The following is a 133,437-nucleotide window of genomic DNA, read 5'->3' as shown; positions in this document are numbered from 1 at the left end:
ATGGAAAAATGAGTGTTTTGGCATAGTTCTGCACCCAATAACAATCAATGGTAAGGAACTTAATTTTCAAAAAATGGACAAGGCAGAGCTTAAATAGAGGTCTTGGGCAGGGGCAGAAGCTGTGTGGGTCCAGGTCTCAGGTAAGGATTCTCACAGCAATTGCACCCTCTCTGTGCACTTAGGGCCCTGACATGAACCATATGTCTTCATTCACCATGAGGATTCCTCTGGAATTACAATCATCACGATGAAAAAAAGTAACTCCAAACTTTTGCTTTGAGTGGCTCAACTGTTAACATTAAACAATCAGATCATGTCTGAAATCGTCTCAGAAAGACAATTATCCTAAAAAGATCATTATATATAGGTATACCTTTAGAAATACTAATAACACCAGATGGCATGAAGACTTGGGAAAATACCCATTAGTAATGATCTGCTTTGCATCAGAGAATGCAATTCTTAATCTTCAAGAGACTCTGTACTAAGCAATTGTTGTGAAGAATAAGATACAGTAATTCTTGAAAATAGTTTGTCCCAAATTTATAAGAAATATGTTTTTTGACATGGCTGTCTGTCTGACAGATAGGAACTTCAGTAGAGATATGCTCTGACTTCTGAAAGATTCTGTGAATTCATATACCTATCAGTAGCTTTGTCCTTTGGTTGGAGAGGTTTTTATTTTAATTCTGGCTCAATTCTTCAGCTAAGCATAAATGTAGAGCCATCATTGTGGAAGATGTAATGCACTAAATTAGGTCTCCTGGATCCTATATGGGAAGAAAGAAAGAAAGAAATGCGATTAAAAGGAAATTCAGACAGATTGTTATGAAGCTGGCAAAATAAAGAATCTTACGGTATTCCTGAACTAATGTTAGAAGCTTGGGAGAACATCAGAAACTACTACAGATTTTCATGAATAAACATAATTCTAATTGGATTGACAGAAAATGTAGAACGAGCTTCACAAGTGAAATGCTCGTCAGTGACACCCTGTACTCTCAATCCAGGGATAGCAAAACTACTGTGGAAGTGGCAGGTCTAGTCCATTTTACACTTGAGCCACAGAGTAAAGGGTCATCCCTGAATACATATCCAGGGAATGTGATGTGACTTCATATGAGATATATTGATTTAGAGTCTCAGTTCTTCTTGAGCTTTAGTTTGTTTCTCACTTGTTTTGCAACTCAAAATCACTTAACCCAATATCACCTTAGGACCCTGTGCATTAAACTGACAGCATGGGTTTCAAAAAGATCATGATCAGAATTTCTTCTATATAACTGTTTATGGGTTTACGTTAAAGCCACTATGAAAAAAAATGCAAGAGAGAGTCAAAAGATAATGCGACTTTTTAAAACTTGAATTTGGCTTTTTTATTTTGGTGCATTTCCCTAAGCTAAGAAATGGTTCTCCTTGTGCAAGCTCACCTCCTGGTAACTTGGAAACTGGTAGCACCAGTGACCACAAAAAGCACTAAGGTTTTGCAGTTGATATATATCCTCATACACAGTGAAAAAGAAAATTACACCTATAGAGAGAAGAGAGTTGTTACTAATGTTCATTAGAAGAAAAACAGAATGGATAGAATGGAAACATTTCTATCCTATTTAACAGAATTGTTTGGCTGATTTACTTACACTGGCCAGCCAGCCAGCACAGATGTAACTGAGCTAGTCGTACCATAAAGACAGCAGGGAGAATTAAAGCAGATTTAGGATATGCTGAGTGCTGGGCTATTTGGGATGTTTTTTGCAAATTGTGGTGGACATTGGAGACACTGTTAGGGATGAGGCCAATAAAGGTCTTGGAGAAGATCAGAGTTCTACAATGGGTTGTATTACATGGACCTGTGGCAACATGGGATTACTGCAAGTGTTCATGGCTACATCATAAATCACAGAAAAACAAACTTTAATATTAATTTTCAGTTTTTAAGACAACTTATTCTGCTCCTTAAGATTTATAACTAGCCTTTAAAAGTGAAGTTTTAACTTAAAATTACCATAAACATTAAGTTTTGTAATTCTGCGTCTTATAGGAAGAGATAACAGGAGCTTCCACCATTTTATTTTGAAATCTCATACCTTAACTGAAGTAGTAAGAAACTGTATCTTTAAGAAGATAACTTTTCTCCATTATGTGTTTGGATCGTAGTATATAAGTAAATACATATTGAGCTATAAAACAGTTTGATTATAAAGAAATTTTTATGATTGAACTATGGAATGCATCCACAGATATTTAAAGTTTTTAATTAGACTCTGGTTTTTCTATCAGTGGTCTTCCATGCTAGTTTCTATAGCAAAATGTTTTAGAAATATCAATTTTCCCCAAAAGTTACATTAAAAAAATTCCATAAAAGATCCATAAAAGATCACAAACTCCAGAAAAGCTTCCAAATTCTTACTATGTATTTGCACAATTACATGAAAAAGCTACTGATGTTTGCCTTTAAAGCAATAGTTTCATGCATGGATGATGATTACTTTCCCAAATGTCCTCCATAATTACTTTAAAAGAGGTAAATAGTTGTCATTATATTTCTTAGTATTTTAGAACTTGGAAAATCTATTGCAAAATGAAATGTCCATCAATTCAAATAAGTATAGCAATAAATCAATCTCTTTTTCTCCTAATTTCTACATTAAATGCAGTTGCATATAGAAGAAAGCTTTAGTACTTCATCAAGCATTTTGAATATATTTGCATACAGAATAACCAGAAAAGACCAAATTACAACTTAGAACACATTTTTGTAGTAGTTATAGCCTATGCCAAATGGAGAGCATCTTTTCTATGCAAACAAAAAAAAAAGTCTAGAAGTAGTATGTGACTGTAGTACTGCTGTTGCTATGGATGTTCTGAATGTCCTCCTTAACATCTTTATCTACTTAAGATACATTATTAATATACAAGGACAATATAAGGACGTACAAATTCATTGATCAAAATTTTTTAAAATCCTAAATTATTCTTATAAGTGTGAAGTTGTGGGCTTTTTTTCTTTTTTGATCTGCTTTTATGCTATTACATCATTTCTTAAAGCTTTCTCTTTGACCACAAACAAAGAAACTTTATATGAGTAGGGGACTTTCAAGAAAATCAAGATAATATAAGTCCCAGATGTCTGACAAAGGTACCATAGCCGGATGTGATACTAATGAGAAACTTTTATTCTGCTATACAGTATTTGAATTGGAAGCATCAGAAAAATAGGGAGAAAACCGAACAACAAAACAGTTGTAAAGTATCAAAGGGGGCAGAGTTTCTTGCACTTTCAATTCCTTAAACTATTAGATCTGGTGCTCTGGAGACCTTTGCAGGTGGCTGGCAGCACCACGTCTCTGCTAGTCCGTGGAGACTGGCCTATGATTTCAGAGATGAAAATAAGCTGAGAAGCTTCTGCAAATCTATCTTTAGATATTTCAGTTAATTATCTGGCTGCCATGCACTACAGAGCATCCCAGAGGGTTGAGGACAGGGCTCCTGAAGGACACAGGTGCTTCTACCAGCAGGCAACAAACATCTACACAGGCTGGATGGAGGTAACAGGTACCATTCAAAACTCTTCAAGTAATTTCATGGAGCTGGGAATTCCAGGGACTTAACAGCTGTAACATCAAAGGCTGCACATGAATGAAGGACTTGGAAACACTCTCAAAGCTGGTAAAGAAAGAAGACATAAAATCAGACAGCTATGCATCTTGAATACATCTTAACGTGCATCACCCAGTTTAGGTATCAGCTAAGTCCCTCATCTGAGATAATTATACAGGGTGTCCTCAAGGTAGCTTCTCTAGTGTCTAATCACGTGTGCACTTGCACAACAACTTTTCCTTTAAGAAGAGCACTGATAAGATTTCCTTATTTCTCTTGGCCATTTTCCAAGCCTGTAGGAACTTATTTATTTTTAGAACTATGGTCCTAAGTTAATTTGGTTGGAATTAACCAAAGGGCTCAAAGGCATTAATGGAAAACAGAGAGATAAAGATGCATGTGTGCATACATTCAACACACACACACACATACATTTGAGCCCACACAGGCATTTTTATTATCTTATAAAAAAACAATTTGAAAATACAATTTAAAACACACCCTTCAGCAGTAATCTACATGTTGTACAACAACAAATACATTAAGAACAGCTGACATTTTATTTGGTTAAGAAAATTTCCCTATTGCTCATAAAAACCAAAATTGAACTACAGAATTAAGCTTATATAGGAAAAAAGATTATTTTTATAGTCCCAGCAAGATACTTTATGTAAATCCCAGCATAATGAAAGATTTCCTATTTGTCAAGTAACAGCATGGTGGTCTGTAATAAATACTAATATAACGTAGCATGTCAGAGATCAAAGCCTCAGTCCTAAAAGATACAGAATAACTCATGAAATCATAATTACTGTTTTGATTTAATCCAGGCAGTTTGCTTAAAGCATTTTTTAAAGACATGCAAGCATTTCAAAGAAAACAAATTTCTAAAGGCAAAACAGGAAATAATCTGGTTCTCTGTCCTTCCTCATTTTATTTTGTGGCACACCTATTTTGGATATTATATAAAAAGCCCATATCCAACCTATTAATTCCCTCATCACAGTTTTCCTTCAGTAGTGCTGTCACCTGCACCCAATTGAAGTGGAAATAGATTTCCTTAGCACAGGTCTCCTGCTTTGTGCTTAGCATCATATAAGCTATAACATGATTAAGATGTGCAGTCATTTAAGATGCAAAAATCAAACACACAGTTTTGCAGAATCAGGTCATGATTATACAGTCTGTTTAATGTGATTAAATCCTGCTGATTACATGCAAAAATGGGTGCATGTGCTCTTTAACTTGCCTGACTGTGCCTGCTCAAGAGCCTCCCTGCTTGTGGCAGCGCTAAGGAAGATGCTGGGAGTGAGCAGCTGGGCATTTGAGGAGACAGAGTCAATTTATGTCAGGTTAATGTGAGCGTGAGCCGCCACTGCAGCTTCTTATTTGCAAGTTATCAGCATAGATGTAGTTTTGCTTAAAATTCACTTTTTTAAAGTACCCCAACTGTATGAGAATTTTCTTTGTAAATGTTGGCATTTTTAGATAAACAACTTTAAAATATCTATTATTAAGACAGGACATTATTAGTTATTTATTAGTTCAACCATAGGATTTTAATGTGAAAACTGTCAAATCAGTCCTAATGCCTACACACCTCAAAACTGACCTTATGACAGTTTGTGGTCTGCTTAACAAACTGTATTTTACCTTGTTGTTGAAGAGAAGGGTCTGCCACCAATATTGGTGAAGTCAGTAAAGGTCTTAAACCTACTGCTTCCTTAATAATCTAGAAACATACATAGTACATAAAAACTGGAAGCAAAAATAAATTTGGGGTTGTGTCATTCACAACACTTAAGTTGTCCTACAGTATAGTCCTACACATTAAAACTGAGACTAGTGGAAAAAGGTGTAAGGGACCATGTATCTGTGCCTAAAACCCTGGGAGTTCCAATCAGTAATCACACTAGTAGGCATATGCACCTGAGCCAATAAAATGCTGTCTTAAAAACAGCTCAACTCTTAAAATTAAATGCCATTCCTAATTGGAAAACAAATCACAAAATGCCACTCAAACTATTTCATTCTGTATGTTTAAAAAGATTTTTTTTGCATCCCTCTTGCAATCTTTTAATCAGCAGCTGTGTACTTTACATACATGATGAGGGTGTTAACGTCAAAGAAAAAAAAAAAAGGAAAATGTTCCATAGAAATAAATGTAGTTTTGCTTTCTCTAGCTTGAATGCAGGACTCCAATTCATCCTCGATTCATTTCAATTCATTGTAATTCATTCCACAATTGAACTTTCTCTCGATATAACACAAAAGTTTAAGAAACTGCTTACAAAGGCTTTGCGAAGTTCTGTGCAACCAGCCTAGGCCCAGCTATGTGGACCTGGATGAATAAATGCAATTCTATTCAGATCTCTCACCTAAGGTAAGGAAAGTATTTTTCCTTATCCTCACAGAAATAAATGTCCTTGTGGAACAGAGCTCTGTTTCTTTATAGTTATTTTTGAATAAAGACTGCTAAAGAGGTCTTCTGTGTCCTGGAAATCTCCAAATTTTGGAGAAGAAGACTGATCACATATTTTTAAATATTTATCTGCATGTGGAACACTGGAATAGAGCTATCTTGTCAGTAGCAGGTGGCAGAAGATGCCTAAACATTCTTTGGACACAGTCCTATAGACACTTTAACATATTTGTATTAAAGTATAAGTTCTGTGCACTGAGTGATTATAAAAGTTATTCTAGTAGTAATGTTAACACATGCAAAAGTTTTTGAGGATTTAAAGCATTACAAGTAACCAAGATAGAAGGATTTGAATTCAGTGGTACCCCTACCACAAACTAGAAATGCATTTTTTTTCTACTTACCCAGTTTTCTAAGACTTTAGGATCCACGTAAGCATTTCTGCTCCAAGAGGAAGGACAAAAACTTGCTTGCCTACAGCAGAATCTTTCATCATCACATGGCTAAAGCACATGTCTTCACAGATGGCAGCTTTAGGTCAAGCAACAAAACCAGCCCCAGAACCTGCTACAGTGATGAACTCTATTTGATTTTTCCATTTATAGCTGTTTCACATTAACTGAAAAGCTATACAGTTTAAAGCTACAGAGCAATCATATCCTTTCCCCATTAGTGAGACCATTCTATCCAGAAATGCTTTTGGTAGCTACCATCAGTCTCATCCCAGAGTACATTTCCTCTCAGAGATAGAAGCTCTTTGGTTTGAGGGAGGGGCAGAAGACAGATGAATCCTGGCAGCTTGCTCACTCCCCTGGGATGGTACTTTCCCCAGGGGTCAAGCAAAAGATATATTCATGCTGAGCTGTGAGAAAGAAGGGCACTTCTGAAAGGAATATGGATTGTTGCCACACCAGGGGCTTAGGAACTGAAAAGAAGCATATTTCCCCTGTGAAAATGGAGGAATAAAATTAAGAAAGTATTACAACCAGATATTGCAGGGTGAAGAACAAAGGAAAAAATAAAAATGGCACTGAGTGAGCAGAGAAGTTACAGATGGATAGACTTTGCAAGGAACACTAGACTTTGCAAGGAAGATGTTTATTTTCCATGGCTGGATGTAAATGGGATGGTAATTCTATTTTTATTTTTTTTAACAAGTATTTTATTCAAACTTAGTTTTGTTTCTTTCTCCTGACACATTTTCTAACTGTGTGTTCATTGCACTGCTCCAGAAAGAAGCAAGAAAAGATCTAGTGCAGTTGATTTCTGTTTTGTAGCTGGAAAATGTTTGTTCCAGCCCATTCTTTGTCACTTCTGTCAGATAATTTGCAACTTAAATTAGAGTGCTGTTTGGTTTTTAACTCTGGCAACACCTGAAGGCATTACATAAGTTTTTAATTGCATCATGTATTGAGGAACAACTTGATGCACCTAATTGTTTCTAATTGACACGTTTTTAATAGGTGGATAAAAATTCAAAATAACAATGTTCAGATCAGTCATGTATTAGGCTTGGACAGAACACCTCTTTTCCCTTCTCACCTCCAAAGCACTGGTGAGTTTGGAGTAAATCAGGCTTTTTCTGGCAGTTATCTGTGTAAATCCAAAATCTTCATCACTATGATGACTAAGCAGATCTAAATTTCAACCCAAAACTACCTTGCAGACTCCTGGGCATAGTTGCTACAGAGATTTTAGCTTAGTTTTTTACTTTGTAATCTCAACTTTCACTCCAGAGTAGTCTGGGTCAATTGATGTTTACATTCAGTGTTTTCAAATAAAATCCCTGTGATTGTACTTTTGCTTTGAGACTATGTTTTGACTGCAGCATCTGTACTGCTTGTAATATGGGACATAAGTAAGCCTGAGGTACTGTATTCTCAGCCTGAAGAAAAAGTGATATCCTTTGTTAAACCCACTGACATCAAGGAGAAAGGGAAAGACTAAACATGCATTTTAAGCCTACAAATCCTTTTCAAGTTGGCATTTCCAGAGGAACTATTTTAAGAAAGAACAGGAATTATCAGGAAATTATGGGATTTATCATGGAAAATTTCACCGTCCTACTTTAGGTTATGCCTTTGCTGCAAGGATTAATACTCAGACATGTGAGTCACTCTGCAAAATCCTATCTAAGATGACGCCCTTGCTGATCCTTTGTGACCTTAGATGTATTGCTGATGTCCTCATGTCAGCAGTAGTGGCACACATGGTTCCAATTCTTTCACAATAAACCGTGGAGAAATGGGTCTGTCTTTCTGGGAACTGGATGTAAATTATGAGAAAGGACTAGTGGCATTTAGTCCTCCTGGTAAAGTGAAGAACACACACAATCAGAGATTCTTTTTTCAAACTGTAACATTAGGGAAAAAACCCCTCAGAAACAGAAAACTAAACTTAAGGAGAAAAACTTAAGGAGAGAAACAGAATGTCAAAATTAAAGCCAACAAACAATGGAAACAGAGAATCAAATCTTTATTCAGGGACATATCTTGTATATAAAATCCACCCAAATGAAATTCTTTGTAATGGCCTCTGACTATGCGTCCAAAAATGAGGAAGAGGAGTGCCTGAGGAACAGGTTTTTCTGGTGAAGGAGGAACTTGGTAGTCCTTCTAATACATGAAAACCAATTTGGCATTGACATAGGACCAGTTTTTAATTCTCCTTCAGGGTTGCAGACACAGATTTCTGTTGTAAAGTCCACTGGGGAGACTACTGTGAGCGTCCCAGATAACCAGAGGAAATGTTGTTACTCAAATAAGCAAAGACTGTTGTACTCCTCTGTGCTGCCTCTTCCTAATGCATTACAAGCATTATATTTGTTTCAGGTGTTTGAACATACTGTAGCTCCTTCTGGTTAAATTAAATCTCTACATTTTGTAGTTTCATCAGAACAAATGGCTGTAAGTGGGCAGCAAAACAAATGAGCAGAAGAATGCAGCCAATTTCCAAAGTGGCTTCAAAAGTCTAAAGCTTCAGCTCTGAGAGTACATACAGTACTAATAAAGTCCTTCACACATAGACAAGATGCAAACACCAGTGGTACACAGTGGGAAGAAAGTATAATAAGCTCTCCAGTATTCTCACAGTTTTTTGCCAAATCCTAAAAGTTTACTTAACTTAAAATATTTAGCTCCTTTCTTACAATTTTTGGAGCCAAGTCATTTATTGCCAGAGGAAATACACTTTTAAAAGATTTTGCAGTGTTCATGATTGCAAAGCAAAGCCTAATGAAAATATAACTTGAAAATTTCTTACAGGTTCAGGAGACAAAGAAAATGTAAACAACTTTCAGTTCCAATATCATGATTCTTAGGGCCTGGCTAATGGCTTTGAACACCTGAGGTTGCTGATACTGCAAACAGAATATTTATTTTATTCATAGCTATTAGATTCTTCTCTTTTTCCACCCTGCATCCATCCCCTTTAAGCAGATTAACTGTCCTAGAAATTTTATTGATTATGGATTAGACTTTTATGACTCAGTGGAAAACATTGCTTAAAAAAAAAAAAGTTTTCGAATAATTTCTAATACCCCTCTGCTCATATTTTTTTTTAAATGCATTTCCTTACCAAGAACATTTTGTACCATGTGTTAACTGCAGTACAGTAACTCAGGCTTCTTCGATTTCTCTGGATGATATCTTCATCTGGATTTATATAAAGAGGACACAATAGACACCACTTTTGTAGAATACAAATATGGTAAATGATGCCAATTTTTTTAATGCATAATGAATAACTTTGCTTCCTATTTGTCTTTTTTTTAATAGCTGTTAATCTTATTAAGTGGATATTTCCTCCCAAAATGTTTTAAATATAACTTATTTTGTGTTCTCTGTGCTGTTGAACATCCTAATTTTGTTCTTAAGTCACTGGCAAAATTCTGCATTGTTGTAACAATTACAGCACCAGTATCACTGTAATTGTTACTGTAGCAATTTGTAACTTGAAAATCCAGACCCAAACTCCTGCTTGCAACCTGCACCTAAGGCCTGGAAGGATAATTATGATTTAATAATACAAACAAATTCTTATCAGAAAAGTAAACTGAGTCCACTGTGACACCATCACTGAACAAAACTAAAATCTATGTACAAAAATTGTTTGCAGTACATTCTAAAATTGTGCATATGTATACTTGAGAGAATACCAAAAGTATCCTTTTGAAGAATCCTTTTGACACCTTTTAGAGAGTCACATATCTACCTGCCAGATACACTTATGGGTTCAGATCTCTGAAGAGAAACCATCCAAACCCTTTTGCAATGGGTAGTTGTTGATACCAGGTCTAGCTTGGGTAACAGCAAATAGTCTGAAGAGCAATAGAAATATCTTTAAATCACAGATATGCTTTCATGGCTCTTGACCCACTTGAAAGGAGTGGGATCATTTACCATAACATAGAATAAAAATTCCATGTAACAGTTTAATCTACAAATTATTGTGTCATTCAGATAAAGAATCACACTGGTTGTTTCCAAAGGAATTCTAAGAATTAAGGTGACTTTTCTAAACAGTTTGTTGCATTCTACCTTGCTTGCTTTTGTATTAGCATTGTACAAATAGCATAGGAAGCCTTCTGTTTGTGTGGAAAAAAATCCCCAGCCAGAAGCTATGCAGCTGATGACTAACATCTATGTTATAATTCTGATGTGACTCTAGTTGTGATAGACTTCTGATAGACTTCTGAAAGAGACACCATAATTTTGAAAGTTCTCTTTGTATTAAAAATATAGCTTATCTTTATTCTAATGCTTACTTAGACAACTGGGATTAAGATGTTAAGGCAAACAGTGTCTGTCTAGTCTGTCTAGCTGCAGAAAGCTGTTTGAATACAAAATGTTCACTATAGCAAAGATGTAAGCTGGCAAAAGTTTTAAAAGAAATTTCAGCCTCCCGCAAACAATTCCGAGATCATGAACATTGGGGAGATATTGAATCCTTATTGCAAAGAATGAAGCAGGAATTAAAGCTGATGCTTCTTCAGTAATTATTTATCTAATGCTCAACATCATATTGCTTTGAGTGGCCCTTTCATATACACCCTTGTATCTTCTGTCTGTGTTGCATCTTAGGTGAATGATGAAAAAGCTTAAAGTGAAGAAGACATTTAATTGGAAATTAGGCAGTTGTGATCCTGACCAGAAACAAAACTTCTGATCAGGCCACTCAGACCAAAGAGCTTAGAATTGGCAACATCCTGAAATAACAGAATATTCAAATTTCACACTTAAAAGATACTTTGAGTTCCCCTTTCAATCATGTTGCTATGTAGACTTTCAGGGTCATGTGACCTTATTTGATATGGAATGGAATGCAATCACAGAGAAATGCACTTAAACAGTTAAGACTTAACACTTGAAATATTTAACGACTACAAATTCTTCAGATGTTCTCCACCTCACCTTCTCCTCAACAAAAAGAGTGAATCCCAAACTGAACAACCCTATGCAAACTCTAACCATACTGCCAGCCTGAGCTACGAGCAACTTAAACAAGAGAACAGAAGCCAAACTTTGCTTTGCATCAGTTGTTATGGACAATCAGAACTAATAACAGCATTCAGAAATAATTCTGTAAAAGATCTTTCTAGATTTTAAAGAATTACACAGAAATTCAGGCTTGCTGATGTTAGAAACAGTCTTGTAGCCACTTCCATAAAACTGCTTTGCAAAGCAAAATCAGTCTGTTTTTCTTTCAGTCTGTCCCTCCCCCAACCCTGCCTGTAGTTTCCCCTTTCCTTAGTCTTCACTTGTTTTCTTGTACAGGTCATGACAACATATCCTTTTACTCTCCAAATGCAGGCTACTGCTCTTTCAAGGGTTATCATGGTGGCAATTAGGTCACCAATTTCATTTTTCATAAGCTGGTGAGCTAACAGTTATTTAGGTTGTGGAACTGCCCTCCTTTCAGGGCTGGAAAGTAATTTGCACTCCTTTGTGCTCTGCTGCAAGTTGGCACAGTTGCTCTTTTATTGCTAAATCCTGCTTATGCCCCTGCTTCTGTGCGTGTCGTGTCCTCCCCCTCATGACTATATTTTTGTCTCTTTACTTAGTGCACTTTCTATGCTTTACTTTTCAAAATCTTTATAAACTTCTGGATGTAGAGCCTGAAGGTGCTATCTCTGTATTTCAGATTTTAATGCTGCATTCATCCATCACTTCAGTAGGCAGCCCCATGGCTCCCAGTGTCCCCCGTGGGATTTCAAAATGTGGATCTAGAGCATCAGAACACTCCTTTAGCTTGTAGTGAAAACTGTATGAGTGCAAAGAACACTGAGATGTTTGGCAACAGGTCAGAGCTGTTTTATAACTATGAAGGTATTCACAGACATCAGCTTCCAGGTACTCCTTCTAGATGAGCTAAGCATTTGTCTAGGCCTAAGAGAAAAAAATTCTGTGAGTATTTTAAGGACTGAGTGCAAACACTTTCTGCCAGGTTTGCCTTTGACTGCAGATATAAATACTTGCCCTAACACAGTACTTCACACTGTGCTCGTGGGCTTGTGGAAGTGACATGAAAAATAAGCTGTGTGCTGCTCTGCCTGGATGAGCGTGGTGCTAACGTGGCTGCCCTGCTGCTGGTAAAATGCTGGCTTCTTGCAGTGCCTGTCCTGAGCTGTGTGTAACAAACACAAAAGGATGACACAGATAAAACTCTCTCATGGATGACTCATCAAATCTAATGGAATTATTGTCACTGGAAGATGGGCTCAGGGAAACAAGTGTTCTAGTGCTTCTGGCCTACCATTGATAATTCTTTCAGTCTCTGTTGAAGCCTCATTTCCAGACCTGCTCACACTAATTTAGAAACAACCTCTTTCCTAAGGAAAAAAAAAATCTTACATTTTTTCAGTTTATCATAAGAATGGGAACTGGCAAACAACTGCTGGTTTGTTTTCTCTTCCTCACAGCTTTTTCAAGAATTCCCTGATATCATCCTCTTCCCAAGCTGCTACTCCTTCTCACCTCTCCTTTATGAGGCTGCTTCTTCATCTGCCTTGAGTCTATGTGGTTCGGTCCTTCCTCACAGCCTCACTCCTTGCTGTTGCAATTACACACTCCCTTTCCCTTAAGTTGAGATGTATTGACCAAAATTTAGAAAATCAGATAACAGTTTTCAGCAGAAGTACTGGTAGGTGTATTCCAGCAGTGCAAGAACAGAAGGTGCTTCCCAGACTATTATGCTGTTGACTGACAAATTCCAAGCAGAAGTAGGGGCAAATTCAAGTACAAAGTATTAATTGTGACTTCATCTTGCTGGGAGATTTGTGTAAGATTTGCTCTTCTTTTACAACAGCACACTCAGGATCTATACATCTTTGCAGTAAGTTTTCAAAAGGGATTATTTATTTTGAAAACCTTAACTGCTATACCTAAATGCACAAGGTAAAGAGATACAGTGCCTAGAAAGTTTGTTTTTCTAGGCTATTACCTTGATTCAATCACTATTATTTATATATATACATCAATATAATGAGATTTTTTACATCCTGCTTAACCCTTACATTTTATGAAATAGGTAATTTATCTTATCAGTTTATGATACTGTGCCTTGCCCAGAGGACATATTTATTGACTCAATGACATGTCAAGCAGTAGGTGCTTTAAGTATTTTCATTCTATTTCCTGCTACCTAAGTATGTGTTGAAGTTTTTTCATAATTACACACTACTGACAATTTACTGATCACTCTGCTATTTTATGGGTACCTTCAGGATCTCCTGTAGCACAGATGTGAGCACAGGGCATTATTTGCTTGACTTGAAGCACAGTGAAAGCCACAAATATGGATCCTAGTTGTGAACATATACATCAGCCAAATAAGCACCTACACAATTTTAGGGGACCAAAGAAATACACTGGAATTGGTATTTCACAGCTCCCATTTCTCAATGGTTTTGAACAATTTTTAATTTATCAAGGTGGTGAAATACCATGTGCAAGACCTCTCTGCATGGTGCTGTTATTGCCAAGCCTATGGTTTAAAGTAGAGTTGTGTGTGCCGTAAGATTTGGATTTTCCCTGAGGGATCAGCTTGGGGAAAGAGTACTACTAACATGAAACATTCAAAATTACAGACTCTGAAGTAAAAAGCTTATTAGACACTTAGAAATCTTAGTATTTTTTATTATTTATAAAAGGCAAATAAGCAATTATGAGTATCAAGGGTTTGCTCTTTTTGCTTCACATGACTAACAGATGGGTGTCTAACTGGAGAAAAACAGTTGTCTGAGTAAAACTGAAACTCACTAATACTCACAAATAAAACTAAGAAGTGGTCAACCTTGAAATGTTAAGTATTTAACAATACCTGGGAAAATTACAGAACTTCTGCAAAACCCATCAGCCTTAAGAACTGCTTAATGCCCTTCACATTTCTGCAAGCAAATACATTCTGCTTTTATTGAGGGAGAAAAAACACTGTAATTGAAGAAGGTTGGTTTTCTTCACATTAAAATAGTAGTGTTATTTTTCCTCCATCTTTCCTACAAACCATTATTACTTCTTTGGTGTGAATGTTGTCACCGGCAATGCAGGAAAAAAAAATCCCATCTTGCTTCTCCTCTCCTAATGCACCTAAGGTTAACTGTGTAACTCAAAGTCTAGCGAAAACGAAGCACACGAAGAAAAGCCCACAGAACAGTGCTTAAAGGAAGAGTAAGTTTCAGACGGAAATATTTCTGTGTATTCAAATACTAAGCTGTGGGGGCGCATCACCCCAGGGTTCTCTGAGCTGGGGCAGATGTGGCTGTTTCTGAGATGTGTTTCTGTTCCATACTTTATGCCATTACTTAACAATAGCGTAGGTAACAGGCAATATAAATATCTTTCACAGAATCATTGAGCTTGGAAAAGACCTGAGATCGTCGAGTCCAAACGACCGATCACCACCACGTCCAGTAGACCATGACACTGAGTGCCACATCCAGCCTTTCCTTAAACACCTCCAGGGACAGTGACTCCACCATCTCCCTGAGCAGCTCAGGCTAATGTCTAAGCACACTTTCGTGAAGAAATTCTTCCTAATATCCAACCTAAACCTCCCCTGGTGCAGCTCAAGACTGCGTCCCCCCGCCCTGTCGCTGGTTGCCTGGGAGAAGAGACCCCCGCCGGGTTACAGCCTCCTTTCAGGCACTTGTAGAGAGCGATAAGGTCACCCCTGACTCTCCCTTTCTCCAGACTAAACAACCCCAACTCCCTCAGCTGCTTCCCAAAGGACTTGTGCTCCAGATAAGACATGCGCTCTTCCTTAGCATCTAGAACGGGGAAAGACGCGCAGCGCCGCACACGTCACTGGGGGATGAGAGATGCGCTGCTTGGTCAGAAATTTAACAAAATATTTCGATTAGCGTCCGCAGCACAGCTGCCTGACACCGAAGAGCTCTAAGACAAGTCACACCAAGGGAGAGAGGGAAAAAAACCCGAACCGCAGTTTCGAGCTCCGTGCCTTGCGGCTGGACCCCGCCAAGGGCCGATGCCGGTGGCACCGGGCAGGCGCAGCGCGGGCCGGGCCGGGCCGGGCGCGGAGCGGAGCGTCGGCCCCGGCAGGGGCGGTCCCGCGGCCCCGCTGGGCGGGCGGGGGCGGGGCGGCGGCGCACGTAGCCGTCCCAAGATGGCGGCCGCTCCGGACCGGGTTGCGAGGGCGGCAGCGGGGCCGGCGCCGGCGGGCGGGCGCTGAGCGGGGCGGCGGCGGGGGCTGGCGGCGCTCGCCTCGCCTCGCCTCGCCTCGCCTCCCCGCGGGTTGCGGGGTAGCTTTCCGCGCGGCCACCAGGCTTCACCATGCTGCGGGGCTAGAGCCGCCGAGGCGCCGCCGCAGCGCAGCGGGGTAATAATGTTAACAGAGGTAAGAGCGCTGCCGAGGAGGTGCGGGAGCGCGGGGAGCGGCTCGCTGTCCGCCCGGGCGCTCAGCGCCGTGGCTCAGCCCTCCGCCGGGGCCTCCGAGTTGTCTCGGCGGCTGGCAGTTTTCCCCTTGGCCACGGAGGGCAGAGCCGCTGGCCGGCTCGCCCAGGGCAGCGCCGGGCCCCTCTTATCAGCCTCCGTCCTCTCCCGGCAGGGCGGGACGGGAGTGGGGCGCTCCGGCTCCGCGGCGGAGCCCGGTCCGCCGTGCCCGCTCCGTGCGGCGGCTGGGCCCGGTCCCTGTTCCGACGCGGTCCGGAGACGGCCGGGCTGTGCTGGTCGGTGAGGGCCCGTGGGGCCGCGCCCCGCGGCGGGCCCGTGTCTGGAGGAGCGGAGCGGAGCGCACCTGGTGAGGGGGAACCCTCCTCGGCCCTGGGCTGCGCCGGGAAGGTGCCCCCACCTGGGTCCCGCTCTGGCTGCAGCCCCTCTGGCCTCCTTCTCCGCGATGGCTTCGTAAAGGCTCCGTGTTTGTTTTCTTGGAGGGCTTAAGCGGAGCGGTTCGGCTGTGCTTGCAGGAGTTTGTGTCAGTAGGTAATCCTTAGAAGTTGGCTGCCCCGGTTCACCTCTGCCTGGTGGAGGGTTTCTGTCCCGGAGCAGCTCGGCTGTGAGGCAGGCAGGTATTTGAGGATCAGCGTGAGCTATAAATGTCTGCTGTGTCCAAAGGCGTTCTAAAAGGTGGAATCTGGCAGTGCTTTCCAGTTGCTGGAAATTAAGACTTTACCCCGTATTCTGTCTTGTCTATAAAGAGCAATTGATTTTCTATTTTTAATGTCAGCAAGCTTTCCAACACCTGAATCTTTTAGCTTTACTTTCCTGAATGGTATTAAACAGTGTCTTCCATGTTTTAATTTGCATCAGTTCAAAGTTTTAGGGTATTCAGAAAGCAGTTCTGTAGAGCCATGAGTTCTCAGATTTCCCCAGGAGGGTAAAATTTGCAGAATGAGTTAAACCTGTAAAAATATATGACCTATTTTTGAATTGAGGGTATTTGGTGGGTGGTCAGGATTAATAAGCTGCATTAAAGAGAGTTGGTGAGTGTGATGGCTATGACTATTAGCCATAGTAATTTAGATTATTTTAAGGGCAGCATAGAATGTTCTGGGTCGGTGCCTCCTACTGGACTGTTTGTTCCTTTTGGTGGTGGCTGTGTGTGCCCATCCAAGACATGTTATCTTGGAACTGAGTTTTCTTTTTTTTTTAACAGTGTTGAAATTCTGTGAGTAGCAGTGTGGATGACAATCCATTGGCTTTTTGAGATAAAGCTTAGTGATTTCATGTGCGATGACCAGTTATGACACTTATCCTTGGTGTTAGGAGGAGAGGGTTCTGATGTTCTCTTCTTCTAGTTCCTGTACATATGTTGCTTGTAGATGCTTCAAGGTGAAGTGTTCCAGTCTTGAGATGAATTTAAATTTTAAGGGAGTCTAGCAAAAGTTCAGGCCCTGCCTGCCTGAAAAGCAGTTGTGGGGAGTTCTTCAGGCTGTCAGGAATGCCCACCTAAGGTGGACTGGAGGAGTCCTTTCCCTGTGGGCTTTTCTGGGTGTTCCAATGATGACTTAGTAGCTACAGCAGCCTGGGGAAGCTGTGCACAGTTGCACCAATGAACCCTTACTACCCTTTGGAGGAATATGCATATTGTTTCAAGTCTACTGATATGTGATTTCTTTTTATATGAAAATTGAGATTGACTGCATGGTGAACTGACATTAGAAGCAAAAACTGTGCTGGTTTTTGGTGCTGGATGTTTATGGCCTTGTCCAGTCTGTTACTGTCTAGAGTGGCTGGAATCACTGTAATTTTGTTTTTAGCCATTAAAAATTTAGATCCACTTCCCCTACTATAACTGCTAGTTTTATAACTTACCGATATAGAAAATATTTTTTCTTAAATAAGTTTAAGAATGAAGGAAGGGCAGATCAGGTTTTACATGTATTGTTATCATGCAGTAACATAGTGTTGAGTTTTTCAAGGTCAGTTTCCTACATCCTTTGACTGTATTGGTATATGCAGACCCCAGCAGACTGGTTTCAGTTTTGTGTGGATGCAGTTAGAATTAGGACTTTGTAATCAGTAATTTCAGGGGAAGATCACACTTCCTGTCAGGAAAAAATACTCTGTGTGGTTTTTATTTGGCCCTTTCTGCCCATCTTATTTTAGTTGTGTTCAAAACTCATGCTATTGAATCCCAAGCACATACATTTATTTACCTAACTGGCAAATGGCACTTCCAAATTTTCCACCATAAAACTTATTTCTGCAGTAATGTTGAATACATTCTGTCAGCATGTGTTTAGAGTCCTGCTGTGATGATCATTTCCCTAGTCTGTTGTGTTGGCCATTCTGTGCCTTTTCACTTGTTCCCCTTTTCTCGTTCATCAGATGTCTCCTCTGCTTTCCAGGCCCGTGTGGCCTGTTCCCGTGTGACTTACTGCCTCAGCACTTTCTCATCTGCAGAGGCCATGACACACACAAGTTGCAATGGTCTTTCGCTTGTCTTTTTGGACAAGAATCTTTGGGAAGCAGTTGGTGTTTTACAGCTCTGGCTCTTGGTGGTCAGTAGTGTCTTAAATTCTGATGGACCAAACATTCAGTAGGATTTTGACTTAACTTACAAGAAGTTTTAGATGTCTTTCAAATTGATGGTCTGTGCTGTCTGCATTTGCAGCCTGTGTTGTCTCTGAAGAGGGCACTTGATCTCAGCTGAGAAGTAGGTTCCTTTTTTTTCCTCCCCAGCTACTCATTAAACTACTTTGAGATGCTTAGGGAGGACTTCAGAATTTGTCAGCAGCTAAATTTTTGACAACTTAATTCTCAGTTTAGCAAGAGTAACTTGTTGCAGTACTAGTGACAGTTGAGAAGGTTTTTGAAATTTGACTTTTTTTTTTTCTTATCCACAACTAAAAATGAGCCATACTAAATGAGCTCTGACATGTTGGTATTTCTTGTTATTGCAACTGATTAAGATAATTCACCAGCTACATGTAGTATTTTCTTTCCATTAAGCAATCTACATTTTGTTTATAAGAGAGGTTTAACAACCTTTTATTTTTTTGGTTAAATTTTGTTAACTACTAGCCATTGAGAACTGTTTCTGAGCAAAACCAAGCAAATTAGCCTGATTTTTAAGAATAAAGGTTGACTCAGCAGCTTAACTTGCTCTAGAATAATAGTGAATTAGCCCTTCTGCAACAGTAGCACATTGTAAAGTATATTAGTACAGCTATGAAAGAGGCAGAACACAGTTAACTGCTTGATGTACTGTAGCATTAACTTTTTCTGTTCCTTGATACATGTCAGTGGCAGATTGCTCTGGTGCTTTATGTGTGTGAACTATGTTCCGCTGGTAGAGCCATTTAAAAATGTGTAGACATTTACCAGGGTGCTGAAATAAATAAGTTTTCTGTCCTTTTGTGAAACTTGTGTGCTGGGCTTTCTTTAGTGCCAGTGTTTTGCTGGATGAGATCTAGTTGGAGCATTAGCTGCAAGCCCTTGGGAGGTAAAATGCCTCTTTCTCCTTCAGTGTTTTCTGTCAATGAGGTTTCCCCTACAGCTGGTCTGTGTTGTGTCTCTAATTGTTCCTATTAGAGCTCTTTTAATAACTATAATTTGTGAAGTGTCAGTTGAAAGTATGTGAGAAATGATAAAATTAAGAAAACGAACCTTTTGCAAAGAACAGTTATCATATATTCCTAAGTACTAGCTTTTAAATATTTTGCTGGCTACTAGTAAAACAGTGTCTAAACACTCAGGACTATTCTTACAGTGTACACTTGGGCCTAAACTGCTGAGACTGAATGCAGAGTTCTGCAAAAACTCCAAAATGTCAGTCTGGACTGTTCCCCAAAAGAGCGTGGAAGAAGAAAAGCATGAAGTTCCTTACTTCAACAAAAATAGTAATAGCTTGTTGGGTTAGATAGCTGAAGGAGCTCCAAGCGATGGTTTCCTCTGTCTGGTTGCACTCTAGGGAGTTATCTCTCTTTTAAATATGTTTGTCGTCCTCTCCCCACCCTTACAAAGATGACAAAGCATGTTTGCTTTGAGCTAGTATTGGGAGAATTGCTATTATTAGCAAAGAGAAGTCATTGATATTGTATCTAAGTTATTTGCAACAGTGAAAGGATTAATATTTAGCAGTCTCACTAGCAATTTTCCCCATTGCTTGGTTGAGAATACCAAGGCTGGAATGATAGCAAAATCAATTGCAGTTGGCACTTGCAGTTATGTGAGCGAGAAACTTCAAGAAGTACAAGGCATTGTAAGCTTAGGCCTGATAGTCTGATTTCTAAATTAATACAACAAGGCTTTATTTTGTGATGTAAACATATTGACTAGTTTGAGTGAGAGCACTTTAGCCATGTTTACATAATTTCCGTGGGATCACACCTCAAAATGATGATAGCATGATGGTGATTTACAAGTTTGAGGTGAAATGTGTGTTTGTACAGTGAGTAAGCACAGATAATTGATATGTTCAGCCAAGGGGACTCCTTTTATAACTACCATTTGTTTTGGACCAGAAGTCAATTCCTACTCTGTCACAGTTGTAGAGGATCTGTTAAAGATTATTATTGCTCTAAAACAGGAGTGGCTGTAAAATCCTGAGAGAGTAGAGATGGATTTCTGAAGAAATTGCAATGTTGATTGACTTTGTGTTCTGTGTGGAATGAGATGTGATCTCAGTGTTGCAGTTAAAATAGTGTGAGCCAAATTTATTGGTATATTCTAACATTGACATTTTAAAAATATTTTAAAAGTCCCACCAATTTTTAACTAGTTTTTTTTAAGTGGGATGCTATGAAAAATTCATGATTTCCTAGCATGGAATATGGAATTTGACCACAGTGGTTAGTACAGTAGTTTATTTTTAAGCTTTTTTACCAGTGACACTGAAATCTTTTCAGTCCTGCTGTTTTGCCTATTTTCTCAGACAGTGAGCACAAGACTAATTTGATTTCAACCTCACCAGTTTGTCAGTCCACTAGTTGCCAGCAGGAGATGAAAATAAAATCATCTCTGCTGGCTTGAATCCCATTAAATCCCTTCATGCATCAGATGGCTTGTATGATGTCCTTTCTTCCACTTCACTTGGAAGGATTTTTTGATAATTGGAAATACGAAATTTCAAGATCTTTTTCTTTATGTCAGGTGGAAGTGGCACTGTGTTTGTTCATGTGAGGGCTCAAATGGCCTAATTAAAAGTTCACAGGTACCATTGATGTTCAAAATGCTTTATTCAGTATCCCATTGTGGCTGGAGTTCTGAGTAGGAGGATGAGCTTTGCATGCATTTTCTGTCCAAGAGCGTTCATAAGTTTGGGAACATTCTTTGAAGAGTATTAACTGCTTAAATGCAGTTTGCTTTTGTTACAATGTTATTTTTTAATCGTTTATTTCTGTTCCTTTCAGTTCTTCCCTTAATCTCATGCTTCTTAGAGGAAGGGGGTGATCCTGGTTCTATTTTAATCACATCTGTTCATGTCGGAATGTTTTGGTTTCAGAACTGTCACTATTGTAAGATTCTTGTTCATCAGTATATTTTTGTAATTCTAGGGAATGACTACTCAGCACTTCTGCTGGTGCCTCTAAGGCAGTGCAGGTTAGGCTATCTCTTGTGATATAAGGGAATGAACTTGAGCAGGAAGTTTGAATTGCTACATATCCTGTAGGGCACCCTGCATTTCCACTCTTCCAGTTAGTGCTGTTATAAAAGGCCAAGTAGAAAATAATCTAGAATAGCAAAATTCTTCCAGCAGCTGTCCAGCTGATTATGAAACAGTGCCTCAGACTTGGGATGATTTCTCGCATACCTCTTAAGTGATACTAACAGCAATGGAGAACAAATGTGTGTGGTTTTCCCAGTCACCCCTTATTCAGTATTTGGCATTCCAGGCTGCATGGATGAGTTGAAAATCTGGTGATGTACATGCCTTGGGGAAACAAGTGTGCAACCTGTGTTACTGTAGAAAGAGTGATTGCTTTGAAGTCTTGCTGATTGTCAGAATGGTCTTGGAACTGCCTGAGAGAACTTGGAGAGATGAGGGGGCCTTGCTTGTTGCCCTGCTGCTGTTCTAACAGTGGCTGATGCAGGCTGAGATATCTCTAAGTCTTGAGTCTTTTCTCATTTGTGAGGCCCACTTAAACCTTTACATTCCAAGTCCATTATAATAAATCAAAACTTTGTTTAGGTTGGGTTTCCCCAAAGTTTGTGGTGTTTCATACTGTTCTATCAGCTTACTTTTCTGAAACCTTGTAATGATTTTGTGATACCTTGAAAATAGTGGCATCAGTAAAAATTACATATATTCCTTATTCACTGTAGGACCTCTTTGTCCTTCAAATCACATCTGTATTTATATTTTTATTTTTTTTCTAAAAATCTACGCAAGTGGTTGTAGTTTACCTCTCCCCCAGTATATCTTGGTATATTTGTTACTGATAGATACCTTAATTTTTAATGAAACCTATTGGGGATTAAGGTATCCAACCTCTTTTAACATATTTGGAAGAAAAATACTTCTTTTTAATAGTTTATATACTCAAATGAGTATTTTTGATCATAATGTGAACAAATGGAAATTTCATTAACTTTGTAAAGCAAAATCATATACTATGGAAGTTTAAATCTTGTAATTTAATGCCTGAATTACAAATCTAATTTGATGGTACCTATAATGAAATGGTAATTACTTTTTATGCTTGTTTATTTCTTCTATAAAATTTAAAAAATCTCGTGGAGAACAAATTGGTTTCTGTGAATATAATTTTTATTGTTTTGATAAGAAGTTATTTACTTATAACATTAGGCTAGGAGAATAAAGTTTTATTTAAAATTTTCACATTTACCAAAGGTTTTCTCTTCACAGTCAGCATTTTTTTCTGAATTTAATGGAGTGCAGTAGGTGGGTTTAAAATAATTTGTCCTTACTTTGTGTATACAAGCACTTAATACTGGTACCTTGCTTTATGGTCTTAAAACTATGTACTTAATTTCTTCTTTAGTGGTTCATGCTTGACTTGCATGTGTGCTTAAAACTTTGAAAAAAATTTATGTTTATTTCTTTAACTTGTTTTTAAGGTCTGGACTTTAAATGGTATTGGTCTGTTTTTCAGTTGGCAGTTGCTCTACTGCAGCTTCTTAAAAATTCTTAAGATTATGAGTTAGCAATAGTGACACCAACAGCAAACAATATGTCTATGAATGTTTCTAAGCTTTTACATTACTTTATTGGATATTTTCCTTTATTGAATTGTCCAATTAATGATGGTTGACTGTTGCCAATCACTGTTTCTTTTAATTGTGCTTTATTTTTACTGGCACCTTTTTTGTTTAAAATATTTTTTCTCTCTTAACAATCTAACTATAACATGATGCTTGCAGTCTTCTTATTTTTCTCTCTAGATTTCTAGAGAATTGCCCAAAACTCTAATTTCCCTTATTTTCTGGTTTTTTTTTTTTTTTTTTTTTTTTTTTTTTTTTTTTTTTTTTTTTTTTTTTTTTTGTTTTTGATGCATTATACCAAATGTTGGGTTTTTTTGTTTTCCAGTGATAAAAGTAGCTGCATTGTTTCTGTGTAGAGTTGTGTACCTGGGTTGGTCTATGAATGCTTCCACCTTGCTGTCCACGTAGTTCTTCTTTTGTTTGTTCTTTTGTTTTTCTCATGTATTTCCCTCTTCTTTATTAATTTCTTTATATATTTTTGTTTTCCTGGTGCTGTCACTGGGATGGCCATATATTTTTCTTTAGAGGTCATCCATGCATAAAGATACTTAAGATGTTAGGAGTGCCATTTCATGTTTGACTTCACTGGATCTAGTTTGGCTGCTACTAAAGTGGTTTTCTCCCCTCCATCAGACACAAGCTGGTCTGACAGCTTTTTGTTTCAGGGTTTCAGGTCTAGCAGCTAAGTAGCAACTGCATGAAGAATTCTTTTGCCTTGGTGAACCAGTCTTGTGGAGGGATATGAGGGTGGGAACACAGAATAAGTTGCCAAATCAACAGCTGCATGGTTTGGCGCTCAGGAAGTGCATAGTATCAGTCTGTATTTCCTTCTGTGTAGATCTAAAATGAGTGAATACCCAAAATGATTCCTATTCTTTTGAAAACAGGGAATGTCACTATTCCTTCTGTGACTTCTGAACATATCTCTGCCTCCAGAAAAAATTACAAATAGGGTTTGGTAGTTCCAGTTAGGTTTCTTTTTTTGTTCTTGGCCATGTGACAATGATTGAAGTTTTTAGATATCTTCCCTAAACTTGCCTTGGGAGCTGGATATTCAAATGACTCAATTAGTTTAATCTATAATTAGTTTCAGTCTATAATCTTGAAGTGGCAAGAGTTGATATGCGATTTCTGTGGTTTCCTTCCTCTCCGAATTCATTGAAATTTGTTGGAAATATTCCATGCCCTTATGTATGAGAATGAAATATTCCAGCAAAAAAACTGTCCCTTGATATAAATGTTATTTGTAGGTATTCACACTTCCTTTCCCTCTTCTGTGTCTTCGTGGGAGAGGTAGTATGTTTTCCTGGGAGATATCCAGGAAATAGTTGACGTGCTGATTCTGGGCCCGGATTTTGTACAAAGAAGATGACTACTTGAGGCTAGAAGATTCATCTAGGATACTCAACAGGATCTTTGCTTCCACAGAGAGGCCAAATGGACAGAGGTCATGGAGCAGTCTTGGAAGAAGTCGTAGGAGGCTTCACTCATACTTACACTTACCTGCAGTGCTGCCAGCAGCATTCTGTAGCAAACCACTGAATAAAACCTGTGGAGTTTCTCAGGGTTGTGCAGGCAGCAAACAGCAGTTTTCTCAGTAATGGTGTTAAGGGAAAGGCAAAAATGCAGAGAGGACTGTGAAAGAGATTCATGGAGTGAGCAAGCCTTCCTGAAAGGGATGGGTGGGCAAACATCTCTGGAGAGCAAGCAGGTAAAGCACACAAACAATAAAGACTGGAGGAGGTAATGGAAAAGGAGGATATTAAATACATGAAGGGGAAAAACTTTATTTGTTTCTGTTACATTCCCATTACCTTAGTCCCATTGGAAAAAGACAGTAATATTTAAACAATTTCTCCTTCACTGATTCAAAGCAAAATCTGAATGCTTATTTGCTGTGTTGGCACTGTCCGTTCTGTGAAGAATTAGGCATCAGCTGCTTATTAAAGAGGTTGCAGATTTTTTGTATACTGTGAACTATTGGAAAACTTGCTGACACTGAACTGATCTCTTTCTCTTGCTTTATTTTGTCTAACTGTGTGATATTCTGTCCAGAAAAACAGTTGAGAGGAACAGTAAGTTTTTAGGCTTACTCTAGCTTTGTAAAGGTTTGTGTCACTTTGTATAACAGCTGTTTCCATGGTTATTTTGTCTTCATCCAGTAAGCATGCTTCATATGAAATTTGGCCCTGTAGGAGTTCAGCTGTACTCTCAGAGACCACTGGGAATTCCTAGTGAAATAGTGGTTGTGTCAGTTTCTGTATTTTATTTATATAACTGGAGAAAACCTGTGGCACTCAGAGAATTTAAATCACTGCATAAAATTTAAACTTTTGAAGAAAACAGTAGAGTAGCATCATGATCTTCAAAGGAAGGTGCTAGTATTCTCAGTGGTTTTAAGTTTATTAAAAATGGGATATATTTACACCTTGGGATCCTACTTGTTATTTGTGTACTGACAACAAATTCTTTGTGGTGCGTACTCTGATCTTTGGAGTTCTATTCTTAATATCCATTTCATTTTCCAATTTGTAGATTATGATGCTGATTAAAAAGCACTATACAGTTTTAAGAACTGTTGTGAAACTATCAGTACATTTTCTACAAGAAATCAGTTACAGTGAAAGGGTGATCATTGCAAGCAGGAGTACAAACTGAAACTAATTCATGATGCTGGCACTGACTGAGGTCTTGGAATTAAAGGAACAAAACAAATCTGCCAAAATAGTAAAATCTGTGAGTACAGTTGTTGGTAGCTGTTTCTTCAGAATCCAGTGTTTAGGCAGTAGATGCCTTTTATATTTTGGTGGTAAGAGTCTAGAGACTACATGTTTATGTTTGAAGACAAAGGTGAGCACCAGGGAGAGGAGGGAGGGGGTAATACTTTAAAAATGGTGTTACTTCTCAGTCACATAAAAGGGGGTCAGAATGTTAATTGGGAGCACCAACAAGCTTTCTAAATCTACCCTTCTCTTGGAGGCAAGTGTAGCCAGTGTGTGGCTTCATAATATAGATATATTTTATTTTAAAACAAAATCCTTTGTGGTGGAATTGGATTTTGTACATTGGTTTCCAGATGGATTTGTATTGTAACAGGAAGACCAAAACTGGACCCAGGACTCCAGGGATGGAGAGGAATGGTTCCAAATGGAGAGGAAGGTTCACTTTGCTGTCTCTGCTGGTGGCACTTCTGCTGCCAGAGGGTAGAATGCTATTGGCCACCTTTGCTAAATGGCATGCTGCTGACTCGTGTTCACCTTACAGCCCACCTGGGATGTCTTTGTGCAGAGCTGCTTCGCAGAGAGTGGGCCCCAGACTGTATTGTGGCCCAGGGTTAGTCCACCCCGGATACCAACCTGTGCGTGTTCTTGTTGGACTTGATGAGGTTCCTGTTAGACCCTTTCTCCAGCCTGTTGACACAACTCAGAACCTGCCAGTGTAATGAGTGCTCACCCCACTAAAGGATGCTGTGCACCCTTTTACTGAGAGTTCACTGTGTCACATCACCCACATTGCTTAGCCATCATCAGTTCCATTGATCCACGAAGGTTCCCACCTGGTCACTGGCTGCACACTGAACTCTGTGCTGCTGATCGCATGTTTGCATCTGGCATTTTTCACTCACCTTGCAATATACTCGTCTGGCCTGTACCTCAGCAATTTAGTGATAAGGGAGCTGTGGGATATTGTGCTAAAGACAAAGTGCGCATCATCTAAGGCCCCGCCCTTGTTCTCAGCATCACTTGCCTCATCATAGAAACCACTTGGGTTGGTCAGGCATGATTTGCACTTGGTAAATCTTTTGGTTGCTCGGAACCTTCTTAGGGACTGAGGTGATGCTGACTGGCACATATTTTTCCTTTCTTCTTGGCCTGGACCTTCTTTCTTGCTGATGGTCTTTGGCTGCCAATACAGTCTGAGAAATCATTTATGCTGGCTTTCTGTTTTGTTTTTTTGAATTCCATGATAGCAATTATAGTACTATCTTCAGTAAAGGTGACATTTTGCATTACAGGTGAGAAACTCAGCATGGCTTTCCTTTATGAACACTGCATTATTGCTTACAGCTTTTTTCCTCCTTTTTAGTAAATTAAAAAAACAAACAAAAAAAACCAACCAAACTTTTTTTAGAGGCAGTAAAAAGGATAGGGATGTTCTAACCACATTATTTCATTTGCCAAAATAATTCTACAAGGATAGGTGGTGTGACTGACTGTATTTAGAGACAGCAGCCTTTATGACTAAGGACAATGTGGAAATCAATTTCTAGTCTTGTTTAGTATGTTTGTTACTGGAGTATTCCTGGCAATTATGATAGATAATGTGAATTGACTTCTTCCACTTGTATTCTTTCAGATTTGTAACCTGACCTAATAAGGCAAGTAGAGTCAATCTTTATATTTAGTACAGTCCTTGATAAAAATATTCTAAAGCTATGTTTTTAGCTTAGTATTTTTAAAGTAACTTTTTCATCTAGATGAGGAGTGTTGCGTATTTGGGATGTATTAAATTGTGGTATGTACTATCAAAGAATACTGCATCCAAAGCAGTTGCATCTTAACTTTAGTGGAATAATGCTGAAAATTTTGCTGCAAATAGCAACATAATATTACCAGTGGGTTAAAGAACTTAAACACAACTCTTTGATGACTAATTTTATAGCCTGATGAAGCCAGAGTACTAAAAGGTTGATCAGAAATTAATGACTAAATCTTTCTGCAGTAAACTTACCACAGTACTGGATTTTGTGTGTGTATATAATATTTGTGTATATGTGAAATATATATAAACACATATAAAATGTTTAACTCTCAGTAAAAAAAAATCACACATCCTGCAGGTATATATTGAAATGTATGGTTTATCAGTCTGTTTAGAAGAAACTACTGGTTTTAAGGAATTTACTTGAAAATAATTATTTGCTTGTTGCTGCTTTCAAGCATGTAATCAAGTGAACAAAATAGGAACAAAAAGCTTAGTATTTTTGTCAGTATAAAATTTGAAGGTGGTGTCTGCTGTTTACGTGTGATGAGTTGTTTAGGAAAAAGCAAAACAATAAAGTTCAATGACTGCTGCTGCAATTTGCAGTTCCAAAATGTTCCAAATTATATAAAATTTGTCATATTTTGTACCTTTATGTCCTTGACACTTCTGTATTTGCAAAAACTGTGAGCTTTTACTTCATTTCACTTTGTTATAGTGGGGTTGTTTGAAGGTAGCAAGATTTTCCAAAGCAGAAACTGTATCATTGTGAATCTTTTTGTATTTATTCTTTTTTAAGCTGATTCTATCAATTCAAGATGGCACAAACTGTTTTGCAGACAGCCACTGCTATGAAATTGTGTGGAATTTCTGTAGAAAAAAAGAATGGATTTATTGTAGGAGAAGTAATCATTGTTCATCAGACCTCTTATAGTCCATCTTTTCCACTTTGTTCTCCCTGTAATGATCATAGACAATAATGCATTGCCTTTGAAAAGAAGACTCTGTGCAAAATAGTGTTTATATAAATAATCTTTATATAATTTTTTTTAGTAATGGTATAAATTGGGCAAGTGTAACAGAGATTTAAGTTCCAGGAGTAGGCAGATGCTTATTGTGGTAGAAGGGATGCTGAGTTGAAATTACCACTACCATGGAAGAACAGCTTAGAACTAAAGAAATTTCTTCTCTACCTTCCAAAAGCTTAGCTCTTAAGGTATGAGGAAACCTTTTTAAAAATGTGTCCCATGCAATTGTTTCTGTAATATCTGTGAGCTTTGCCTGCATGTTTTTATTAGAATCATAAAGAGATGACCACTAGATCTGATTCTTGTGGAGAGAGACTCATTTAATGCATACAGATACATTTCCGTACAGATAAATATTAGAGGCTGGAGTGGTAGAAATTGTTCTCAAAGCAAAGCTCATGATTATTAAAGTTCTTTCAGTGGAGTCAGGTTTCTTTAGCAGTGAAAAAAAAAGGTGGAAAGAACTTTTAGGTAACTCCTTGCTGCAGGAAAGTGAAAAGTTCAAGATGCTGCTTGAGCAGTAGTCACAAATGAAATACGCAATAACAGTTTATTGGCTTAGCACATGTGACCTCATTATTTTGAGCCATGTAGGAGAACAGACTTTTTTTTTTTTCACCTGCCAAAGATTTTGGAGACTTCCTTCTCTCTCCCCTTTGCCACTATTTTGCACCAGAAAAACTTGAAGTAGATGTAATCTGTTTATCCAGAGGCTGAATGTAGAACAGTCTAGATTATCTCATTGGCTTGCATTCAAGGTAGAGCTAGAGGGATTACTCTATTCTCTCACTTTAGATCACCTTAGGCAATCATGTCAAGCCTGGCCCTGTTTCAATCGCCTAAGAGAAGCCAAAATGCTTTTATCTTTTTGTCTTGCTTTCTGTCCAAATAAATAAATTTGCTTGGATACAAGTCAATATGGATTGTTACAAAGGAAAAGGATCACTTCCTTGGCATTTGTATTAAAGATGAGTTTAAGTATGTCACTTTTATATTCAAGAAAATAGCAGAAATTCAGGCTTGAATCTCTTATTTCCCATTGCTATCCAAGATGCTCAAGTGCTTCTTTTAAATTTGACCAAAATTCCATATCCTTTAACTAGAACATTATTCAGACTGGGTTTTAATGCAAGCATGTTATCAGAAAGAGCGTGCATCTGTGAAGGTAGCCTCTTTATTTTTCACAGCAAGCTAAATACTTGGGCCACTCAATAAAAGGTTACATGAACAAAGCTTTCTGTCCCTTGCTGATACTTCTATTATTTAAAAAAGTAGCTGTTAGCGCTGGAAATAAAGGGTAGTGAAATGAAGGTCAGTTCAAAATTAAACATTTTGCTTCTGAATTTCATGTAATGATGAGCAATGGTGGCAAAGCCTGGTGTAAGAGAGGAAGAAAAAAATAATCTGACTCTTGACTGTTCACTTGAGAAGAAAATATGACACTGAAAACATTTACCATTTCTTATAGAACTGTAAGTGTTAAACAGAAAATTGGTCTTTTTATTGCAAAAAACCCAGTTGTATCAAAATATGGCACATAATGTTTTTATTTTTAATTATATTACAAAGTTGTATAGTAATATTCTGATTATTGCAAACAGTAAAGTTCTAGTGAGGGAATTTGTTGTTCTCTGGATAAATAGTAAAATTGAAGTAATGTGCACAATAACTTTTCATCTTTCTAGTTACACACTGTAATGTTGTGTATTTAACAAAAGTGTTAGCATGTATTTTCATTTAAGTGTTTGCACTTCTGAAAATGAGCTTCAGCAATAAAACTGCAAAACTGCAGTAATAGTGAATACAGATGAAAAGTTGTCACCTATCCATTAGAGCCTAATCTGTTGGTTGTCTTGAATAGCCGTAGAGGAAAATGATCCCAAAAGCTTTGCTGTTTCATGCAGTGTGAGGAACAGCAGGAAAACCCAAACTCAGAACAGTTAGACATGATTGTGTTTGAATTAATGCAACTGTTAAGTAATTAAGCCATTTGACATCCAAAGCGTGTGTTAAGGGAGGAAGGGGAGGTGAGGTAGAGAGGGGACAGATGGACTCTTGCTTGCAGCAGTTTCCAACCTCTGTAACCACGAGGGACCAGCAGGAATGCTACACTTATCTAGAAAAAACTTCATTGGCCAAACTTCGTAACTCTTAACATTAATTAACATTTCCTTCTTTATTTATTTAAAAGATTTTAGTGTATATTTATATGCTTTATTTTTAAAGCATATTTTAAGCTTTCTTTGGGGAAAAAACCCAAAACAATCTAAACTTAGAACAATAAAAGCAAAATAGACTATGTAAAATCCTTTAATTTTTTTTTTTAATCCCAAGAGTTTCTTTGGGAGACCTGCAGTAAATTATTGTGTAGATTCACCACAATTATTTTTCCATAGTATGCAGTAGGAGTGGAGTTTAGGGTGTTTTTTTTCCTTTGCCTTTTTGGGCTAAGGAAGGAAAAGGGCAAAAGGATAAGAAGAAAAAGGTTAAAAAAAGACCTTTAGTGCTGTTAGGAAGTGATTATATGCAGAAGTCAAAACCATGTTGACATATATTTTAGATGATCGCTTTAACTTTGGCAGATAGGAGAATGTAACTACAAAGTTGTTAATGGTTTATTTCAGAATTGTTAAATATTTTCTGAGTGGTGTAATGTAACAATTTCATTGCACTGAAATTGGCACTCTGGTTAGTACAGCTTTCCAATTTTACTTGTCATGCTAGTAAAAGAGACAGTAATTTGAAACCTAAAATAATCTTTTTAATCACTTGACAAAAGTGACACTCACCTTAATTATAGAAAGGTTTATATGTGAACATGTTCCATTTGCACTCAAAATGGAAGTCAAATTAAAAGGCAGATGTGTGGAATTAACAAAATTAAACTTGACATCTACTGTAAATGCAATCCCTGACAATTTTTTTAATGTGAGCCCAGAAGAGGCATTAAAAAAAACCCACGAATAATTTAAACTACCCAAAAGGCAGAAAATAGTTTATCAGTGTCTGTTAGAAACAGGTCGGTTACTGTAACTTTAAAAATATTAATGGAAAAATGTAATTTGATCAACAAGAGTGAAAGAATTGTGAGCAAAGAAACATGTTTTTGTTTTTACATGTTGCTGTTCTTTCAAAGCTCAGAATATTCTGTTGTGACCGTTAAATGTGAAAACAATCACAAATTGTAGTCTTCCAAGGTGGAATCAGTCTTTTGGATGGTAATGTAAGATTTAAATTGTCTTCTGCTTCAGCTTTAATAAGATTGACAAGCAAACAATTCCAGAGCCCTGCCTTCCTGTATGGGATTCGAACTGTGTCTCCAAACTTGAAGCCACAATTCCCACCCAATGTGTGTGGGAATTGTGAAGAGAGATGAGTGCCTGGAACAGGAGCTTCTCACTGGAGTAGGAGGGTGGTGGCACCCAGAGCCACATGAGTGGAAATGCTTGTCCTCTGTTCAGTGGCACAGGGGGCTAGGAAGAACCTGTCATCTGAACTTGTGGAGTAACACTTGTTTTGCTCTAAACCTGAGGTAACACATGTGTTAACCTTACTGCCAGTTCCAAGCTAAAATTGACAGCACTAGTTCAAATCCAAACAACAAATTTACATTACCTTGGTGAATCATTTCTAGAGAAAGATGTGTCAAGACCAAAGATCTTGCTTAAAAATGGGTGTGTGGCAAAGGTCTGAAAGATTGTCAGATGGATTAAGCAAATAAGAAACCTGTTGAAGCTACTTTTTAGTAAGACATAATTTTGTTTGTTCCTGGAAGAAATAATTTCTAGAAACTTTTGTGTGAATAGTCATGTTAAGTGATGTAATCAGTCTTAGCACTACTAGCCATAATGGCATGCAGCTTTAACCATCAAAATATTGCCTTGATTAGGAAGCAGAAACCAAAGAAAGAAAAAAAAAATTACTTATGCATATTTTCTATGTACTACTTTTAGTACTTGGCCTGTATACTGTGGAAAAACCATTCAGTGTGAAAAATGGACAAAACCTAGTTAAAAAAAAAACAACAACAAGCAGATGTCATTGAGGTGGCTGTTTTTTTAGCTGTAAAAGCTGAATCAGGCACATATGAATTTTCACCTTTTTATGTTTTTTGACACCTGATGAAGCTCTGCAGTGTTCTGTTGGAGCTTACAGACACCCCTGTACTTCAACTGCAGTTTATTTTGCTGAAGCAGCTCCAGCTGTGGAAAGAAAATTACTGTGTGTGACCACAATGTTGCATGAACCCATTATATATATATATACATATATATATATATATGTAGCTATATAGCCTTGGTAATATTCTGCAGAAGTCTTTGCAAAATCTTAAACTTGAAAGCTAAGAAGTGATGATGGTGAGACAAGCATAGTGTATCTGTAGTGGTGGTAAGCAAAAGTGGCTAAAACTGCTGAAGCGGAGCAGCTGCTGACATGGAATAAACATCCTTTACCCATGTGTATGCACACAGTATATACCCAGCCATGACTACCACAGCACTAAGGCCTGTGTATCTGTTCAGGCTTTAGGTAACTGTCCCTAATTCCTTGAAAGTCGGTGAACAGCACTGTGCCAGATCAGCTTGGAAGTTTGCCCTGCCAATATAGGGCAGGTTGGCTTCTTTTAAAGGGTCTGGATAGCTGAGACTTAAGCACCAGCAATCACACAATTTCTTCAGAAGACTGGTTTGTTCTTTGTGTCAAGGGTAATAAGCGTTCACCCTGCAACTAACTTTAGTACGACTAACAGAGCTTCACTAAATCTGTAAATCTTCTAAAAATTAACATTATAAATAGAATTTGGAAATAAGCTGTAAGTGAGGTTTGAATTTAAATACCTGAACTATTTTCATACTGACCAGCTGTATAGTCATATTTGTGTATGTTTGGACATTTTATTCAAAAACAGTTGGTTTTATGTATAAAGAACTTTTAAGTTTTTGGTTTTTTTCTCTCAGGAGTCTTACTGCTGAAGTCCCTTCAAGAAGTGTGGAGTCAGGGAAAGTTTTGTTTACAGTCAGCAGAAAGGGTACCATCCTGATGATTTAGTCCCTTTGAATGTCTCAAAATCCTTAAGACTATAAAGCACTCATTAGAGTATACAAGAATTGGGCCAATATCTGTTGTGCTTCCTGCAGTGTACCAAGTTGTACAATTTTTAAGAAATCCTATTAAAATACCAAATGAGATTTGAATCTCTGTACCCATATGCTAAATTGCAAAACTGGAGCATAGGACAAAAGGTCACTGTTTTATTTATTAGAATTATAGAGCTTTCTTTGTTAATTATGCATTCATCCAACTCTGACTATACATCCATCTAGTTTAATTAAGTCATTTAGAGTGCTTATCCCATATTTAGAACTTAAACTTTTTTGAATGATGTGATTAAGCATAATGGATTTTTGACATAAAAAGACCATCATTAAATGCTATCTTCTGTGTGCATATCTTTCTTATCATGCTTGTAATGCTCTGCAGAAGTTTTAAAATGTATTTCTGAGGGTGTGAATATGCTGAATCTTCTTTTTGTATTGAAATGCAGATGTGCAATGGGATCTCATGTTTTAGTTAATTCTTGCGTTTACCATGTTTTTTGTTTCTTTTTTCAACTAGAAAAAAAAGTGTGTCCTAGAATGGTTTGGGTTGGAAGAGACCTTAAAAATCATCTAGTTCCAACACCCCTGCCATGTAGCAGGAATACTTTCTGCCAGACCAGATTGCTCAAAGCCCCGACGGCCTGGCCTTGAACTGTCAGGGTTGGGGCATCCACGGCTTCTCTGGGCAGCATCAATCCAGAGTGCGCTCAGCAGTGCTCACTATCACCTTCTATCTAATCTAAACTTAGTCTCTGTGTGAAGCCATTCCCCATTGTTCTGTCACTACATGCCCTTGTGAATAGTTTTTCTCTTTCTTATGGGCTCTCTTCATGTACTGGAAGGCCACAATTATCTACTGCATTTACTTCTTATGAGTCAACAAAACAACAAAATCTTCTACTCAGTTGTGATTTTAGTAGTGTGGATTTTGTGGTTTATATTATCGATTGAAGCAATTCCTCAGCTTAAAGAGAATTTAATAACTTGCAATGCATTTTTTTTAATTGCTGCGCTTTAATTACACTTGTCTACATACTTGTATGTTTAATTTTTCCCAGCCTCACACACTCAGAACAAAGCCAGTACAACTCATATCTCCTGCTAATTCAACTAGGAAGAAAATAGAATTTCATCTCAAGGTTCCATTAAACTTTTAACTAGGAAGAATTAAATAATTCTGATTATTACAGTTTAGATCTGCGAAAGTCTCCTCAGAGCTCTGATTTTGCTTTTTGATCTTGCTCTCAAAAAATAATCAAAGCTGCTTTATATAGGAGCCTGAATTTATATTCTTTTTCATTCTCTATAGGATTTTTAAAACTTTTTCCAAAAAAGTTGATTTTTTTAATCCTATGCCTAAAATTAAAAGATGAAATCTAAATAGTTCCTTGAGAGAAATGAGATGTAGCTCCTTCATATTAAAAGCTAAAAAAGGGCTCTCTGCAAATCTGGTGTTCAATCTCTGTTTGTTTTCTAAATGTCAACTGCAAGACGAGTTTATTTAAATACTTTCTTAGTGTTACTTGTTGACACAGTTGTCTGAGTTCCCATCAGGGTGTCATTTGATCGCTGTTAGGAAAGGTGTAAATTAGACAACATCAGCAACCAAAAAAAATATTGAGAATCTTAGAGCTGGAACAGTTTGGGTGGCCTATAAATACTTGTCATCGTTGTGTTTCACACTCTTGGGTCTTGGCTGAAGCATGCTTTCCATATTGAACTAGAGACTAGATTGAATTAAATTTATATAAGCTTTGTTGACTGCATTGCAGCATTGTGATGGTCTAAAAATGATTGTAGCTCAGATCAGTCAGGTTTTCACTGCCTTGATTTTTTAGATTACCATGTGTGCATGTGCAGATATGTACAGGCATGCATCTGTCTATATAGATAGATAGATCAAGTATGTATGTGTATACATGGGTATATGTAAATGCACTGTAACCTGTAACTGGAATCTCGCTGCTTTTTTGTACTCCTGGTGGCTGCCAGTGCAGGTGGAGTTTTGCCTACTGCATTTATGCCAGACATCAGCCCCCAAAATCCCACCAGCCCCACATGTGCTCTTGTGACTGCCTTTAACTTCTTCATGGGCTTTTCAAACAACCCTTGCCTCCCTTCCACTGCCCAGGTATCAGTTGCTGAAGTGTCCCTCCCTTGTATTTATGTGGAAAAGTATACTTGTGACAGTAATTTGGTGCACTCATTGACCCACCTGTGGCTTGACTGGAGAAAGGGATGCCTTTTTAGTCTTGCACCTTGTTTGATCTAGGGAAGAAACAAGATTACTTGGTTGTAGAAAATAACATGTTTAGATGTGTAAAACAAGGCTGTATTGTCTCTTCCTGTTCTAGCACAAAGTCTGCTTTTTCCTAGGAGAACTTTTCTCACGGTGGGGATAGGGGAAGAAGTGAGGAGGAAGGGATCTCAAGAAAAAAAATGCACTAAAGGAGAATAGAAAAGAAAAATATGGCACCTTAAAGGATGATAGTTTTATCTGAAATAAGAAATGAGGAACAGTATTTGAAAGAAAAATGCTGTAATGTTGGCTAAACTGGATTAGTGGCCCACAATATAATGGGGGACATATTTGATAGCAATATACTCTTAAAAACAAGGGTAATTTTCATTTCATCAAGCAGAGCTTATATCTGGTTAAAATGTGTCAAACATTATAAAAACTATAAGTATTGCTCTGGAGACTTCAAGTTGTATGAATATAATATTAATTATTCCTTTTCTGTATGTTCTTGTTTACAGACCAGTCTTTCCATATGGGGATGGGGAAGTCTTGGCCTTGTGCTTTTTCTAGTAACTTTTGGACCCTTCGCTATATTTTACTTTGCATTTTATATCCTCTGCTTTGTGGGTGGGTAAGTATATTACTTAGTGTTTTGATTAATTTGCTGTGAAAGTAAAATTTTAATGGGTGTGTTAGCAAAGAGCTTGCTCTGAAAATCTGAAGTGGCTTTATGTAATTAATGTTTCCCCATTTGAGCACCTCTTTATGAGCGAAATTGTTGTAATTGAAATTCCAATTTAGCTATTTTTAGTGGATATTAGAGGACAAATGCTCACATAAAAACAGTGGTAAATTCAGTTTATACTTTTTGTTAGTGTCAGTTCTTCTCACAGGTACTTCTAAGTACATTTCCTTTTCTATCACAATCTCATTTTCCTATCCAAGGCACTTGATTCATGAGAGTGGATGTTGTCCTGTGTGTGTGGAAATAATTCTACACTTTGAACAAGTAGATCAGTTCAGCAGCTGTAGACTTTTCATATGTTATCTATATAGGCAGGAAGGGAGCAAATGTGAAGTTTAGCACCATTATTACATTGTATATTATGATGTTTGCCTTGTAACCATTGAAACATTTTTAATGGCAAGTTAGAATATCTTAGTGGTATATTCTTTTTACCTTCTTATGTGATACCATGAATGTATCAAATGTATCAGAATGTATGTATATTCCTGTGTATCTCATAAAAATGTAATAGAGTGTAGTAGCTAGAATTAGAACTGCTGCACTTGGGTTTCAGCTGTGTTAGGCTTGGTATTTAATCTCTGAGAAATCAGAGTAGTCAGTCTGTTAGAAAAGGGATTTAGTTAAGGGAAAACTAACTTGAAGTAAATGCTTTTATCTTGTTAAGTCTTGATACGGGTATGGTTGGCATATTTTGTTATCTGTTTGTCCAGGACAAAAGTCAGAGTTTATCCAAAGGGCAAGAGTGCATCTGCTTGCTGTTTTGTCTTACCACTTCCTTAGTACTTGCAGGATGGAAAATGACATGGGATATAATAATTTCTTAAGACAGTATCCTTCGTTCTTGCACAGTTTCAGTTGTTTGGTTTTTCAAAGCTAACAGTCAAAGCAGGGTCTCAGAGCATGTCTGAAGTCAGCTACAGTTTGGCACCATTAAACTGCATGTGGTGCCTGAGCTCGCTCATTCTCAAGTCAGCTCTCATATCTCTTTGCTGTGGTTATTGGGCTGCTTTGATTCATTTTTGTAGCTAGTCAGTAAACATTGATCTTGTTAAGGATAAATTCATCTAGTGGTAGTGTATCTGTTGGAGCAGAGTGTTTACTTACATATATAGATGTGAAGACTAAGCCCTTGCAGTAGAATGTCATCACTTCATTACTTTATTATATACATCTTGGCTGTGGCTGTGATTTGGCCCTTTTTTACACTGTTAATCTTTTTCAGAGTGACACACTTACTTTAACATGCAGCACACAGAACCATGAGTTCTAACTAGGCCAAATGGGTTTATATCTAAATTATTCTTGCCTGCTTTTTTTTGTGTTTAATTAATTCCGCTGAAGTTTCACAAAATGCTTGGTCATTCTTCTGTTAGAAACAAACAGAAATTGTTACTTCATAGCTTTTGTGCTTATAATTAGTAATTATATGTCATAACATCATATATATAAATTTAGAAAACAAAACTTTAGTTTTGGTTCATGATTATAATGGTTTCCATAATATTTACTGTATGCTTCTCTGGAGTAAAATAGCTGTTTTGGACATGGATTTTTTGTGACTGAATTTTTTGTTGAAACTTGGAGTTCTTACCCAATTTCACACAGTCTTCTAGGTCTTTATGTTTTGTTCAAAAAAGAAGTGGCCCGTGTCAAAGCTTTCTGACTCCCAGTAGCCAGAAGTCCAGCTTCTGTCCCATTTTGCAGTTTTAACAGAAGAAAATGCTGAATCACAGCTGGTTGCAGTCTTAGTATTGACCTAAGCACTTAAATAATATATCAGTGAGCTGTGCAGGAAGACAGTGGTGATGCTGTATCTGTGTCAATGTAATCAATCTGTTTATACTGTTTAATTCCTATAATGTGCTGATTATTTCTTTTTGATATGCACTCAACTCTGTGATTGCACAGATGGCTTGTAGTAAATGTACTGTTGTTTTTGGTGCACATGGAAGAATACTGAAACCATTTGTATATATGAATAAAAGTTCAAAATCACAGTTTCTGTGTATTTCATTTTGTTTTGTTTCAAGACTGATTTATAAAATGTTAGCCTTTTTCCATTCAGTAATCATTCACTTAGAAAACTGAGCTCAAAAGCAGGAGGCTAAAGATAGATACTGTTTACTTAACCTGTGTAGAATATTACAGGGTGGTATTCTTTTTTTCCTCTCATTCAAGTACTGGTGTAGACCCCTTTAGCTGAGTGCTGAGCCTGTCTGTTATCATCTGCTTTTCCTGCTTAGAGTGTTTCCTATCTTTTTCCTTCCCTCTTTCAGCCCTAAGGAAGTGAAATAGAAATGATATGAATTGTGGTTTTGCCAAATATAAAAATTGAAATTTCTTGGAAATTTCAATTGGTATTTCTTGAAATCAGTTGCTTTGCCATTTAAAAGTATTTGCTCTGTCATCAAATCCCATCATTATTGATAATTACGTCGATGTATATGTGACTGTCTGGCTCCATTAATGATTGCAACTGCTGACCAAATCAGGAATGGTTCTGTAGCTGCTTTTTGACTTTCACAAAGCATTCAGCTGAGACTGTTACTTTTCAGACTTGAGGGGAAAGAGATAAATCTGTGGTCTTCATTTTTTAAATCTTTTTCCTTTGTTTTGTTGTTAATCTACCCTCGAAAAAGCTGGCCATCCAGTAATTTTTGGAAGAATTTTTTTTAAATTAAGCAAAACTCAGTCTTTTCCTTTTTCTGGTCTGTTCATTTACAGAAGACTACAGAAGATTTCTCATTCAAGTATTGAAAATCCTCTTGATGAATTAAATAAGCATTTACACTAGAAGATTCAGGTTAGCTAACAGATGTCCTGAATGTTCAGGCTATGTATCCTTCTCTAATGCTCACAAGATTTTACATTAGAAAATAAAATGTGTTAGTTTCTGCCAGAGAAGAAGCAGCTCCTAGCATTTCAAGCATAAAACTGATAATACTTGAAGGCATCTAAGAAGATTAGCCTTTTTTAAACCATATTGGTGGTATTAGTATTTTTGAATGAGTCATTAACTTTAAAAGTATCAAAATATTTGAGAGAAAACGCAGATATAATCTATAGGTAGTTATTTCCAAGGCTTCATTCATTTGAATAAAAGAAGAGAAGCAACTGGCTGATAGATGTTTGAAGTTAAAGTTGATTTTATGCCAAACTTGAGTATACTGTTTTCTTTAAAAGACAACTGAAGTTTCTAATAGCAAAGTCGTAGATAATCAAAAGAAAATCCAAACTTAAATAATTAAAAACAAACCAAAACATCAGTGAAATTAATACTGTGATTTTTCTAAGCAACTTCTTGTCTGTGAACTCTGATAGGTGTTATGATTTTAAAGTTGCAGGGAGCAGGAGGGCAATTAAATCTGCTTTTATTTCTTACTGTCATATGGCAGGTAAGGATGGCTGTAATGGAGTTAGAATATCCAGTGAACTCCTCTTATGTGTTGTCAAGTTACTGATAATAATTTGAGTAGTTTTTTTTTTCCCTCTTTCATGCAATTAACCTCACAGCTTCTGAATTACTGGGCCTCTGGGGGACTTAAAAAGAAATTTTTTGATTTTGGGAATTAAAACCTTTAAATGGCACATTTTAGCTTGAATAGGATTTTTTCTGTAGTCTTTTAAGTGAGAGTATCATATATCAACAGCAATCTATATTAAAAGAACATATTACTTCAGCACATTTCTGGCCTGGAATAGCTTTTTGAGTTCCTGTGGTCACAAATGCTGGTCAGCTGGCCTTTAAATGGAATGCTTTGAAATTTGTGTGTGTTTAACCATCCCAAGATTAATCTATTTCCTTTTTTTCTTTGCTTGATATTTCAAAGGCTACATCCTCTGCTTATGCTAGAATTGGGACAGACACTAGGTTTTCATCTATTTCTTAGTAAAGCCAGCTTGATGTTCATGTGTTCTTGTGCCCTAGTGTCATAAGCTGTAAATAAATTCTTGCTGTTCTAGAAGGGCAAGCACGATGTCTAAACATGTGCAGTGGTTGCTTATGCTTGCTGCATCAGTTTATTCCTGGACTATGATTTTGTGGCTTACGCTACAGTAGAGCAACCTACAGAGTTTATTTCTTCATAGTGTTGGAGTCTCTTCATATAAAAGCAACCAAAGCAACTTCTGTATGTACGTACCCCTCTTCCCAAGTGCTAATATTTGTGAGCGCAGGCAGTGTGCCATCACAGCAGGCACACTGTAGCATAGACAATGCTACTTAGATCTCCTGTGTGGTAAGAATATATCAAGACAGACAATACAAGTTCGTACTTAGGGTTGTGTCAGTTATTTTGAGCAGCATGTTACAGTGTGAAAAAGCATGAGAGTAAACAGTGAGGACTATCATGTACTGTCATTATATAACTTGCTGTTAAATATTTTCTAGAGGTGAGAAAACGTGGCTGTTGTTGTACTTGGTCTTTCTTTTTCCATTTTAGGGGTTTTGTGGTTACTCTTTTATTTGGAAAAAGCAATTCAGAAAAATACCTTGAGCAGTGTGAACATTCATTTCTCCCTTGTACATCGGTTGGGATCCCTAAGGTAAGGAAGGTTTTCTGGTCTTCAGTTATAGATCAGATTTTATAACTTGGTTAGAAATAATCAGTTTTAATGTAAGAATTGTGCCCATTTCTCAAGGTAAAAGAACCTGCTTTTATCTTTTGAGTCAGCTGCAATGTGTAAATGAAATGACATATTTTTCCTTTATGAAATACAAGTTTTTAATAGGTTATGGAAAGTTTGATTTAAGTATTGTTTCTTTGTTGTGAAAAGTGAGTATGATATGACTGGCTAATATCTGTGAGGAAATTACTAAACCATTCCTTTCTAGACTACTTGTTTGTCTTGGTTTGTTTTGGGGGGTAGTAGCTCTTTCTTGCTTTTTTGTGCAAGATTGTCGTGACTTACTGTCACTATTTAGGTGTCTCCAATTACTGGATCTGTAGTCTCTCCACTTTTGATCGTGATCAAAAATTTGCCTGCCTAACTAAGAAAGTCAGACTGTTACAAAGTCTGGATTTGCAGTGCTTCAAGGATGTAGAGGTCATCTTTGTCTCTCTTCAAGACAAAGCAAAAATTCTGGAAAGGCATAGATGAATACAGAGCAGCAGTGAAATCCACTTTTCAGCTCTGTTCTTTTCTGAATACCTAACAGACACATCATTTTGGTTGATGGACTCTATTTCAGGAAATCTGCATCTGTTTAGTACAGAAAAAGTTGTTAAAAGCCAGGAGGTAGAATTTCTAGGAATTCCTGGTTGATGAACCAGTGCCATCTTCTTAGCTCAGAAATTTAGATATATCTTGGTCTAATCCATTTGCACTCGTCAGAATAAACACTTTAACCCAAAGATTGCTAATTATGGTAAATTTAATCTCACAGCTGTTCTGACTGAAGCATCCTGTTATTTCTTAGCTGTCAATTCACTACACTTCATGTCTGTCAAAGGGGTTGAAGGTTCAGCATTATCAGTAGCACATAGAAATTTACCTTGTAATTCAGCAGTATGTCTTCTAGTCACAGAACTTTTTCTATGACTGGTTCATTGCTTGTTTGGTGAGTGGCCTTTTCGCTTGAGTCTTTTAATATGTTAAAATAAATCTGAAAGTATACCCTAAACTTTAAAGTAAGGTCACTGCTCCAGATGAAAAGTACAAAGGTTAAGGCTGAAAAAGGAAAAGTCAGCAGTCAGTTAATGTTTCTGTTCTGTTAATGAAACCTCATTTTGGATAGCTAAGATTCTCGGTGCCATGTAGACTTTAGTGCTTCTGTTTTATAGTTTGTTAGTTAATGTCCTGTGTTTTGGGAGCAGATTTAGAGAAGTTTTTCTGTTTTTTAAATTTCCTCTACATGCTGAAACTTTTTTTTATGTTAATGTTGTATTTTGGGTTCAGTATGTATGTACTGGTTGCTTTATAAAAGAATAAAATCTTGTGGAGTTTTTTGTGTTCTCTTTGCAAATTCAGTAGTTTGACATCTGATTTGAGTACAGACTATTGACACAGCACTTTCCTCAACTGACCTGTCTCAACTAATCTCTGGATTTAAGTTTTGTAATACATAGGTATTTGTTTTTAGCTGACTTATGAAATGCTATTTGTAGCTGTTCACCAAATAAAATCTGTTTGTCTTCTACAATAGTGTTTTCTCTTTTGCCACTGCGCTAAAGTAGCGTTAACAAGGGTAGGTAAGCTTTGCAGTAGCAGTGCTAGTAGAGATGAGTCCCAGCCAAAACCAAACATTTTGTTTTGTGATTCCTATTTGCTATTTCTGCATTAAATTGCTGCTGACTCATATAGAAAATAATATTTTTAACTTGAATTTTTTTTCATGTTTAAAGTAATTTTGGACGTAAGTGTCTTGAACAATGAATATTCTTTCTAGTGGCTGGTGTGTATAGATTATACTTCTTCCATGAACCTGAATTCACCTGAACATGAAAATATTTTGTGGTAGTCTGAGGAGTAATCTGGTGATATTGGTTCTTTATAAGATGCTCATTTCATCAGAGTTATATTGATAGTTTTGGGGCATTTTTAGTACTTAGAGATTTTATTTAGGCTAAGAAAAATGTTCAAATGCTTGATTTTACAGAAATTAGTAATAATACAGAGCATCAGAGTTATGGCTGGATGTAATGTGTAGAATGTACCATACATTACAACACCAGATCTGGTGCTGATCGGTTTCCTTGATTGCTGCAGATTATATTTACTAGCAAATATATAGTGAATACCTCACATTAAGGAGAATACTTAGAAGATGGTATGCCTTTCTACAATTTGTTTGTTTGTTTACATACAAACAGGGAGGCTTAAAAATTAGGCTTAGACTTGCTTTTCATTTTGCAAGTCACATATAACTTCTGTGTCAGGAACCTATAGGATGGTGCAATAATGAATTGGCTCTGCAAGATACACAGTTGTCTGCAGGCTTGTATTAAAGCAATGTTGAGTGAAAGGTAAGTTTATAGCAATCTGAACTGTTAACTTGAATACTGCTTTCAGTTGAAATTACAGTTTCACTCCAACTTCAACAGAAGTATGTAATGTTTGGTTATGATACTTGGTGTCTCTAAGCTTTACCCAAAAGACCAAGAGTAGGCTTGGTACAATGTTGTCAAAGTACAGTAAGAAAACAGTGATAACAACTTACAAGCAGTAGTGGTATGTTGGATCCCTAAATAGTCTTGGAGTCTCTTTAAGTCAGTGGGTCATATCCTATGTCACAGATTTGAGGCAGATATGTAAATACCCTGTGTCTTGTCTGCTCATGAAACCCCTGTGACTGCAATTGAGGAAATAGTAGTGCAGTCTAAATGGGGCATATTTCATATTTGACAGTTAGCTAGCAGTTTCAAAAGAGGACTTCAAAAATACCCATTAGTGCAGTGAAACAAAAGTCTGAAATAACTCAGTGCAGTTAGATGCTTGTGGAGCCTGGATTTGTTTGTGTTGCATCTCACTTTGTGGAGTCTGTCTCTTGCATTCCTCCCAGGCGATTCCTCCCTGCTTAAAATGAAGCAAGGAGAGGTGTCAAATATAATAATAACAAGTGATACCCATTTTTCCTAACCAATGATTTACTACTGGTAGACTGCATCAGGCTAATTGTGAGTGAAGTGACAGTCAAGTGGAACAGTTGTCATGTGAGTTGGGTCCTTCCTTTAAGTCTGTCTTCTGTGTCAGCATCTGGAAGGCAGAAGTAAAACCAAAAGTGCTTTCCAAGTGAGACTAGAGTCAGCTGTTGTACCCATAATGGAATAAAAACACATACTCTACAATTTAGATATTTTCAGACATATCAAAAGCAAATTAAATTATACTGCAGGCACACAAAGATTTCACTGGAGATAAAGAATATAAAAAAATGGTCTGACCTTGTAGTTGGCTCTGCTTTGAACAGAAAGGTTGGACAAGATGAATTCCTGAAATCCAGGTCAAAACCTAGATCCTGTGAGCATATGAACATTCAAATTTTTTTACCAAGTAATCTTGCATATTCTCTGTGTCCTTCTCTTTCTTGTGCCTGCTGCTTTTTTTACTGCTCTATTTTCCTCTCTGTTTTCCAAATGTGGTTTTATGCATGCAGTTCTTCAAAATTATTTTGACAGTTTTGTCTGGTAATTTGTACTATGCTGTGTTTAGTAAAAATGTTTAATTATTTGGCTCTGTATAATTTTGGTGGTTTTGACACAATCAACATAAAAATACTTTGCAAATTCATTAGTCTATAGGTGGAATATGCTAATTGTTTGAATGTGACCCAGTCTTATTTATATTAAAGTAGCATTGAAGGTTCACTTGCCTTGAAAATTAAAAAAATATACAGAATTTTGCAACAAAGTATTTCTGTGTTGTGATACAGAGTTGCTTAAAATAGGAGGATGATTTTTTTTTTCTGGCCTCAGGTATTTCACTGCCATTCACTGTTAACTGATTTAAATGAACGATACTTAGGGCAAGTTTTATTCACATAGAATAAAAACCTTGGATATATGGTTTATAATTCCTTCATTTATGGTTTTGGCAGTTCTTTTTTTTTCCAATGCGGTCATAACTTTCTCTCTAGATCAAAGAAATTACTGGTTTATTTGAACAATAGTGTAAGTTGTTGGGTTGTTATTTCTATGGAAATAGAGGAGTTTATTGCCGATTGCATTGAAATTTTGTAGAAACACACTGCATTAGTCCACTTGAGAGAAGCACTGATAAAGGGAGTTCTTTTTCAGTATGTCACTTGCCAAAAGTCAGCTCTGATGAGGTCATTCTTGGAGTTAACTGCTTTGAGATGCAAATCCTTCTATAAAGTAATTTCATTACTTTCCAAAGGTTCATCTGTTGAGTATCAATGGTGCAAAAAAAGTAATTTCTCTTCTGGCATATAGAATAAACTGAGGTGGATAAAGAAACCAAAAACCCAACTGAAAATTATCTGCCTGAGATTGTACAGTCAAATTCACAAACAAGAGGGGGACTGGAGCCTTGCACAAAAACTACCTTGTGCTGTTGTGTCTCCCTCTTCCCTCCTTTCCTAACGATTTGAGTTTTATTTCCTTCTGATTTAGTAATTTAGCAAACACTTGCTCCTTTGTATTAAGCAAGAAGTAGATTTTCAGGAGTTCCTCATCATTAAGTACTGTATGGAGAAAAATACAGAAAATATTGCTGCCCAGAGAGGTGGTGGATGCCCCATCCCTGGAAACATTCCAGGTCATGTTGAACAGGGTTCTGAGCAACCTGATGTAGCTCAAGATGTCCCTGCTCATTGCAGGAGGGTTGAACTAGACCTTCCAACCCAAATAATTGTGTGATTCCATGATTATATCTTCTCTATAAATTATAATAATGTAGAAAGTATATAAAGTCATTACTGGGTGTATACATATGTATCACAAGCAGTAGAGCTGGTTTTTAATTGGAACTAAACCCTGCAAAGTTACATTTCCCAATTTCTTTCAAGTGCATAGAAGAAATGAAACGTGAAGCCAGACCTATTAAGATTGACAGAAGACTGACAGGTGCAAACATAATTGATGAGCCTCTGCAACAGGTAAGTTCTAACCAGGACTATTTATTTTTTACTTTTATTACTTTGCAAGTATTGACTATGTAATGCAGAAGAAGTTGAATGACAAATAGAATTTCAAAATTTTACCGTATATGAGAGTGATAAATGAAAAACCCATGGGAGATGGGCCAGGATATTGGGCAATATTTGAGTATGTTTTCAGTATATTTTATTTTCACAGTGTAGTGGTGATAAAAACAATTTGTGCAAACCAGACTGAAAAGAAGTTTCAGTGTGTAAATTTTATGGTTTCACTCCCAGTTTCATAATGGCAAAGGAGTATTGTTCACTCGCAACCCTTTAGAAAAACTGCTATTGTGTTACCAGGCACAAAAAACTGTTGTATATTTTTTTTGTCCTTTTTCAGTAGTTCTTTTTTATTTTAATTTTCTTTCCAATTTCAGGTAATCCAGTTTTCCCTGAGAGACTATGTGCAGTATTGGTATTACACACTTAGTGATGATGAATCCTTTCTTCTGGAAATTAGGCAGGCTCTTCAGTATGCACTTGTTCAGTTTTCTGCCAGGTAAGATATGTTTTTATTTACATCAGTATACTGTGGGTTGTGTGGTAGTAGGGAAATGGTTAGATTTGTCTACTAGAATAGTTCACTGCATTTTACAGAAAGAACATATAAAAATTTAAGATTATAAATAAGAAATACGATCTTTTGCTGATCCCCTAGGGGAATAATGGAGATGACATTGTTTGAAGTCATAATCTTTTGCAAAATGGCCATTTCAAAATTTAGATTGTCTAAAATCACTGAACTGCTATTTTTTTCCTTTTTTACAACTTAAGCATTAAGTTTGTGAATCATTACTTCTTTGTATTCTTCATGTAAAGAGTAGGGCCACTCCCAAGGTAAGTCTGAATTCAGTCCAAAAGTCTGAATTCAACATATGTATCACCTGAGATGATTTTTAGAAGCAGTATGGCTCTTCCATGTGTAAGAACAATGGGTATTTTAGAAAGAATAGTAGTCTGGGAAGTGAAATAGAATGTCACATATGCAAACCTTTTTTTTTAAAACAGGATTGATTGAGGACAAATGGATAGTTTGTTAATTACCTCTTATTTCTGCTGCTGTTCCCTGACTTCCTGCTACTTGATTAGCAACTTGTCTGGGAAATTCACTTCTTTAGAATGGCTGATTTCTTAGTCCAGATGCCACGTGCCTTTATATCCAAATACTTGTTTATTAAGGTTTTATTTCTGGTGTTTATTCCACTTATTGTTACTTGCTTTCTCTGCAGAAGAGTTTGTGGGTCACCTAAATATAAGTAACTTCTTGGCAATTTTAAGGTGTTATTCCCTCCCTCTGTTGACTTGACAGTGTAGATTAGTGTGCTTTTCTGACAGTGAGGGTCAAAGATAGAGAGCTGGGTTTAATACTAGGAAAAATAATTATAATATAATTACAAATATAACTATAAATATAATAACATATGATATCGTAAAATAATAAAAATCCTAGAAAACAGTATTGAAATGGTGAAAACAATGCTAAATAAACTGTTACAGCAACCAACTTATGCATGAAATGGACCAGACTACCCAGCTTCAGTGCTTTTTTCTGTTGGGCACTGTCAATTTCATTGGACAGTGTTGAGCAGTGAGTTTGTGTCAAAGTAGGTCAAATTCTTTCAAGTTTATTTTTCTTTCCTACAGTACTATAGCTCTTCAAAAATAGGCACATTTCCTGTGCAGTTGTGTTCTGCTGTAGAAAGCAAATCAATTTCACGGGCCTGCAGCAGTTCTTCTGCAGAAAAAATGATGTAGTGTATTTATAATACCTGTAGTTGGATATAGCTGAGGTAGTTTAGGTTAGTACCATCACCTATAGTTTCATACAGCCTGTCAGCTTCTGGAGAGAATGAATACAGTGGGAATTTAGTATTCCCTGAGAGCTGCAGCTTTGGGAGCCTGTGGTAAGGCTGCCATCCAGAGGTTTTGTGTGGTTCTGTCTTGTGCAGATGGGGGATCTGGATTGTTTGATCAATGGCCCTTTGGGACAGCTCTGCTTCTTATTTACACTTCTAGATTTTGCAGTAGTCTTCCCTCTCTTCCAGAGTTCCTTATCTCCTTCTCCCTGAGAAAAGAAAGAGTAGGTAAGGGAACAAAGACAAAAAAAGAAAGTGTTGTAGAAGGATTCCTGTTATAACATCTTGAGAGTTTAGGCAATAAAATACTTAGTGTGGTGTAAGAGCTATTACTGGCATCAAAGTGCATTAAACTTATAATGCACAATCAGATTGCTAGGTTGCCTAGTAAGGCACAGATAGCATAAAAATTCCTCTATTCTTTTCGCACCACTAAGGAAGTAGTTTTATGTAAATCTTGCAGTGACTTTTCTGATCTAAACCTATTTGTGTTGTCAGAAGAGTATGCTAAGAACCTCATATAAGCTGTGGAATCAGTTGTTGATTGATTAGATTGTGTTTAGTTTCAAGTGTGTGTTTTCTCACTGGTACATATTCTAAAAGTTCAGAAGAAAATTATGTTGATTAGATGCCTTCCAAAATGGTAGAAAGTATGGCTGAAAAAGACCTGGAGAGTATTTTACGTTTTGAACTGTTTATATCAGGACTTCACACAGATATTTGACAGTGTCACAAATCAGAACACTATTCTAGATGCAAATGTTGACTTCCAACTAAATCAAACATAAATATTAATGTGCTGCAAGAGTGGTATTTTACAATGTTTAAGTTTTCAGTGGATAGGCAATTAGGAGACTGATTTATTTCTTTGCTTTCCATGTTTATTATCAGTGTGATTCTTGGCAGGAAGAAATGAGAGGTAGGAATTTATTATTGTTGTGTTCACAATAAAATAATTACTTTCCATGGATGTCCTTTACTAATAGGTCAAAGGAAACAGACTGGCAGCCTTATTTCACTACACGACTTGTTGATGACTTTGGCACTCATCTTCGAGTTTTCAGAAAAGCTCAGCAAAGGATAGCAGAGAAAGGCAATCCGATGAAAGGTAATCTGAAGTATTTTTTATTTGACTCTGAGTAGGCTGGTATCTTATGTGTGTGAAATATAGTTAGCCTTATTTTATAATTCAAGTTCTCTCTCAAGTTTCTAGACTTGACAAAAACATGCTTTTTAAATTTTCTTTTGCATAGATCAAGCTGAGGAACTTGTAGATACATTCTTTGAGGTTGAAGTTGAAATGGAAAAAGAAGTCTGTCGTGATCTAGTCTGCACTTCTCCCAAAGATGAAGAAGGTCTCTCAATATTATCTTCTGAGTAAATCTTTTAGTATGGGAAACTAAATTAAAATACTAACAATTGCGTTCACAATATGAAATGTATTAAAATCTTAGCATATGACTTCCAAAGTGTGACAATCTACCATACATGTATATTTCCTCTGATTTGTACATATTAATGCAATAAGTAAAATGAAGCATGTACCTATGTAAGTCTTCCTCCTTTCATTGGAAAAATGTTAAGATAAAAATATTTTTTCCTGGGAGGGAGGGGATGGTTTTGCAGATTCTTACTGCTTTTTGGTAGATGTGCCTTCCTTATCACTATTTTGTAGTCTTCCTGAAAAAAGCACTGTATTTTTAGGGAACATGTTGAAGGAGACAACCAAAAAACTGGAATGTGTTAAGTTAGGGAAAATGCATTTAAGTTAGGTTGTTGGGGTTCTTTTTAATCTTGCTATTTGGCTTTTGTTGTCTTGGGTTTGAGGTAGATCTTTTTCATCAGTGCTGCTTATATTCCATCTCAAAGGTGTTACTGTAATGCTTGGAATGTAAGAGATACATGATTGTATGTTTGAACTCAGAATTAAGGATTTATTTATGGCATTTGGTGATACCAGGTAAGATGTGAAGTAACATAATGTAAAATTGTGCTGAGGGGTTTTTGTTTTCCTTCTCTAGGATTCCTAAGGGATCTGTGTGAGGTTTTACTGTATATATTGCTACCTCCTGGAGACTTCCAGAACAAGATCATGCGATACTTTGTCAGGGTAAGTACAGACTCTAAAAGCCATTCCAATTCTTTGTTTTAATGTCATAAAAAAATTTTCAACTACTGGTCTTATTTTCTAAAATTGATCTAATTTAATATTAAGGTATTTAAAAGCAGTAGGGTCTTGATAAGTATTTAATAGCAGAGAACAGTTTGTCTCAGATGTTTTGGAAGGTTATTTTAGCTCCAGCATGACAAAAGCATGAGAAAGTGGATGTTGTTTATTTTGAGGTTGTTTTTTCTTGAGGAGGCTTTTCTTGTAATTTCTTGCAGTTGCAAATTACATTTGTAGTGTTAATTGGAGGAAAATATGGTAGTGCCTATTAAATGTTTTCTGTAATTACACTTTTGTGTTTTAAGCTCTACACAGTGATGTTTAAATTATTGCAGTTATACTAGCTTTATAAATAAATGTATAAAATGATGATATAAAAATCCTTTGTTTTTTAGGAAATCCTCTCCCGAGGAATTCTTCTTCCATTAATAAACCAGCTCAGTGATCCTGATTATATTAATCAGTATGTCATATGGATGGTAAGATATGAAATGTTTTAAATCATTTCTATTTCCAGAACATTTTCATATAAAGCTTTGCTTGTATTCCCTATAATCATGATGGATAGGTGTCTGGTATAAACATTACCAATGGATATGTTGGCAGAGATAATGAACTTAAGGCTGCTATATTCAATTTTATACATACATACACATGGAGTCTATGTATCTGCCCTCTTCATTTTGATTGTTCAGCAAAAGGTGCTTGACTGAGGACTAATGTATCACGAAATGTGAAGTTCAGTCCTCTGACTGTTCTGCTTGGCTGTTGGGGAAGCATGGCAGTACCCGTGGAGGTGTTTTTCCCTGACTGTGTTTACAGTTTGGCATTTCAAGCTTAAGAGGCTTCAAGACTGAAAACTAAGAAACATTTATTTTCTGCTAAGGAATTTCAGGGCAGTTATTCTAGGACTGTTTCTGTTAACCCTAAATAATTCAATTAAATGGGCAGAAATAATTTTTTTACTTCGATAAATTTCCAATGCACCTGCAAGAAAAGTTTTTAAAGTAGTATTGTATAGTAAAACTTTTTAAAGTAGTATTATATAGTAAAGCTAACATAAATAGAATATTTGTGCTTTAATTAACAATCTTGATTCTTTGCAAAGCAAGTTAAAACTTACTCTTAAACGTTATCCTGTGTGGTTCATGAATCAAGTTTGATTTTTTTTTTCCCCTAAGTTCTCTCTTTTTGTTCATATATTTTGTCTTATAGTGTACATTCAAATTCCATGAAAACACCCTTGCATTTCAAAGTTCTTCTTATATATGGAATTATGGAATGGCTTCAAGGGTATATGTACAGTGTTTCCTTCACTCCAGCCTCCTTCATTTCATGTAAAAGTTTGCACACATTCTACAGGAACCTAGCTTTAGTAAGAAAAAATAGTGCTCATCTGGACCAGAATTTTCAATTTTCAATTCCCCTTTCCTCCTACGTGTGTTCTTTATTTGTAACTTGGCCTCATTCTTTATTTACTGAACACTGCCCCCGGCTGCGTCCAGGGATAGGATTCTGAGCTTTTTATAAAGCTTGCTGTTATGATAGTGATGTCCCAAATAACTAATTTTCAAAATTGCTTTCTGAGATGAAGAAGCAAATGTGCTGGGCAAAAGATAAGGAAAAAGTTTAATACAAGTCATATGAAATGGAGATTGTTGCAGAAGTTAAGGTCAGAAGTAGGACTGAAATAAATCCTGGCTCCTTTTGGAACCTTTGACATGAAGTCACACTTGAATGAAAAGATCAGTTTCTGGAAAAGAGAAGTTTAATTCCAGGCATACCACAGTCTGATACTAATTCTGTTGCAATAAAATACAAAGATTCAATACAAAATCAGAATTTAGTTCGAACTTCTCTCTTCACTGTGAAATTCACAAATTTACAAAATGTTTTAAGTTCAAGCACTGCTTGTACTATTACTTTTAAAAGCAGATTTTTAGGGAGATTTTTCCCATTAACTTTGATCAATGGTATCCAGTCTTCATTCTTTCTGCTTCGTGCAGCTCATGTCAATGCTCTTCTTCAGTACAGACCAAGTATTACATTTCCATATCAAAGTAAGCATTTATAAGAGATATGGGTGAAGTGACATTTTTAGCTTCAGATGATTGAGTTCTGATGCTGTCTTTTCCCTCAGCACCTGTGTGCACATGTTGTAAAACAGCCAACCTTTCCCTGATCTCCATGCTGCATTCACAGCACAGTTTCCAGTGATCTTGGCACCACAGCAGGCTTCTTTCACTTGCACAAATTCCTTTGAGTCCCTAGAGCAGGTTCATTCTATGCCAATACAGTTTCATTCTATGCCAATGGTAAAATTGTATGTATTTAAATAGCTTAATAGTGTTTGCCAGGGTATCTGAATTAAGGTTCCAGAGAGGAGTCATGTAGATTTGTTTTTCCCTCAGTAGGTTATGATTACGTGGTAGAATGTTTTAATTATTTTTGTAATTCTGTATCTTAAGAAACCATTACTCTAGGAGCATGTGTACTTGCAGGGGATCTTGGTAAAGCTGAACCCTTTCAGTGATCTCACCATTTTGTGCCTACTTAGCTAAGGTGATAATAGCAAAAGATGGTGGATTGGATTTTGGAGATCTTCATTAAGGAGGTTGATGGACTTTCCATGTTGTTGTACTTCTTGAAAACAGAAAGTGATGGTGTGAAATAGTTTTTGACAATGCATGCTTTTTCTGTTTTAGTCCATGTAAAATTTCAGTACCAAAAGGAAAATTTAGAAGTGTCAAAGAACTTTCAAAATGCCACTTTGCAGTGCTGTATCAAACCAATTCACTTGAAGAAGTATCGTGTCTTGTACTTATAGCTGTTTTGCGTTACTTACACTGTAAAACTTTGTGTTTCAGATTCGTGATTCCAACTGTAACTATGAGGCCTTTATGAATATTATTAAATTAAGTGATAATATAGGCGAGTTGGAAGCTGTGAAAGATAAAGCAAGTGAAGAATTGCAATATCTTCGATCTCTAGATACAGCAGGAGATGGTTAGTGCTGCATTGTTTTGCAAAATATGAAGTGCACTTAGAAGGATGATCTCTGTAGAATATTGCTGCAATTAAAAAATAAAAGCTCTGATGCAACACAGTACAAAGTATTTTATTTTTTAAAAATTGCATTAAAAGTGACGAAACTCAAGTTTTCATTTTCCTAAGTGTTTTGTTGGTTGGTGTGTGTTTGATTCCTTTTTGTAAGTACAGAGAATTTTGTTAACTAAGTGTATTTCTGTTAAATCAAAACTGCCTGACTAGTGATTCTGAATTTCAGTAATATTTAAGGTATTAATGGTAGTCAGTTAACCATTAATCTGAAAAAGAGAAAAGAAAGATATTTCTTCTTGTTCACTTTCATTAGCAAGGTATTTAAACTGAAAAAAAACCCCTGGACTTTATTTAGTCATCTGCATTGCTTAATTGTCTTTGTTTTTGCTTGCAGATATCAACACTATAAAAAATCAAATAAACAGTTTATTATATGTTATTAAAGTATGTGATTCAAGAATTCAGAGGTTGCAGTCAGGAAAAGTAAGTGTTTTAAAATTTTTTTAGTTTCAAAAGAGTGAAGTTGCAAATGACTGACTAGTTGTTCGTTTTGCTTGTTTTATAATTAAGGGTTGATAGAGGTGGTATGTTTGACTTCACTTAGTTTCTTGACTCTTAATTTGGCCTAGATGTGGTTCCAAGATAATGTATTATTCTGCATGTATTGACTATTAAAATAATTAAGCATTCTATAGCTTTGCTTAGTTTTTTGATCTCTTAATTTGGCTAGATGTGGTTCCAGATAATGTATTATTCTGCATGTAACTATAAATAAAGCATTCTATAGTTTACTATCTCTTAATTTGGCCTAGATGTGGTTCCAAGATAATGTATTATTCTGCATGTATTGACTATTAAAATAATTAAGCATTCTATAGCTTTGCTTAGTTTTTTGACTCTCTTAATTTGGCCTAGATGTGGTTCCAAGATAATGTATTATTCTGCATGTATTGACTATTAAAATAATTAAGCATTCTATAGCTTTACTTAGTTTTTTGATTCTCTTAATTTGGCCTAGATGTGGTTCCAAGATAATGTATTATTCTGCATGTATTGACTATTAAAATAATTAAGCATTCTATAGCTAGACCTGAAGATATTGCTGTAATAGCAAGAAGTGTCATATGGGCAGAAGAAAATGTGACAGAAATGAATTTAAGTTGTGGTGACCTGCAGCCCATCAAATGCTGACATTACTTCTTGTTAATTAATTTTCTGCTACTGTCACTGCTGATGAGGTGTTTGGGGTTAATTTGACCTGTAGAGTATTACGTGAACTACAGTATTAAAATCCAGCTTATCATGTAGCCGAACAGCTGCAGCTATTTTTGAAGGCAAATAATTAAGAAAACATGACCTTCTAATCTAGACCTTCATTTACTAGTGATCATGAAAAGAGCTAATCATTGAGCTGCTACTTTATTGTATGTAATTTTTTTAACCTATATGCTTTGTAGTAAGTAGAAGTTTTAAAAGTTAGTTTAAAAAAGCTTATGAACACACTGAACTGTGTCTTACAGGAAATAGATACTGTGAAACTGGCAGCAAACTTTGGAAAACTTTGCACGGTCCCTCTGGACCATATTCTGGTAGACAATGTTGCACTACAGTTTTTTATGGGTAAGTGTTAATTTATCTGATCTGTTTTATTTACAAAGAATATGCTAACTTACAGGACTGTATACTTGGAATGGCTAAATGTCAGTACTAAGAATATCCATCAGTTTTGTTGGTGGTTTTAATCCTTTTAATGCAGTAGATGGAAACAGTCCAGGAAGTTCCTGGAGTGTGTGGGAGGTACTTCCTGACATTGGTGAGGCAGCCAGTCTAGAAAGGCTCCTGTCTGAGCCTGTTGTTTGCAAATAAGGTGATATGATAATCTTGGGCATAAAATGAACACCCTCAGTCAGTGTCCAGATGACACCTAAGTTGGGCAGGAGTGTTCATCTGCTGGAGGGCAGGAAGGCCCTCTAGTGGGAAGAATGCTGAATTTATGGTCTGAGATCATTTGTATGAGATTCAATAAAGCCAACTGCCGAGTCCTGCATTTGTGTCAACCCCAGGCAGTGCTGCAGGCTCGGAGCAGAGTGGCTGGAAAACTGCCTGGCAGAAAAGCACCTGGGGGTGCTGATTGACAGCAGCTTACATGAACCAGGAGTGAGTCCAGGTGACCAAGAAGGCCAATGATATCCTTGTTTGGATCAGCAGTAGTGTGGCCAGCAGGATTAGGGCGGTGATTGCTCCCCTGTACTCAGCACTGGTAAGGTCACACGTCAAATCCTGACCTTCACTACAAGAAAGACATTAAGGTGCTGGAGCATGTCCAGAGAAGGGCAACGAAGCTGGGGAAGGGTCTGGAGCATAAGTCTTGTGTGAGTGTCCCAGGAAACTGGTGTTTCTTAGGTTGGAGAAAAGGACACTCAGGGAGGACCTTATCACTCCCTACGACTGCCTGAAAGGAGTCTGTAGTGAGGAGAGGGCTGGTCTCTTCTCCTAGGCAGCTAGCAATAGGGAGAGAGTAAATTGCCTCAAGATGTGCTGGGTGAGGTTTAGATTGGGTATTAGGAAATAGTTTTTGACCAAAAGGGTGAAGCATTGGTTTGACAGGCTGCCCAGGAATGTGGCTGAGTCACCATTCCTGGAGGTATTTCAAAGACATGTAGATGTAGTGCTTAGGAACATGATTTAGTGATGGACTTGCAAGTATTAGATTGGCACTCTTGAACATATTTTCCAATATAAATGATCCCATGATTCTATGAACCTATTTTTTGGAAATTCAGTTTGAACTTTGTCTCCATTTGTATCATGCTGTACAAGCCTTATATTCACATGGTAAAAATGGATTCACTTTTTACATGTGCATTTGAGGATTCAGTGCTTAGTTCCTAGACTTTGCTCTCAGGTTTTTTTTACTGATTATCACCAATATGTATATATGTATACATATATACACATACTTGTCACCAATATACATATGTATTTTTTTAATAGACTCTATATGGCAAGTGTTCCAGATGTATAACCAGATCCTGGTATTCCATATGTAGTCAACATCATAGAGAATTGCTATTCCAAGATGCACAACAGTAACTAAGGTAATGTGGTGTCTGTTTTCTGTAGATTACATGCAGCAAACTGGTGGCCAAGCACATCTGTTTTTCTGGATGACAGTGGAAGGATACAGGGTTACAGCACAGCAACAACTGGAGGTACTTCAGAGTCGGCAGAAAGATGGAAAACATCAGACTAATCAGACCAAGGGTCTATTAAGAGCAGCTGCATTTGGAGTTTATGAGCAATATTTATCAGAAAAGGTGGGAATAACTTCATTCTGCAGTTTGGTTATTCTTTGTCCTGATACTTCTTTGATATAGTTATGGCTAAGTTAATATAAAATGGTTGTTATTGCATGTTGACATTTAAGCTATTGCATGTATATCTTCCTCTTTTGTGTTCCCATTCATTTATAAAGGCTCATACTGCCACTAACTGCCTTGTCAGATGCACTGTATTCCTCAGAAGTTAGCTTTCTAGAATACACAAACTAGAGACAATGTAAAGACAGAATAAAAAAGTCTCTCTGCATATACTGTCCTTTTCCTTCCTTTTATTCTGCCCTCCACTCTTGCCTGCCCCCTTAAGAAGTGTTATTTAAAAAATGGAACTGAGTATTTGTCCAAACTTGGATTAAATTGGGTTATCAAATGAAATAGCTTCCTGTGCCTCTCTACAATTGTCTGTGTAAATTGCTCAAATATCACCATTCGGTATCTTTCAATAGGCAGTAAGGATTCCTCTGTGGAAGAAACTGCTCATCAACTTGTATTGACAAAGCACCTTTGTTCTGAATTTGTGTGTGCATAAAAACCACCTCTCACTCAGAAATGGGCAGTTGACAAACTGTTAGCCTTTCCTCTGATATTTCAGAACTTCATCCTATTATTTTTTTATTGGCTTGTTCTTGATTTCTGAATCTTAATCTTTTTCATAAATAAGTAAAAGCTGTTTATAAGTCTGAGTAAATTTGATTTAGGTACTGCTTCAAAATGTATGTATAAATTGTTTTGGAGACATTTCTAGTATTTAATAGTGAAACTTCCAGGTTTTATTACAAACTCTGAACTTGTATTGGGGGTGGATGGGATCTGACTCCTGTCATATGTTCTAGACAGTTACAGAGATACTTGTGAAAAAGAAATTTAGTTTACTTAGAGAGTTGCAGCATTGTATTGGATTTTATTTTATAAAGTAGAACTTTGTCATTTTTATGCTGCAAAAGTTGATTTAGATCTCTATGACAGGCATCTCCAAGAGTTAATATTGATGACAACTTAGTAGCAAAACTTGCAGAAACACTGAACCATGAGGATCCAACACCCGAAATCTTTGATGACATTCAGAGAAAGGTATATTCGTCCTTTATTTCGTAAGAACTGTAAATGCTATAGAGTATAAAACATAACTCTAGATCCTAGAAAAAAATTAAAATTCCTAAACTCAGAAACCTGTGTAACTATTTTTGTGTTCTATGAAAATCACACTCTTTTAAAATTGTCAACTTTTGCTTTTCCATGCATTAGCCCATGGTTTTCAAAGCAGTAGACAGAAGGAGTAAGTGTCCTTCTTGTATGAATCTAAGTATGAAACACAGTTTAGAATTTTCATGTTTTTATTTGTGTTAATGCACCAATTTAAGAAAAATGTCATGAGTAGACTAAGACATACAGTTTTTGTTCAGTTTTACTTATCTTTTTCATAGTGAATGTAATGGTCCCATCTTAAATCCTATAGCTGTTCCCAGAAATTATTTTGACTCGTCCTTTTCTGCAAACTTGCACAGTGAAGCACTCAGAAGTAACAAGTACTGAAGAAAAAACTAATATATTTACTACCTGTAGACTTTTATCATTCAAGTCTAATATATGTATTTAAAAAGGAAAAATGAATTATTAATATTCTGGCAATAACTGACATACCCAGTCTGAAATGTTTTTATTTTAGATTGTTACTTTGATGTTATCATTCATGCTACAAATTAGTGATATGAGTTGTTGAATTTAGAATCACACTATCATGCGTGGGACTTCTCTTTAAGACTAGTTAAAGCACCTTGGGAAATCTGGGCCTTCCTTGGGAATTCTGCTGAAGAGCATAAATTTCCCTTATGTTACAAAAGAAATGAACTTCCTCAAACCTGGGTGGATTGGGTTTTTTTTGTATTCTTACTAGATGAAAGTACTTGAACAGTGGTCCATGAAAAAAAAATTAAAATATTCTAGAATTGACATGAGTATCCAAGCATTATGAATTAATTTCTGCTATGTATAGATACTTGTGTATATGCTGTACAGGTAAATTGTTTAAGGTGGTGTGGTTAAGTCTTTGTGAGGTATGGCTATATTGTATTGGCTAAACAAGAAATTGTCAGAAAGGTCACATATAGTGTCTTCCCTCCCCGTCTTCCCCTCTTCTCACCTCTTGCCCTAAGTGTTTGCAGGTCTACATTTATAGTTTATCCACAAGGAGGGACTGAGATAACCTTTTTTAAAATGGATAAAGACCAAATAGGTTTATACTGCAATTGGAAGGGTTCAGAACAGAGGACAGAAGCATTTACAGCTATGGTGCTACTTCCCTTCCTAGATGTGCATGTCTGATTAGTTAGATATTTTCTGATAACCTTTCCATTAAGAGTAAGTCAGAGACTTGTATGTACAGTCTCTGTTTAAGTAGAATTTCTGAAAACTAGTCTGATTAATTAAAAAATGCAATAAGTATTTCTGAAGTTGGCATTTCTGTTTCAATAAGGTGTATGAGTTGATGCTGCGAGATGAGAGGTTCTACCCTTCGTTCAAGCAGAACGTGTTGTATGTGCGTATGTTAGCTGAGCTGGATATGCTGAAGGATCCCAGTTTCAGAGGATCAGATGATGGTGAAGGAGGTGAGCTCTGTGTCTGTAAGGGGTATTTCCTGGGACCATTCTTTTCTCTGTTTTAAAATGAAAATAAAAAAATTATCCACACTGTTTTTAGGAAATTAAATACTTCTGTGGTGTCTCACTTCCTCCTTGTGATTTTGTGTGTAAACTCACATAGGGATTTCACTGCAGTAAGTTTATTAATCTTACATAAATTCTTGTCAGGTCTTGGTAACTAGTTTGTCACTAAAAAAATATGCGGTTCTTCCGTTCTACTTTTTTCATGAAAATATTTAAAATTCTTCAATGTATTGGGTTCTTTTGATACATAACTATACTCCTCTCTGGAAATAGAAATTGAAAGTACATAGGAAATGTGGCTTTTTAAAGCAAATAAAATCATTGTTCTTTTTAACTGAAGTAAAATCCAGTGGAAGTTGTTTTCACTGTTTAACTAGCTCCTTAACAAAGGAGTACCATGTGGGGATATACATTTTAAAAAATGTTGAAGTATTTATGTAGAATCTGTATAAACTAGCATTTCTTTAAGTGTCCTTACTGGAAATTTGAAACACTTGCATGTTGCATGCAGCATTTTACCCAGTGCCACAGTTCTCTTTCATTTTCCATGTTTTGTGGATGCATTTTAATTTATGTGTGGCCCTACAGTGGGGGAAAATCTTCTAACCTGGTTTTTCCTTTCATTTTCCTCACTGCTTCCAGAATCTTTTAATGGGTCTCCTACTAGCAGCATAAATCTGGTAAGTGCTTGTATTTTTTTTTTGTTCTCAACAGTAGAGAAAGTATGATAAAATAGTTTAACAATGTACATTACAGGTTTCACTTCACTGCAGTTGAATTTCTAGAAAAGGTTTTTGAATCAAATTGAAACACACAAGTTATTAATTACTCTGTAAGATAAAACTTCTCCTTTTTGTATTTTCCCATGTTTAATTACATTTTTCATTGTTTCTCACAGAAACAGTTAATTTATGGAAAGCATAATTTCTTACCCTTATTTGCTTTTCTGAAATAGATATAAATTTGGACTTGTGTAATAATAGGTGAAAGCAAATCCTTTGAAACAGAAATCTCAAAGAATTAAATTCAAATAGACTGTAAAATGAGGCATTTAATTCTATTTTTGTTGGTTGATTATTTTTTTTCATTAGGACTTGATTTGGACACATTAAGTATCTGGAATTTATTTCAACCGTGAGTCTTTGTTTTTTTTATCTGTCCAATTTCAAGTTCAATTTTATTTTTTAAAGTTATTCTTGACCTGTGTCAGTTTGTCAAAACCTTTTCTTTGTTAAATGAGCGTGCCTAAGCCAAAAAATCCAAATACATTTATTTAAAAAGGAGAAATCATGAGAAGTTTGGTATATATCTACCCCGTGTTTCTGCAGACAGTGTGTAGCTGAGCCACAAGGTATGCAAAATTCAGGTGGGCATATGAGAGTATGTTTCCAAACCTTTTAGTTTCATGAAGGTTTACATAGAGATTTACAGTCTGCATGCAGTTTCCTGGATTATGTGATGTCTGCGCCCTTCTAGTTTGTTCTTGGAAGGTGCTGCAGCTCCTTAGCAGTTCCGTTGCACTGATAAGGTCATGCTTGCATCAAAAGGAATGAGTGTTTTCTAAAGGAATACACGTACCATTAATGTTTATGTGTTTCAGTGTGGGGGTTTGTTGGTTTTGGGGTTTGTGTTTTTGTAGGTTTTGGATGTTTTTTTAATTTAAATTGGGATTTTCTTTCCTATTATTTTCCTGTTGTTGGCATCTTGAAATGTAAAGAAAAGAGGAGGTGTTTAGCTGATACAATTTATGCAAACTCCTGGTAGATGCAGACGAAAAACTTAGCCATATTTTTTCACAAGAGCCTTTTAACTGACTGATTTCTTTAAAAGATGTTTCAAATGTCTTTTAAGTATTCTTTCTAATAATGTTGTGACATACCAAAGTTATGTTTTATGGATGAGGATTTGTCATTGTGGTGGCTTATCTGGCTAGTGGTTATTTGCTGCTTCATTTCAAGTGAATTTCCAAGCTAAGTTAGAAAGTCCTAAAGTCTTTACCAAGCACTGTTGCAGTGCAAATAGGTATTTGCATGAGACTCTTCAAAGACTTGATTTTTGTTTTTGTTGTGATAAATGTGTTTATAGAATACTACATTTATTATAAAGAGTTAGGAACATTCTAGGAGAAATACATAAGTAAATTTCTCTGTATACAGAATTACTTTTGCTTTTCTGTAGTCCATATTGTTCAGGGTGTTCGGTGCTTTTACAGGTGTTTGAATAGTGGTAGATTAGTTTTTGCTGGCTGAATTCCACATCAAGAGTAAATTTCTATACACATAGTTTAGCTCCCTTGTGTTAGTCTGTTACATAAGAAAAATAGACCTTGGAAAGGTTACTTCAAAGGTCAGGGAATTTCTGTACTTGCAGCTAATGACAATGTATTAAATAAGATTGGGTTGTGATATTTTTAGGTTTTTAATTAACTTGTGTTCCTGTGAATATATCTAATGGTAGAGATATTAGCTCGTATTAAATGTCTGTCAGTTGTGTTATCTGTTCAGGTTTCAACCTTTTAATTTACTTATATTAATAGTTGCTGTATAGTGCCTTGCCACAGTAGTTGAGTGTTTCCTAAAGTTTCTATTATAAAATAAATTGGCTGCAATTCCAACTTTCACGGTAAGAATTTGGAAGAGAGGCTCAAAACTGTTTTGAAGAAAAGTTGTTTTACAAAAATATCTTAATTGCTGCCTTTTGTTTTGATACATTAATCTACTACCTTAAATCAGTGGGTCACATTTTGGGAGTATAAAATTATTGTAAATATTTATAGACTCTTGCAGATTTCCTCTGAAGGATCCCTAATGGGAGCTTTGCATTGAGTAAATAGAAGGATTTACACAGGTGTTCCAAGACCCTGAAGGGCAGCAGAAGTGGCTGGGTTGAACTTTTGGCAGTCATTAGCATATGTCAGCTTGAACCCCACTCAGTAATCACAAAGAAATCTGAACTTGAGTGACAGTGAAGGGAAGCAGGAAAACAAGAAATAATGATGCCTTTAAAAATATAACAGTACCTTAGCGCCAGTATGGTATAGCAAACAAAATGTTCAAGCAGTTGACAGTTATTTGTATTCTCTTATAACATCACATCACTTCCATCTTATTGATAAACAAATCCTAGAGCTTTCAGAATATCAAGCACTTTATCCAAGCTTCCCCAAATGCCTTCTGTTAGCCAGTCTCAGGTGAACTCTGCTCCGAAATTGAACACTGCAGTATAGAGCAGCACACCTGACAGGGTCATGGCTGTCCAAGGGACTTGCTCAAGAATGGAATAAGTCATAGTGTTTTGTCCAACAATGACTGAAAGTAAACATAAAGATTAAAGGAACAGCCCACTTATGGTGATACTTAACCAGAATAACTCTCCAGCATCCAGTAACTTATAGATTCTTGAGGTAAAGATGATGTCTGCTGTCAAAATATTTTTGCATAAATTCATCTGTTCTACTGTTCAGCAGACATAAACTTCTAGCACTATAGCATGTTGTGGTAAAACAGATTTCCCCAGAAGGGTTTTTCTTTCTTCTACCTTTTCTCAGTCTGGGACCTTGGTGCTACAAATCTACAAGCATATTGTTCAGGAGACTCTCTACTGCAACACGTTATTCAAGCCACTTTTAAGTTGCCTTTTATTCAATGTCTAGACTTTATAACAGAAAAACTACCTTCAGTAGTAGACATCTAGGCAGAGACTGATTGAGGTGATTGAGGCAGACAAGAGCCAATCCTTGAAGAGGACTAGAGGAGGAAAGGAGTATTATGTTGGGATATTGTGGAGTTGATAATGATTCAGATGAAGAAGAGGCAAGAGCAGAGTCTTTAAATAATTGACATTTAAGTTCAGCCTGTCTTTTGATTGTAATCTTGTATATTGTTTTATGTTTAAGGAAACAGAGAAGAAACTGAATTGATGTAGGTAGAGATTTTAGTTTGATATGGGCATGGCATTGCTAACCAATAAGTCCTATTGTAGGTAACTTTTCATGATAAGTCACTATTAAACCGGCTTGGTTAATTTATAAAAGACAGCAAATAGCTATATTCATTCTGAATATGTTTCCTTCGAGAATTTGAGAATTATGGGGTAAAATACATAAAGTAACTGGGATCTGAGTGTCTGTGAATTCTACTTAGGTGGCTCCAACTCTTTTTTTTTTTAATCTGGTAATTTAAGATTAGGATGCATAATTTTAACTAAAAACAAAGCTTCTCTAAGAGACCCATTAGGTTTCTTTTGATCCCGGTAATTATTAAATATGAAGACAGAGCATTAACCAACTGAGGATGTACCTGTTCATTTTTTATGACAGAAAATATTCCTGAGGAGAATGTTGGCTGGTTTGGTTTTTTGTTTTTTTTTTACATCAAGCAGAAAAACTTTCAGTTTCTGCTGCTGTGTAATGTTTGTGTAGGGCATAAAGATATTTGAAAGAAAGCAGAATGCTATGAAGGTAAAAGCCAGAAGACCTGTTACACAACATCTATATCTCCCCAGTTGTGTGGGAGATTTTCTGGTTTTGTTTTGTTTTTTTTCCCAATGCTCAGGAAAAGACCATTTTTAGCTGTACTTCCATTAGGATCGAGATATCAAACTGAAGTGGCAAATATGTTTGATCAAATATGAGTGGTCACAAATCTATGTGTGAAAATGATGGGGGAAATGAAATGCTCTATACTGTGCAAAGGAATGGCTTTGGTAACCAAGGAGTACAAACACCTGCATTGTTACAGTGCACTAAGCTTTTAGTATTGTGAACTGAAAATTTGAAAATTAAATAGATTAATCAAAACACATCTCAAATATGATGTATTTCTGATCTTATTTTTTTTTCTCATTTTTTCCTCCTACATTATCTCCCCACCCTGCAGTCCTTAGATGACCTTTCAAATGTCCCCACTGATGAGACCGTTCAGCTCCATGCATACATCTCAGATACTGGTAAGTGAATCTCTTACGATGTGTGATAACTTTTTTGCCACCATTTATTTTGAGTTTTGTAATATTACAGGCCCTTGAAATCCTGATTGTCTCATTTTTTTGGCCTCATAAAACATTCGAATTCATGTTTTCCATCAAGTCTTTTTTAGAAATCTTTCCAGTATTTGTTCTGTAGGTCACAGACTATATATCTGTACTTAAAAAGTGATTTAATTTTTATTTCATATGGTATTATTATTATTATTACTACTTTTATCTCTGAAGAATCATTCATTAAACTTACTATTGAGTAGGGTTTATTTTAGCAATTACTTTTAGAAATTCTGAAAGACATCTTTCTTTCTAGTCACAGAATTATAATTCCTGACTGTTTCATTCTCTTAGTATAATATTTTTCTCTTATTCTTTGTGCTTCCCTACTGACTTAGCTTAGTTTAAGGAAGCAACTTCTCTTGTTATTGTGATGGCATATTTGGTTATCTTTTAAGAAACTTTGCCTAGAAAGAAATTATTTTTCTTTATTACATGAGAGTAAATAACAAAAAATCTCATCTATTATTGGCAAATACTCTAGTTAAATGAGATTACATCGGGCAATTAAATTGTGATCTTCAGATACTTTTTTGGTAGATTTTAATATGCAATATGCTCTTAAATCTATGCATTTATGTAGTGGACACATGCTGTCAGCAAGCATTCAGCTGCTTTACTTTTTAATTAAACCTGTTCCAACTCAGTGTGAGGGCAGTATGCAATCCAAGTGTAATGGTAGTCAGTCCTCAGGGAAAGGGGAAAATGAGTTGGAAGTTGAGAACTGAATTCTGCTTTTTAATTAAAATGGCATGTGGTACTTTTTTCTGAATTGAACTTAGAAGTTTCATCATTCTAACCTAAGAAAAAAAGGTAAACTTAGAACTACATAATAATATAATTTTGAGGGCAGCATGTATTGATAACTACCAGTCTGACTTTGAATACATAATGCTCCAGCTGTAGCAGGAGATGTGTACAGGTTTGTATTGCAAGATGGTATTAAACTGCATCTGTGAGCAGGTCCTTTTCCTTGCCCAGTTACTGTCCTTGCCTGTGTGTGAGGGTTATATACAGACAGGATTATCTCTGTGTGTTTCAGGATTCACACTGTCTTGGGTTGCAAAATAAATACTAATTAAGTGACTGTGACGTAAGGGGCAGCGGGACAACTTCTCTCTTTTTCTGCCTGAAGTGGTTCTGAAGATGCCACTTGGCAGTGCCCCTGGGATGTGGTCTGGTGGCTGCAGGGCCAAGTGGTCAACGTGCATGTAGAGGACAGGGCTTGTGCAACATCTGTGGTGCTGGGGGTTCCTGGCTGTGCTCTCTGGGCAGTCTTTTGGCTCCATCCTGACTGCTGCTCATTCCCCTAGGGATTCAGCACTCAACGTTCTTCTTTTAGAGGTTGGAAGGCAAAGACAAGATGCTCTGTGCCCACTCTTAACCTTTCTAGTGTGTAATTCTTGCATTGGCAGCAGCTGCCACTATCCTACAGGTACTCTCCGGGTGCTTAGACAAAAGTATTATACTTCAGAGAAATCAAGACTGAAAGTACTGCAGATGACGGAATTGATGGTTTCTCAGATGGATTGTATTTTATGCAGTGTGGGTGCATAAAAAAAATTCAGAGGCCTTTGTTAAAAAATATTTTCATTTAGACACTGGAAAACTGTACATACTGGATATTGGCTCAATAATTGGAAATACTACATGTTGCCTATTTAAATGGTATGCAGTGTAAACAGTAGTGGTTCTAGGTTATTCTCTAAATAATATGGAAGGTTTTGAAACAATGTACTGGGAAAATTTCTGTGAGGGAGGAATGTCCTACAAGACTTAAATATTTAATGGAGATCAAAAAGATGTTTGCTTCTATTTCAGATAGCTATATGTGTTCTTTTTATTTATGAACTGACTTTTCCATACAATGTGTGTGTGCGCACACAGAGAATGCATTACATATATATGTACACACGTCTGTATATGTAGTTGACTAAAATAGCATGGGGAATGTTTTTATCCTAGAGTTAATAGCTGAGTTAATAACAAACTCCTGATGCCAATAACAAAACTGAATGCTTGCAGCTTGCAATCATTGTCTTGTATTTATAGGCTTTTCTGATGGGCAGACTCTTGCAATGTGATTAGACTACTTTGCAGACTGGAATTTCTTCTGGTTTCACAGTTGTCTTTCACTCTCAAGTTCTTTAGGTTAAAATATCTTTTTTTAAAGTTCTATTTACTGTTTAAAAGTTGAAATATTTTCTTTTTATGTTTTGCATGTCATTGAAACCTGTCTAACTTTAAAGCTGCCTAATCTCTATTTAAGTTTAAGTTTATTTAAACTTATATTAAGTTTAGAGGGTACTGTGCAATGTTTAAGCTAAAGGGATAGTTTAGTCTTCTGCTTGCATGTCCATTTTTGTCTTTTAAGTCTGTCATTCCAGACATTTTTTCACTTCACATTTGTGTCCTTTCGTCTTCCTTCTTTCTGTTTGTTCCCTTTTTATTTTTGTTTTTAAAACTGCTAGTCTATGCTGACTCTGACCCATATGCTGTGGCAGGAGTGTGTAATGACCATGGCAAGACGTACGCCCTGTACGCCATCACCGTCCACCGGCGAAATGCAAACAGCGAGGAGATGTGGAAGACATACCGGCGCTACAGCGACTTCCATGACTTCCACATGAGGATCACTGAGCAGGTAACCCATCTCATGGAAACCTTTACAGGTGCACTTTTCTGCAGTTTAGTAATTGGTGACTGTATGATTGCTCTTTGAAAACAAAATGGAACTTAGAAAGTCTCCCCCTCTTCTCATACGGCTTAATTTTACTTTAAATCTTTGTATGGAAGTGCTGTTGGTCTCCAAGAGAGTTAATCATATTTGTCAGAGATTAAGAAATAAAAACTGAGGTTGGGAAATAGGTATTTAGGTTTTAGGTGAATGTTAAGAATTGGTGGGGTCACAAAAGGGAGAGCTGGTAGCACTTCACTATACTACTAGCAATCTGCCTTTTACTGCTGTACTTGTATTCTCAGACTCTTAACCCTCCTAAAATGAAAGAAGGAAGAAATAGAGAGTTGTAATTCACCATCTGGTACAAAGTAGAACCTACTGACATGAAAAAAGGATGAAAACACGGTGCTTTTAAAAGGAGGCTGAAGTGCTTTTAAACCAAGCCTTTGGAGAAGTCAGATTTAACTGCATAACCTTTGAACTAGTCAGAAGTGTCAGATTATATCCCTTTACTCTGTTATTAATTGAGAGTCATAGAGAACAAATTGTGTGCAGGTAAGTTAGCATTTTAAAGTTACAGCAGTAATAAAAATTGAAAAGGCTTTATTAAAAAAGCAAACGTGTTGAATACTTGGATTAATTAGAAATGAATTCTGACTTTCCTTTGAATTTCTGATAGTCTTAGTGTGCTGTCAATAAATTTGAAATACCGATTTTTGTACTCCTTCAAATTGATTTTCTTAAATTAATTCAGTGTTTTGAAGAATCCTGGATCTTAGAGTGAATTAACATTCTGCTGATACGGGACAATCACTTAAAACTAACATAACTTCAAATGAGTAGAAATAAATAGCAAATGCAAAGATGTTCTGGTTGCTAAGTCTGATTGAATTTACAGTGATAGAAATGTTAACCTAGAGCACTAAGATTGCAAAAAGTAATGTTAAGCTAGAGCACTAAGATTGCAAATAGTAAACAGATTTCTGTGATTCACTGTGGCATCTCAGAGGTTCCCAACAGTTTTGCTTAGTCTTGACAAGAAAATAGACATTCTTGCCGTCTTGTGTGCTTGTCTAAGACATTTTTATTGACATATGAAGGGTAAAAGTTAGAATCATTGATTTAAAATTAGTAAGAAGATCAGGGACTTTTTCCCAGAGCAAATAGATAGTTGATATAAAATGGAATTGAAGTTAGCAGTTGAAAGTATCTAAGGGTTTTTCCTTAGACCACTGGATAGATTCACACCAGTTCCTTTAGTGAGTCATGTAATAAATACCATTTGAAGTAGATGGCTATATTTAAAATAGAGGCTGTTAGTTGCTTATATTGCTTCTGGTTAGATATAAGAGTCCAAATGAAAACTAGACCATCTTCTGTTCAGTTATTTTCCCATATGACCTGCTTGCAAGGGAATGGGGTTTCTAAAGTTGTAAAGTGGTGTTCTTTGGTGCTTCCTGCAGACTATAAGTTTTATATGAGCTTTGTGACCTTCCGAAGTTTAATGATGCAAGAAGAGATCTTGCAGGGACTGGATGGAATGAATTTCTTTAAGCCTGTAATGTTGTGGACTTTTGTAGAGAGGAAAAGGATGCAACCATTTCCAGATTGTTTCTTAAAGCCTAGAATACTGTATGTTTCTCTCTTTACCACCTTAAGGATATTATTTACAGAAAGTGTGCATTCTGTATGGGGATAGTCCATTCATTCTAATTCTTCAAATTTTATTCTTGTCATTTTTAAATTTTTTGTGCATTTTACCAAATATATTCCGCCTTATTAAGTGTTAGGGCCTCTTCTTCCCCTTCTCCTTCCCTGGGACCGCCATTCTTCCTACAAAACTAGATCAGGATGTATGTCAACCATATACAGTGTCAAAGAGTACAGTGCCAATCACTCTCATTACCTGGAGAAAAGGCACAGATCATGACATCTAGAGCAAATTGTGATAACCTGTGTGTAAACTGTGTGCTGCGATCTCTCCAGGGAGAAAAGCTTAATTATTTCCTTGATAGGCTTGATCAGGATAGGAAAGGAGGGAGATTTTAGAAAGATTTACAAGTTCTCTTGAATATCCTTACTCTTTATATAGTCTTATAATCGTAGTAACTTCATTCCAGATAATAATAATGGTAAATTTTGAGCAGGCCTAAGCCTTTTGCACACTCTATTTGTTTGTATTTCAAAAGTGTACTTCAAAAGAGAGTTTCACAAGAAATTAAATTTTACCCTTGATAGTCTCCTGGGAATTTTCATGCATTTTTTATTGACAGCATACCTCTCTCTTTAGCTTCTCTAAGAATTCTCAGTTCCAGGCATGATGCAGAATTCTTTTTGTCAGGTGTTAGATGATGTATAAGAATAGGTGGATAGAGTGTCCTTATATGAAGACTTGAAACTCTTGAAAACAGGAAAAAAATCTTCTCTTTTTTTCTAGTTTGAAAACCTTGCAAATATACTAAAACTTCCTGGCAAAAAAACATTTAACAACATGGACAGAGAGTTTTTGGAAAAGAGGAAAAAAGACTTAAATGCTTATTTGCAGGTAAGCTGTTACTGGGGTTTTTCTAGCTCTGTGCTTGGAATGGTTTTTTCAGAGGTGGCTTGTCTTTGTGTTTTTTTTCTTTTGGAAAAAAAAAAAAAGAAAAAGTTGTGTTGTAGTTGGTACACAAAACTAAATAATATACCGTAAGAACTTGATACTATCTCATAAGTTTGCATTTTGTTTGGTGTTTTGGTTTATTCTCAGCCAGTTCTGTCACAGCTTTTCTGAGCTGATGAGGTTCTGGATATGTTGGTTTTGAGCTTTATGCCATTGACCTTCTCCTGCTGACATGTTTGTGGTGACTTTCTCATGTGCTGCTGTGTAAGGATTTCTGTGGCACCCACTCCAGCACTGTAGCAAATCACACAGTTCCTCTGTTCAGATAAGGCCTATATCAGCCCAAACAAAAAAATTCAGTTGTCTTCCTTCATAGGGACTTCCTGGTCATTTAGCACTAAAATTTGTGGACCAAGTCAATGAACATGTTAACAGTAAATAATGAAGATGAGTAAAACACTGTGAAATCACTGTTTGATGATAGAGGTGTATATTTTTCTGTGAGATGCTATAATTACCATGGTGGTTAAAATTATGGTAAGTACTAAGAAGCCCATTGTTTCTATCTTGAGACTAGTGTAATGTTGGAATAAAATTTAGGAATGAAAATATACATTGCTACATGTGATGTCTTTGATTGTGTTTTGTTAATTATGTACTAAAATAACTTTTTAAAATTATTTTATCAGCTCTTGTTAAATCCTGAAATGATGAAAGCTTCTCCAGCTTTAGCCCATTATGTGTATGACTTCCTGGAGAATAAAGCCTACAGCAAAGGGAAGGGAGATTTTGCACGGAAGGTAAGAATGTTTTGTACAGTCAAAGGAACTTTAGAGCATTCATTCATGCAATGATTGCATTAAGCAGACACGCTGAACTGATATGAAAGAGCGATACAGCACTTTGAAAATCTTGCAAATGAGACTTGCTTGAAAACTTTCAGTGGCAAAGTATCTGAGGACATGCAGAACCAAAAAATTACCATTTTTTATAATAGGTAAATCTGTTTGTATGACAAGAAAATTAACTTTTGAAACTGGACACAGTAAATTGCACTGAGACTTCTCTACTGGTCTAAAAGTGTGTGTGTGCAAGTTGCTTTCTGTCAAACATCTGTGATTTTTTTTTAATGATCTTGTTCCTTCTGATTTCTTTTTTCAGTTCTTTATTCTGTATTTGCTGCTATTACCATGCTTTCCACTCTTCAGCCCAAAACACAATACGCATTTCCCTTCAAAAGCACCTGTTATGTATTTAGGTGCAACCATCCAGAGTCATTGGTCAAATTCAGGGCTCTGGGCTCTACATCCTTTTTGTTAAGCCACCAGAACTGTCTTCAGACAAGTGGTTCTTTGTTCAGTTGACCAGTTTGTGTGAGCATCTGCTTTGCAAATGTAGCCATTTCTAAAGTTTTAGCAATTTAGATACAAAAATCATCTGCAACTCTATTGTCACCTCAAGTTACTGTCCTGCCTATATTCCTTAAATAATTAACAGTGAAATAGTTAAATATTTATCAAGGTTTCTATAATGACTCAGATGTGTTTTCTGGCTTACAAGATTCTTTATACACATAACTTTTTAAAGGGCATCACTCTGGTATTTGTGCTTCTGTTTGGACTGGATTCAGAGTATGTACCAAAAGAAAAATTGTAACGGTGCCTGTGAATCTACTTTATGTTTTTAATTATACTTGCCATGATACACTACTATTGCAGTGCTGTTTAAAATAGGCATGTTGCAAAGATGAAGAGTTGAAAGCAGAATTGAAACATCTGGAAGTAGAAAGCTTGGAAGGGAGGAATGGTATTGAATGGAGAAGAAAAGGAAAATAAATTTAAGCTAAGAAAAGCCAAGGGATGGGAAATGAAAATGACTCAGGAAAACATCTGTTGAAAGATGTAAATAGCTGCAGTAGGGCTGTAACAAATGAGAAATATAAATGGAAGTAAAATTAAAGCTGTATTCCGCATTCTGTAATGAAGTTAAATAATTTGAGTTGTAAGAACAACTATTATGTTATTGTTCTCTGTGCCATGTTTCTCATAGTTTATTAATATGCTGGTGTCCTCATAGATTATACAATTCTGGTTAAACATCTTCCCCTTCAGATGGACACGTTTGTAAATCCACTGCGTAACTCTATGAGAAACGTATCAAATGCAGTCAAGTCTATCCCTGACAGCCTGGCAGAGGGAATGACTAAAATGTCAGACAACATGGGTAAAATGTCAGAGAGATTGGGACAAGACATAAAGCAATCATTTTTCAAGGTAAGAAAATACTGGTGGTTAATACATACTAGTAAATTAACAGAAGAGTCACTATTGGCTCGCTGAAACTTATGTTATATAGAAGTCAAGTCATTAAACAGAAGACCAATCTGTTTTGTACCTGCACCTTTTAATAAGGTTCAGCGGTGATTTTACTGCAAAAATGGAAGTCTTTGCAATTAAGTAATGTGTTTTAAGATGGCATCTACAGATTGTTACAGTTCTCCACTTAGTTCAGTGAAGTAACTCGAGAAGAACATGAGATTCATGGCTTATTTTTTAACTAACCATTCTCAGTCAGCTAATTTCCTGCATCTGCTGTTTTTGTTAGGGGAAAAAACCCATATATTTTGAAACTTAGAAGAAGGAGATAGCCTCTTTTCTGCTTATTCCTTGCTGAATTCTGGTTTAAATTAAGGTTTTTTTCTGTCTTTACTGCCATCTTCCCTCATCTCTTACATTCATAAGATATAATACTTTAGAGGTGAGGAATGGTAGCATGATATGCAATTTGGACGTCCTATGAAAATAGTTCTGTTCAGAACACGTTCATCTTCCCTTTGTTTCTCTGGTCTTCCCCTTTCTGTGTGTAGCTGTAAGGTCCGTGGTCAGGGGTTGTTCCATTTTGTGCTGTATATGGCAGATGTAGAACAGCAACTGAAATGGGTGAATTAATCCTTAAATCATGAAAGGGAATAATAAACTGGGGCCTGGGGAGATATGTGAGGTTTCCTAATTACTTGCAGGGCAAAATGACTGTCTCTGGACTTGATCATTGCTAGTAACTTCCCTGGTGTGTGACTAGCAATATAGTTGCAGCTGTACTCACTGGGAAGCCTGTGACTAGGCAGGAGTTAAGATAAGGAAGAAATATCAAAAGAAATATCAGTTTTTTATAAGAGTTTTCAAGTATTTTTCACTTGTAGCACTAGGCACTTGACAAATTAGATGTGAATGTCTTAAAGATATTGATAATTTTGGTAGGTATACGGAAATGTATACAGATTTGATTTTTGGTTTTGGAAGGTGAAGGAGCTGCTGTGTATTTATCCACAGCTATGTATATATTAGTTTGCAGTTACTTTTGACCAAATGTTGTTGTTTTATATTTTCATAACCAGACTGCTTATGAAATTTTTTTCTGATTTGTTCATACTCGAAAGTATTTTTTTCTTTAATTAACAGCCTTTTTTATTGTAGGTGCCACCTCTGATGCAGAAAACCTATTCAGATCCTGACCATTGCCGTGTTGCAGCACCAATTGATGACAACGTGAGTCTGACATTTGTCCTTTCAAAGTTGACACCTCTAAAACCAAATAAAAGAGTTACTTATTCTGCATTGAGTTACACTTCTTTTCTGACACTATACCAGGCACTTCAAAGCAGTTCTAATCTTTTTAAAAAGAAATCTGTATACTTCCTTTTAAAATTAATATTTTTGCTAGCACTGTAATGGTTTGCACAACATTGGAATAACTGTGAAGAGTGCATGTGCTATTGTTTCTGTGTTTTATGGCTGGGGGTTTCATTTTTTTTTGGCGTTTTTCTCTTCTCCCACCAACATGTTTTTTATAGGCCAATCTGTGTAACATAATCTACTAAAAAAGTAAAATTATAATCCTTTTCTTAATCTTCAAGCATAAAAGCACAGGATAGTCATGCAGGTTACAATGATGTCTATGTAAAAAGCAGTTAATTGCAGTGAAATGTCACTGTTTTTAGCATCCATAAGAAAATGGTGCCCAAGAAAATCTCCTTCCTGAGTTTCTGTGTAAGGCAGCTGGAAGCACAGCAACCAGGAAGAGGTCATGGATGAGGTCTCTCTTTAGGACACACTTACATGTATTAATTTTATTCAACTTCTGTAATAACTGTTGACTTTTGAAATAGCTGCTTCTTGTCATATTTTAAAAATACAGTGTATCTGGTTTTATATTTAATTTTCTGTCCTTGTTTGCTACTATGATGTTATAGAAGATTTAGGGAAGATTTCATATTACGGTAAAATACAGAGTAAAGTGTTTGTCGTTGTTGTGCTTATACTGAAGTGTTTGACAGCTAAAGTAGCTTCTAAAACTTTAGCTTTCTTGAACTGAAATAAAAGTTTATTGTTTATTCTTTTACTTGGTGATCAGGTGGATGACAATATTCCGCTGAGAGTAATGCTCCTACTTATGGATGAAGTCTTTGATTTAAAGGAGAGAAATCAGTGGTTAAGAAGAAATATAAAAAATCTGCTCCAGCAACTTATTAGAGCAACATATGGTGACACAATTAATAGGTACTGCTTTTCTTATATAGAGCAATCATGTGTGTGAGAATGTATAGTATCTGTCTATACATCCTTCTTGGTAATACTAAATTATTGTGCTTTAAATCTGCATGCATTCGTCCTCGAAGAAAATCAATAAACTAAGTGCAAATGTGGTATAAAATTGAGATAAACACAAAGCATTATTGAAAGAAAAATTCCAGTAACTCTCACATGCCAGAGAATTTACAAAAGAGATTTCACATGTACGAGTTCACATTTCTGTGAATGTAACCTAATATTTATTCTTTTTGCCCTGTTTTACCACTATTCCTTTTTTTATTCATATTATTTATTACTTTCTGCACTATTTCTGCTTACATCTCTTTCATGCCACAAATGATACACTAGCACTTTCAAATTATGTGAACTATACTGAGTTCCTGTGTTAAGTTTTTGCTCTCACATTTAAAAGATGGAAGTGGGAAAGCAAAAGGACTCCTATGGGGTCTGTTTTGGCCACTCCATGTTCTTTGTACTTCATGTGTACACTTACTCATGCAAATGCAAAGACAGTTAATGATGCTAATTAAGTAATGTTTCTTGCCCTCAACTAGAAATATACAGTTTCCAGGCTTGCCTACTAATAATTTGTTTCTGAAACTTGAGTAAATGTAAACAGCAACAAATTCTAGGTACAGGTTTGGAACTGCATTGTTACTTTTGCTTTAGTACTGTGAATCAAAAATTTTATTTCTAGATGGTGAGAAATACCTTCCTATTACTTTTTTTCAGGACATTCCTCACTGTGTCTTTTTTTTTTACCCTTCACAATTATATTTGTGATGTTTTCATCATCACTGTTAAACATACAGACTTGTGGTAGCAGTAATGAGTTACCTATGTGGTAAAATAACACAGGGTTTTTCTCAAGTAATTCCTTATGGCCAGTTGCAAACTGTCTTGAGAACTGTACTTCCAAGAACATACTGCCCTGTTGAACAACTCTGAATGCTTTTTGCTGTTTCCAGATTGTAGTATAAGCAACAGTTTCTGCACAGGCTGCTACTTCCTTATTGCAGAGATGTCTGTAGTGTCGTACTAGTTTGCTTCTGCATTTAGAACCATTTCAGATACTTATGACTTCATCTGGTCAGCAGTCATACCTTGTCCTGGCAGGTTCTTGGGATTTATTAGCATTCTGCAGAAAAATCATCTTTTTCTGTTTCTTAGAAAACTAAATTCAAGTTGTGGTTAGGGAAACAGTCCTGGGATTGTGGTGATCCACAGATGCATGTATCATTTCTGTAAGCATCCTAGATTTGGATATAGAGCTGTGTGTATAGGTTGGTGAATGAAGGCCTGATGAATTATCAGTCTGTATTTCCTGTTAAGTATTGTGAAGTAACTGCACACATTGCGTCTCATTGTATTTTGAGATTCTGAGTAGGTCCTTTGCTTACAGAAGCAGAATAAGAGTACTCCATGAAGAACGTGGAGTGCTCTACAAGCAAACCAGTTATCTAATGCTGATGGGAGATGCAACAGCAGCTTTGCAGCCAACTTCATTATCGTATATTTATCCAAAAAGAAAAAAGTTTAGCTTTAGGGAGTGATCAGTGAGCTTAGATTTCTATCCTGAGAATCAGTGTTTGCCTTCCTATTGTGCAGTATTATAGAACCTACTTACAGAGTTGGAGAAAGTTAAAATTATACTTTGTTTTCCTTAGAATGCTCATTAAAATGCTTCACTTATGGGTTGTCTGCTTTAAAAATTAAACAAGAGACTTGTTGCTTTGGTTTTAGAAAAATAGTTGATCACGTTGATTGGATGACATCTCCTGAACAAGTAGCAGATGCAGTGAAACGCTTCAGGTATGTCTTTTATCACAGATGTTAAATCAAAGCAGTCACCAATTGATGTCTAATATCTATATGTCTTCCTTCTCTTCTTACATGAGGAAGTTATTATTCTCCAGAATGCAGTTGGATCATACACTGCTTTTTACACATGTTAAGTGAGAGAAAGCAGTTGTCACATGGAAAAGACATTTCTTAAAAACTATTTTTAAGTTTTCTCCTCTACCTAAAAAACTTATTTGTCAACCAATCTAGAGGAGCTAGGGTACAGGTATACTTAGAAATTTCATAATTTATCACTCTAGTGATGTAATGTTTTGTTTACCTTGATGAAGGCATGTACATACCTTGCTTTTAAAGGCAAACAATTAGTGCTAAAAGAGCCCTGTCTCCGAGATAATGTTTCATTTTGGATAGATACAATGGAACTGAAGTCTGAATTTGAAACTATCAATTTCCTAAAAGTTTTAATGGCTTCTAAATTGGTGTTGAGGAAGTGTTACACACTTTTTTTCTTTCCATATAGTTTGGGGTTTTTTTTTGTTGGGGTGAAAGTCAAAGTTGGGTAATGTATTCTCCAAAGGGTCATACTTTGCAAGTGTACTGTTATTCTTTGATTAAACTGTAATGCATACTTTTTATTCAGAAAAGCAAATGTCTTTCACTGAGGCAGAATAGCTTATCAGAGGCATGTCTTTTGCATTGGACTTTTTACTACACTGAAACTATTTCTTCTCAGCTTTAGCTTGTTGAAAAGCTAACTGCTGGTGTCAAAATTTTGATGAAGCAATTAATAGACCTGGAGTCTCAGTAGCAATAAAGCCTGGTAAAAGTAAGGCTTAGGTCTATTTTATGTAAGAACTATGTGGTTTTTGAATGGTTTTGATTTGCATTGTTTTATTAAAATGTCATTTCTTCTGATCCCTAAACTAAAAAAGTATATGGTAGCTCCTGATACGTTGAGTATATTGTACTACTTGCTTTTGATTTCTTGATCGTTTTCATCATTCTTCATTTTCTTTTTCTCTTCTGATATTTGAAGGGTGTGTTAGGTTGTGCAAATTACTTTCTTATATTTATTTTATGAGATAACCTTGAGAGATTTAAAAGAGCTTTTCACTTGATAAAATGTTAATGTATTTTGACAGATTTGCTTTTATTACAGAGACGCTTTTTGGCCTAATGGTATTTTAGCAGAAACTGTTCCACGAAGGGACAAAGCTATTAGAATGAGAACAAGAGTGGCAGGGAAAACCAAATTGCTGGAGGTAATGCCAGGTAAGTGAGTCTGGGATTAAAGCCTAATAATCTGTACGATATATTGTTACTGAAATTAATGTCAATATTCTTGTTGATTGTTTTAAGTACTATAAAGGAATCTTGATATATGAACTGTATTTAAATAAAAAAAAATTCTAATTATTAAAGCATTGGACATTTTCATGTGTACTGTCAGTAATTCTCTTAGAGCCATCCCAGTATTAAGTTTCTAGAGGATTAAGTTTTGCCTGAAATGGGTATATTCCAAACCAGTACGATTTCTTGCAAACATGGTTTCCACATGTATAGGGTAAGAGTGAAGTCATTTTCAGAAATGCTCTCTTCTGTAAGAGAACTTTTCGTTTAGTCGTGTTGTGTAGAGGCACTGCTACCTCAAATTTCGGGCTGCATAGTTTGAAAGACTTAATATTCAGTTTAAGTTCGTTGTTAACATGGAAGCAAAATTTAGCTTAAACTTCTGTGTGGCTTCTGTTTTTGTAGATGAACTGAAGCACATCATAGGTGCTGAGACTACACGGAAGGGCATTCTTCGGTCTTCGAAATGTTCCAGCATAGTCAGCTGAATAAGAGAATGGTGTATGTGTTTCTGGAGAGATTCCTAGAAACATTATTTCCACAAAATAAGTTCCCTGAGCTGTTCCACAAACTGCATTCAAGGTCAAAGCAAATGCAGAGATATAAGCAGAGACTACACTCTACTCAAGCGCCTTCTCTACAGAAAAGGTGACACTTCAAATCCATTAAGCTGGTGTTTGTTTGTCCAGGATTAATTACTTGGGCAGATTCTCTGGGGCTTCAAACTCACATGCCGTCATTTCTGCACCAGTCTTCTAGTGTCACATATTAGATTATTAATGCATCTGTAAGACCTGTGGATCTTCTCATCTTCACTTGTAGTTCAACCATGACCACAATGGTTTGTGTGTCTTAAATGATTTGGTGCGTCTTCATGCAACATTGGGAAGAAAACTGGCCCAGTATATCAGAATGCTGATCCCTTCCGTTCCTGAGTCAATGTTTTGCCAGCAATGCAAAGTGCCAGACTGTTCAAGTAAAGCACAACTATGGTGATACAATTGAAGAAAAGGGTGTTTTGGCACTGGGAGATAGTGCAATGTGTGAGAGTCAGGTGGTATTGTTCGGTGTTACAAGTGTTGAGGCTCTGTAGGGCTATCTTAACATTCCTGTAAAGGCTGAATTAACCAGGAAAGCAGTCTGTGGAATAACAGGTTGGTAGGAGCAGGGAGAATAGCTATAGCCCCATCATAAAAGTACATTTATTGAATAAAAGTGGAGGTAAGGTGGCTTTTATGCCACATTTGCATCACCTTTCATATTTTGAAAATTAAACTAACCTTATATCTAATGGGAGTTTTAGTAAAAGCAGAGGTGCAGTAGAAACAAACCCTTTATTCTGATTATTCTGTAGCGTTTAAAGGCCATATGCTGCTCTTACAGCACCTGGCATACATTTTGCATGTAACTTCAGTGGAGAAGGAGCATCATATTTATGTTCAATTGGTCTATTGGAACATAAGTCAAGCTGGTAGTTGTAGAAGGAAAGGAGTATATATTTCGAAGAGGATAGATACTGTGTTAGACGATGAGGAAGTTGCACTAAGACACAGTTTACACACAACTCCCCACTAAAATCTGGAGTATTTTTGGGATGTGAAAGAGCTATGTCCTACTTAATTGAAAGATTCCTTACCTTTTCGTGTGTAAGCCTCATATGGAAAAATGTTAGAATTACTTGGTTCCTCACAGGTAAAATATTTCATTAGTCATATGCAAACACTTGGAAATCTCTGAATGCATCTCAGTGTATATATGAAAATAAAAAGGAAATAAAACTACAATATTTTTTTAAATAATTTTTTTATTTTTTGCATAGTGTAAAATTTTAATAAAAATTTGACATCAAGGCCCCACATCCATCTGTTTAGTTTCATGGAAGAAGTTCTGTCTGATTAAAAATACAGTAACATTTGAATAATCCTGTTTGGCCACAGCATATCTCAGTTTGTGTTTTCTTTTTCATAGTCCCTGACTGTTTGAGTGCTATCTTGAGTGAATAGAAGGTAATCTTTTAGAGTCCCTTTTTTTTCTGAACACTAAACACAGGGTAAAATACAGTTATGGATCAAGGATACCAAGGATCCTTGTAATTTGTGTCTTAATGGGAGCAAATGGTCCTTTTATGCAAGAGAGAAACATAGACCTTTGATGAAAGCGTTCTGAGACAAGATAAAAGGCTCTCAAAGGACCTCGTTAAATTGACTGACACTTCTATATAGATAATTTTTCTCATGGACTCTATTAATGAAATGTAGCCTTTTATCATACTACTTAATGATGATCATATTGTACTGTTAACATTCTCATACAGTATGCATGGGCTCAAGTGCACTTGTTTTTTCTTTATTGCAGAACTAAATGCTGTAAATTAAATCCCTTTCTTTTGTAATCCCTAGGAAGACAACTTGGTAAATATAGAAGAACCCCTCTCCCTTCCTCTCTGCAGGTTCTGTGGAAATGTGATGGTTAAAAGCTTTTAAATTTAACAAAATTCTTGAGTTCTGTGTGAAGTAATCAACATAGCCAGCTCCTATTGTTTACATGCTTGTATCTTCCTCTGTCAGGGTGCTCATGCATAACTGATATCTGACTGATGAAAGATCATTCAGCAGTTGTTCTTGGTGATACAGTAAATATCTCATTAATCCTACCAAATCTAAATCTGTCTTTTAAGTTACTGAATTTGTTAAGCAGTATGAAAGTGAGAAGTTCAAATACTGTTTTGTCAAATCTGTGGAACCTTTTATCTATCTGTAGGTACCATGAAAAATTTCATCAGGATGGTGATAATATACAAATTTGGCTTTTTTTTTATTATTTAGTTATCTGGTACATCTCTGTACAAAAATAAAATAATATCTCTAGGAATGTGAACTAAACATAATACACCATACTTATTAGTCATTTTACTTGAATTTATTGAATTTATTGAATGAATTTATTACATATACCTATACACACATTTATATAGGCATGTGTGCATACGTATATATGTATTGAAGTTTTGTCTTCTGTATTTAATTACAGAATGTGGCTTCCTAATTCAGTGGTGCCTGTTGGCTGGCAAGAACCATCAGAAATGAGCACTTTTTATTAAAGCAAGTTTGTATGTATCTTTCTTTAAAAGGTTTTCCTGTCGACAATTTGAATTACCCACGCTGTCAACCCATGCAGCCTATATCCTAGGAAGTCTCCAAAACTGAATGTTAATATACAGCACTTAAGTGTCTGGGTGTATCTTCTGGCCTTTAAGTGCTGTGACTGGCCGCTGAAAATAGTGCCACTGTCAACAAATGCACTTGTTTTAGCCTTAATTATTTTTAAGAGAAAATAAGCAATTGAATTTTTCATTTGGTTCATCCTCAAGCTTGTGCTGCTGGTGTTTGCTAGAACTAAACAGTTAATTTTAAGTGCTACCAGAATGTGTACCAAAATGAAACTATATAAATTCCACAATCTAAATTTTAATTTTGTGCAATATTTTCATTTAATGCATGTGTATTTGAATAGCTGTAAAATAAATGAATTTTTAATGTTCTGAAGTCTAGGTTAAAAATGTCTTCTCAGGTGAACAATTCTGCATTCTGTTGTTACTTTAGTTTATTTAAGGACTTGTTTTAAAAGTCTTACTTGTTACTCCTTTGTTAATTCCTTTGTTCTCAATGATCCTTGCTCTCCTGAGCAAAGCTCATGTATTACAAGGGAAGAATCTGAAGAACACATCTCATAAACTCATAGAGCTGTTATAAATTACTTGTGCATATCATTGTACAGTAAGTGTCAGCTGTGTGCCTAATTGTTCTATTGATGCTTTTCTCCTCCCCTCCCCCTCCTCTCGTTTCTGTAACAAAGAATGAACATGAAATGGACTGCCATGGTCACTTCTACTGAGTGGCAGAGGACTCTGAATTTTTTTTGGAGTTTGCATTTATGTTCTGTCCAATAGAAAGCTAAAAAATTACACTAATAAAGTATTAACAGGATTTGTATGAGTCTCCATTTATTTTTCAGATAACTTTCTCATAGCGGGTACGAAAGGTTGCTAAAGATAAAACTATTACTGTTTAAATAAAACAAGCATTCTTTGAAGTTTTTTTAATGTTTTCTAAACTGGGTTTGCTTCTAACAAAATAATCTCTACATTCATTTTTGACCACTGTTTGCAGAGTCCTGTGTTCTAAAAAGAAGCAGAAACAATAGGATTGTATGATGTAAGAGGGGTTTATATTGCAGGTTTTAAAAATCTGTCACTCTTTCCCCCTGGGTTTATTTTTGCAGCAGCTGGGTCTACCATGGGATCACAATTGTTACCCTTGACCTGTTTATTCCAGCTGCTTCACATTCATCAAAAAGATGTCCTGAGCTAGAGAGATGTTAGTTCATTGACCCTTGAGTGAAGTGTTTACCACTTTTGCTGCAGGATATAGGCATACATCAGGAATTTTACTAGCTGATTCAAAGTTCTTATTTGTTGAAACAGTTATCCTAGGGTAATTTCGTGGCAAAAATACACTCCATAATAAGCTTATTTTTTGAAAACATCTTAAAATTATCTGCCCTTTGCTAACTGAGGCTTATATGTGTCTGTGGTTTATTTAAATCTTCAGTCTATCAGATTATTTAGTTTTGGTTTTGATGTCTAATGTAGTGTGATTGCTAAAGTTTTTTTGGAGTTCAGTAGTCAGCATCAGTTTTCCTTAACATTACTACAAATTCCATAATTTGGAATTCTTCCCTTGGAAGAAGGGAAATTATGTCATAAAAACAATTAGTCCACTTTTGTTATGTATTTCAAAAGAAACTAAGCTTTAGTAAACACTTGAAATGTGTACACCAGTATATGTGTGTCCCTCCCCAAAATATGTTTGACTACTTTTGTATTCATGGCTCAAGTAACTGTTTCCCAGTTATTTGAGATATTTGCCATGTCTCTGAATTACTATGGCATGTTGGGCTTGGGATAATCTGCATGGGTCAGTTAAATAATTTGATACCTGGTTCAGCAAGGGCTAACTGGAATTCTCATTTGGCACGTTAGAATTGGACTAGTCCGCAAATTAATTCTGAGGTTGGGTTTAAGTAAACAAGATTATATTGAATTTTTTGGCAATCAAGACATATTAAATGGAAACAAGGAACGTAGATTTCAAAAGCTGCATTTTTGTTTCTCACCATAACACAGGTCCAAAGTAGTCTTTAAAGGTTTTTGTGCTGAAATTTTCTCAGCTTGAGCTCTGAAAACATGTTAATTCTGAATTAAATTGAAAGATAATGGTGAAATTTTTCTGTTAGCAACTTTTGGGAGTTTTAGGTAAGAGATCATAAAAATTATTTGAATTGGGAACATTCTTCTTATTTGGAGCATGTGGAATATGGTTCTGCAAGTTACCTGGTAATTCCCTGCACAGAATAGCCAGAACTTTCACTTCTGTTTTTTTTTCTTAAAATAGCCAGCCTGTGTTAGGGTAAATACAAAACTTTGCAGATGTCATCTCCCCTACAGCTTTGTTATTTTTTCAGTGTGACAGTGAAGTTGGAATTTGATTATCAAAGGCAATGTGTTTGTTATCAAGAACTTCATACAAAGCATTCCCTTATAGTCTGTTTAAAAAATTGGTTTCACATCTTACTCAATTTTATGTTATCCATGTTGATTTAAAACACTGGCTTCCCCTTAATCCTAAACATCATTTCTGCAGACAAACAAAGAGACCTGCTTATGTCTAATGTAAAAACACAGGTATCTGGGGGAAAAAAAGGGTTAGGACCTACATGAAATATTCTTTGTCTTGTATCAGTGCAAAAGTGAAACTGGGATGTCATGTGTTTAGAAATTCACCAGTTTTGCTGACTTTGTAAAGAAAACATGGACTCATTGTTCTCCTGTGGATCTCAAGGAAAAGTATTTTAATTTTCTTCTTGTTGCACGTGGGTTCTAAGTGTTGCTGAGGCTAGTGGGGAGGTAAGTGCCTCTGAATGGGTTGGAGCCTCACTGTTCTGCTCATGAGGGAAGTGTAGCCTGTAGAAATCTGTAGAACCGACAGGGGTTCTGTAGAACCAGCACATGGGGCTGTCAGCACTGAAAGAACTTGCTGAAGCCCCTGAGTGATACCACACAGAAACATTTGTGCTGTTCTACTTGCTATAAAATCCATCCTTTTTTACTTTCTGTCAATGGTATTGCTATTGCCAAGAATATTGTGGTGTCTAGCGGGTGTGTCATCCTGAGCCTAAGGGGTGTAGTAATACTGGATAGGGGGCTCTTTGTGTAGGTGGACTCTTGCCTTGACAGTCATACTACTTCTGTCCTAGTATTGTGGACTACAGTTGAAAAAAATCCATAAGAACCAATAATAAGGTGAATTTTAAATAATAATTACAATTAATTATTAAGAATAATAACTTAAAATTAGTTTAACTGGAAACTTTTTTACTGATTATTTATTTATTCAATGCCATGTCAAGTGATCGCTTACCTAGCTGATAAAGATTTGGCTCTCATAGTGGGTCTATTAACCCATTTCTTAGAAAACAAACAGTAAAATTCTGTACTCATTTAACCACAACATGTAAAGTACAATATTCTCAGTTAATTAACTTGAGAGAGAATTGAATAATCTGAAAAGAGAGCACTGCAGAAGATTGGTAGGTCAGAAATATCTCTCAACTTCAGATTTATTTTGAAAACTTAAATAAAACCTCTATTGACATCTCATTCCAATACTTTAAGCTTTTACACTGTTAATACAAGTTAGAAATTGATTGAAGTTTGCGGCATAATTGGTTTTTTGTGCATCTCTAATATTGTGTGCATTTGTGCTTCTGAGACTTACACATTTTGTATTGAGCATTTCACATCAGAAAAATATTAGTACACCTGCAGTACTTGTTTTCTTTCCCATTAGCTGCTTGTAGGTTTTTATCACAGATGAAGGGAAGCACTCTCCAAATAAACTGCATAGTCTTTGCAAACTGCTTTGGTAGGTCACATCAAAATTAGTTACATTTTCTCAGCTAGAAAATACTTCTCTTTTGTTAAAAGACAAAAGATACTACGTGCCACCACTAGGAATTGCCAGAGATAATGTTTATTTCTTCTGAATATTTTTTATCAATCAGTAAATCTCATGTTCATTCTTAGAAGGAAACCTAAATCAAGGAAGTCTAACATGTAGCATTATGTTGTATATATGTACATAAGTGTATGTTATGTGTTGCAAAGTAAAGAACTAAGTACCACCCTCCTGACCATTTTGGGGGAACTGTGCAGTTTTAAAATCAAATATGGGGAAATGGAAAATGATTCTTTTTATTTTATTCAAATATAATATGCCAATCTTAATGCCTTTTTTTTTTTTTTGGTATGATCCATTAATTGCTGTGTGAGCAATGTTTTGACCAATGATTTTGCCTTCTACATGGTGGCCATACCTCTTAAGTTAAATAAGAGAGAAACCACTGTTAGGACTTCTGTTTCTGTGCCTATTTTTTATGGGCCTGGAATAATTTCATGTAAATTAATCTTCTCTCTCCTAGTAACAATTCCACATGCAAGCTAAATTCCGTTCTTAACAGCCTGCTGCATCTTTTAGGTAATTTAAATTTACAGATCTTAATAAAAATTGTGCAAGGATAATTACCTGAGATTTTCCATACTTCCACAGTGTATTACCCTAACACATCAGGTTAAAAATATTCTACTCTTGATTTTTTAATTAAATTATGTTTGAAGTAAACCAGACAATTCTAGTATTGTTTGTACTATTGTCAGTACGTGGTACATCAACAACTGTTTACTCAGTGTAGGAATAAGTTTGAAAGACTGTTTTTTGTTAAACAAATGTAAACTCACAAAAAATGTAAAATATTTCCAAATACAATTAAACCTGCTAAATCACTTTTTAAAATTTGCTCTTTTTCAACTCTATCGTCAAAAATCACCATTTTTGTTGTTGTTGCTGTTCCTCAAGTTGTTTTGTTGTAAAGTACAAGCGCAGGATAGTATGTTTCTAAAAGCAGATGTATTTTGAAGAAGATTGCACAGTGCATATGTAGGGTTGAATGATGCATGTGACAAGGTACTTGTGGGCAGGCAGCAAAGTTACTGAGCTCAGTTAAGAAGAAGTGGAGTAGAGGAGCTGAAACTCTTGAACTGTAGAGGTTAAAAGGAGGTCGGGCACTGAAGTTCTTGGATCTATACCCCTTCCTCTTGTCCATCCTTCCCACTCGCTGCAGTGTTTTGGTTATGCTTTATGGCTTCAAAATTCAAGAAACTTATCTCCTGGCCTGATTTACTGCTGACATTTCATAAGAATAATTGGTTGTATGCGATGAAAATAAATACTTCAGAAATATTTATGAATTTTTATCCAAAGCTTCATGGCAGCTAGTTCCAGGCCTCTGTTCTCATTTATTCTAACCTTGAGCCATGTTCCTGGTCTACATTCCTCTTTCTTCACAAAGAGTTTTATTTCTGTTGTTTCTTATCAGTGTGTGATGGTCCAGTAGTGCCTGAGATCTGCTTGGTATAAAGTGGTTATGTATGTCAGTGTGATCAGTGCATGTGGTAAGGGAGCTCCACTGGGGGAAAACTGACACACAGCAGGTGTGCAAGGAGTAAGCAAAACCATTTTACTATGATAAAGATCATGAAACTGAAGGCCAGAGAATGTCAACTATTTCTAAGACCCCTGACATTTTCATAAAATGTTCTTATGGTACACGCTTGCCATCATCTGTTCAGCTGTGGAGGGTTTTAGAAAAAAATGTTAATTCAATGCTGCTCTCCTTAATAGAGTCCCAAAACTTCATGTTACTGCACAGAAATCTGTAATCTTAAAACATAGTGGAAGATGTCATTTGAAGTATTTTCTTCCAAAGCACTTCTGTTCTTTGTGCATTGTAGCACATTTGGGGTTGTTTGTGAGTGGGATCATGCTTTGAACTTTGGTTTGAGGAGCACAGGGGTTTGTGTTTCTGAGCCCCACAGGATAGGGCTGAATATTTGCTACAGCCAGGTGTGATGCAAGATGGGCACAGCCTCACACAGACAGAGGTAAGCTCCACTGAAGGCTTTTGTTCTCATAATTCTGGTGCTTTTGGGAAGAGGGAAAGGTCTGCTTTGAAAGCTGCACTTCTGAAGTTCTCTGTTCCTACAGACCTGCCGATCCTTTGTGTCAGAAGAGGCTTTTCTGAAATTACACGGGCTGTGGGTGTACAAGGATGTTGTCCTGGATTTAGCAGTTGGATATGGCATCTCTTCTATTTAACCTTATCCTGCCAAAAGTCAGGGATCTCCTTAGCATCTGAGTCATCAAGAGATGTACTTGCAGGCCAATTTGGTGAAAATCTGCCATAGTTTCCCTTTTAGGAAAGGAGATTTCAGTACGAACAGCTTGTGTGGAGCCTGCTCTGAGCAGAAGCCTTGAGGAACACCTGGAGAGTCCTCCAGCTGAGAGTGGGCCAGGCTCAGCACTGAGCCCGTGGGAGCCTCCATGTCTGAACAGGAGACACTTCCCAGGCAGTGGAATAAGAGTTTTTCACTCCAAAGTGTGGTGTGACCAGAGGAATGGCATTCAAGTATAGTGGCATTGAGGTGATTTGCGCCCTCACAGGTAAAGCCTTTCTTTCATGGAGCCCCAGACTGACCCTATTCAAATTTATGGTTCTGCTTTCAGGGGCACAGAAAGAACTCAAGGCTCTGCAGGGAACAATTTGGTCCATTGCTTTTCATTTTAGTCCTTCCCAGGAGCTTCAGGATGGTGCTTATGGGTTTCAGCTTATTCTCTGAGTGATAACTAGTAGGATAGACTTGAATGATGCATATAAATAAATCCATGACTTTTCCAGCCTGGTGCTACTGATGCCTTGAGAGGCATCATGCCTAGAACAGAAGCTAGACAGTGTTAAAGGAATAAAGTAGTTACTTATTAAAAAGGCCTTCAAAGGAAACACCTTGGGCAGGACAAGAGCCCGGCCATGGCTACACCCAAGATGGACTCCAGGTTACGAGTTTTCCCACTTTTATAAGTTTTGGTCCATTTACATACTGGGGTTAATTGCCAATTACAGCTTGAGGTTATGAAGTCCCATCCTCCCAGATTGCTCTCCTCAATTCGCTGTTGTTTACACTTTTTGAGCCTGAAGCTGCAACAGTGTCCTTGGTTCTCAGGCTGGAAAAGGATTTGTCTGACTAAACTGTGAAGAGAACTTGCCAACATTTTATATGAAGTTCAGATTTATATCCTAATGCAGAACAGAATCTGGAAAATATGAAAGCTAAAACTAAAGGCATCACTACTTTAAAACCCTGTCTTTAATGCTCTTTTATTAAAAAATAGAATTTAACTGGTTACACCACTATATTTTTGCTTTGGTGTATCAGTCTTGGCTAGGCCAACTTCACAGTAGTTGGCACTTTTACCCTCTTGGAAAAAAAAAACAACTTTCTTGCTACAGGTGTTTTTCTTTTTCTGTAAGGGGGTTCTAGAAGGTCACAGAAGCATGAAATGTATCCTAATTCAGCTTAGCTGCTAATCACAGAGAGAGAAAGGAAAGTGTGACTGAGTATTGAGTAAATGTCAGTTGGCACCTGTTTTCACAATCTCAATTTGTTTTTCTTCTCACACCATATTACACCTCTTAATTTAATTTGTGACTAGCCTTTTCTCCTTCCAGCTGTCCAGGGCTGCAGGGCACACGTTCCAGCTGGTGTTATCGGGGGCTTTGCTTAGCCTGAGGACTGAGCTGAGCAAATCACCCAAGTCCCACAGCCATCCAGGACCTGGGTGCTCTCTTGCTGCCTTATCTCACTTACAGGCTGGTAACTTGATTCCCTGGACCTGAAATGGAATATGCATATTTCGAATACCTTTAAAAAGTCTTTCCCATCCTAACTATGTTGTTTTGGGATTAAAATGGACTTTAGGTAACAGAGTGGCCCATTCAGCAGCTTTGCAATAATTATGGTGCTAATGTTGATTTAAGTTTGTTTTTTTGAAGAGGAAGCTTGCTAATGGCATTTGCAGAAGGGTAGGCTGCCTGGCAGTTGTACTCTGAGTGTGTCACGTGTAAGGGCTGCATTCTCCTCTCCCGTGTGAAAGCACATGAAAAACAGCAGGGTTGGAGAAATCCAACATCGCACCCCCGAGCCCCAGAAAAGTTTAACGCAGTCCCAGAGTGACGTTCAGAGAAGTAGCAATTTTAATTTCTTGGACCTCGGGCTATGATAGCTTAATCCTTCCTCTCCAGAGCAGCTATCTTCAAAAATAAGATGTCTGGAAAAATTAACAGACAGACTGAGAGATGATGAATTTTTAAGATACAGAAGCCAGAGTTATCTCCAGAGCTTCTCTTTGTGTAGATCTTGGCATTCCAGGTCAAGAGAGAAGGAAATTGCCCAGCCCTGTTCTCCCTGAGCAAATCTTTCTTGTCTTCTGTCAACTCTGAGTTTCTAAAAATTATCATGTGCGTTTGTTGTAGTGCATGTTATTAAATAGGCTGTTAATTTGTTGTACAGATGCTAATTTGTTACCAGCTCTGACTACCACTGAAATCTGCTAGCTAAGGATACTTCCATCCTGATTTTTTTTTTTTACAAAAATCATTGTTATAAATTCTTTGACTATTTCTCAGTTCACAATTTCTCCCGTTTTAATTTGGGAAAGTTCTGTATAGTTGTATGGTCCCTATATTAAATGATACTGCTTCTTTTCCTCTCCATAAGTTGTTCCAGAGTGAATACATTAGCAGTTGTCTTTGAATAAGTAGTCAGATTGAAAAATGTATTTCTGAAATTGGGTTCTAAACAGAAGAGCTGTGTGAAGGGATTTTTTGTTGACAGTTTTTGTTTGTTTGTTTAGTTTGTTGTTTTTTTTTTTTTTAGAGGGGGTGGATTTGGATGGAAAAAAAATTGGAAAACCTTTTATCTAGATGCAGTTTTGGTCAGCACAGGCTGTGTTGCAGGTGGTATTGGAAGGGCAGGCATCAGACGCATGGTCTTGGAGGTGGAAAGGGCAACGACCTCAGTGGGAGTGGCTGTCAGCCCTGCCAGCTCACAGAGGCTGTTTAATGAGGTTCTAGAAAGTCTTTTTAATTTTCCCAAACCCCAAATAATTGCAATGTTTGTATTAAGGATGACCCAATATTGAATTTCATTTCAGCAGGTCATTCTCTGTTGCCCTTCTCTATCATTTTCTTGGCTTTGTGTAAAAGCTCCTGGTGGGCAAAGGATCTGACATCTATTGAAATGTTACCCCATTCTGCATGTATTTCATGGATGTGGGATGGATATTTGAGAAGAAACAATCTTTCAGTCTATGGGTTTTGATTTTTAGTAAGTCTCTGCTTGCACGTGATGACTAAAGAGGAATTTTTGGAAAAGTCACTCTTGTCACAGCTGGTGACTGCTTGAAGCTTGAAACTTAACACATGTTGAGGCTATCATCATATAGGTTATTGCAGTTTGCTTTGTTCCCCAGCCTTGACAAGGGCAATCTTACCTCTCCAGAGGACTGCCACAAAGACTGTATTTTTAACAGGAGCTACTATAATTTTCTGCTCTTCCTGCTGTAGCTGTTTTCAGAGTATATGATCTTTTAGTCTCCCAGAACCTGTAGGAGCAGCAACAGGAAAAATTAGGCTGCAGAGAGATCCCATAACAAAGTCAGAATAGTACATGTTGGCAGTTTTTGGCAAATGATATTTTTAAAAACTTCCACATGCTCATTTTGATTTGAAATAGTCCTTTTTTTTCCCCCCAAGAAACTGTCCCAGCTGTACTACTTTGTAGTTCTCATAGACCAGCTTCCTGTGTACAGCAAATAACTTTGAGCATATGTGAAGAGTCTGGTGCCCAGGTCCAGTGTGGCGGCTGCTCCTGCAACTGGGGAGACCTGGGTCACCTTCCCAATCACCCTGGTGCAATGCGTGAGATAGATACATCCACTGAGTGATAGAGATTCATTTCTCTTGATTTTTCTGATGTTTTCTCTCCTTGTTGTGCCGGATATTCAGCAAAATTATGCCATTGAAATTGGAAACTTCTCTGTTTTGAATTTCCATATTTCTTTTTCATCTTTCCCAGTCTGCAGGTTTATCATAAAAAATTATTAGGCTCTGCTTTTTTTGCCTATATTTACTTATATTTTGTGCTGATTGCCACTACTTTGAGTCCAAAATGTGTAGATGGTAATACCTGATTTTCACAGATTTCCAGCTGAACTCAGAAAGTAGGTTTTTATAAAATGTTGGAAGAGATTTCTGACTTGTTGGCAGTCATCCCTCTCTCTTGCCTCACTTTTCCATCTTTATTTTAACCCTTACATTGAGCCCTGCCCTTTCAAGAAGGTATCATAGGGCTGATATGGCAAAAAATTTTATTTGTGTACCTATTGCTGATGGCAGAAATGTCAGGTTAAACGTGAGCATTTGCAGGTTAATCTGTAGAGGCTGCTGAATTTCTCTTCCATTCTCTCTAAGGAAGGATTACTGCTGCCTAAAACTGTTACACTGAGATAGGAAAAAACTGAAGCTTGGAAGAGAAGTAAACACTGGGAAATTTTATTTGACTAATTATGTCTTGTGGGAACAGGCTGGATTGAACTTCCTAAGATCCTTCTGGGTTCTGGTAAACTTTTATTTTTCTAAGTGCAGAGAAATTCCCTGACAATAAAACAAAGACTAAGGCACTTGGCTTTAAAGTAGGACCACTTAAAAATAATTATTCCATTTTTCCTGCAGTAAAAGTTGCTATTCTGAGTATTCCAGGCTCAGCAGATCTTGAAAAGTAATGAGGAGCAACATCTGAACAAAGTCTTTAAGGAGAAGTGGTGCATCCTTTTCCTGCAAGGAGGAAGACGCTTCTCTTGAGAGGAGCTGCATGTTCAGCTCCTCTCAAGAGAAGGCTTCCTGGTTGAAAGTGCAGCAAGATTCTCTACAGAAGAAAATAGAGAGATTTATTTTATCAGTTGTGAATAATTGACTCAAATTGATGAAATTAGACTTTTAAAATAATTACCTGTTTTAGAAGGTCCCTGTTTTATGGATACTGTAGTGCTTATATGACTTTTCTGTCAGACCTGAACAACTCTCATCCTGTGTCTCTTAAATTGCTCACATACAACTTCACTCCCAGCCCAGCACAGAGGGGGAAGGAGGCAGTAAACCTGTTGCTGTGTGGCAAAAGAAGAGCTACAGAGGTGGGGAAGAGCCTGCAGCACAAGTCTTATGAGGAGGGAACTGAGATTGTTTACCCTGGAGAAAAGGAGGCTCAGGGGAGACAGACCTTATGGCTCTTGACAAATGCCTGAAAGGAGCTTGCAGTGAGATGAGGGTCAGCCTTTTCTTCCAGGTTGCAAGTGACAGGACAAGAGGAAATGACCTCAAGTTGCGCCAGAGGAGGTTCAGATGGATATTAGGAAAAATGTATTATCCAAGCATGTTGTCAAGCACTGACACAGGCTGCCCAGGGAAGTGGTGGAGCTGCCATTCCTGTGGGTGTTTAAAAGAAGTGTAGATGTGGCACTTAGGGACATGGTTTAGTGGTGAACTTGGTTAATGTTTGAACTCTATGATGTTAAAGATCTTTTTCTATCTAAATGATTCCATGATTCTCTGCTAAATCTGTCTGAAACCTCTGCGGCTGGAAGGACATGGCCTGTGCACTCCCTCATTGGTCTCTGCCTGAAGGACTCCAGTCCTGCAATATTTCACTGATTCAGCCATCTGTGTTCACCTGGATCCATTTGCATGGCTGAGAATTAAAATTGGTGTTTAAGGTCTTTTGATGGCAGTACCAAATAACTGAGAGCTGCTGTTTGTTCAAGCTACCTTTGTTAATTGTGCCCCCCTGCCTCTTTCTGTTTGGGTTTTGTAAGCACACATTTTTAAGTTAGACATGCTTCACTACCAAATTTACTCATTGAAGGAAACTTTCCTGCCTCTGGTTTTTATGGCTGACCACCCTGACATGAGCACAGATGCAGGTTTCCCTGAAAGAACTTCTTTTCCAGGGTAATTGTGGCTTTGGTTTTGGCTGCTGACTCCTGTGCTGGTATCATGGTGTGTAACTAAGACAGGAAATACATGACTATAGCTGTTGCCTGTCTTGTACTTCGCTTGTTACTGACAAGCTCTCAGAAAAATGACAAGTTCAGAGCAGTATGTTTCTCCCAGTGTTCATTGGCAGATCAGGGTTTAATAACTGGTAATATTTGGGTGCCTGTAGACAGAAATCTATTGACCTAAAAGTGCAATTAATAACTGTAACTGCATTTATTTAAAAAGTTAATATTTTATGTGAAAAAATTCTTAAGTAATACTCAAACTGAGAGATATCAAGCATTTATTGAAAGGTGACCTAGATTTTTCACATGCAACTATGCCTAATCTAAGCACACTGAAATATAACAATATTGTCTAAATTCAAGGGGAGAAATTAGATTTGGTTTTTTGCAAGGTTTGGCATAGTGGTGGTGTCCTCCCAGCATTTCCCCTCACAGAGGGATGGCTGCAGGGCTTTCTGGCAATGCAGAAAGAAGTATGCTGCTGCTTTTTTCTTTTCTTATATTTACCAAGAAGGAGGAGCACTGTCAGCAACCATAACAAACTTGAGCAGAGTGAATTTCTCAATGACCTGATGACTGACTGGTTTTAATGACCCTCAGCTTTTCTCTGGGTCATTAACTCGCCTAGGTAGTCATTAATCCCCAGGAAACATCCTGGGTCTCACTGTTCACTGTTTAAAGACAGGACAGTCTCTTGAAGATATTTTTCCTATAAAGCATCCAAAACACATATTCAACTAATTTTTTTTTCTTTCCAGATGTTCCAGTGTTTTTCAGTCTCCAGGAGGAATCTTCTCTTATCTTAGTGATTTATTTTGGTCTGATGTTGCATTGGTATGCAACTAGTGTACATCTGTGAATTGAAGGATTCCACATCCTCTGGTCTTGGGGCCTTTACTCTCATTTCATTAAATGAACTGCAAACGCCTGTGCACAACATAATGATTGTTGTGCTTTGAAACATATAATTTATTGACCTAATTCTTGCTTTCTGTCCTTTACAGTCACTGTGCTGTACTGGTGCCCAGAACAGCAGCCTCTTGCAGGGGACAGAGGGGGTGATGCTGTAACAGGCACAAACCCACAAATCTATGAACTCTGGGAGCCAGGGATGAGGAACCCTGGGCCTCAGCAGCCACAGCATGGCTTGAATGGATGATGGCTCAAAGAACCAGAATTTTTTAATTCCACTCTTGTGTGCTCTTATAATATAGGACTTCTTAGAGTTATCAGGATGGTTCTTTGAAAAAATTTACACGATGATGAAAAAGCATCTGCTACAAGGCACAGCTTAGTCCCAGAGAAAAGAGCTCATTTCTGGTGCTGGTCTAGGAGATGCAGCCATGCATTGGTGCACCAAACACCTGACCTGGCAGTGGTGGGGATCCTGACACTGAGCATGTCATGGGACACTACTGAGAAGCCTCAACTCCTGGTGCTCTCTGTAAACAAGCTCTTCCCTTAGTGTTGAATGCTTTCGGATCTGCAACATCTGAAATGAAATGGTTTGTAACCTCTGTAGAGGCTGATCTCTCGGTTTTTCACACAGCTTGCAAGATGATGTTCTTTTCTCCAAACACAGAACTTGAAACATTCCTGTTTCAAGAAATGAAAAATACCAGGTTGTGTCATGTTGCCTGTGTTAGAGTAATCCCTCTGGAGGGCAGAAGCACAGCTGTGATGCCTGTGGAGGTTCCCAGTAAAACTGTTCTCTGTGATGCACCTCTGTCTCTGGGTGTGTCTCTGTCTACACCCAGGACCTTGAATAGGCAGAATGGCCAAACTTTCCCAAAATGCCAGAAATGCTATGGCAGAAGAGTAGAGCTCAGGCAGTGAAAAATTATCCCAGACTTGTATTTCCTCCTGTTCAATAGTGATCACAGAGTTTGTTGTGGTAAATCTTCCATTTCCTTCACTGGGTAAGGTGTTGGTGGGTGAGATCAGGCCCTGTGTGAGAAGTAGCTCCTTCATCTTCATCATCTTTATTTATAGGAAATAGTTTTCATTTTTTTCTGCAGACCAGGGCTGAATTACTTTGTACTGATTGCTTTTTTTTTTTTTAGTATCTATTCAAATATCATTTTTGTGTGTTCAGATACCTATCAATTTTTTATTTTACTCCAGGTTCTTCCAGGAAGCCAAATTTACAGCATCTTTCCAATACCAAGCTCCTCTGTTGTCATTTTGTGAGGAAGGCAAATCCCACCTCCTGTAAAGAAAGAGCTTTCCATTGAACCTACTTCCACTTTAAAAGTTCTGCCTCTGAAATAAGCCCATGATCAGTTTCTCCACCCTAAATGCAATTATAAATAACAGACCTGTTGCAAAATAATTCTACCTACCAGAAACAACTTTAAAAAATTATTTGCAGTTGGAATGCCCAACTTTAATATATCTTTACTTCTAGAGATGAGGTTTTTTTCTCTTTTGATGTTGTGCCTATAAATAAGATGTAGCTGCCAAAGTAAAATTGAGTTGGTTTTCATTGTTTATTCTGTAGGCACACACAGGTCCAAGTCCCAATGCTGGAGTCAGGCTGAAAACAGCACAAGTATGAAACAACATTGCCACCTCCTGGTTGAAAACTGAGCTGAATTGGATGGATTGCAACAAATTTAAAGAGATTTTATGCCACAATATTAATGCCTGCTTTTCTGGCTAGCTAATTGTATGCCTGGTCAACAACTGTGATGAGTCAGGATCCCTGGGAGAGGATGCCACACAGGGAAACCACCACAGTCGTGTTTATTACCTTTAGTCAGCTCTGTGGTCCCTTTTAAGCCCCAGAATCCAGAGGGGCATACATAACGAAAAACTTAGAGATATTAGGTAATTATAGCTGTGGGAAATCTAACCAGTTAGAGCTGTCTTTTCTGCATTAAAAATGGAAAAATAATTGTAGTGCCTGATATATTCCTGTAATGACAAGACAAAGCAAATATTTAAATACTAGACCTCTTTAAATTATCCCTTGGAGAAAACAGTGATGGGCAATGTAGATGTTTACCAAAGTAACACTTTGTTTTCAGAATTTTGTACTAATTCTCCAATTTGATATCTGGAAATGAAGTTAACAAATATTGTTTTAAGCACTGTTAAATATCTCCATATTTAATGTACAATGGTATGGATAAATATTTGCAGGCCTATTGAGCTCCAAACAAAGAGTGACTTCCTCAACAAGTAGGAACTGCAATATCAAAACTGAATCACTTCGCTGGTATTTTTCTAGTGAAACAAGCAACCTTGCATTTACATTCCTACTGCACATACTATTTTTAAAGACATATATTTAGCTGTTGGCATAAGTCAGTCTAAAGAAACAGAAGCTCTAGACCTTAAGACACAATATTTTACAAACAAACTATATCCCTAATGGTTTCAAAGGGAGTGTTTTTTCAGGACTCTCTGGCTGGGAGCTCTGTGGGAGGAGAGCCCTGCTGCAGGTCCCCTCTCCTGGCAGGTGCCTTTGCCTTGACCCTGTGCAGGGGTGGCAGTGGCCAGTCCTCTCCCCAGCTGCCCAGTGATGTGTGTGCTGGTTCTTGGCTCCTGGTTCTCCCTGTCACTGAGGTCTCCTTCTGGACATTAATAACAGAGACAAGCAACACTCTTGGTTCTTTGCACCATTTTCATTAAAACATAACTTGTCTTCTTGCCCTGTCCTCTCAACGGGCCACACTTACTGTCAGCTGTTTTCTGCCACACAAATGGCATCTGAAATGGCACATATGCTAGAACACCATAATTAAAAATTATTTATGAAGGCTGAAGTTATTTCCTTGACCTTTTCTCAGCTGTGAAGGAAATCTGTATGGAAGTTGTATAGACATACATCCAAACCAAGGATAAATCCACTTATCCAAAGTGTATGAGCAGTGGTTAAATGCTTTATCATCCAAACAAAACCAGGTAAACTTCATTTACCTTAAGCACCCTCTAAGTATGTTAGATATATTATGCTCTATTCTAACCTCATGTATTTAATTTGAGCAAGTACAAATATTGATATATGGCTGTAGATTACAGTATCTCTTTTCAGGTTAACTGAGCTTGTCTCTACTCTCTACAGCCGACTGAAATTATCTTACATTGCTACCTGGCCATAAGGAAAAGCTGCAGAAGAAAACTTACCCATGAGAGAAATCTTTTCAGTATGCACTTTGTTAAATGGGGTCCAGAAAATGGATGTTGAAATAATACTGAGGGTGCTAATTACTTATTATTGCTTATTGCTGAAATAGAGAAGAAAAGAATTCCCAAGCTTTTGAAAACTGGTACTCAGAGGTGAATCTAGCTCTGTCCAGCACTTTTTTCTGGAAGCTGAAATATCATCCTGCAATGTGTGACGTGCCAGGTAATGTGCTATCTGAAAGAGCTCTTGGTGTTGAGGAACTGATAAAAATAATACTCTGAAATGTTTTTAAACTGGATGTTGGAGGCTGCTAATGCTCCTGGGTAGTTTGTGTGGCAGGAACATCCAGTCCCAGAGCGGCTGCAAGGTCTCAGTTGCAGGGTTAACCTCACAGCTGGTTGTGTGCAGCCACAGCAGGACAGGGCTCACATGCCCTGCTTCCTTCCCAAGCCTGGGTAAATAGCTGAAGGGGAGATATATGGTGTCATTTATCTGCTGGGAGCTGGACTGAACTGACTGAGTCACTTAGCAGAGGTCATTACTTGGAGATTTGCAGCTGTCTCAGTCACATGTCACATTGCTGGGAGGAAGACTTTAGACTCTCAGCCATGAAGCACTTGCAAAGTAATGCATTAACTCCTGTTAAATTCAGCACTCGTTCTTCCTTTTTCAGGGTTTGCTTGGTGAAACAGCAAAATGAAAGTGTATGCCTGGAGACAGAGCTACAGCACTGAGCATTGCTGCTGAAAATGTGAGGAGAGCTGCCAGCTAATTAACACATCCAAGCCCCTAAGCTTTCCTGCTGAGTTACAGCTGCCAAGGGACTATTCAGGGAGCTGCCCGGGAGCACAGTGGTGCTCTGTGCCTTTTTCTGAACTTTTGATATGTGAGCAAGTGACAAACTGGAAGAAGAAAAACATTCAAATAAATGCTTTTAAAGGACCCCAGGAATTACTCGTAAGCACGAGTTCCTGTGAATGGCAATACATGAGATTTTTTAAAAATATCCTGCTTGGAAACATTGAAGATGTGCTCAATACAAAAGGGTCGATTTAGGAGGGAGGGATTTTCTTCTTTCATATTTGTAATTCTGACACCTTCTAAGAGTCAGATTTGCCCCATCCCATTATTTCATCGACTGAGATCCAGATTTTCAGAAGTAGTCAAACTGGTAAGTGTATTTCAAAATGTAATTCTAAAGGGCTCTTGGCCGCCTGGAAACCCAGTGTATGATTTACCCTCTGAGCAAGGCTGGAATTTGTCCTGTGGGAAGGCTGGGACACACATGTGAATGGGCCTTTCTTTTCTGTGGCACACAAATGAGACAGGAATTGTGGCCTTGCAAGAGGCTGTGCACCTCTGCCCTGTGTCCTGGGTACCTGTCAGCCCTGCCCTGGCATCCTGGCCCCTCCTTTTCCTGTCTCACATCCATGGCTGCCATTAGCTCTGTTCTGTAGCTAGATCACAGACCACTTGAAAGAGTTGCTCATGATGGACATGACCTTTACATCAGGGAGAAGACTCCAAGGGGAGAGGGATCTGGCCTTCCATGGGCAATCATTGGGTCTTCACTTTGACAGAGCAGTGCCACAGCTCTTCCTTATTTTGGCTTTGCTTTTTCTTTTGGCTTTGCTTTTCCTCCCCATGGGCTGGTGCTGGATACAGACCATGCCGGTTCCTGGCTGCACCCACTGCATCCACAGCCCATGGACAGACAGGCTGGGTGGGTATTCAGGAAAAGTAACCCAGCAAGAGTGCTGGAGAAACAGCACAAGCATACAGCAGGGCCTGCTGCTTTCCTTTGCTATCAAAACAAAATTGGCTTTTCATTCCACCTTTCCCTTGGTAACCAGCCTAGTGAATCATTGGCCTGCTGGCCAAACCAGTGTTGGGGCTCAGAGCAGGTTTCAGTGTGTTTTCCTGTGCCATCAGTCCTGCTGCAGGCTTTTGTAACAAACCCTTGGGCAGGCACATCCACCCTCCCTGAAAGTGTGTCACCTCCCCTAGAAAGGACTGGATGTTGTGTCCCAAGTTATTAGCTCTTCAGGTTAAGAAAGTCAGGCTCCAACTTCAATTCCCATAATTTTCACTTTTTTTTCCTCAATAATCAGCAAATCTACTACAGGGACTATTAGTTTAAGTTTTAGTAATCAGTAAGTAAATAAATACAAACAAAATAAGTACCATCTATTATTACTATTATTGCAGCTCAAATTCTCTAGCCAAACATTTAGAAATATCAAGCTTAAGGCACAAATTTGTTGTTTCTTCCTTCCCCCTGCTGGATCTTTCAGTTTATGAAGTTTGAGCACCATTCAGAGAGATATAAATATAAAGTGATTTACATGGTGCAGTTTGTGTCCTTAATATCTTATGGAAAAATTGCTTTCCTGCTTAACAGGACAAAACATGTCAAGTTAAACCCCAGAAGAGCTCTTAAAGAAGGCTTAAAAAGATAATATTGCTTTTTCAGACACATTTACAACAACTAGAGTAGAAAATACTGGTGAGCTTTAAATCCACTGGTGGACTCATAGTGCCACCTAGTGAATAGGGAAGAATTAGCCACCTTATACAACCCTCTACTAAACGCATTTATTTTTTGCAAATACGTCATGAAGTTTGAAACAGTAGCTTTGAGACTAAATATACTTTCATCGGATTTCAAGCTTGAAATGTTTGGACATTAAATACACGTTGTATTTAGCCTTGTGAAAAGGCTTGTCTCCTTGATAAGGTCTTGCCACTGGGTGATATATATCACGTAATGGACTTTTTTCCCAGATATGGGATTTCCCAGAAAGCCTGTGCAAGTTTTGTTTTGTTTGTTTTTTTTTTTTGTTGTTTTGTTGTTTTTTTTTTTTTTTTTTTTTTGGTGGCCTCTTGAAAGTTTTCCCATGCTGTGTCTGTGTAAACCTGTTTTATGCTCAATCCCTGTCACAGGGGTATCTTGAACATTTTGTATTGTTCCTAAGTGACGTTTTCACTGGGATTTAAGGATATGACATCAGGAAATCAAGAGCAGATGAACTATTTTTCTCTTTAATTAATTGGGTGAGTTTGTTTTGTTTTGAGGTTGTTTTGTTTGTTTGTTTTTTGTGCTGCAGATTTGGTTGTTTCTTTGGATTTTTATTTGAAAGGGGAACTCTCAGATGGTAGACTTTGATTTGCAATATTAATCCATATTTTGTGTCTGTCAGTCCCACGGTGATTGCTTTCTGCTTTGTGGAACTTTTCACTGAGATATGTGCTGTAAATATTTGGTCTTACACACAGAGAAGACGTATAGGAAGGATACTTAGTGTTTTGCCTTTCTTGTATATCACTACTTGGGTGAATGCAAACAGGTTTTAAAAGGTATTTGCTTCAAAATATGCAAAGAAAAAAGGGAACATTTCAAGTAACAGGGAAGTAAAAGCAAGAAAAAAGATAGCCTCTTTGTATTTGGCAGAAGTATTTTCTGTAATTTTTTAATTGCATTTAAGCCATCTGAAACACACTAAATTCTTACTGGAAACAAGAATATTTACCATCAATAACCTTGATGTGTCACAGTGTTTGCTTCGTGCTTTGAGCTATTTGTCTTTTGCAAGAAGAGAGATTCTTAAAGAAGAATTCTTTTTTGTAGTTTTCATCCACTTGCTTTAATTATTTGGGAAAAATGTCTGTATTTCATTCCTGCATTTTTTGTTTATTTTGGTAACATTTGCTATCATTTCCCTCATACTCTTGTCCATATACTAGGAGCTCCCTGCCTGTAGCTGATTGCAAATAAAAGCTCCCTTGTGGCTTCCTTGTATCTCAGTGTTGTGGGATAGCTCTGATTAAGTTGTATATTATTTTTGTGTTTTCCCCCTCCCCTGCTCTGAATAGAACCCTTTGGTTAATTTTACAAGGATGTAAAGGTTTGTGATTGCTCTGCTTGGAAATGAGGGAGGAGACCCTGTTCCCAGGTGCCTCAAAATGCACTTCCAGGTTGGATGAACCCCTTTTTGAATGGGGCCATGGCAAATTGTTGTAGAAAGAAAATGCAATTAGGGAAACATCAGCCCGAGCTCCTAGATATGAGTCTTCAGGAAAACCAAGCAGCAACAGATGCATGGTCTTTTGCTGACCTACAAGGTCAAAAACTGGCACATTTACGAGAAAAATGCTTTGGTGACTAATGGAACCCTTACAGTAACATCCTTTCCCAGCCCTAGAGAGTGGCCACTTCAGCTTTGTCAGAAAACTGCCTCTGAATTGTATCACAGCCCTGATAACTAACTCTTTCAGAGTAGAAACAAATTCTAAAGCACTCAAAAGCATCTCTGATCTTTTATCTTTATCCATACTGTGGTGAAAGGACTGTGTGCACTCTGGGCACACTATGAATAGGGATGCAATGAGTGTGCTGGCAGGTACTTTTTTTCTAAGAGGCTATTCTATTTAATGCATTGAATCAAACTCTTATGAGGTTAAATTTCAGATATAAAACTAAAAAGTCTGAATTTAGAGGCTTATTGTTTCTTGAATAACTCCCTTGTGAATAATGTGCATTTGTTTTAACGTGAGAATCTTTCATGGCATAATCATGTAACACTGACTGGCCTCATTAATAGGTGAGGCTAGTCAGTGTTACATGATTATGCCATGATATTGATCATTATGTAATTTTTCTTCTTCAACATGTGTATTTTTAGGCTGTAATAGGAAGACAATGGTCTTCCAAATTCTTAAGATCTCAAGTTCTTAAGATTTTTTGAGAGTTTCAGAATGCATGTTGGATTTTTCTTTAATATTTAAGTAATGCTTTACTACACTCTGTAGTTCTTGTCCCGAGACAATACCAGAAACAAGCAAAGTAGAAAATGGTGAGGATCTCAGGCTGGGGAAAGGTTCTGACACTCAATGTTTATACTTACAGCATGGAACAGGCAGCTCCAATGGCATGGAGACAGACGCCTTTCAAGCCTGTTCTTGCTGAGAGCCAGCACAGGCCTTGGTGTGGGATCACACAGCTCAGACACTCAGAGAGGCTGTATTTGTTTGGCTGCAAAGTCAGAAAAAGGACATTTGCTTGTCCATTGATGAGTCACACCAATGGTTTTCCAGGTGTTGTTGAATTAATGACAATTTCCCAGAGCTGGAGAGAGAATCTTGTGTTATATCCCTCTTCCTAGTGCCCCTCACATGCTCCCATTCCTACCCTGCCAACCATCAGGAAAAGTGGTGTTTGAGCAGCTCTTCATCATGGCTGCATAGAGACCTCACTTGGCAAGTACAAGTTCCTTCATGATTCCCCCATCCAAAGTGATGGCACGTTTTTCTTTCTCTGCTTGCTGCTCTGGGTCCATCCTGGAGGAACAGGTTCACTCACCAGAGCAGCAGTTTGGCTTTTAATATTGGCCATGCAATAAGTCCACTTCACACCAAAATGACTCTATCAATCAATTACTAAATGAAGTAAATTAATATGTTTGAGATGCTCTGCTGTTTTTTACTAGTTTTGCTACTTTTGGTGTTAGCAGTAGTTTCAGAGGCACCTCAGCTTTCTGTATACTTTGTCAGCTTCTGTTTGGTTAGCTGTGTAAGGGCTGTGTTTTTGGAAGAAAAGGAAAGAGACTTTCAATAAGATCTCAAGGCCTTTTAATTTTTGTCCTTGCCAGCTGAGATAGCTCTCTTTAGTCCTTAACAACTGTAGTCAAATGGCAACTAGGGACTGAAATAATTTTTACTATGAAAAATATACTGAAAGTTATGTATATTCACCACTGGTTTCGGGCTACTGTAGGCAGCTTGCTTCAGACTCTCAGAGGGTCAAAATCAGAAGCCTAGACATTCAAATGCAATGCAGGTGGATACAGATATTAACAATGCATAGCCACAAACAATCACCAGTGCTGATGGGACTCCAGGGAACATTAGTCTTGCTTCCTTAACTCTGACTTGTATGCCAACTAGAGCCAAGATTTCTGTATGTATTTCTTGTTTATTTGCACACTGTGATTGTATTCTTAGTGAAGGAACAGAATTATTATTTTTGTAGTACTGCATTTGTTTGCCCTGCTGAAGCTGATGCTAATGGTGGAAGCATGTAAAGATTAGACTGATTTTCCTGAGCTGCTCTTATCAAGCAATGCTTCTGCTTTGGCATCCAGCAAGTACCTTGATATATACACTTGCACTCCATAATAATGCTCAGTGACTCTTGCTGAGAGGCTCTCAAGAGCTATTCCTACTGGACCAGGATTTGCAGAGAGATGCTGGGAACATCAGCCACTGGCTGCTACCATTATCCTGTGGATGCATGACTGTGCATGCCTGCACTAGCTGATGGATGAAAGATAACTCCTTTTCCCCTGCTAGATAGCACTGTGTCTTAGGGCAGAAAACTCTGCACCACTCTATGCTTAGTTTTATCAGCACACCTTTTCACTTTGTTTTAGAAGTTGGTTTTGTTGTTGTTGATTTGGTTTTTTTCCAAACTGGAACATGTTTTTGTATTCTGATGTAAAATACCTATTCAGTTAAAGACATGTTATTGCTATGGTTCACAATATGGGGGAAACCATATCTCAGATGCTTTATTTATAGTAAAGGTAACTTGTAGTCTTAGGCTTGAAATGTGTCTAACTAACAATGTGCTGATGAGCAGAGTTGTGCTTTTGGAAAGCTTTCATTCTGTTGCAGAACAATTCAAAAAGCATGACTGTTTGAGAAGTTTACAGGGTGGAAAAGATGACTTGGGTTCTTGAACATGTACCTTCACATTGAAGTTATCCATTCACACACCTCACATGATTTGGCAGCCTAACATAGAAATGCATCTAGCTCAAAACTAACCTTGCCTCATTGAGGCCTGGGGTGGGGAGAGAAAGGAAAAGTTACACAAGGAGTAAAGCAGAAAATTTATAGCTTCAGCTGACAGAGGTTTGGCACAACAGGCTGACTTCAAAGTGTACTAATACTCTGCAGAGATCAGTAAACATGATTAATATATACTCTGTGGGTTATTATTTTCTCTGTGTGTGAAGTTATATAAAAACAAAACCAGCTTTTATATTTAATGTCTAATATGTTCCATATGAGGGAGTGTGTATCAATATGTCCCTACTAAGGGACAGATTGGGGACAAAATGCCCATGCTGAGTAGTAACTTAGTCTGCAAATAGTGCAACAGCATTCTTCTAATGAGAAAATAATTAGCGTATGCATTTAAATCTCCCATATCAATATATTTGGAAAACCAGCAACATGTTACTCCAACTTTTCTCCTCTGTAGTCTCCTATTGGTCTCCTAGACTGGTTTTCTATGAATTTTCTCCCTGGGGTCTCCTACTGGTCCTCTTTAACAGGCAGCCTGGGGAAATATGTAGCTCTGATATTAATTTTTATTCTGTGGTGGGTCTGCTGTGTTTGACTATGTGGTCTGTGCTACTCATTTAGGGGTGGATTTACTGGAAATTCTTTCCCAGAACCCACTCTTCCTTTGTGCATCTTTTTTTAGCTTAGTGGGTGATGCATCTTCTCATCAGCTGATGTTATGAGCACAGAGCAGTGCACTGGTGTGCCTTGTGTCTCACATGGTAATCATGCTCTGATTCAGGTGTCCTGAGTCATCTCTTCACCTTCCTTAGCTTTCTTTAAATGTCAAAATTTATGCATTTTGTGAATTTGTATTTTGTAGACATAGAAGAGTCTCCTTTAGATATTTGTAGAGCAGTTAAACTCCAGCTGTTCGTCTATCTCTATCTAAGGGTATAATCTGTTCTGTTCTGTTGTCATTGATCTTTCAGCTGGTAAAGAAATTTGGTGTCTGTAAATGGCCATGTCATTTCCCTGCAATTCTCTTACTTCCTTTTAAAATGGTGGGAGCAAGAGGGAGAATGAATGTTTAATGCGTTTACTTTTTTCTTCTATTTCTCCTTGAAATTATTTGTACCAAAGCTATATGCTGTTAAACTGTAAAATTTCCCTGTTTCTCCTCCTTTCCTCTGCAGCTGCTAAGCAGTTGGTGGCCAGCTGTAGCTTAAAAGGAGAATTTTGATGGCGTTTCTGATTTTCTGCTGGCATCAAGGCCAGCTCTGCCTGCAGCCCCACTTGGGTTTGCTGGGCTTTGTGCAGCATATGTGTGCTCCCTGTGCCCTAACTGCTGCAATTACTGTGAGCCTGGAGAGCACAGCCTTTTCCCACTGTTATATAAACTACCTTGGCCAGCCTGTTTCAGCTGTCCTTTCATCTATCTACAGGCATTGCTTGCCATGGCCTGCCAGTGAATGTAGTGAAAGGTGCTATATTTGTCTTCATTCAACTTTTGTAAAAAGCTGCTATCAAAGGTAAGACATTAACTTATGAAAACCAAACACTGAAATACTGTAGATCCCAAACTGAAGTCCACAAAATGCTTTTATGCAATGTGCAAAGACTTGCCCAGTTGTGTAATATGGATTATCCCCTTCTTAAAAGGCAAGATAAATTTCTATTCTTTCTAGTAGGAATGTGGCACAACCAATGTTTATAACAGCAATAAACAAAAGATCCTTTCCCTTTTGGGACTATTATTTAAAACAAAGCATTTTGAGGTGTAAATCTGCAGGTGTCCAAGACAAGCCAAGCAGGTGGGTTTTCTGATGACTTCAGTCCTTTCTCTACCTGTACATCACTGACAGGCCAGCTGGCAAGGGTGGCAAGACTGGGATGTGGCCCTTTGTTGTGATATCCTGCCACTGCAGAAGAGATTCCACTCTCTGACCTTCACCTGTCCATTTAGAGATGGGTCATGGATATCCTGGATGTTGGAGGTCTCCCATTCTGACTTTCATACTAACACTGACAATCAAAGACATTCAGGGCTGAGTTTCTGGAGAAAGACTCTTCTTTTTTAGGCTGAAGGCTGGGATTGCTGTGGAGCATGGCTTTCTTGCAGGATGGAGAGAAATGACTTAGGGTGTTGCCAATGCTGCAGAGCTTCCAGGAATTGTGAGGTTTTAACCAATGCTGGTGAGGCATTATGTAAGGACTTTTATTTCTGATCCATGACATGAAGTTAGAATTACAAAAACAATAAGCACTTGCAAGAATTTGGGTTTGCTACAGTTGTTTTCATTTTTGTCAATTACTGAAATTTGTAACTAAAATTTTTAATGGATTTTTATTGTCCTGTAATTTGACTGTGGATCAAAAGAATTATACCTATTATACCATGTGCTTGACAGGATGTTTGGACTGGAAATCTGTTTGTTAAATTCTTATAACAATCAGGGGCTTTACTCAATAGCAACAGTCAATTAACCCAGAAACTTAATAAACACAACTTTTTCAATGGGATTTCAGCATGCATCATGCTTTGACAAAACACAGTGTGTGACCAAGATCAGCAGAAAGTGAATATATGAGGTTTCTGCTGAGGACAGCCAGCTCTGGGAGGGAAATATTAGCCATATTCCATCAAAACCTAAGTGATTAGACATACAGTATTAGTGTGAGAAATATCTGCTTGCTCAATAGAGTAGTTATTTCTTCAATGGAATTCTTCTTTTGAAGGTGGAATTAAAGGCTCACAGCATTGGATGGAGAGAGATCAGGCAGTGAAGTTTTCCACAATCTGCAGGAATCTTAAAGATTGAAATCCATTCCTCTTTGCCACTTGTTATACTAATCTTGATTTGAAAAGTCTTAAATGATCCCAGGTTGCAAAGAGTTAAATATTATGATGTTTTCATTAAGGATTTCAACGCTCTGGATTTCATAGTACTCTATCAAAGAGAAATACCACAATGAACTAAATATTTTGGAAGAGATTTCTCCTCTGGGAGAGAGACATCTACAGAAATTCCGTACATGAAAATGTCAAATGTTACTCATCCTCTCTGTGGCTTTTTTTCCCCCTTTTTGAAGTATATTTACTTCCACTTGCTAGCTGAGGGTGTCACTGCTTGTTATTTGATATGTGGAACTGGGGCACACAAAAGGATGACTAATCCCATTTACTGGAATTTTACAGTTTTCATCAAGGCCACAGTTTCCATTTCAAGCTTTATAGTAAAAAGCAAAACATCAACTGGCAAACTGACTTCTGGTTATTGTTGCAGAAAATTAACATGGATTACCATTAAAAGTGTTCTTTTTGAAGGTTTTTTTCTTGAATTGAAAAGAAATTTACATTTAACTGTTTTCTCAGGGGCAGTTTATGGTAGCTACATTGACAGTACAGAAGGTTCCCTGTCCTGTTACCTGGCAGCATATTGTGTCCTTTTGTAAAAACACAGGCTCCCTCTTTCTGTGTCTCAGTCTCCCTCTCTTTCTCTCCTTCATTTCATGATTGAAATTTCAAGAGCAGTGGTTTGCATCCAGGCTGAAATAAACTTCTTGTTATAGCTGTGTGACAGTCAAACTGCGCCAAGGGAGATACAGGCTAGAATTAAGGAGGAAGTTTTTCACAGAAAGAGTGATCAAATACTGGAATCATCTACCCAGGGAGGTGGTGCAGTCACCATCCCTCAATGTGTTTAAAAAAAGACTGGATCTGGCACTTGGTGCCATGATCTAGTTGAGGTGTTAGAAGATGGGTTGGACTTGATGATCTTAAAGGTCTCTTCCAACCTAGAAATTCTGTGATTCTGTGATTCTGTGATAGTTATCAATGAAAAATGTATGTACGCCTTGTAATATTTTTTCTTTATAATTCAGCAGATCTTGAGGAAAAAGACCTCATAGTCACTGTCTTAAGCTGTTCCTTGCAAAAGCTTTTTCTTCTTCCAGCTTCTCATGCTTCTATTGCAGTGGTGTTTCTAGAGCCTCAGTGGGGGTAGCTACTGTAAGCTGTTCTGAGCTTATTGTGACAAATTTGATTCCCCCTTTTTAAAAAAAGAAATCAAATGTTAAGAGCCACCAGTTTGCATTCCAGCACTAAGCCCCTTTTAATTATGCTACTGTGGTGAAGTCTCTTCACGGGGCATAGATCATATCTGCAGCTACTCCTTTCCCTTTCTGCTCCCATGAGTTCCAGTGAGTCTGTTTTTTGTTTTCTTCCATCTTGCTCTCTCCATATTACACCTATTGTGCACAATTTTCTAGCCTCCTTTGTAGTGGGTTGCTACAAAACAGCACAGCCTTTGGAATAACAGATAGACAAAAAGACAAAAGTTGTATTTATATAGAAATATAATTGGGGTTGACTCATTCTTTGCTTTATTGAAAATCCTACTATACATGGTATTTTCTAAACCCCAGGTGCTGCAGGTTTGTCTACCTAAAGACCTCATGTGGGTGAAGCTGGAGGATTTGACTAAGTAAATTCTAGGGCTTGATAGTCACAAATTTGGAAACTTCATGGCTTTTAAACCAAATCTGTTTGGATTGATCAGTCCTGAATATATGACAACTTTTTTTATTGCTCAGTGGATTTTTCTCCTTTGGAAGCAGGGTCTCCATAGCAACGTCCCCTTTTTGTGATGTTAAACACAATATTTTTATTTGGGAATCATTAACTGCCCTTTCTGATGTAATCAAATAAAGAAACTACCAGTACACAATGGATAACAGAAATCTTTGGAAATAAATGGAAAATTGGGCTAATCTACATTGTAAAGATCTTTGTTGTAAAGTCCTCCAACTCCTGAAAACTGAAGTCCTCTCTTGCTGGCAGCACTGGGAAAATTTTCAGTTTCTTGATACTGAATGCAGGTTTTGTCCACATGCTGATATCCTGTTGGGACCAGACCGATGAATTGTGCAGGCAGAGTTGCTTTGGAGGTGGGAAATGTGGGATGTGCCCCTGTCAGGTACCTCAGGTACAGCCTGTCTGCTGGGTGGCAGGTACCACAGCTGTGCGCCATTTGCTCAGGGCTGGGCAAGTGCCGCCAGCCAGGTGTGCTGCTTGGGCGGGCCCCAGCCAGCCATGGTGGCTTTGGGCACAAGGGTCAGTCTCCTGTGAGGACAGCCAAGCTCACCTGAATTATTTTGGTAATTGTAATGACTCTTTCCCACGTAATACAATTTCCTCTCCCACGTGGTCCTGTGTCCAAACTAAAGGTCAACCCTCATCTGGTTTAAATCATCATGGCTGTGCTGATTTCATGCTTGCATATATAACTAATGAGCTGGAAATTTACAGCTAGCACTGTTATACAAACGGATGGAGACTCATGGCACAAGGGTCATCAGTGACAATGTGAGTAAGGATGTTGAGACATTTTGAAGTTGGTTCTTGTGATGTCAAGAGTTGCAAATCTGGAAAATTGCCCTGCCATACTTTTTGTGGGGGCCTAACAGCTCTGTTTTCAGTTAGATTTCAGCTTTTTATAATAAACTGTCTATACTCCTACACCATTCTTGCACAAGCTGTTCATCAATGTAACTCTGCTAATGAACCAAACATGGCCATCCCCAGATCCCAGATCTTCCTTGTAAAACTTTCATTTGCTTAAATGGCAGCCAGCCTCAAAGCCTTCCTTTTCTCTAAGCCTGGTGAGACACAACAGAGCCACTCTTTTGACAGTGCATTGAGAGTGGTCTCAGAAACTACTGCTGATGCCAGTGTAACTCCTTTGTGTGTTAAACAGTGAGGGAGCTTCCCAGAAACTGGAAGCTCTGCCATTACAGTAGTTGTCAGCAGCTGAACTGCTCTCTAGAAGTGGAAACTGTTTTCACATCTTCTGCTAGTCTTCTCTAATGAACTTTGAGGGGTTTTCCCCTGCTTTGCTTGCCTGATCAAGCAAGTTGCCTAATCAGCTGAAGCTGTGTACTGCAGCTATTGTTGTCCCTTAAAGACTTGGTATTAACACAAATGTCTCTCTTAGCAAATAGAAATATTTTTAGAGCATTTCAAACCGAATAAATTTTAATCCAGCAAAAGTAACTACTTCTAGTTTTATTATTTTTATCTCTGTGAGATGCTAAGAAGAATGGTACTATGGCTACCTTAGACTTTAACACCATTTTATGGAAGAAAACAAACATGACCAGATTAATGACGAAGCAATAGATTTGTTTTCTTAGAGAGAGCTGAACTGTAGGGTGTCTGTAACAGCACTATACATGTATTTGAATATCAAAAGTCTGCCAGGAATAAGTGCTCCAAAACTTATCTGCGTTGATTCAATCTGTCCCCTACACATCCTCTCTTTATGGAGCAGCTTTCACTCTCCTCCAAGATTTTCCAGAAGGTGTCACTGTAAGGCAGTGATGGTCAAAAGTCTGTATATTTAAAATTAAATGAGTCAGAAGTACTTAATGGCTCTAATTTTCTTGCAATTATTATTATTTAACTCCTAATAAATCAACAAGAATAGTTTAAAGCATTATACTAAGAACAGGAATTGGGAGTGTCAAAGTGTCCATAGTTTGAATTTACAACCGGTCTCTTTTACCATCCCAAACAAAATTCAGCTGCTCAGGCCATTAGTTCAATAGCTGTGCAAAACTACCAAAATGACTGAGCAGGTTTAAAGCCTGGTCTTTTAATGTTCATATTTTGTGTGTGCATACAGGGGTACATCTGAGGAGCACATGTGCACACCAGGGGGTATAACTTCATAAAGAAAAGCTGGAAACAAAAATATCTATTTTTCCAGGCATTCAGTGAGATGTGGCTTACCTGCTGGTTTCAGCTTCCACTGAGCTTGGGGGCTCAGCACAACACACTGGGGGCCCATACAGATTTGGAAATGATGCTGTTGTGGGTAGAAGAAGTGGAGGATAGCACTACAAGAGTAAATGAGCATGAGGTCTCCAGCCGTCTGAAGGTGATACATGTGTCAAAATGGAATGCAAAGGCTCAGACTTAGGAAGAACAAGCCAAAAGTTTGTCTGTAGGCCACAAGTGAAGAGATAAGAAGAAGGCTCAAGTCACACTGGAATCTATATGTCTATAGTCAAGGTGTAGAATCAAGGGGAAGAGTTTCCAGTGAAGCTGGAGGAGCTTTAGCACCTCTGACCTGAGGCTGGCTGAGCACTCACCTAGAATGTTGCACCCAGCTCTGGTCCTTGGCCTTGGGAGGTGGTGAGTGTGGGCAGGAATGCAAAGAGCACTGGCATGCCTGGGGGGCCAACTGTAGCATTCCAGGAACACAACCCAGGATGTGGGAAAGTGGCAGCACAGACTAGTTGGGGGATAGTGGCCATTTGAGAGGTAAGGTAAACAAGTAAATAGATTTTGTGGACAGCACCCCTTGATTAGTGTAAAATTAGCTATAGATTTTATGATGTTCATAATTATAACTCAAGACTAAAGGTAACAGTTCTGGAGTTGCCTGTGTCCTTTCTGTTTCCACACGAGATAACATGCAAACGCTGGTCATTCATTCCTCTTCTTCCTGGCCGGGGGTGGGTGCAGCCCCAGATGTGATGCTCTGTGACCTATCATGTTTCATGGTATGCCAAACATAAACCTCTATGAACTGCTCTTGGGGAAGAGGAAGAGGAGAGAAGCCTTTCCCTGCACACCCTGCACAGATATTGGTGCTGTGCTTGTTTACCAGCATGGATATGAGCCCTCCAGGCTTCTGCCAGTCTCCTTCACCAGTTGCTTATTCAAAATGGAATCCATGAGACAGGACAGCCACTTTGTTCTGGTCTTGGCAGTTTTCCTGGAGGAGCTCTGTCTTGTGAAAAAGCCCTATAGCAGGAACAGTTTTGGGGCGGGGGGGGGGAATGGTGAACTCCTGGGGCTTCACTGAGTGGGAGGTGGATCTCTGCAAAAAAAACCCCAGTGGATACCACAACAGTCCTGTTTGCACTTAATGCAGTCCTTTGGAGTAAAAAGCTGACCTGAAAGGTAGGCATAAAGCTCATGATGTTTCTGTGATTTCTGCTTCCCCAGGACAGTCATCAGAGTAGAGAGAGGAGGGGAGAGCAGGAGAATGCTGGGGGGGGAGGCAAGGCAAATATTGGAGTTCTGTCCCTGAAGGACCCCACTGGGGCAGACTTTCGAGCATTCATTTTTACAGCACATTCTTTAGCAACAAATTTTCTATTTAACCAATGTGTTGACAAATAAATCCTGATTTGAATTTGTACACTGCTTTGATTCTTCAGGCAACTCTTGGATACGTAGCCAGATTCTTAATATAGAAGCAACTGGAAGTAGGTCATTTCCTCCCTTCAAATACCATTAAAAAGTTCCTCTCTGTTATGGAAGAGAGGGAAAAGTTTTCCCTGTCTTTTTATCTTCCTAGATTTCTGTTGTGCAAAGCAGCCCATGAAAATAAATTGGCATCAAATAAAAGTTGTTATTTCCTTTTTCCTTCGATTTTGCTCTTCATCAGGACAGTTTTAATGAAATCCATCTATTTAGTTTGTGGGATTCTAGTAACATACCTTCTCGTTATACCATAAATAATGGCAAAGTAAGAATCTTATGACTATTACTTTTAAATCAAAGTTATGGGTTTCCTAATGGATTCCATAATACAAATTTCAAAGTTTACAGTAGTTTAACCATACACAAACATTGTATCCTCCCCTCCTTTGTAATTCAGCTGCTCTTTATTTTCTTCTGCAGCTTCATATGGTTTAAACATCTGGGCTTTGGGAGCTGTTCCATGCCTGCTTGCCTTGTTAGAGGGTTTGGTGCTGAATGCCAGAATCCTTCCCTTTGTGCTCCTCAGTGACGTACACAAGAACTTTGAGGTGGTGTAAGAACAGAAGGATTCGTGGCTAATAAATACTTCATCTAAATGGGTGAGTGTTCGAGCTGGGCTGTTAGCTTAATTCCAACCATAAGGAGAAATAACCACAGCATACTTAGGGTGGGAGAAGACATCAATCACTGTCACTTTTCAGCAGAGAAAAATGAGCAGAGAGAGAAGAAGCTGGGGCAGATTTTAGCTTTTGGAAACCAGGATGTAAGCTTCTCATCTAGGCTAATTCTCCTCTGGGTTATTGGTGTTCCTAATGTTTCATTTCAGTAGTAACATTTCTCCTTTTACTAGGTAAAATAAGATGATTAATACATGTATTATGACCAAGGCTGGCTACAGTTACATTATTCAATTGCACTGCATCTTAGGAAGACCATATTGGTGCCTGGGTGTGTACAGAGGTTTTCACAATAACTCACTTGACATACCAGAACTGACATACCTTTGCTGTGCTCTGAAGTTTATTAAAAGTTTTTCAGCCTTGGGAGAAGTATTGTGAATCTTGTCACAACTTAACATGATGCCATATCAAGCATACAATAATTTTAGAAACTTCTTTCTCGTGGTCAATTTAAGCTTAATTTACAACACCATTTGTAGGCAATGTAAAGATTTGCTTTTAAATCATCACGGTATGTTTATCAGGGGAAGTGATTCCCTAACAAAATTCTTTCTGAGGTGGAAATTATTTATTCCCTTCAGTAAGTTTTGCATTCACTGTTTTACATACAGAGGATGAGCTCCTGGCCCTGTAGATGCCAGGAGAAGTTTTGCCTTTCACTCTAAAATTTCAAGACATCACCTTCAGTTTTCAGTGCAGTCTGTCTCCTCATAACCCTCATTTCCCTGACAATCTCCTCAGCATTCCTATGATTAATAGAAAAACTCGTTGACACCGTCTCTTCCTATTTGGTTTTCGGACACTGTGTGCACCCAGGGAAATCTCATTCTCATCAGTGCTGTCACTGGCATGGGGAGAGGGGCAGCTGTGGCACTGCCCTGCTGTCTGTGCCCATTACCAGCAGAGGAAAGAGATCTCCCATATGTCTCATTCATTTAGAAGGGAGCCTTTTTCAACTGCAAAACTTCAGTCTCCTAACTATAATCACCATAGATGTTTTTTTCTTGCAGACATATTCTGCCACGTTGAAGCAGCTGTCTTTTTGTAAAGAAAATGCATTTTCCTCTTTCTTCTGGAAAACTGCTGGCATTCAGATGAGTTGCTACTTCTCTTAAATCTCTCCCTCTGCCCAGCTTGAGAGCCAGCTGAGTAACATAAAAATGCATAAATGAGAATTAAGTGAGAAGGGCTTTTGCTTTATATTTCCCCCTAATCATTATTACTCTATCCATGTCAGCTTCAGATTTACACCAGATTAAATTCTGAATAGAAGGAAAGCTGACACAATCCAGCAGGATCTCCTAATTCAACTCTTTCAAGCAATCATATTTTTTCCCTTTTGGTTATAACTTTTCAAGTTTAGTGGCCTGATCAGGTTGGAAATGTTCTGCTTGTGTCTTTTGTAAAAGCATAGATACCATTTCTGTACTTAAATTGTCATATACAGTTTTTCTGTTCACTTCAGTGGAGCTAAGAAATTTTTTTTGTCAACAGTTATACTGTAATACCCATTGATAAAGGTAGAAGGAAAAGAAACACTTATTTCTTTTTAAGTTCAACAAAAATAAAGGTTCAACATGTGATTTTTTTCCCAATAAAAACATTTTCTAAATAGAATTTTTAATTGAAAATGTTGGTGATTTTTCACATTTAATTTCAGTCTGGCTGATAAAATATTGTTGATTGAAGGGGTTTTTTTAATACTTTATTGGTTTTTTTTTCTCTTTTCCACTACCATTTATTAGAATCCTCCTTCTATTGCAGTTTGTTTTGTCTTCATAGTGGTTTCCATTTTTATTTGCTTATGTATATCTGTATGTATGTATATGTGTTTTTCTTTAGCTCTTTTTATCTCTCCATTATTGGAAGTTTATATTCCCTTCCCTCCCCTATCAGCTTGCCCATGCTTCTGCTCCTTCATACTGAGGAAGTGACTAGAACCTCAAATCTATGTTTAAGATCATAACTTTACTCCTCTCATTTGGAAAACTGAGTTCCTTAGTACCTCCATCTATCATGCAGCTGCTGTGGAAGGAAGGTAATTCACCAGACAGTAATACCTATGGAATGGAAATGGACAGTGTAAAGCACAGTTCCTGAGCTGATGTGAATAATGTGAGTGTCAGAGGAGGAGAAGACCACCAAACATTGTACTTGTCCTCAGTTGGGGGGAGACAACTTAAGGTGGAACTCCAGTGGACACCTGGAGCGTGGAAATCCAGCAGAAGCCTGGGAGGATATTGAATGGTTTTACAGAGCCTTTCTGAACACATCTGTGCATGCAGAAACTGGGGATTTGCTTTGGTAACTCCAAAGCTGTAAGTAAGTAAATGGTGAGCAAGATTTGCAGTAGTAGGAAATCTGCCATTTTGGTGTATATATAGAAGATGGAGAATTAGAAAAATGATGCAGCTCCCGAGAGCATACCTGATGCAACAGCTCCCGGAAAGGACTGGAGAAAGACAATCTCAGTCTCTTTAGCTGGTGACTGGTGTGTGCACCAGAAGTTCATCTGGTTTGAGTAAATTCCTGTCAGTAGCCTGCCTTCTGCTTAATGAGGTTTGGGGTCAAGAAATTAGACTTCCTCTTGCCTTAGTTCTCAGAAAGTTTTGTTTCTAGTTGTGTGATTTCTGGGGCTCCTAACACATAGTGATCATATAGGATTCATCTTAATACATTGTGTGTGTGTTGAGCAGTCTTTTGAATAATAGCCAGAGTGCTTTTTCAGAAAGTGGAAGATTTAGATTTCAACTCCAGAGGTTTTTAACGGCACTGTACATGTAAAAGAGTGCTCTAGTGATCTTGTCTAAGTATCCTGATAAAATCAGACCCATTTTATCAGTGGGGTTTTGCTTTATGCAAGTTATAGGAATATTTTTTGGAGCCCAGAAAAAAAATTACTTTCTAGCCTCAAAATTTGATCCATTGCCTTGGGACTTTGGAAAGCAAATTTCAAAGCTGTGATTATTTCCAATTATCCTGAGTTTTAATATGAAGTGAGGAAAAGCAATAGGAGTTTGAGGGTACCCTCAAAACAAGTCTATAACCTGTTCAGGAACTAGATTATGTTGATTTAAAACTCCTTAATAAATAGAACTAAAGTCCCTACAGCTTTAAACATTTTTTGATTTTAATTTTGACTATTTGGAGAAAGCCTTAATAATTTTAAAATGTAGGTTTTGTTTCACAGACTTTTACTAGAGACACTTTGGGGGGTGTGCTCTCTAATTCAAAATTTTCTTTCAATCTATGACACCTTCTTTGAAAAGTTTTTTTTTCTTTAAGCCAAAACAGTATTTTTATTTCTAATCATTTTGTTCCATTTTATTCAAATCAGTTATCAAACTTTTCTGATCACCTGCTTGAATCATTCGCTTTGTTGACATAGTGCGTGAAGCAAAGACTGCTTGCTTTGAAAAAATCTGTTCCTTTCTTCCGGTATACAAATAGAGGTGTCTGACCAAAGTCTGCTCTTATTCTTGAAATAGTTCTCAACTGGGAACATTCAGCTCTGTGGTTGGTGTGACAAGGTGTGTTGCCACCCAAGAATGTCTCCATGTTTACAGTGTAAAAGTAAAACTCTCCCTGCCCCAACTACCCAGGTACCCTCTGGGTCTTCCTTACTGACCAGACACAGAAAATTCAGCACTGAGAGATGGAACTGATTATGCCAAAGGGACAATTCAAACCACATACCTAAAAGTTGTCTGGAAGCAGTTTTGATGTATCACTAAACCTGAACACTACTTGTCTTTGAATGTCTTATAATTGACCACCCCTAATCCCTCCAACTAAATTTTTAAAAAGATTTTGCAGTGTGATCTTGACTGACTTTCATTTCATTAGTTTTGGAAGCATAAGCTCTCTTACAATAATAAGGAAATTGATCTTGGCATCCAAATTATTTCTGCCTATTCCACACTGGATCTCTTCAAATGACTACTGCCACTAATGCTCTGGTAATTCATATGAGTTACTACATATCTTTTAATCCTGTTAAGAAGAGAATAGTGATTATTTAGTTAAGGAGCTCATTGGAAAAATGATTTAAATTCTGCTCTGAATCATTAAACAAAGCCCATAACTGAATTTTATAACAATGCGGAAAAATTTCTGTGATTATTTCAGTGGGTCAGAAATGAAAATCAGTTTCAAATTTATTAAACTTTGAATACAAGTATGAAGAAGGATGTTATTCTCTGTCACTGTTTCTTATTTTTATCCATGTCACTTCTGAATTAATTAAAAAGTTTGGATTGGATTGGTTCTAAAAAAATACTGTCACCCAGTTGTAATTCTTCTGAGCCAATGAAGCATCTTAGACGGATGACAGTGCAATTATTCATCTGCTCATAGATGTAGTCCAGTTCTTAGTGCATTCCAAAACTTGAACTTTAATTGTATTTTTCTATCAAATATATAAACTTCATTACTTTTTAATATAGAAACTGATGTATTGTTTCTCTCTGAAACCCCATTCCCCCCAGTTCCCTAGTGGTTTTTCTACTGAAAAGCCTATGTCACTCCTCACCAAGCATCCAGCAAGACACTTGAGGAACATTTAAGAAGAATGGTGAAAATCTGAAGTGCATTGGTGAGTCTGTCTCTTGAGATCTGACTGGTCTTGCAGGAAGAATATTTTTGTATTTACCTGATACCAAATGATGAATCAAACTCTGCTTTTAACTTTGCTTTTCTAAGAATATTGCAGCACCAAGTAACAGAACAGACATGACAATTGGTTCTTTAAATAGCTGTTTTAAACATTAAAAATGTTATAGGAATTTCTTTTTACCTGTTTCTTGGATCAGAAAATGTTTCTGGAATGCTGAGCCCTCTACTGAACCTACCTTGTTAGGTAAAAGGGAATTTCAAACTCAGTGTTAATGACATTGTTAATGCTTATCCATCTTTAGCAAAATTATATTAGGCATATCAAAGCAAAAGAGTGTTCAAACAAGCAAAAAATGTAAAAAACAACTTCACATTCCCCCTTTCTTACTGCTTTGAAAGAACAGTTTCATAAAGCTGAAAGCAATTAGGAGCTAAATCTTTGGGGAAGAAGCTTTTAAACAGGAAAATGTGAATGATAATTGGGAGCTGCTTAGGAATATTTTACCAAACACTTCAAAAACCACAAATGAGAAGAAGGCCATATTGGTTTAAAAAAAAATAATACCACCCAAACAAAACAAAACAAAACAAAGTGAAACCCTGGCTCAAAGGGAAAGTGGAAACAGATATGAAACAAACAAACATAATAAACCCAGGAAGAATGAAAATTTATACAAAAAATGGAATAAAGGCAAATTTGATAGTGGTACAAGTCAGAATCACAGAATCATAGAATGGTTTGGGCTGGAAGGGACCTTAAAGAAGGTGGGAATATTTCAACAGTTGTTAAGGGAAAAAAAACCCCACAGAGACAGAACATGTAGAATGTAAGAGGGAAGTTTTAAAATATGTTAAGAAAAGTTGCAATTATATTGTTCCATTGCTAAAAGAAAGTGCTATTATTGTCTATAATAACCCAGAGAGGCAGAGCTGCTCTGTAAGTAATCATGTCATCCAGCATTTAGGACATCAAACACATACCATTCAAGTTAGATTTTTTAAACTAAATTAGTGTGATAAGCCTCCCTGTAAACATTTATTCTAATCTAGAGCTGGGAAAATTAATACTGTACTAATGTTTTAAAGGAACAAGACAGTGACTGCAGTAGGTGGAGGATTTGTGGGAAGCTGCTACAGAACTTCTACACAACAAATGGAAGTCCTAGTGTCACCATCAATTGACATAGGTTTGCAGCAAACAGCTTTTACTACTTTGTTTTGAATAAATTGAGATGTTTGGTTGTTAAAGACAATTGCAGTGAAGTGTTTTTCATTTGGAATTCTGGTTAAGTCATGAAAGGGGCAATTGGTAATATAACATAGACTAAAACCTCATTGTGATAGCTCACATTTTAACCATTTCTGGCAGCTGTCAGAGGACAGGTGATTCCTGTCCTATGATGTATCAATGGCGAAAGAAAGAGAATAATTAATTTTTGCATGGGAAGGTTATTCATCAAAGTATGAAACATTGTAGCAATGCAACAGAGGAGATAATAACTGAGGGAAAGTGGTGACAATCCTGTGATCAGGATTAGAGGATGGCTCTCCTGAGACATTTGGTTTCTGCTTTTCTATCTACAAAAATTTCATTAGTATAGCCAGCAAGTATTGTCATAGTTTGTCTACTGCTGCTATTCAAGGCAACTTTTTTTTTAGGACTTAATTGTGGGAAGTCCTGCTGCCTGTGAGAGGGTCAGTCTAGATGGCCCCTTACAATCTATGAAGTTACAAAGGAAGAAAAGACCATCCAAACCAGGAAACCCATAGAGGGAAGGGGAGAGAACTACCCAGGTTTGAAAATACTGCTGCAGATGTCGCAGCTCACAGAACATTTGGAGAGTTTTACGCTAATGGAATCCATCTCCTTAAAAATGACACATCTGTTTCCACTTTCCGTTTCTTATATTATCTTTGTAACATCACTGTAGGCTCCATCTGGAACTGAAATTCTCTTTAATTTTTTTAAAGCAGCGTTCCTGATAAAATCTGGCATTGTAATGATTTGAAGGCAAGGATAAGCTTGGAAAGTGGAACATTTTCTGTTTCCTGCCCATGTAACTATGGTCCTTGCCCCTCTGCAGGCACACATGGTAAAGATATACAGAAACATCAACGCATTTACACTGCATGTATACTGTGAAGGGAGAACCAACCCAATTAGACTAAGACGATAGATCCTTTCTTTTTTTTATTGATAACATTGTACTAACCCTAAAGACGAATTAAAATATGTATTTGGAGAACTGTTTTAAATATTAAAAGGCATGATTCCTAATTTCTTAGTATTAATAATTGTTGTACTGTTCCTTCTTCTTCTTACTCATGTTCTAAAATCTTCCTTGGCTTTGTAGTCAGTCCAGTCTGCTGGGGCTTGTTCTTGTCTTACCGCAGTTTAAAGGAATTTTGTCACTGACTTCAGTAAGGGCCAGCTCTAGTTTTACTTTTGCTTTGCAGCCTCTTTTAATTTCCTTTACTGTGCACATTAGCCCAGAGGTAATATTCCCAATCCTGTTACAGAAAGATCCCTTTAAAATTTCAGCATTTAACTATTTCAGTGGAAGTATGAATAATATTTTTGTGTGTGTGTGTGTGTGTGTTTTAATGATTAATACTGAGAGGAACTATTAAACTGTATCCTCAAGATGTTTATCTATGCATTTAACAGTGCAAAATATTTTTGGAAGTATAAAAATATTCTTGGTTAGCATGGAGTAACTTTGGGTGTATCTTATTGCATTAGGAAGAATGAATAAATGTGATTACTGGAAAACCTGTTTAGTCTCATATTATGTTTCCCCTAGAGGTCTCAGTACAAAGTCTCCTGGAGTCAATGAAGGCTTGGAGAGCAAGCATTCCTCCAGTGCCTTTGATTTAGCAATAACAGTGACTTATTAATTTTCAGTTGCTAGACTAGAGTGGATATCTTTCCAGGAAAAAATGAACAGTGATACTTTGCTCAGGGAAAAGGAAGAAAAAAAAAAGAAAAAGAAAAAGAAAAAAAAGAAAAAGAAAAAAAAAAAGAAAAAGGAAAGGAAAAGAAAAAGAAAAGAAAAGAAAAGAAAAGAAAAGAAAAGAAAAGAAAAGAAAAGAAAAGAAAAGAAAAGAAAAGAAAAGAAAAGAAAAGAAAAGAAAAGAAAAGAAAAGAAAAGAAAGAAAGAAAAGCAATTAAAAAAAAGGATTATATTTTAAGCAAAAAATTATAATTGAATCCTCTTTAAACTGAGAGGGAGATAATCAGGATGGTTTTATTGTAACTTAGAGGTCTCTCTGTGTCTTTTTCCTGGTTGACTAGTCAGGCACTTTAAACATTTTGCTGGACAGGAAAGGAAAGAATAAGTAATGCCATTCATGTGACAAAATTTGAACATGGAGTGTAAGAAGGCAGCTTCAAGGAGGACTGAAGACCATTTCTTGTCCAGGTTCATAGCTCAGTTTTAGATTTTTTTTTTTCTTATAGAAGAGAGGAAGTATTTTGCAATGTCACATGTGGTTATAATGGAACTATCTCTGGACTTCTCTTTCTTCTTTTGTTTCCTTGCACTCCCACTTCCTGCCTCAGGTTTGGGAAGGAAATGCACAGCAGCCCCAACACAATGCCTTAGTCCTTCACAGCATGCAGGAAAGGTCTGAGAACTTGTTCATGGTGGTGGCCTGGCAATATCCTTTCTCTACCTATGAGAGCTGGCGCTCCATAACTCATCCTTATGACTTCACCCCTGCTTTTTCCCAGCACCTTATCTATGTGACAACAACACTCAAAAGGCATTTTGCCTCGTAAGATTCAAGTAGCATCTTGAAGCTGTGTGCATTCCTCAATTTTCCCATCAAAGACAAAGGGGGTTTTGAAGTGGTTTTTTGTGCCCCAAATAAATAGTTACCCAAAAATGATGCCATCAGTACACTATATCCATCTAGACTGGTAATTTTACCCTCTCCCTCCCTCTGTCCTAGGCATGTACTTGTCTAATCTGGATAATCACGTATCAGTCTAACCTAGCATGCACTTTGATGGATGCAAGTAACCAAGGCCACCACGACCCACAGCTGAAGCGCAGAATAGATTTATTCCATCACCCTGCTGGCTGGAGGATTCCAAAAGCAAGAGGAAATACATGCACTGCTATGCTCAGTCTGTGTAAGCAGGGGCAAAAAGCTGGGAGCCCATTCCCGCACCCTCAGCATTCCCAAGGGCCTGGGGCAGTACTTCACAGTGCTGTGCTCTCTGTGTGCTTCCCATAACCCCCAGCTCCTCATCTCTCTGCCAAGCCTGCCTGTGAAGAGTGCCCCAAGTCTTTCTGTAATCCTCTACAAAAACTCCACCTCTCAAGACAGACAGAAAACAACCCAAAACAAGAACAATACACAAAATTTTCCACACTGGGTATTCTTAGTGTCCCCCAGCTGCAAGGTCATCTTGAAAGAAGACCACTCTAATTTCCTCTCTTGCCAAATCTTCTGCTTTCAACCCTTTCCCTGCAACACCTAGATAGATAGATTGATAGATAATAAAGAAAATGAAGAAGTCATTTTAGCAGTTTTCAGAACATCCCAGACAGCAGTCCATGCTACAGTTAAAGGGGGTATTTAACCTTTAAAATTCTCTCTTTCAATGAAGACTAAGAACAGAAAATGAAGTTCCAAATACTTTACAAAAAAAAAAGAAATCAAGAAGTAAACCTTCAAAGGATGGGAAGATTTCTCTTGACTGTAGAGGAGACTAGATCAGCTCTCTGGCCACATCATGCAGTCTAGACTGTCAAGTGATACTGATAAATATTCATAATAGTGTTGAAGATTACACAAGGCAAACTGGGCATAAATGTATACATGTCTTGTGAAATTTTTAAAAATCTTGGTTGGAAAAAAAACCTAAATAGCCAGCAGTTTAATTTTGTTAGCAATTCAAATCAGGCTTAGACTGAAAAGTTCTGAAAGCTGTCAACATTGAATAAAAAACCTGAGTTTGCAGTAGTAAGGTAGTTGCAGAGAGGGACCCATCACAAAACCTGCCCTGATAGCCAACAGTTTTCAGTAGAGGCATCTGCTTCTGTTCTTGAGAAGGGAAGAGGCACTGTCATTCCAAATCGCAAGGATTGCCATTTTCACTCCCTTTCGGCCAGATGTGAAATACTAGGTGGTGTCAAAGCTGGAGCCAATAGGGTCTGGTTGAGTGCTCTGAACTCTATCTGCTGCAAAAGTATCATTACCATAATACTGAGAGAAGTTTTAGGTCAGTATCACTTACATTTACAGTTTATGTTAAGACCCTTTACAGTTTATGTTAAGACTCAGGAGTATAAATTCTCTGTAAAGCTCCTTGAAATTGCCTCTGTTTAAATGAGAGAAATATTTAAGGAATCGATCAAATTTTCTGGACCCCATTATTCATCTGTAATGAAGCAGTCTGATAATTTTAATTGATTTTTAGTGTTTGAGCAAAATTGATCCATGGAAGGAGAGTGCATTATTACTTTTTGTAGTCACATGTTGAATTCACTTGTGCACTATATTAAACTGTTTGCCTTTACTTCTTTTCACCACAGGAATGGAAGTGACAACTTCATGTAAGATTTTCCCATTTGCAGAAAGTACAAAGAAAAAATCCATAAATTTTATTTTTTATTAATTTAACTCTTTATGTTAAAAAAATTAGTTTCAAAATGAAAATAATTTCTCATCAAAATGCCAAAAAACCTTTTCTATTGAAAATGTTTGGTCAGGCTAAGCGCAAATTTACAAAAGCCTTGGGTTTCCCAGAAGCTTTCATACAGCTTCTGCAGCTTGTCAAAAAAACTAATCCAGTGTTAGTCTTAATTTGCTCTGATATGAGTGTGAGAGGAGAGTTAGGCCACATGTTTCCATTTGCTCATTCTAAGCCCATTTATGAAGTGTCCAATTTCAGTACAATCATATCATATTTGAGAGAGCCTCAGATCCACCCTGGGATCAGCAAGCTGGAAGTGTTTTGGCAGGCGCTGATAGGTGTGAATGTGCGCACACACGCACGCCTTTGGAGGCTACCTTTGTGGCTACAAATTGTGATTTCATCCAATCCTACACAAGCCACTTGGTTTTAATGGAAGCTTTGATCACTGATAGAAGAAAATTGTTTTCTTTAATCAAGTTTAGAATGCAGGTGATGACTTAGCAGTGAAGTGTGTGCTCAGAGCTCACACCCCTGTTTCAGCCCCAGCGTGCTGTTTCCCTGTGCTTTTCCTCTCAACCCAAGAACATCACGTTCTGTTCTAAAGATTGAAGTTGATAAGACATTAAGACATGTCTTTCAGTAGATATTGAAACCAAAACTTCACTGTTTTTTGTTTCTCAATCCTACTTTGAAAATTTTCAGAAGTCATCATTCAAGGATTACCAAGGGTCAGGGAACCATGATACAATTTCATAGACAATGCAAAATGGATTTTTGTTAAATTAATAGTTAGAATAATAATAAATAAAAACATTTTTAAATCTCTTAAAATTAAGAATTTTATTATAATGAATTTCATGCTAGTTAAAGCATATTAGACATTAGCAACAGAGTCAAATAGCAAGGTATTGGCACAAGAAGATAGAAGGAAAATACTAAAAGAAAGACCTGGTCTCATTCCCTGCTCTGCTGTTGGACCAGTGGATAATCTCAGCTCTGATAAAATCAATGTGGTTTCATATAAATTCATATTAATTCAGCTTATCCTTGGATTTTTCTTTCTCCATTTTTTCCCCCTGTGTGTGATGCATGAAGAATTAAACCTGTATTTTCATGCATTCATTGAAGAAATTATGACAGTAGCAAATCTCCTGATGTTTGTTAGTCAGGCGATAATCTGAGTGGAAGAAAAATTAATCAAAAATTAAATTAAAAACCCCTGTAATTGTAGGAGTTTGCTCAATAGGGAAATGCAGGTTTAGATGGATTTCTTATCATTAACTGGGTCTGCATATTCCTAAGTATATAAAGATCCCTGTCTTTCACAGAAGTCTTTGAGTATGAGTTGATGCTGGAGTTTCAGCCATAATTCTTGATTTCTAGCGCCTGTATGTATACAAGAAAGAACACTAACATTGGGTTTTGTAACTTTTCTGTCTTTGACTATGGTTTGTACAGCATGTAGTCAAACAGCCAGGTCAAAGTGTAAGGACATCAGCCTCTCTTCCTTTTTGCTTCATATATGGCATGTGTTAGCAGAGCGGGCACAGTATGAGGGTTGCCAAGATATTTGTCCGTGTATCTTCCAAAAAGCACTGCTTCTCCTGGGTCTTCTGAAGATAAATCACTTGCATTTCCAAAGCTTTGTGCTTATTACTGTGTAACAGAAGACACTATTTCATATAATAATTTTCTTCAGAGTGGTCTTTCTGAGCTCCTCAAAGCATTTCCCTGGGAGCCTGCTGCTAACCCAGAGGAAGCCAGGCAGCCAACCAAGAGCTGATTCAGCATCCCTCAACTACCTTGTGCCACCAAGTGCTGTTCATTGTGCTTGTGCTACTATACAGTGCCATAAAAAGGTTTGAAAAAGAAAAGTAACAGAAAGAGTGCTCACCAGCTCTAAACATGATATTCTTGTGTGGCTAAAATTCTTTTAGCGTTTGTTCTTAAGAAACTTCAGAAAGCTTGTAAAGGTGATGGATAGGAGAGACTTTCAAGGGAGATTTATCATGTGGTTAAACTATATACCCTCTCTCACAGGTGGTTTTGGTTGTAATGGAGAACTTGTGTTATGCTATAGCTGCTTAAATATTCTCAGCAGTGGATCTGCTGTGATCTCAGAGCTCTTGACCAGAAGTCATCCCTCTGATGTGACCCCAGGGGGAGTGACAGGACCTGTCCTTCCAAGAATCATTGCTGGTAATTCCAGTCCATCTCCTTTCTGTTATCAGGATGCTGATCTCACAACTCATTCAGTAGTGAAGCAGAGGAAAACCAGCTGCTGCAAAGGCTGCTTCTGAAACAAGTCCCCTGTTATGCCCACATTCTGCAGTTTGTTCACTCCAGGACAACATCACACTGTTTGACCAAACTGGAGAGTTTTCAGTGAGAAGAGATCCAGCTGGCTCCTGGTGTGCTTACACCTCTTCTGGCCAATTGGGCCAGACTAGAAATAGCCTGCTGTAAAATCCTCTTTACCAAGTGAAGAAGCTGGCTCTTCAGGAATCGCTTTGTCTCTCTAAAGGTCTGCTTCTATTACAATCCATCACCTGCCAAGGCAGACACAGACAGATCCCAGTTTCTTGTTGTGAGCATAGATATACATTGGCATTTGCTGCAAACTGATGACAGAGCAGCTTTGCTTGACAGTGTTTTCTGCACACAACTTTCCTCCAGAGCCTGACCCAGGCACATCCATGATTTGAGCATGGATGCTTCCCTCCTTGGCTGCTTCTCGTGACTCAAAGCAAAGGCTGCAGCTTCCTTCCTGCCAGGCAGCCCTGACCAGCTGCCACACCTCTCTGCTGATGGATTGAAGTGTTTGCAGACCCGACCTTGCATTCCCTCCAGCTGCTACTATGTATACAATTTTTACTAGGCAAGAATAAAGGGATTTAAGGGAAGAAGGAATAAAAGTGAATTTTCAAAGGAAATCCTGCTATTGGTTCCCACTATTTCCTTCTATTGTTGAGTGTCGCAGATGCTGAAGTAAATGTCTACTGAGATGGGAATCCCACATTAACTATTGTCATCCAAGTTTGGTCATGGCCAGCAGTTAAATCATTCCTCCTTCTTATTTGAACAGCTGGAGTCTACAGTGGTATTTCAGATATTTTTCTGAGTAAGCATGCATAAAGTTTCCCACAGGTCACTGTCCTCTGAAATGGGCCAAAAAGATTGAAATAAAAATGTTGAACCTTCCATAAACTCTCTGGCAGTTTCTATGGAATTGCATAGAGCAGGATGCTTGCCAAAACAAACAACTTATAAGTGCCATATTTTTTTTCTTTCTCTTCCCTATACTTTTAATTTATATGGAACACAATTGAAGCCCTTAGTGATACTGCTGATTTTCTCCCACATGAGATGGCTAGAAAATTTTTGAGAATCCCTTCCAATCCTAAAATGATCAAATCACTCTCCCTTGAAGGCATAAATTCAGTGTATGGGGCAATCTCTGTTTTTACATGCTGTGCTTAAAAGAAAATTTAGAAACCTCATTGTGCATCTCTTCTAATGGGGCTAAGAGCTTAAGGGGAGTACATGGACCTCCTCCACTGACCAGGCATGGCATTATCATTCCTTGCAAACCTGATTGTGTTTTCTCTCCTTCAGCGTGAATTCACTTTACTAGGGAATGTGGGTTGCAAGCATTCACTCTGGTCTGCAGTTCTGCTCACAAGAGGCACAAAATGATCCCCGTGAGAAATCACCCAAAGAAAGAATCCAAGCAATAGAATTAGCTATGATACTTGTTAAAAATTATTAGCTATTGATGCTTGTTAATACTGAAGATGCAAAGACTGGAAGAGTAAAAAGACAAACATCAACCCAACTTGCAAAGTGATATAACAAGCAGCATATTTACTATTTTACTTGAAAGAAGGTAAGAATTTAAAAGCTGTCTGAATATAGCCTGTAGGCATTTCCTCCACGGAACAGCCTCCTAGCTGTGTTAAATCTGCTGCTTCTCTGCTTCCCAACCCTCCCTCCCCTACAGTAGTCAGCAGCACAGGGACTGAAGTGGGGCCAGCTGTGCCAGGACATGCTGTGAGCACAGGATCCATCTATGTCAATCTCAGCCCTCTGGCTGAAATTACTCAAGACTTTGGCATTGCTCGAAAGGTTGGTTCTAGAAGTTTCCAGTCACCCCCTCAGCCCCGACGCCTCGTATCTCCTTGCTGGTGTTTACCATACCCTCAGGTCTCACTTCTGTGACAAATTAAACAAAGCCAAGTCAGCACAATCGTGGTTCCATCTTCACACTTTGCTCTGTATCTCTCCCCTCCTCTCCTGGCAGCAGAGTGCCAGCCTACAGAAATTTCTGGTGGCTTTCTGTGAAGCCCTTTGATCCAGCTCTGAGCCACTGGGAACTGCCAGTGGAGTGGAGATGGCAAGGGAAAGACAGGGGTGTTGGTGCAAAGTTGGTTTAAGCTGTTGAGAAACCCCATCCCCATTGCACAAGAATAGCATCATATGGGGCTACTCAGTGAGCTGAATTACTGACATGAGCAAAACAAAACAAGCAACCCCCAGAAAAACCCAAATCAAAATCCCCCTTCCCGTAAAGGGTTGTTCTGTTGTGGCTGAAGGGGTAGTGAACTACTGCAGAGTTCCTTTGGGGTCACTGGAGCTCTCATTTCATCCCATAAATTTCATCCCATAAATTGCCCCCAGAACTAAGAAGATCATAAAAAAGAAAGTTAGAAAACCTTTTTTAAACTGAAAGTGGTATGGTTTTATTTGAATTGGAGTTGCTTAATTAGAATACTGAATTTTAACAGCCTGTTCAAAGTTATTGAATTTATGTGTTGATATTCTGCACCGCAGTTGAGTCAACGAAAACCTGTTGTGCCTTTCAGAAAAGATAATTAACTCTCCTAAATGTGTTTGCCAGAAATATTGGGATATAAATCATCCCAACAGAGTGGTTTGAACAAACTAAAACCAGTCTGTTATAGTGACAACATGCTTACTTAACTCAAGATACAGTAATAAGCTCTTTGATGTTTTTCTAACTGAACCAGATTCCCAAAATTATTTTCTACATTTAATTTTAATTCCTTTAATAATGTTTCTATGTCTCATTGAAATAAAATCCCATGTGTTTTGTATTTTTAGATGCAACACCACTCGTTTTGAAATATTTTTTGGATAAAATATTTAAATTTTTGACAGTATTTTAGGTGGTGGATTGTAATACTTGTTTATTTATTTATTTGTGTGAAGAATAGAAGATCTTCCTTATCAAGTACATAGATCATCTGAGTGTCTGAACAAATGTTTCCTTCATCTTTGTTTTTGGACATCTCTATGTAAAGATAACATCTTGTGCTGAGAAGATGTGTTAATAGCTAAGTGGATCTTTTAACATTGTACATTTCCACTTCCCAGGACAGGCAACAGAGCAGGACTGTCCTTAGTAATGTGCTGTATCTTTTTCCTTTGCTGTTTATTAAAGAAGGACATTATGACATATCACCTGCCTTGCTGGGTGCCTAATTATGGATTTTACCCTGCTTGTTCAAAGGTCTGTACATCTCTCCAAGCCTCATTTATTCTGTTCCATTAGTACCCGTATCACGAGATATTTTAGTTTCCAGAGGAACTTTCAAGTGAATTTCCAGGAGATGAAAATGCTCCATGGTACCTGTTGTTTAACTGTGCTGGTTTGGTTTGACTGTAGGGCATTATTTCTTTAGTACAGCCATGCCTTTGTGTTCCTGTATCTTGACATTAAAGCAGAGCTGCCTGTCTTTTGTAGAACAGAGTGGGTAAAACAGCTGCACTCCCATTGGAGATGACAGCAGCACTGTATAATAGGTCTGGGCATCAAAATTCAGATAATTTCATGCCTTGCACCTTTTTCTTTAGCAAAATAATAGATGGTCAAGACGTTAGTAGCATCTTTAAAAGAAATAACATCATCTGAAATGAACAGAAGAGGGCTGTGCCTGGTTCTCACTCTCTGTGAGGAAACCTTCAGAGCTCTAAAAAAATGGGATACATCAGAGGGCACAGCTATGCCCAAATCCCTTCCCTGCTCAGCTGATTTCAATGAAAAAAAATGAAATTCAAAAACCAGCCTTGTGGCACAGTGAGCTAGAAGAGATGTGTTCTACTGAGATTTATGCTTATATCTGGGTAAAAGGTCTTTGTGTTCTCTGTCCTAAAAGAAACAGCAACTACACTTACAGACAGGCTCTGGGTGCTGGCTCCTGAGTGTTTATTTCTCAAATGAGGGAAAAAAAAGAGAAGAAACCCTTAGTGGAGGTGAGAGAGGGTGTGACCATTTTTAGTGCTTTGTATTATATTCTTCTGCTAATTGTCAAACAATCCTCATTCTTGTTCTATTCATATGCTACTTAGCAGAAAGCAAACTGTAATAGCATCTGAGAAATCCATAGGCAAAATAGGCTTTAAGGCTCTTTTGAGCCAAACCACAAAACATACAATTTATTATGTTAATTTGAATTAATGCACTTTGACAAGAAGATTCAGAGTTGCAACACTTTAAGTGGAATAAATAACAGAGGCTTGTTTTCACTGTTTCTAAACTTCTGCTGTTCCCAGTAAATTCATCAAGAAAACTGAGCACCAGAGAAGAAAAGATGTTTCCCACACCCATTCCCAGTTCACACTTCAGAGCAAAAAAATCCCCCCAAGATAACTCATAGTCTGTGCTTCAACTAAATATACAATAGAAATCACTGGATAAGCTAATTGCCAAAGTCTCAGGACAAGAGTTTAAGGTGCTATTGGCCAGATCCCAAACCAGGGAATTTGTCTTGCATGTGCCAGAGCATGGTAGCTGTGCTCTCCCATGTCCCATTGAGCTAGTTTGTCAGATGACAAAAATGTTTTTCTGCAGAATTATGCTATGGAAAGACAGTGCCTGTCCAGAAGCAATGGAGAGTCACAGATTTACTTTATCTTAATGTTGTAATATTGAGCAGGTTCTTCATCAGTTCTTTAATGTGTGTTTTCTGTGGCAAGTAGGGCACCTCTAGAGCTAATGTAGAGATGCCAGTTACTACAGTTGTCCTCAAATGCATATACATCCTAGGAATTATCCTTCTCCTATTTGACATAAAATTGTAATTTCTAATCTTCATTTGTAATATTTTTATTATTACAGTTATGAATTATTAAGATTACAAATAATACATTTTTCAGAAGTTTCTGCCATGCTAAATCATTAAGGAACATTAAAAAATTTACTGATGGAAAGTTACCTTAAAGCACAGCAAAACACATTCATTTCCTTTTATATCATTGCTTTTATATTTTTTTTAATATTGTACTTGCTGTCAGTTTTTGAGATTTATTCTGGGAATTTCTTGATTTGAAGCAACCAAGACAAGATGGTAGCACTCAGCCTTACAGAGCCAAAACTGTGCCAGGCACAGCTTCATGAACCTTTCTGAATTTAATTTTTAAAGGACTTGAGAATAGGCAGAGAATGTAGCCTCTGAAGTTCAGCAAGACAGGCAGTTGCCTGAATCAAGAGTCTTTATGCTGTTTGTGAAATCTGAGTTTAAGGTGCTGTTCTCTAATCTACCAGAAGTGTCAGTAAGGTTCTTTGTTCCTTAAGTAATTTCTCTTTGATTTAACTGAACTGAAATCTGAAAAACAAATAATAAAGGTTCCAGATAGAAGGAGATATGCAGGAAGACCCTTTGAGTCTGTGCTGTGTATCATTTCACACAAGCATGTAGCTGTGTATGAGCTTATGCCTGCCTGTACTATGAAATGGAGAAGAGTTTGGAAATAATCCTCAGGTGTAGCACTTTTTATGATGCTTAAATATTAATGTAAAGTGAAGTTGACTGTGTTTTCTACCTGCAGTTATAACACAGCAAAGTTACAAGGGTGAAAAACCATGATAGCTGACTATTTTCCTTGGTGTTTTCACTCACAGGCCTCTGTTGCCTGCTGCCGCTTTCACCGATACGGAATAAACCTCACTGAAAATTCTGATTATTAGCTTGAATAAAGGGGTCAGAATCCCACCCCTAATGACTAAAAGATAAAACCCATAGACTGGATTGCTCAGTTCTTAATTGAGTTTGAGCTGTGGTGACATTTTTCTATTAAAATCTTTGCCAGAGTATGCATACAGGAAAATATATGCATACATATTTCACATCCTGAATATTGCTCTCCAAAGAATGGCATACTTTTGCTCTAACAGCAGGAAAGTAATTGATGAGGTTTAGATGTTTAGAAGATTAGCTGCCAAAGTCTGCTTTTAATTTAACCTCTAATAAAGAAAATAGTTCTATATTTTCCATGCAAGGGTTTTGGTATGGGTGCCCAGAAGGTATTGTGATATCTTTTTTTTTTCTTTTTTTTTTCAAATAAACAAACTTCTTCCCTTGAGACTGAAAAACCTGACAGCTGCTATTCAAAGATAGTATAAAACAGCACTTAACATTCAGTGAAATATTCTTAGCCCCAAAATAACTCTTGTTAACATTAGCACTGACTATGTGAAAGATCAAGACAGCAGGGACATTCCACCTATTAAAAAAATCACTGCCACTCAAAAACCAGGTATGTGAATCTTATGAATGCTCATCTCAAATTTGGGGAAAAAATATGCATTAAGATATGGTATTGAGAAGCTCTATTTTTAACTGAAAATTATAATTAGTTTGATGACTTAGTCCTGAATATAATGTCTTTCTTTTCAACCTATGATTTTTTGCATTTTATTGGGCAATCTTCTGCTTCTTACACATGGTCTAATACTGTATCCCTTATTTAAGGGAGTGGTGCTTAGCCATATAAATAGCTGGGATTAAGTGCATGCCTAAATACTGAAGGCGAACTACTTGCATAAGGAGCTACCACTCAGTGGGAATAAAACAGAATTGGGTGTAGATTTATTTGTTTATTACTCATCAGACAGGATTACTTGACCACCCAAATGGCGTCCCTGAGGCTGTATCTGAAAGTCAGTAGTTAAAAAAACCCAACAAGATTACTCTCTTATAAGTGGTCTGTATAGTGGATTTTTAATTTAGTTTTGTTCTGGAGATATTTTTACAGTTTATTAATGACAGTGCTAAGAAAAGAACATTTGAACTCAATTAGTGATGTAAGATAATACATATAATTGCAGTATAAAGAGAAGCTAAAATATCTTGGTACATACAGCGGCTGCATCTATTCCCACAGTAATTAGCCCACATATAAAAGGACTTTTCAGACCAAATTCTTGAAGTTAGTGACAAATTTGGATAGCTTTCTAAAACTATGAGAACCTCACTGGCGCCATCCAACTTCCTCTGAAGTCAATGGAAATTTTGCCTGTAATTTTACTGGAAGTAAACAACGAGAGTTTGGAAAACAAGATGAAAGCATTGCCATTAGTGAGTCATGAAATCTGGAATCAAGCTCCTGCAGTCTCCACGTCCTTCAGTCTCCACACAAGCGTACAAAGCAGAACTTCTGAATTCTTTCTTTTCCAGCAGTGCTGAGACGGAGAGCAGTTGTGTAGTGCACTCACATATGTGAACCCTTAAGCAAAGGCCCAAGCTGTTGTACCCAAAACTCTGATTCTGCATTCCTGCCTTTTTGAGCCTGATGTTTCTCCTGTATGGTCAGAGATGTGGGTGTTCAAAGCCTAGAATTTTGCAGAGGTCTGGCAAAACCACGGTTGCCTCCATTGATTTCTCTTGTATTAAAAGAACTAGGAAAAAAGTCATAGTTTTTATACTCTAAATGTTTATTAAGTAGCTTTTCAGTAACCTGAACAAAGAAAAACTATGGTCCATAAAATTTTGAGAGAATTCCTTGGAATAAGCATACACATAGAACATGGGATTAACACAATTAACAACATAATTTTTCAGAGTGAAAGGACCTTTCTTTGTAAGGTATAAAGGGAAAACATTTTCCCACACAAGATCCCTTGTTACTCAGAGAGTGAAAAATGCTCACATCAGGATAGAAGACAGGAGAAAACATGACTGGCATGGAGTTAAATCCCCTGTGAAAGTGCATTGGGAAAGGCCACTTCAATAAGTGCACGATTGTGCAAATAAGGATTTCATCCACTAGTCTGCCATGGTTTTCTGAATACAACAGGGGTTCAGTTTGAATGTATTGTGCATATACTGCAAACTGGATGTCAAGGCTCTCTCTTCAGACAAAGACTCATTGTTTATTAAAATGTTTCATAAGTCCTTATTGTGGGAGCAACAAACCTCTCCTCCCCACCAAAGCCAGATCCCCTTCAGAGCACGACTTGGAATGCATGTCCTTTTTAATTTAAAGTACAGAATAGCCTCTCTGTGGTCTGTGCTAAAAATCCATCTGAATGCAATATCTTTTCCCTAAGCTTAAATGGGCCATGATGTTTTGTGTCAAAATAAAAGCATACACCGACTCTGATGGTTTACTCTGGCCAAACCATTTTCTGTCTATAAGTGGAAGAGGATTTAGAAAGAAAGAATATTCTTGTCTACTTAATCTACCTTATTTTGCCCACAGTATAGGCAAGTACAACTTTGTTCAGGACTCTGATAAATTTTTGCTTCACTGTTTTTTTCTCCAGAAGATGTTGAAGCAGAAGAATCTCCCCATATATTGGATCTTCCATAACCACCATCACTGAAGACCTTCTATACTGCATCTCTCAAGTGGGCAGCACAGAGGTATTGTGCTCCTTCTTCTTTGTCTGGGATTTTCTTCCTTTGCAGCAGCAGAAATGCTACACAAGCAGATTTAAC

General features: G+C 37.4%; 1 protein-coding gene across 1 annotated transcript; it reads left to right on the top strand.

Moving 5' to 3' along the window:
* The first annotated feature begins 15,762 nt into the window (after window positions 1-15,762).
* Window positions 15,763-81,476, top strand: SNX13 (sorting nexin 13). Its single transcript, XM_030968038.1, is given in 27 exon segments — window positions 15,763-15,874; window positions 36,515-36,627; window positions 41,187-41,289; window positions 46,211-46,300; window positions 46,723-46,844; window positions 49,188-49,309; window positions 49,455-49,556; window positions 50,223-50,311; window positions 50,764-50,847; window positions 53,236-53,374; window positions 53,823-53,911; window positions 54,949-55,048; window positions 56,552-56,745; window positions 57,733-57,837; window positions 59,240-59,372; window positions 60,072-60,109; window positions 64,307-64,376; window positions 66,938-67,110; window positions 69,584-69,691; window positions 70,438-70,548; window positions 71,860-72,021; window positions 73,222-73,293; window positions 74,159-74,304; window positions 76,081-76,149; window positions 77,300-77,412; window positions 77,896-77,946; window positions 77,949-81,476. Coding segments are annotated over 27 exon segments (2,904 nt in total). The 5' UTR covers window positions 15,763-15,862; the 3' UTR covers window positions 78,143-81,476.
* The last annotated feature ends 51,961 nt before the right edge of the window (window positions 81,477-133,437 follow it).

Source organism: Camarhynchus parvulus, chromosome 2, assembly GCF_901933205.1.
Source record: "Camarhynchus parvulus chromosome 2, STF_HiC, whole genome shotgun sequence".
NCBI lineage: Eukaryota > Metazoa > Chordata > Aves > Passeriformes > Thraupidae > Camarhynchus > Camarhynchus parvulus.
Note: the sequence above shows the minus strand (reverse complement) of the source record. Positions and strands in the feature narration are given on the sequence as shown.